Source organism: Panthera leo, chromosome F2 (assembly GCF_018350215.1).
Source record: "Panthera leo isolate Ple1 chromosome F2, P.leo_Ple1_pat1.1, whole genome shotgun sequence".
NCBI classification, from domain to species: domain Eukaryota; kingdom Metazoa; phylum Chordata; class Mammalia; order Carnivora; family Felidae; genus Panthera; species Panthera leo.
This window is the reverse complement of record NC_056695.1, coordinates 33299346-33443524: the sequence shown is the minus strand read 5'-3', so window position 1 is coordinate 33443524 and position 144179 is coordinate 33299346. Positions and strand designations below refer to the sequence as shown.

General features: G+C 38.5%; 2 protein-coding genes across 7 annotated transcripts; one reads left to right on the top strand and one right to left on the bottom strand.

Moving 5' to 3' along the window:
- Positions 1-36280: 36280 nt before the first annotated feature.
- Positions 36281-47247, top strand: CA1 (carbonic anhydrase 1). 3 transcript variants are annotated; one of them, XM_042923847.1, is made up of 7 exons: positions 36281-36317; positions 36818-37015; positions 38414-38532; positions 40976-41071; positions 43678-43740; positions 45098-45253; positions 47080-47247. In XM_042923847.1, exons 1-7 carry the CDS (start codon positions 36281-36283, stop codon positions 47194-47196), a joined length of 786 nt encoding a protein of 261 aa, XP_042779781.1. In that variant the 3' UTR covers positions 47197-47247. The 3 variants fall into 3 exon arrangements, with proteins under 3 accessions (XP_042779781.1, XP_042779783.1, XP_042779784.1); XM_042923849.1 differs by lacking the exon at positions 36818-37015; XM_042923850.1 differs by lacking the exons at positions 36818-37015; positions 38414-38532 and having other exon boundaries at positions 36303-36317.
- A 14412-nt stretch (positions 47248-61659) lies between these two features.
- Positions 61660-132932, bottom strand: CA13 (carbonic anhydrase 13). 4 transcript variants are annotated; one of them, XM_042923346.1, is made up of 9 exons: positions 132794-132932; positions 128118-128315; positions 119542-119660; positions 112338-112433; positions 110967-111029; positions 110311-110466; positions 99698-99796; positions 79773-79828; positions 61660-61758 (listed from the first exon to the last, which is right to left on the bottom strand). In XM_042923346.1, exons 1-8 carry the CDS (start codon positions 132828-132830, stop codon positions 79799-79801), a joined length of 798 nt encoding a protein of 265 aa, XP_042779280.1. In that variant the 5' UTR covers positions 132831-132932; the 3' UTR covers positions 61660-61758; positions 79773-79798. The 4 variants fall into 4 exon arrangements, with proteins under 4 accessions (XP_042779280.1, XP_042779279.1, XP_042779277.1 ...); XM_042923345.1 differs by lacking the exons at positions 61660-61758; positions 79773-79828 and adding an exon at positions 94126-94354; XM_042923343.1 differs by lacking the exons at positions 61660-61758; positions 79773-79828 and adding an exon at positions 96964-98579.
- Between the last annotated feature and the right edge of the window lie 11247 nt (positions 132933-144179).

Below are 144179 nucleotides of genomic sequence, written 5' to 3'. Positions count from 1 at the left end.
AAGAAAAATCAATGTCTTATTTCGTTTCATTTCTTTCTTTATTTGCTTCTTTATTTGCTTCTTTCTTTCTTTTTTTCTTTCTTTCTTTCTTTCTCTCTTTCTCTCTTTTCTTCTTTCTTTCTGTTAAATCTCTGATCCATTTGATATTTTTTCTTGTATGAAGTATAAGGTATTAATCTGACTGTATCTTTTTTCAAATGATTTTCCTCTTTCCCCAGAAATTTATTTAAAAGTACATCTTTTTCTCTGGGTGATTTGAGACATCACCTTAATTATACACTAAATTTGCATATATATTTGCGTCTATTTCTGTATTTTCTATTCAACTTCACTAAACTGTCCGCTTATTCATGTGCTAGTACCACACTGTGCTAATTATATCCAGTGAAGCAGTTTTTAAAAGAAAAAGGAAGAGAAAGAGAAGGAGGAAGTCAGTAGGACTTCTCCCAAATGTCCTAAAAACTTTGAAAACTTCTCTTAAGTCCTCAATGCTCGTATTATTGAATTGATAGTAACTATAAAATTCTTCAATACTGTACTATTTTCAAAAAATTTGAAAATTGCTCACATTAAACTATATGAACATGAGTTTAAGAAAATAAATTTAAGAAATCAGGATTAAGGAATAGTGGAATGGAATGGACATGTAGAAACCAGGGCCAGAAAGGAAATCATCACCTGCTGCATAGTTCCGATTTTCAGAAAGGGGAAAGCTTACCAGCTCAGTGGGGGGACACAAAGGTTTTTTTTGTGTCACTAATGTCTTAAAAGTTTAAAAGAAATCTTACAGAAAGAGCTGTAAAAGAATTTAACATGAGTATTGCACAATACACATACTTTAGGATTATAATTAAAATTCAATTCTTATAAATTAAAGTTAAACTCCAGTTTAAGACTGGAAATGAATATCTTGTTTACACATAATATATTAGATTTCAGAAGATTTGATGAAGGTAAAGAAAAAACTGAGTGAGAATCACTAAATTTACAAATGAACAAAGTCAAAATGTAGGAGGTCTTTAATCTTTAAATGGACTCCTGTCTCAAAGTTGTGATTATTTATGGGAAAAAAGTCATTATTAAACATTTTAGATAGAAAAACTAGTTTAGTTCAGGTGTCATGCATACAAATATACAAAATTTATATACCTTTTAAAGTATTATATTTTTAAAAATATGTTATAATACATATTTTTTAAAGTAATATAAAGTAAAGCTTACAGTTTGTTGAGAACTTCTAAATTCTAGGCACTGCATTGGTACTTTAAGACATTATCTTATTTAAGTTTTACAAGCATCCTATGCTGTTGGTATTTATAATCACCATTTTATAGAAATGAAATCTATATGTATAAGCTTCTGGGAATTTTTTCAATGGCCCACCGTCATGACTAGTCCATGGTGGAACCCACCTCTCTGGCGGTCTTCATACAGCAGGAATCCTAATAATTAATACTTGCCAACATGGTATCAATGCATCACATGAATAAAATAATAATGTAAAATTATATACGCAAAAGAGGGACAGTTTACCACAATATTTGTCTTAGATTGTTTTATTTAATCATTTATCTTCTAATAGATTTGGCTGGCCTTTTTTCCCTGTCTCTCTTTTGTCAGAAGCAAATTCAGTGTTATATAAATATATATAATTACTTTTCCCAAAAGGCAAAGTAGTCAGAGAAAGCCAATGATGATGATATGATACGGGTCATTAAACATAGCCTTGAGCCAGACTTAAATTTCAAGTGGAGTCACTTGTCTGCTGAGAGAAATGTCATGGTTGCCGATAAGGATTTTTAGATTCTAGCTTCAGAGTCCTGGATCTTGAGTGACAGTTCCAAATGGCCAATTAAACTCTGAGATCAGAAAGAGCTTCATCTGAATTCTAGAGTCATGGCATTGAATCTAAGAGCAAGACTGACTGATTATACATTTGCAGACTTGGCCGCTTTCACAATGATGACAGGATAATCAACTTTCACCTCTCTTTCCTCTGAGATTTATAGAGAATACTTTTATTTTGGGAGATTTTTCTTACTTATAGAGAAACGATGTTTAGCTTTAGTGTCACTCTAACTTCATGACTGAGCCCGAAGCTTTTCTGAACATCAAAGAGTTTAATTTTTTCCATAATAATACATATTTAAAATATTATAACAAAAAAATGTAGAATAAATCATCTGGTGATTTGGTGTTCATAACCAATTCTAAACTAAAGTAAAAACTGAACATAGAACTTACAAATCATCTAGATTCTGTGTCTCACCCATAACCTGTTGGTCAGTTATTAGAAGCCGCGTGAAGAATGAGGTAATGGAGAAATAATTGTGCATATGATTTTTAAAAAGAAAAAAAAAACTTGAACTTAACATGATTGCATTCCAGTTATTTATAAATTAAAGCTTTCATGTTTGTTACTTATGCCTGTTAACTTCTGATAATAAAGTTAAGGGGCGCCTGGGTGGCTCAGTCGGTTAAGCATCTGACTCTTGGTTTCAGCTCAGGTCATGATCTCACGGTTTCCTGGATTCAAGCCCTGTGTGGGGCTCTGGCTCTGTGCTGGCAAAGCGGAGCCTGCTTGGGATTCTCTGTCTCCCTCTCTCTCTGCCCCTTCTCCACTTGCGCTATCTCTGTCTCTCTCAAAATAAATAAATTAATTAAAAAAAAAATAGAGAGGTTTCTGCTTTGAGTCTATATCCTAAATTTGTGTTCTAAATTTAAATAATGTCATATAATTGTGGGTTTTAATAAGCACACACTTTCCCTTTAAAAAATAAAAATGTAAGTGACTAAAGAAAAAAATGGGGGTAAAATTAATGGAGAGGGTCCTCTTTTTTCATCTTTGGTGATAAGTTGATCAGTAAATAGTTTGCCACGCAAAATAATATTTCTATCTGTAGATCAATTAAAGTCAATTTGGAGCTATATATTCATCCCACTGCCGACTCCTAGTGTCTTGGCCTTGGACCTTTTTCTTTTCTTTGAGTGTCTGCCTCAGTTCCAGGTCAATGCATCACCATTACCCATAAGTAGTGCAAGTTGTCTATGACTTTCGAATTTTCCCCAGGCCACATTCTCTCAGCCCAGCTATGTGTCCTCTCAAGTGACCTTCAGCCAAGCTGGTCCTGGCATTTACATAAGCACAGGATATTAAAACATTCCCTGTGCATGTTTAAAGTTGACACTCACTGCTCAGTTATTTCAGAAACTTTTTAGAACAACTGCTCCATCTTTAAAGTGTTTGTAGATGGGTGTCATGGACAGATCATCCAAGAGGGTCAGAAGCCATCAAAGCATTATTTGCAAAGTCAAAGCACGTTAGTGATGTTATTCACAGAACGTGATCCCCAAGATTGTAGATCATCCATTCCAACTCTCTAACTCAAGAATTCTTTCTCTACCATTTGTGGAAGGAGGCAAGAGAGGGAAAGAATATGGTATTTGTGAAAGCAAAAGGCCTTGACCTGAATGCTGGCTCCAGCTCATTCAAGTCTCATGTTACCTTTTATCTTAGGCAAAACACAAACCATCTGAACCTCAACTGCACATGTAAGCACTCAGACGCATAGTAAGTGCTTAATAAAATAATCATGAATGAATAAACATGGCAATAACATCAGTCTTTCAGAGTACTTAGTTTTCCAAATCATTCCCCCAGCCCCTGGTAATCACTATTCCACTTTCCACCTCTACGAATTTAACTCTTCTAAGGTACCTCAGATTAATGGAATCATATTTGTACTATCTTTTTGAGTCTGGATTTTTTCACTTAGTAGCATAGCCTTCAAGGTTCATCCATGCTGTAGCAAGATCATTCCTTTTGAAGACCAAATAATAATTCATTGTATGTACCTGCCACATTTTGTTTATCCATTAATCCGTTGATGGGCATGTACATTGTTTCTGCCTTTTGGCTATTGTGAATAATGCTGCTAGGAACATGGGTGTACAAATAACTATTCAAGTCCCTGCTTTCAATTATTTTAGGTATATACCCAGAAGTGGAATTACTGGACCATATGGTAGTTCTGTGTTTAATATTTTAGGAATCATCATACCATTTTCCACGGTGGCTGCACCATTTTATATTCCCACAAGCAATGTACAAGGGGCTCTAATTTTCCCACATCATTACCAACACTTTTTATTTTCTGTTTTTTGTGGGGAGGGAGTGCTTTCTTTTGCTAAGCTTTGCTTTTAATAATATCCATCTATTAGATGCAAAGTGCTTTTTTTTTCAAAGAAGAACCCCCAAAAGCTGAGTCTTCCATGGACTCAGGTATGAACTTCAGCTCCACCATGATATATGGTCAATTTACTCAATTTCTCTCTGCTTTTTGTTTTCTGATTTGTAAAATAGGATGATAACAAGCTTGCCTCTAGAATTGTTTTGAAGATTTGGTGAAATAATATACATGAAGCCCTTAACGTGGAGCTTGCACCTCAAAAGCAGAAGTACCTTTATTATTACTTATTTACATATATATCTTCTGTATTATATTTTGAGCTCATCATTCATATTTTTATCAACAAAACCTAGCTTGGGGCCTGACACATAGTCAATGTTTAATAAATATTTGGTAGTTGAGCTTACACTAAACTGCAGACCACAGACAGTGGTCTTTCAGCCACTGTGAATATAGGAGTTCAAAGTTCCTTGAGAAACTTAACAGAAGACCATGGGGGAAGGGAAGAGGAAAAAAATAGTTACAAACAGAGAGGGAGGGAGGCAAACCATAAGAGACTCTTAAATACAGAGAACAAACTAGGGTTGATGGGGGAGTGGGGGAGGGGGAAATGAGTTATGGGCATTGAGGAGGGCACTTGTTGGGATGAGCACTGGGTAACGTATGTAAGTGATGAATCACGGAAATCTACCACCAAAACCAAAAACACACTGTACATACTGAATGTTAGCAAATTTAGCAATAAATTATATTTAAAAAAATAGATATGTGAAGCATACATACCAATTTCATTAAAATGGTTGTCTCTAGGGGCGCCTGGGTGGCTCAGTCGGTTGAGCATCCGACTTCAGCTCAGGTCACGATCTCACAGACCGTGAGTTCGAGCCCCGCATCCGGCTCTGGGCTGATGGCTCAGAGCCTGGAGCCTGCTTCCAGTTCTGTGTCTCCCTCTCTCTCTGCCCCTCCCCCGTTCATGCTCTGTCTCTCTCTGTCTCAAAAATAAATAAACGTTAAAAAAAAAAATTTTTTTTTAAATAAATAAATAAAATAAAACAAAATGGTTGTCTCTAGAGAGGGGAATAAGATAGACTGGGAGGAAAAGGGGACTTTAGATGTCTGAAGCAAATATGATAAGTATAAACATTTGTATAATCTGGGTAGAAGATACACAGGTTTCTCATATGTATTCTATATTTATCTGTATAAGAAAGTTCACAATCTAAAATTTAAAAATAAAAAACAAAATTTAGTAAAAAAAAAAAAAGAGTCCAAAATTCCTTAGTTTAGAAGAACTGAACACACATATCAGGACTTTGCTGCTTCATAATTCACTGTGTGCAATTAAGTTCTTATCACTATAGTAGAATCTTTATTGTTCTCCTTCTCTAATGCTCACTCATGCTCAGCAAATGATTTTATTTTTCTCATGAAGTTGTAAATCAAGTAATCTTTCTGACCATTGCTATAGACAAATATTTATGCTGGGTGGATTCTACCTGACTATTGCTGACAAGATTTGGGTGCTCAAAGGGCAAGATGGAATTAATGGTGTGTGTTCTAGGATAGTGCCTCAGCTGGGTATACTACATATAACATTAAAGCCTACAATAATCAGGGACCCCATTCCTAGGTGGAACTTAGGTACATAAAAACCCCTGAAATAGAATCTAAAATTGGGGTGTGCATGTGTAAATGTGTCTGTCTGTGAATACATGCATTTTCAGGGGACACAGATACAACTTCTATTACAATCTTAAAGAAGTGTATAACCAAAAAACAAGTAAAAATGACAGATCTAGAAGCCCTGGGGGCACTGGACCCACTATCAAGCCAGAACCTTAAGTTTAAAGAGAGAAATCAAGGTCTTTATACAAATTGTGATACAGGTTCAGATCTTAGGCAAGGTAAAACCCCAATTACTAGGACTAAGCCATAGAATCAGCTAACCAATTCTAGGTGTCATTTAAACGGGTAGGATCATCTAAATCTCCTTTGAACTCCCTCTAGCTACACACAAGTTTGATCCAGAGCCTGAAGATCAATCCTAAAGATGGTAGTAAAGTCATAATAGCTGGGGGCCATACAAAGAGGCATGCAGGAATCACACTGAATTGAGATCTTATGTGTTAGATGCAGACAGCCAAACATAATAGAAGAATTATGACATCAAATTAAAAGTTCCCTAAGTATCCAAAATAGTGTGAAAATATAAATTTAACACCTCTAATATCTGTTTAACATAACAGGGGCTTTTATTTGTACATACCATTTACACCTTAACCTATTTTTGTGTCTTGATCTGACACGATACAATTTGAAATTGTTAACCTTTAATACAGGACTGATAAAATAATTTGTGAAAAAAGACAATAAATAAATATCGCCTAAAAAAGGAAGAAAAACCAAGACACAGATAAAAAATCGTGTATCGGTACATGTTATGGAGACAGTACTTTACGTTTTTATAAAATTGAAGTTACTTTCTATTTAATCTGTACAAATAAAAAGCATCTCTACTTTTACAAGCAAGCCAATTCAAATAGACAGACTGAGAGGTTCTTTCTGAGTTTCATGCTTATAGATATAAGCTAGGATGTTTCACTCTCTACGATAAAATCATCCAAGGTGACCACAAGGACCCATCTCCCTTATTTTAAAACTTAAAATAAAATAGAAAAAGACTCAAGTGTTTAAAATGTTAAAGAACTTCTGAGATTTTTGTCCTAGAATGGGAATTTCTAAGTCTGGAGACCTTTGACTTAGGTCCTTTAATTTTCATTCTTCCTATGATAACACTATCACTGTGATTCTTTTCCCCAGAAATCTAAATGAAGTCTGAACAAAGTTTACTTCCAATTTATTCTCTTGCAGAATTGAGACAGGCAGAGAGTTTCAGAGAGAAGGGAAAGCAATATAAATAAACATGAAATACAATGGGTTTATAAGTGATAGATTTTACATACAAGCATCCCTCATTCTGTAGAATAGTCTTAACCCTGTCTACATACCCTTGCCCTAAGGAAGGTACAGCTGCACAAGCACTTGGTTCAACTCCATTCCCTTTCAGTTCCCAGCCTAATTCCAAAAGGGTCAGTGCATGTGATTTCTTACTACACAGGAAATGGATACCTTGACCACTATGCAGCCAAAGCCCACAGATCTTAACTTAGTTGGTCATATAAAGTTGGCTACTTATAGAACTGTAATCCTGACCTCTACATACAGGTCTAAGACTATAACTCTTTCTTAAGCATAAGCAAGCATAACTTCTAATCAGTAAGGAATATACTAACACGAGCTACAGAAGTTGGGGATGGATGGAGGACATCAAGATCAATCCATCACAGTGCAAGTGGCCATTCATTTCCCCTTTGGGTAGACATTAAGAGCATACTTTTTTTTTTAATGTTTATTTTTGAGACAGAGAGAGACAGAGCATGAACGGGGGAGGGTCAGAGAGAGAGGGAGACACAGAATCTGAAGCAGGCTCCAGGCTCTGAGCTGTCAGCACAGAGCCCGACGTGGGGCTCGAACTCACGGACCGTGAGATCATGACCTGAGCCGAAGTCGGACGCTCAACTGACTGAGCCACCCAGGCGCCCCCAGAGCATACTTTTTAAAAAGCATATTTTTTGTTTATTTCCTATTAAGTACAACTCTTACAGCATGTCAAGTTGGAGTGAGGGACCCTGGGAAGTTGCCCTGGCCAAAAATCTCTCTTCTGCTGTCCTGTACTATTTCATGACATTCCATTGTTTGAATTTATTTCTTCACTTAAGGCTCCTTGAATTTAAAATCACCATGTAAAACACAGATGTGACTGGAAGAGGTGAATTATGGTTATTAAGCCACTTTATGCCATTAACACACTGATGTGAATTTGTTTCAAGATGGCTAACTAGCCAAGGTTAGAAAAATTTGAACATGAGTTGGCACTGGAAGAGATGCATTACAGGCAATCTAGGGTGATCTCCAAAGTAGCGTAGCCAAGTGGTTGCATTAGGAAACTGCAAACTTAGGGGCGTATGATTGGTTCAGTTGGGCGTCTGACTTCAGCTCAGGTCATGATCTCATGGTTCGTGAGTTCGAGCCCCACATCAGGGGCTCTGTGCTGACAGCTGGAAGCCTGGAGCCTGCTTCAGATTCTATGTCTCCCTCTGCCCCTCCCCCACTAACTCTCTGTCTCTCTTTGTCTCTCAAAAATGAATAAATGTTAAAAAAAAATTTTTTTAAAACAAAACTGCAAACTTGGGAGAATACCATGAAAGATAAAATGGATATTTCACAGATCTGTCAACGAACTCAATCTAGACCTCTGGTTTCCCTAAAGGGAGTAAGAGCTTTCACAAAGTAAATAACTTAGTTTATTGTAATATCTAAGATGACCATGCATTTATTATGTACAACTTAATTGGAGCAGGGGAGAAATTCAGGGGGAAGAGTCCAGAGATCAGAGTACAAGACCAGCAGAAGTGCAGGGAAGTGGCTACTTGCTTGAAAATGTTCCTAGGTGTCCTGGTCTGCCACTGAGCTGCAGCCTTCAAACTCCAACTGCAAGGGAAGCATTTTCTGAGCCTCCTTGGAGAAAACCCATGACCCCAAAATCCTCCTGTTGAAGCTCTGTCCAGAGGCTTGGTATTAGTCCAAGGAGAAAGTCTGATTTAGTTTCTGGGAGGCAGGGCCTTGCTGGGAAAGTTATAAGATTGACATGATGGTGACAAGTCTGGAACCTCTTGGCTTGGATGCATAGCTCTTGGACCACCTTAGGAATGGGGTGCTGCTCCCCAAAATACTATAAAATTGTATTTCTCTGTAGTTACCTTTTTTAAAATGTTTTTTCCAAAACAATTTAATTTTAAGAAAGACAAAGGGTCAGTCTTGAAAAAATTGTAGGGAAACCCAAAAGAGCACACTGTGTATGTCTACTGTCTCAGTCACAGTGAAACACAATCATCAAAAAAATATTTGTGTTTGTTTTGTACAAAGAAAATGGGAAAATGTACTTCCATATGCTTAAGGCAATTAAGCACCACAATGAAAGACAGGATTCTTTTTATTACAAATACAATTCACAAATATTCTGCCTTTTCTTCCAATACTCTCTTTTATTTATTTTCTAATGTGACTGACTAGCTCTAAACTCTACAGTTAATATTCTCTTATAAGCAATGAAGAGAAAATAAATGGAACTTGACGACATGTAAGCAATTGTCTATTATGCTTACATCCTTTGGATTTGTTCAGTGCATTTGTTCTATATAACATACAAGATAGGCTCGCAGCACATGCCGTGTAACAGAGAGCTCAACGGTAGTCTTGCTTTTTCTTAAACTGTAGGTAATACACATTTTCCACTCCAGTATCAGATAGCACTTGTGTACCTCTTACCTTTGTTTCTGTTCTTGCTTCTGGAAATCTCAGCCATTTCTGACCAAGGGTCAGAATATTCTTAAAACAGTAGTTTTCTAAGTGTAATTCTCAGAACAGCAATCACATCACTTGGGGACTTGATAGAAATGTAAATTCTCAGCTTCCACCCCACACCTATTGTATCAAAAACTCTGAAGGTGAGGCCAGACAGTCTGTGTTCTAATAAACTCTCCGGGTGCTTTTGATCCAAACCAACCTTTGAGGGCCAGTGGCTTAAAAGAACCATGGAATAAAGATTTTATGTGCTTCAAAACTATGACCCCCTTTTTTTTTCCTTTTTCCAATCCAATAATTGTTTTCTCTTCTTAGGCTAATGGAGTTGAGTGGGATTTTTTCCGTTTCATGTTTTTTCAAACAAAGACATTTTTTTCCCATGTAAGAGTATAATTGTCATGTAGATCACACGAAATAAAATAACTTTTCCATGTGTTCTTCTGGTGAGGAGATTTCCCATTTTTTAAAGTGATAGAATAGTATTCAAGAGGAAGCACATCAGCTGAACTCCCATGATGTCTGTGGACTCACTGAAACTGCAGAAATGGTTCGTGTTCCTTTTGTGAATTTTTAAATATGAGATTTTTAATGTAAAAATTCTTAAATGATTTTACTACAAAAATGTGTTCATATACACAATACACATGTAAATCAAGTAAAAGTTCATTGTCCCTCTTATTTCTCATCCTTTCAATCATATTCCCTTCGAGGCAGCAGATGATATGAGATTGGGGTTTTTCCTTCCACTCACTCTTCACTGAGTGCATGTGTCTATGCAAAAAAAAAAAAATACGTATATATATGCAAAATGAAGATCATGTTATGCTGGTGCTCTGCCATTCACCTTAAAAACATTTTTTTAATGTTTATTTATTTTTGAGAGAGAGAGAGAGTGCGAGCAGGAGAGAGGCAGAGAGAGGGAGACACAGAATCTGAATCAGGATCCAGGCTCTGAGAGGTCAGCACAGAGCCAGATGCAGGGCTCGAACCCACGAACCATGAGATCACAACCTGAGCAGAAGTCAGACACTTATCCAACTGAGCCACCCAGGCACCCCTACCATTCACTTTTTAACACTTAAAATAACACAGGCATAAAATTGCCTGGAGTCTTTATTTCATCCATCTGCCTGAAATGCCTGCCTTCACAAACCCTGATTCAATTAGCATCCTTATACATATATTTCAAATTACTCCTGTTAATTTTTTCAGTAGCATGGAGCTCTAAAGATGAGATTTGGGACTCAATTCTATGCCCACTTGTAATTTAAATGCACACTATAAACTAATGAGCATAGCACTTTATGTTTAGTGTTCCAGGAATACTATCAATGTTTTGAATTTTGCTCCCTATCACAGTGATCTACCATTGTTTTGATTTTCATTTTCCTACACAATGATCACATAGGACATCTTTTCACATACTAGTGGCCCTTGGTGAGCAAAGAATTGAAAAAAGTCTCCTTTTGGAGGCAAAGGGGAAAAGGTGACCTCTGTATGTTCCAGTGAAGAAAGCCGGGGTGGGCTTCTTGCCTCCTCGGCCGGGTGGGTTAACACGTGCCTCTCCGAGTTGCAGTTCTTCCCTAGGCCTGCTGGAATTGACAGGCTGCATGCTGGAAGCTGGCAGAGGCAAATTTTCTCCAAAGACCAAGGGAGATCACCTGGGCTTAACTGGAGAGGGGCCATGCATATGCTATGCAATCAGGTTGTCATCTTTCCCCAGTTTCTGTGTTTTCTTCATCTGTGTGTTCAGAGATTATGGCCACAGTTGTTCTCCATGAACTCAAAACTAAATTAACAAGTCTAGGCTATATTAAAGATAAAAGGGAGAAAAAATTTTAAACATTAAAAGTGGATCAACCCTTTATAAATTTATTTAGAATAAAACACTAGCAAAGTCTATTAAGTGATGTGCCAATTCTTCCAAGTGCGATTCTTGAAGGAAAAGTTCTGTGTGCAGATGGGTGCAGAACGCTGCAGCATGAAGACCATATTTGGCTTCCCCAGCCTGCAATGTGCGAAATTCCTTTTACCATAATAATATTAGGGCTGCTGTGTCTAGCCAAGCAGGGTTCACTTTCTTAAGTCACAGAAGTTTATCAGGTCAGGCAAAGTTTCAGAATCACTTAATCTCACCTTTCATCGTCCATTATGGTAGAGCTGAAGGTATCTGATTCTAGATTTATGTGCCTGTGATGTTTTCATGTTGCTCTGAAGTGAGGCACCAGTAAATGTACTCCCCAGATAAGAGAAGTTATTCTTTCTCATAACTGTTGTCATTTAGTCTCTCAAGCAGATATGATAACTCAGTTCAGAGATCCCCACCATTTTATAGAATGATGATGACTAATCATCCTGCTTCACACAGCTCAGATGCATCTCCAAGACCAGTTTTCCTCCTAAGCTCCTGCCCCATCTGCCCTCCCACATGCCCCCCCCCCCCACCATCTCATCTTGGATCTCTTAGCTGTTGGAGCTCTTCTCATCCATCTCTTGGCCATAGAGAGAGGGCAGAGGGCTGCCTTCAAAGCCCAGCACCAGCTGTTGCTGCCAGTACCGTGAGAAGAAACTAAGCACCCACTCCGTTCCAGCCTTCTCTAGTAGCTCTCTGTCCACCAGCCCCTCGGCTGGCACTGCAGGGTGGCTAATACTTGGGCTAATTCGATACTCTCATGTCTGTCACAGTTTATGATCTATTAAAAATTGAAACTTATTTATTCTCCAGTTAGAAGGTTTCGAGTTTCTGGTACTAAGATTAGACCAAGTCTTAGGTAGAGATGATATCTCTTTCCCAAAAATGGTGTGCTAAGATTCTGGCACATTTTCCAGAAATGAGATGTTTCATAGCTTAGTGTGTATTATAGTGGTCCTACTTGATTGAAAATCCTGTTATGCCAGTTCCAGGCGGGGCTTATTCTGGTGGGCTCAAATTTCTTGTTCACAGTGTTACAACTGTCCCATGGAAATAAATTAATAAACTCAACTCAATTGTTTATCCATCCCAACACTTAACAAATATTTACCAAGTATCCACTAAAGATAGTGGAAGATCCCTAGAATCTTGTCATTTAGTGGACAGACACCAGTGGGCTTAGACTCTGCCTCCTTGATGATGGTGGCGATATTAACGGACATATTGGAGGCAAGAGGAGAACAATCATGAGCTCATTTAAAGGCAGAAAGAGCTCATAATACAGGCAAGTCACTCAGTTCTGATGCCTTAGCAGAAACACTGAATAAATGAGTTTTTAGTTAAAAGAGTAACATTTTCACAGATATGACTTGAAAGTATGTAAATCTGCATTTCTTTTTTTATTTATTTTTTAATCAAATTCAAACTAGTTAACATACAGTGTAGTATTTGTTTCAGGAGTAGAATTGAGTGATTCATCACTTACATATAACACCCAGTGCTCATCCCAACAAGTGCCCTCCTTAATGCCCATCATCCATCTAGCCCATCCCCCACCCACCTCCCCTCCAGCAGCCCTCAGTTTGTTCTCTGTATTTAGAAGTTTCTTTTATGGTTTGCCTCCCTCTCTGTTTTTATCTTATTTTATTTTTCCTTCCCTTCTGCTATGTACATCTGTTTTGTTTCTTAGATTCCACCTATGAGTGAAATCACATGATATTAATCTTTCTTTGACTAATTTCCCTCAGCGTAATACACTCTAGTTCCATCCACGTTGTTACAAATGGCAAGATTTCATTCTTTTTGATCACTGAGTAACATTCCATTGTGTGTGTGTATATATATATATATATATATATATATATGTATATATATATATATACATATATATATATATATATATATATATATATATATATATAACATTCTTCTTTATCCATTCATCAATTGATGGACAATTGGTCTCTTTTCATAATTTGGTTAATGTCAATGGCGCTGCTATAACACTGAGGTGCATGTGCCCCTTCAAATCTGCATTTTTGTATCCTTTAGATAAATACCTAATAGTGCAATTGCTGGGTTGTAGGGTAGTTCAATTTTTAATTTCTTGAGGAACCTTCATACTGTTTTCCAGAGTGGCTGCACCAGTTTGCATTCCTACCAACAGTGCAAAAAGGTTCCCCTTTCTCTGCATTCTCACCAACATCCATGGTTTCCAGAGTTGTTAATGTTACCATTCTGACAGGTGTGAGGTGGTGTCTCATAGTGGTTTTGATTTGTATTTCCCTGATGATGAGTGATGTTGAACATCTTTCCATGTGTCTGTTAGCCATCTGGATGTCTTCTTTGGAAAAGTGTCTATTCATGTCTTCTGCCCATTTCTTCACTGGATTATTTGGGGGTATTTTGGGGGGGGGGGTGTTGAGTTTGATAAATTCTTTATAGATTTTGGATACTAACCCTTTATCCAATATGTCATTTGCAAATATTTTCTCCTATTCTGTCAGTTGCCTTTTAGTTTTGTTGATTGTTTCCTTTGCTGTTCAGAAGTTTTTTATCTTGATGAAGTCCCAGTAGTTCATTTTTGCTTTTATTTCCTTGCCTCCAGAAACATTTTACCTCCTTCCCTAGCCCTCTCTAGTAAGAAGCTGCTGTGGCTGAGGTCATAGAGTTTGCTGCCTATTTCCTTCTGTAGGATTTTGATGGTTTCCTATTTCACTTTTTAGGTCTTTCATCCATTTTGAATTTATTTTTGTGTATGGCATAAGAAAGTGGTCCAGTTTCATTTTTTTGCATGTCACTGTTCAGTTTTGCCAACACCATTTGCTGAAGAGACTGTCTTTTTTTCCCATTGGATACTTTCCTGCTTTGTCGAAGATTAGCTGGCCACACATTTGTGGATCCATTTCTGGGTTCTCTATTCTGTTCCATTGATCTATGTGTCTGTTTTTGTGCCAATACCATATTGTCTTGATGATTACAGCTTTACAATATGGCTTAAAATCCAGAATTGTGATACCTCCAGGAAATCTCCATTTCTTAAATGACTAGCTGATGCAGCACTTTACAGAATTTATTATCTGCATGAACACAAATAGTTATTGTTCTGTGCTTCTGTACATAGCACTCTAGCAGAGGCTGGAAAAATATGGGCAAAGTTTAGTTTTTAAATGAAAAAACTGGAGTTTTGGTTTTTTTTTTAATTTTTTTTTTTAACGTTTATTTATTTTTCAGACAGAGAGAGACAGAGCATGAATGGGGGAGGGTCAGAGAGAGGGAGACACAGAATCTGAAACAGGCTCCAGGCTCTGAGCTGTCAGCACAGAGCCCGACGTGGGGCTCAAACTCATGGACCGCGAGATCATGACCTGAGCCGAAGTCGGCCGCTCAACCGACTGAGCCACCCAGGTGCCCCGAAACTGGAGTTTTTCAAGGCACCTAAGTGGTTAGGTCAGTTGAGCACCTGACTCTTGATTTCTGCTCAGGTCATGATCTCCCAGTCTTGGGATTGAGCCCTGCATTGATACCTGTGCTGATGGCATGGAGCCTGCTTGGGATTCTCTCTCTTCCTCTCTCTGCCCTTCCTCAGCTCACATGTACATATTCATTCTCCCTCTCTCTGTCTCTCTCTTTCTCTCCCTCTTTCTCTCTCTCCCAAAATAAAGTAAAACTTAAAACTCCAGAAACTGGAGTTTTTCTCATTAGTAGTAAGTGCAACAAGGGACTATTTGAAGCAAAAGTGTTGAGAAAGAAAAGTGTTCCCTTTACTTTTTTCCTAATTGTGAATGAATAGGCATGCTACAAAATACCAATCATTATGACTTAGCAAATCTATATAGACTTCATAGCTCTCATAAAATAAAATCCACATCAAAATCAGTCTGACTCACCTTCATGCTATTGTGTCACAGGGGAATTAAAGGTAAACAGTGCACATGAATTATTTCATTGATAATCATTTTGCCAAACCACACATTCTTAGTTCTTTTTACCACTTTGTCCAGTGTGTCTATTACTGACATCAGTAGTGATATTTTCTTCAAAATAATATATAACATGTTGTCTGCCTAGAAAATCCAATAGACTCAGTGGATGGCCAATCAGGACTTAGAAAATTCAGTTAGATCACCAGATAAAAATAACAATGTAGAAAAATCCACTCCTTTCTGCTGTATCAGCCATACTCAGTTAAACAATATTCAAAGAACAATACTCTTTTCAGTAGTAATAAAACTATTAGTTCATCATATTTTTTTCAACCACCTTTATTTACTTCCCTTGCTGCCCCTATCCCTCTCTCTCTCTCTCTCTCTCTGTCTCTCTCTCTCTCTCACACACACACATACACGTACCCACATTTAAAAAAACAAAATCCCTAGATCATTTTCAGCTCAAGATGAAGCTAATTTTCCTGAATCTCTTTTCCTAAATATGCCAATCCAATTATGCCAAGGGCTGAAATTTATCTCTTTTCTCCATTTTGCCAGCTTCCTCTTCAATACTCCATCTACCACCTCCACCAATCTCCACCACTACTTAATGAATCCTTGAAAAGTGGTCTCTGCTTCCTGCCTATGGTGGGTTGAATAATGGCTCCCAAAGATGCCTATGTTCTAATTCTCAGGACCTATGAATTTGTACTCTTACAGGGCAAAGAGACATCACAGAAATGATTAAATTAATCACTTATTTTGGATATCCAGGTGGGCCTATGTAATCACAAGAGTCCATAGAAAAGGGAAGATCAGAGAGAGAGAAAATGCTAAGCTGCTGGCTTTAAAGATGGATAAGGGGCCACAAGGCAAGAAATGCAGGCAGTTCTAGAAGCTAGACAAGGCAAGGAACTGGATGTCCAACAGAGCCTCCAGAAAGAGTGTAGCCCTGCCAACATCTCGATTTTAGCTCCAACACTCATTTCAGATTTCTGATCATCAGAGGTGTTAAGAGAATAAACATTGCTTTAATTTAAGCCACTAAGTTTGTAATAATGTGTTGCCACAGCAACAGGAAACTTCTGTATCACCCCTATGCATCATTTGCCATAAACCCTGGCAGTGGACTACCTGCTCAGACAGGTAACTTGCATGATCAATGCATGCCTCAGGGTGACAGTAGCTGGAGCACGTGTGCTAAGTGCACTGGTTCAGAGAAGAAAGGCTGAAGTGGAATCCAAATGCAGCTTCTAGTAGTGAGCTCCCACTGTATTTCAGATATCGTGCTAAATGCTTTACATATATTATCTCTTTGACTTTTTCTCTTTATTATCTTTTTAAATATCTTTGAGGTATACAATGCTTGTCTTCGTGAGTGTTCGTGGTCTTTAATTGTAAGCTCATTATTTGATCTTTATTTGTGGAAGCGCTAAATTCTAAATTGTGCAGTCTTTCCTTCAGAGAGGTCAGTAGCCTGGGGCCATCACCAAACAGTTCAGTTCCCTTGGGAGTCTTGGCTCAGCAGGAGAGTCATGGATTCATATTCCAGTGGCTCAAGCCTCAGAATTGTTACAGGATATCCCCACTCTCAGGATAATGCCACACCTGCCCCAAAGACCCAGCTCTCAGGTTTGGGGGTTTGGTTGAGTTTAGGAGGGATAGAGTGCATTTCCGGGAGGGATCAATTACCTCTTGTATGGCCAACATTTTCTCTAAAAGTGTGAACTTTGCAGGACCTGGTGGCTCTACAAAGGAGAAATGGCAGGAAAGAAGGTGGTGCTATGAAGCTAGGGCAACGTAGATGGATTTAAAATATATTTAGGGGGAAGTAACTATTAAACTTGCTAGTGATTTGATAATCAGATTTTATGAAAGGAAGAATCATGAGACTCTCAGACTTCCTCATGAAATAGGGAAGGTATAGAGCCACTTATAAAGAGGACACTGGAAGAAAGACTGTGGGGATGGGAGACAAAATTGACATTTTAGATGTATTAACTTCACTAGCTTCCATTGTATTCTTTAGAAAGTTTTAGTGTTGGCTGCACAAGCCAATTCTGATATTTAGTTTTTACCTCATAGATCGGCAAGGAAAAGACAGTAGTGTCTTTAGAACAAACATACGCCTATTTTCAGGGAGCACTGGTAGTTCATCTTACAAATAAAATCTGGGTGGCTTGATTTTCTGTGTAAGAGATGAAGAGTTAGTGCGCATTTCAAGCAAGTAGGGTTAAGGAAGGTAAAAGACTGCAAAATCCCCCTTTTTTTTTTCATCTTTCTGGAAGGATTTATGAAAGAAAGGCTATGTAATTTGTCCCCAGAGACTAACTGACAAAGATTTAATGGGACTTAAACTGTTCTTTCTGTACCTTTATCTCTTGTTTTGTTTTTTAGTTTCTTTTTTTTAACTAAATGCTACACCCAGGAAACATAATCTGTATGGAGCATCAGCACATGCTCCCTATGTTCCCCCAAGGAATTTGGTCTCCTCATTGATGTATCATGTATAATTCCAGTAATGGGTTTTGAGCTAGTTATGTTTATCTAAGAACTCTTTTTTCTGAGAATCTGGATGTTCCAGGGTATCTACAAGAGGTCCATGCTCAGAGATATTATATGTGTCCACATTATCATGGCCCTTGGTGGAGTGAGCTTGGTTATAACTCCCACTAAGTTGTCAACAAAACGTGAAGCAGCATGGCAAGCAGTTTCTACCAGATTCTTGCAAAGATGAAGAGAAACAGAAAATAACCCATTAGAAAATTGGTCTTCTTTTTCTCCAGCTTTCCTTTCTGCCTTATGAAGTATCTTTCTCATTTCAAATCCTCTCCACCAATTAAAATAAGAAAGGTCCTGATGTCATTATTTGCATTTATTTGGTTGAACTTCTTTTATTTATTTATTTATTTATTTATTTATTTATTTATTTATTTATAAATGTTTACTTATTTTGAGAGAGAAAGAGCAGGTGCACACACTCAAGTGGAGCAGAGGCAAGAGACAGGGAGAGAGAGAATCCCTAGCAGACTCCACGCCATCAGCGCAGAGCCCTACTAGGGGCTTAATCCCACGAACTGTAAGATTAAACCTGAGCCAAAATCAAGAGTTGGATGCTTAATTGACTGACCCACCCTGGTGCCCCCTCATTTTTATTTATGTGTTGGCTATTCCAGGTGTTTATATTTTTAAGTGTAACTTGAATTTCCCCAGGCCTCACCCACCAACCTATAAGGACAAATTAAGTCACTGATGCCTTGATCTGACCTGCTGGAATAGATTCTCCACACTTCTGCCCCAATCAAAACCTCACCCTGGTTCACTCTTGGAGTACTTCAAGATGTTTCATATGTTCCGAAGCCTTACTTACCTCAAAGCAATTTGGAAGAGGTACCACTCCATGCCTTAACTGCTGGCCACCTTTATGGGAATGCTACTGCCCTGCCTTGGTCCAATTGAGGGTTCTTGGCACAACTTCAAGGTATCAAGTGACACTTAACTTCTTTCAGTTCTCCCTGTGTTCAAGTTACTGTGTGGTGTTTTGTGACCTGATGGGCTCAATGTCCCCCAAATTGTTGCAATTTGTCACTTGGGCACTTAAGCAACTTTGCTTTGGCTTATGATCTCACAGCATCTGTCTTGAAGACAGGTCCCTTGATTTTACCTACCATATTTGCTTTATTTGTGTTTGTTGTTGTTGTTGTTGTTGTTGTTAAAGAAAATAAGAACTGTTTGATACAGCTAAAGCCTTTAGTCTATACCTCCCATTCCTTTTCTGTTTTCCTTCCCAAAGGTGACCATAATAACCTGAAATTGGTGTATATTTTCCTCAAGTATATTCTTTGTGATTACTACACAGTGCAGATTCATAAATTACGTGTTGCATTGTTATGCATACTTTAAAGTTTATATAATTGGTATTATACTATGTGCATTTTTCTCTAATGTAACTTTTTTTGCTTGTGTTTTTGAGATTTATGTGTTGCTACAAATAGTTCTGTCTATACTCTGCCATATGACAGTGTCACAATATGTTTGTCTTTTCTCCTGTTGGTTGATATTTAAGTTCTTTGCAGAAAACTTTCAGGGTATTAACTATTACAAACAATGCTTCAATCTTTTTTTTTTCCTTGTAAAGCGATTTGAAGCAATTGTGAGTGTGAGAAATTTAGAATGAGGAGCTATTATTCTTTTGAGATCATAGTTATAGTTATCACTCAAGGTCACAATACTTGGGTACAGTTTGGGAGAAGGGTGGTAAGAGGGAAGAGTTGCTTTCCTGGAGTATCCCTTGCTTTCTTCCTACCTTCTCTTTAACTCTGACAACTTTTTGTTTCCTCTCTTTCCGCCACCAAAACTCTCAGATATGGTCAAGCTAGAGCCCATCCAATCTCTTACAGTGAAAATATTCTGATTTTAGAATTAAGCAGACCTGAGTTAAAACATTGCCTCCACCTCTGTGAAAGCTTGTACAATGACACATAATCCATCTAAACTTCATTTTTATCATTTATCAAGCTTAGAATGCTGATATTTATGGTGTTATTGTGAGAAGTAAGAGATAATAGGGGTCCCTCATGGCAGATTGGACCCTTCTCATAGAGAAATGCACTGGGTCACCTCCTATTGGATCTGGGTGGGGCTCTGTGACTTAGGTCCTCTCCACATGATTTGTCCAGCAAGGCAATCAGCTTTTTAAATGCAAACGCAGGCCTCCCAGTGTTTTGAGAAAAAGGAAATAGAAGTTGTCAGTTTCAAGTCCTGAGGCTAGCAATTGGTACAGAGCCTTTTCCGTTTGTTGTGGAAGTAGCAATACATAACTGGAGTAGCCTTCTAACTCTTCTTTTTGGAAATAATTTCTTCCTTCAAACTGTTAACAATTGCCCTTTGTATTCAATATAAATTAACTTTATACACCTAAGACCCTGAGTGATTGTTTCCCTGTCTACTCTTCTAATCTCATCTCATACCACTTTTCCTCTGCTTACTATGTCTCAGCTCTGCTTCAGCTCTTTTGCATGTAACAAACTATCAGAAAAACTCTGTGAATTAAAACAACTATTTTTTACATCTCACAATTCTATGGAGTGGGAGTGATGGGTGAGTAGAACAGGAGGGTTGGTTCTACTGGTTTTGCCTGGACTTAATCATGCAGCTGTATTTAATTAGAACTAAGTTCAGTTGGGACCCTGGCATGACCTGGCTTTGCTCTCCAAGTGGTATTTCCATTTGAAAGAGGCAAGACCAGACAGGGCATTGTCTCATGGCTTATCTGTGTTGTTTGCTGATGTACCATTGGCCAAAAAAGTCACAAGGCTAAGCCCAAAGTCAATAATGGGAGGGGATACAGTAGGGCATGGATACCAGGAAGCAGCATTCGTCAGGGGCCATTCATGTCACAAGACCCAAAGGCCTAATTTCATTTCTTAGAATGCACCGAGATTTTTTTCTATGTTAGTTTGCATAGTTTCTTCCTTTATTATTCAACAAATATCTAGACACCCACAGATACTGGACAAAATGTTCAGGGCTTTTGAAGCTTTCATTCTAAAGGGAGAAAGCATGCAATAACCTAGTGCAAAAATAAACAAAATTTCTGTGGTGATTAGAGCTCTGAGGAAATACATCAGGATAGTGGGTAGCAAGTGACTAGCAAAAGTGGAACAGTTAAGTTTAGCAAGGTCAGGAAGACCTTCTGAGGGGATGGCACTGGATCTGAAAGCTGAATGACAAGAAGTGCCAGCCATGTGACTTTATAGGCAAAGAGTGTTCCAGACAGAAGAAATGGCTCACGCACCTCCACCGCTGCCCTCATTGCCTCCTCCTCCTGGTTTCCTCTATGCACAGCTGCTGCCTTCTCATCTCAGCTCGCAGAGTACTTCTTTCCATGGGCTTTCTCTGTCTGCCTGACGTAAAGTCACCCATTCCTGTCCCACCACTTCCCACCTAGTTTACTCCTTTAGAGTTTAGTGATCTGCCTGTTGCTTACTTATTTATCACAAGTCCCCAGTAAACCATAATACCCACAAAGATACGGCCATGTGTGTAAATTTCTTGAATATTCCTGTAGAACTATGATCATTCAACATCCAAAGATAATTAAGTCAATTAATTAATTAACTAATTAATTAAGATAGTAAGTCCCACAGGCCAGAAGGGTGATCACAAGATGCCTGGAGCCACATAGGTTCCTATGTCCAGTTCTTGGTGGACCCAGACTACTGTTGCCCTTCTGTCTCCAGGTTGGGTTTGGGACCAGTCCATTGTGCAGGTTCTTTCTGCGGGTTTCATTTTCAAAGGGTCTTTGGAACTTCCTTGACTCTGAGCTTAGGTCAGCACTGCCCTGTCCAGACCAACAGTTTTTAATAAGTGTAAACCCCAGAGAGAAAGCTTTGGGTATTAGTCCTTTTTCCTTAAAGAACTCTCCTAAGATTCTTACACAAAATTCCTGTCTCTCTCTCCTGTTACCTTCAAATTTTCATGGAATAAGAATGACTTAATTGTATTGTATTAGACACCACCTCCCATGAACAATGATAGCAGCTGCCAATCGTAGTGTGCGTCCCAGCTGCTAGACATGTGAACTCTCACTACAACCCTGCTGGGTAGGAATTCTTGTCCCCATTTTTCAGATGAGGAAACAGAAGCTTATAGACATATAGCAATTCCACAGTGTCACGCAAGGAGTAAATGGTAGAGCAGGTGTTCGGGCTCCCTAAGTTTAAATCATATTGCCATTGTGTTGACCCACTCAACATAGGGGAGGGAAATACAGGTCCACTATGCCTTGCTTCATTTTAGGAAATCTACAACTTACCAAAAACCAAAAATTTTTTCTGCAAAAAACCTGACCTGATTTGACCTGAACTCATTTGTGAACAAAATTTTACCTGAACTGGGGCACCTGGGTGGCTCAGTCGGTTAAGCATCCAACTTTGGATCAGGTCATGATCTCATGGCTCATGAGTTCAAGCTCCACGTTGGGCTCTATGCTGCAGCTCAGAACCTGCAGACTGCTTTGGATCCTGTGTCTCCTGTTCTCTCTGCCCCTCTCCCACTCAGGCTCTCTCTTTCTCTCTCTCTCTCTCTCAAAAATAAACATTAAGAGAAATTGACCTGGGGGCGCCTGGGTGGCTCAGTCAGTTAAGCGTCTGACTTTGGCTCAGGTCATGATCTCATGGTTTGTGAGTTTCAGCGCTGCATTGGGCTCTGTGCTGACAGCTAGGAGCCTGGAGCCTGTTTGGATTCTGTGCCTCCCTCTCTCTCTCTTTCCCTCCCCTGCTCATGCTCTCTCTCTCTCTCTCTCTCAAAAATAAACAAATATTTAAAAAAATTTTTTAATTGACCTGAACTGATGTGAAGGTATTTATAGCCCTTATTTATTCCACTTATTATGACTATTCATACATTTTGCTACAAAACTTGTAATACGTTAAATTACAGGGTGCTTCTCCAGGCCCCACAAAAGACTTTACTTATATTATATCTGAATGGTATTGCTAAGATCTGAGAAATTCTGAATTCTGAAGCACATGTGGCCCCACGGGTTTCAGATGAGCAACTGGAAATTTGTAATAAGTTATATTGGTGAATGACTTTGTACACTTATTAGGTATTTATATTACCAGAGTACAATGACTAGAAGTAACCTAAATGTCTATCAGTTGGTGAATGGGTAAATAAACAATGGCAGAATTGTTGTAAAGCCCAAATATTGTAAAGCCCAAAGAAAACATTCTTAATATAGTGATATGGCCAAATCCCAACACATTCAGAAGAAAAGGAGCCAAAAATATACATATAGTATAACACTATCCGTATTCCTTTTTTTTTTTTAATTTTTAAATGTTTACTTATTTTTGAGACAGAGACAGATAGACAGAGCACAAGGTGGGGAAGGGCAGAGAGAGAGGGAGACAATAGAATCCGAAGCAGGCTCCAGGCTCTGAGCTGTCAGCACAGAGCCTGATGCAGGGCTCGAATTCATGGACTGCAAGATCATGACCTGAGCCAAAGTTGGACGCTAACCAACTGAGCCACCCAGGCACCCCCGTTATTTGTATTCTTAAAAAAAATAGAAAATATATGCAATTATTTCCCCATATCTGCATCGAATATCTCTAGAAGAATGTGAAAGAAATTGATAATTTTGGTTCTCTCTGGGATAGAGAATGGGAAGAGGATTTTTTTGTTGTTGTACTCTTTTATATCTTTGAATTTAGAACCACATGAACATATTACCCTCAAAAATTAAAGTTATAAATAAAAATACTCATAAATAACTTTCACGATGTGGAGAAAGCCAAAATGCAAATGATCCCTGAGTCAGCAGAGTTACAAGGGCATAGCCTCGTGTTAGTCATTAGTGTGGCACATAATTAATGGCTCATGTTCTTCTTACCTACACTTTTTTCTCATCTAGGCAAGACATTTTTCTTCACACTTTTGATTACTGGGGAGTTCACACTGGCCTTTGTTTCTGGCTCATGCCAACTTGTGTTTTCTCCTGTTGCTTGGGTCTCCAGACAGCCTCTGGTCACCTGAACTTGAACCCAACTAATGGTTGATCTGGGTAAAATAAGAGGATCCTGGGCTAGAAGGGGGACTGAGATGGCAGGCAGGGATGTGCAGAGCAGAAGCAGGAGTCCCAAGGCAGCAGTGCTTGGAACACCAACACTCAAGTCAAAGGAAAGCTCAGAGTCCAGGTGGGAGGACTGGGGCTGAGGTCCAGGGAGCTAAGCTACTCTGGATGGCACCAGACAGAACTGAAACCAAGCATACAGGTGTAGGTCTGACTCAAGCTGGACACCAGAAACAGAGTTCAGTTTCCAGAAAAGATAAGTTCACACATGACCACTGCAGACTAGAATGATGACATTCCTCCTAGACTGCTTTTAAACATTTTTCCTGCTGGGGACAAATAAAAGAGAGAGGGAGGATTCTACAAGTGCTGCTTGGTAACATGTATGGGGGCAGAATGTGGTTTTCTTCTCTCCCACATTTATCCCGGTTTTATCCCCTAAGAAGCCATGGTCACTGAGTTCCCAGCAAACTTTCTCCATCTGTCCATGGAGTTGGGTTGAATGATCTGAGGGGCAGCCCTGATGTTTAATAAGACAGGTTGGTGACATCAGTGGCAGCAGGTGAATAACTGAGTTACAAAATGAACTCACAGCTAATTTCAACAACCAGAATTGTGGTGCCTGAGGCAACATCTGACTGCCATAGTACCATTTGTTTTGTTCCTTGTTCATATTATGATGAAGGGATTAAGTAGTGCTCAATTTAGTTTCATCTAGACACTGCAGTTCAAGTCATTCGTCATAGCTGCGTTTCAATCCTCCTGCAGTGCATAGCAGTATAAAAACCTCTAAGGTGCGTCCATTTGTCATCCATCTTCACATTGGTACAATAGCAGCCTTACAAGTAACAAATAATATATCAGGTCCTCACCTCTGGGTTCTCTGCAGAGCTAGCAAAAGGGCAGGATTTTCAAGCTCGCTTTGGAAGAGGCAAATAGGAAGAAGACTGAAAGCAAATCATACATCAGTTGCCTTAGGCAGGACACCTGCCCTGTCAGTCTCAGCTACATACAAATGGAAAAATGGGGGATCTAGGATTACCTTCGCGCAATGCCAGTGGCCAAGGCACTGAAAGGTCACATCTATTATCGTTGGCATTTCTCTCCTCTCTGGGCTGTTTTTTGAGTGTATGTCATACTCGTCTCATACAGAAGGTATGTTCATCATGCCAGAACATGGCTGCTAGTATCTGATCTAATAAAAGATACCCTATCTTTCTTGTCTTCAAATTTTATTATGTCTAGCAGCTGCTAAAAGATGACTCCTTTCTTCCCTACCACTCCAAGTTTATGTTTTAAGAACTGGAAACCTTAAGTAAACTTTTATCTGTCACCTTTTATTTTAAAGTTAAAATGATTCCTTTGAAACCATTATAGTAACCAAAATAAATGGCAGTCAGCTTCCTATCCAGAAGTGACTTTATGTTACAGTCACTACTCCTTTGGAGGGAGCCACTAGACTTTACTAACAATATCAGGTTTACCAGCCAACAGTCTGGCCTTATATATGTAGTATCAAAAGTTGGGGAGGACTAGAGACAAGATCTTAACCAAGAAGCAACGTTAGGATGGAAAAGTGTAGCAACAGCTGGTGCCAGCTGTGAGCAACCACACTGTAGAATCTTGTCCAACTCTGCAGGGGGACAAGCCGAGCCATGAGAACTCTCGGAACCTGGACAGGAGCAACAAAAGACCACATTGTAAGAACACTGAATGTAAACCTGGCTAGCTAGCGCCCCCAGGAATTAGCAACAGGAGGAATTGATAACATTGCCAGGAATTCATCTTCTCCAGATCAAATCACTGCATACAATCAGCCCTATTTGTTCTAGGAAGTCTAAATTCAAAAGCTTCATTCTAACTGGAGCTTGGTTCTTAGCCACTAGGGCTCTTAAGGACCCGCTGGATTCCGTGGGTCTCCATTTTTAAAAGCATTATTGACATGAACCTGGGGCGGTGTTTTTCCTGGAGTTCTTTCTCACCAGACTGGTTCCGGCTGCCTCCTGGGTGATGATGGAAAAGTAAGGCACTTGCCAACGTGTCATCCTCTCAGTTTGTAATCCTTGGGCACTTGCACAAAGGTTAAGTGGAACTCTACCAACTAGTGAAAGGCAGAGTCCGGGGCAGTCTTAAAAGATTTAGGACTATTACTGCAATGTCCAAGTATCGCATATTAAGGAATTGCAGCACAGCACCACATAAACTAGGCATAAGGGAATGCAATCAGAAGGCTTTCATTCAACAGCTTTTCACTCTTAACCCTGATGTTTGAGACCCAAGGCCTTTCATGCCACAGTTCAAGCAGCCTCTCCAAACTCTTCTGAGTCCAGAAGCTAAAGGAGCCCTCAGCATAGGAGAAGACCCTGTGGGGATCATTGCTGAAGGAAGAGCTAGACCTTAATGGTCCTTAAAAGTCTTCACTTACTTATAATCAAACCCATTTTAGATATTAGCTTAGTGTAAGTTGTACATTTAGGTAGCTCTCACTTACCTGAAGCAACCTGAAAAACAGAGGAAACTCTGAATAAGACACAAGACCTCTACCAAGTAAATTAACTGTCCAAGTAATTTTTTGTATAAAGGTAGACAGGACCAGGAAGGACTTTAATTAAAATCTTGCTATTTCATCTTTAGCTAAAAGGACAGGAATCTTTTCTGAAATCTTGTTGTTGGGAACTTAATATATATTTACTTTTTTCTTCTTCCAGCTCTAGAAATAGAAGAGAGGAGGATTTATTATGTTCTGCCCTGTGCTCTGATCCTTCACCCCTAGGACTAGAAGAAATAAAGCAGATTTTTGTGAAAATGTGGCAATATGCATTCATCAGTTATACTGAAAACTAGGGAATTCAAATCATGGTTTCTCCACAGAAATGTAGGGAAGGTGGGCATTGAAAGAGCCTGAGGGGTGGTGTATGGGAAAGTTCTACAGGCCTAAGGAGGCTGGCTGTGGAGATGCAAAAAACCACAGCATCCATTTTTTTAGGAGAGATGATGGCCCATATCACACTCTGGACCCCTGTAGACAAAACCAAACCCTATCTATGACAACATTATGGCATCTATTTTAGGGAAACTACACTGACTGTTTTGGGGTGGGAACTCACCATATCAGTGAACCCTGTAATAATAAAGTTAAAAAGTGATAGAAGGAAAGCTACTGTTCATTTGATTTTATAATTTGTCATTGTGGGATGAACACTTGACAGAGTTTGAAGACTTGACATTCTAGTTCTAACACTTATATCTGAGTTTGGATACATGGTTTCATTTCCTCACCCATGAGAGCCTCTTTCTTCATTTCACAGTGAGGATACTTAAATGTGTTCTCTACCCAGCTTACAGACTTCTTAAACGTTATAAATAAGATCATATGAGTAAAACCCCCCATTCTAGGGAGCAATTCTAAAGGAATTTCTTCCTTGAAAAGCACCCATAATCATTCCTTTTATTCCTTACTAATTTCTTAGATAATGCCCTAGGGAGGATTATGCCTCATGGTTTCAAGGCTGATTAGCCAGTATACTTCATCAATCAAAGTCTTAGGAGCTCTGACACAGCCCTGTGTGCTCAACTCTGCAGCATCTAACTATCCCATCCTATTTAACCACAGCCCATGCAGTTTTCCATTATTAGTAGTACACTCAGTTAAAAAAAAAAATACTGTCTCTGCTACTGTGCATCTGCTGTGTGGCTTTATCTCTAATCCTCATTATATTAAAAAAAAAACAAACCAACCTTCCAGTTGAGTATTATTAACCCAGTTTACAACAAAGAAATAGCATGACTCAAATAAATTGAGGTACCTGGATAAAGGATTTTATAGATAATGCTAACACCTGAAAATAGCTATGAAGCAAAACAAAGTCTTTAGAGACTGAAGGAGCATTGTAGATATTGCTTCACCCCATAAGGTGTCTTTGTTCACTCTGTTTAGATCAATAAAGAGGGTCTGTAATGTACTTCCATGCGCTCTGCCTTTGAATGAGTCATTCTGCAAACCACTGGTTCAATCAGTGTTCTTGCCACTTTTCTTTGATAGACTTACGAGGACAGGGACCAGTTAAGAGTGAATTAACATGACAAACCGCTGCCTGCAGCAATGAATATTTCCACTACTGAAAGGCGTTTTGTTATTGTACCTGTCTCTACTTAATCATGGATCTGATCTGAGCGTTTAATTCAAAAACCCTTGTATAAGAGGTCACCACTCTGTATGTAGCATGTTGCCCCAACAGATAAAGGGGCATCACAAAAAAAATTCAAAAAAGAATTCCTTTCCTGCAGTTAGGTACTAACAAAAGCATTAAAGGATTGAAGAATTCTTATGGGGGAAGAAAAGACGAATTCATGAAGTAGCTACTACTATTCAGTATTTTTCCTAAAGGAGAAGGCATGTCAGGCAAATGGCATTCAGGGTCTTAAAAAAGTGTTTGTAAAACTATCCGAGTATGTTTAAAAATACCACCTGGGAATTTTTGTTAAAAATACAGATTCCAGTGGGGTGCCTGGATGGCTCAGGTGGTTAAATGTCTGATTTCAGCTCAGGTCACGATCTCATGGTTCATGAGTTTGAACACCGCGTCAGGCTCTGATAGCTCAGAGCCTGGAGCTTGCTTCAGATTCTGTCTCCATGTATCTCTGCCCTTCCCCCACTCGCTCTCTGTCTCTCTATCTCAAAAATAAATAAACATTAAACAAATTTTTTTAAATACAGATTCCAAGTCTCATATGCAGAGATTTTTATTCATTCGGTGTTATATTTATGTATTCTTTCCATATAAATAATGTGTTTGTTCATATAATCTAATGCTTAATAGGAATGCTTAAAAATAGGAATAGCATTCTAATTAGGATCTAGCATCTTCAGAGGTGACTACTTAGCATATTTGTAACTGAACCAACACTGAAAGGCTTATTATTTACTATATAGTATGTTAGAAATAATTTTGTACTCATGAGATTAGTGGTATCAAGATTAGGAACTGGCTAAGGAAATTTTACTAGACCCATGACTCTTACATGAACAAGAGATATGAGTGGACAAGTCCAGTCCTTGAATACCATTGATGTACTTTGTAAGTAAGTCCCCACTCAGCCCCAGCTGCCTGTCCCAACAACAAAGTACACCAGTCCTGATGTTATTGAAGCCTGTTTAGAGTGAGTCTTTCATACCAAGTGCTGGTGGCTGAACCTCCTTTATAGCTGGCCTTCCTGAAACTACAGACAAGTCATGTGACTATTTTGTGCCTGTCTGCTAATAATGAATGTACGGTTGGAAAGTTTGGTCAGAGACTTGTTCTCGTTGAAATATATCTTTGGTAATTAGGTTGCTGGGCTAGATTCACACAGGCCCCTGATACATCTAAAAAGCCTACCAATACTTCCCAAGAGAGCTTGATACTCGTTAGTCATCCAAATCAGCTTAGGTCATTTCACAAAAGTCAGGGATTGGTTGAGACACAAACACATGTGCATTTTAATTCATGCACATATGAATCTGAGGCAAGTGACCTGCAGACTGTCCGTTAAGAAACACTGCATTTAAAAAGGCATGCATTAAATTGAATGTTCAACTACAAATGTATTTTAAAAACCTTATCTTTGATAAAAGAGTTTGAGAGGCAACAAAACTGTTAAGGGAGTCGGCAGAAACTTTTTTTAATCTTAGGGTAAATTTTAGGTAGATGGACCTAAAAGCCAAAAAAGGTTGCATGAAAGATATTTTAACAAGCTGACTGATAAGACTGACCTTCACTTCCTTTAATATTTACTTTTGAGAACTTATCTTCTTTCACCTGTAGCATTTACTTTAATCTGTGACAAACAGATTTCTTTTATGCAATTGTTTGAATTTCAGGCCACATGCAATCACTTGTACTACTTTATTTTAGTTAATCATGTATTGACCTGAGAGTTAAAATCAAACTTTCTTTTTGAGGCTGAAGTTCATCATTTATATTTGTATGATATTGTATGGTTTACAAAGCATCGTTCATGTTATTTTATTTTTAGGTGAAAAATATTGCTTAATATGTCATCTGTTGTAGAAGGGCTCATCAATTCCCCCAAATAGTTATAAGAGATAAGATACAAATAGTATTTTGTTGGTTACAAAAATAAATATAAGGGTGGTACCATTAACCTTCTCAGGTTACCATTCATGCAATAAAAGAGTTTCTTAACCATTAGCTTAAAAGTGCACAAGCCTGTGTTCTTAGCGTATACAGTATATCTTTCCAACCAGTAATTCCAATAAGCATGAGAGTCAACTAGATGTATTTAAAATTTAATGGTTTTAAAAACATGAAATTGTAGAGACGCCTGGGTGGCTCAGTCAGTTAAGCATCCAACTTCGGCTCATGATCTCGTGGCTTGTGAGTTCAAGTCCCGCAGCCTGCTTCAGATTCTGTGTCTCCCTCTCTCTCAGGCCCTCCCCAGCTCGTGCTCTGTCTCTGTCTCTGTTTCTCTCTCTGTCTCTCTCAAAAATAAACATTAAAAAAAGTTTTTTAAATTTTTTTATTAAAAAAATTTTTTTTGATGTTTATTTTTGACAGAAAGTGTAGACAGAGCATGGGTGGGGGAGAGGCAGAGAGAGAGGGAAACACAGAATCCGAAGCAGGCTCCAGGCTCCAAGCTGTCAGCACAGAGCCTGATGCAGGGCTTGAACCCAGGAACTTCGAGATCATGACCTGAGCTGAAGTCGGACACTTAACCAACTGAGCCACCCAGGCGCCCCCCCCCCCCAAAATTTTTAAAAACATGAAATTGTAGGAAATTATAAACGCCTCTGTGCTGTGAATTAAAATAGTTACCTATTGAGAGAGTTGACTTAGTTGTTAATAAAAGATACTCATTAGTGCATTAAAAAATTGCATTCAAAAATACGTTCTAAGACAGGAAATATGAGGTTGAAAGTTTTTTCTTTAGTTACAGTAATAAAAACCAAGAGAGTATGGATCTTTGAAATTTATGTGTCAAAAATTCAAACCACATTTGAAGAGTTAAGTTTTGACACTTATAGAGTGTCAAAAAATTTGACACTTATAAAGACCAACATTATCACTCTCCCGGCAATGACTGACAGACACAGACGGGACACTTAATTCCTCCCATTAACAGAAATGAAAGGGGAAAGGCTCTTTTTCCTTAGTTCCAGATATGAACATGAGTGGAGTGGCACATACCCCTAGTTCATATCTGTGCATTTCGGTAGGCACAGTCCCTGCTAAGCATTCTGCCCTTCTAAGTCTTTATAAAAATACAATCATTGAAGTTAAAATGACCATTTAATCATTCTCTTTTCACTTCAGTGAAATATTATTGAGTACCACTGTTTTCCAGGCACACTGTAAGTGAACTCAGTGAGTTTAAAAAGAAAAAGAAAAAGAAAAAAATAAAGTCCTATGCCATTATAGAGATGGTTATAGACATTAAGCAAGTAAATAAATAAACTTATTTATTTATTAATAAAATTAATTTCAGAATGCAAACAATGAATGTCAGGCTGCAACAAATATGCTATGAAAGAAATAAGACAGAATGATGCAACAGACTGGGAAGAGGGGAGATATATTGGATTTGGAGTTCAGGAAAATTGTGTCTGAAGAGGGGATATTGTGCAAAAGTCTAGATACAGAGCAATCCAGACAGAGGGGACAGCAAGTGCAATGGCTTTTAAGTAGGAACAAACTTAGTATGGATGAAGATAAAGACATCCACTGGGAAGAATAAAGGTGGTAAGACATCTCGTTCAAGAGAAGAGAAAGATTGGGGCACCTGGGTGGCTCAGTCTGTTAAGTGTCTGACTTCAGCTCAGGTCATATCTCATGGTTCATGGGTTCGAGTCTTGTGTTGGTCTCTGTGCTGATGGAGACTGTGCTTCGGTTTCTGTCTCTCTCTCTCTCTCTCTCTCTCTCAAAAATAAATAAACATTTTAAAAATAATAAATAAATCAATGTATCAGAATTTCCAGTTGTCTTACTGCAGAAATGTCTGAGCTAATATCCCCATTTTCCATCACCCTCTTCTCCACTAGACTGAAGGCTTATTTTGCCACCCTGTACGGTACCACTTCTGGCAGGGCAGGGAAGTTAGGGAGCAATGTGAGAGTCATGCAAGTTTTTTTTTAGTTAATTCATTTATTGAGGGAGAGAGAGGGTTCATGAAGAAGGAGCAGAAAGAGAGGAAGAGAGAATCCATGCTGACAGCACAGAGCCTGACAGGGGGCTCAATCTCATAACCCTGAGATCATGACCTGAACTGAAATCAAGAGTCAGAGGCTTAACTTTTAACTGACTGAACCATCCAGGTGCCCCCAAGTCATGCCAGATATAATGGTTAAAATGACACTTGATTTTAACTATGTTAAAAAATTTTAATTGTGTTTCCTTATTTGGGGGAAAGTAGGAGTCCCAGGGAAGCCACTTATCCTTATGGAGCTCTAAACATTGTAGAACAGCTATTTCCTTTCGGAATTTCTTTCCAGTGGCATTTAGCAGATCTCTACCATAACTAGGCACAGCCCTCCCTCCCATTTTCCCTTCCTTCTGGACCAGAGGATTATTTTTTAATTACAGACTTAAGTTTGAGACTCACCGTCATTCTTCACCTACAGAAGAGTTCATGTTTTTAATTTTAAAATGTTAAAGGAGCAACCAGAGGAAAATGTCCCTTTAGGAAACCAGAAGATAAAAGCTCAAATAGAAATTCTAAGACTTTTAAATATAATATAAACTCAGCTAATTATGGTTTCCAAATTTTGTAAAACACTGAGGAGAAGTTGCTGCTATTTTGAAAAACATTTCAGGACACTGAAAAATCTTCAGCAAAGTTAACTGATGTTACTCAATAAATATTAACTAACTTTAAAGCAAATGTTTTATAGACAGCCTGTTAAAAACGTGGTAGTATAGAGAAGAGGAAGCACACACGGGCTTTTGAGGTAACCAGAAAGGGACTCCAATCCTGGTGCCTCTCCTTGAATAGTCTTCCAGCCAGCCCACCGCCCCCTGGCACGAGGGCCCCGGGAAACATTTCTCCCAATAGCACTCAATCTGCTAGCACTCTCGCTATTTCTGTATGTTTGTGGCAGGAATTTACTTATTATGAAGGTCAAGAGATAAAATTGTGGTATATAGTTTAAGGGTGGGCCACCTTAGGATAATGGGCTTCCCCTTAGGATAATCGACATTTCATCTTTAAATTTTTTTCTGTAATATTCAGCCTCTGAAATTCCATTTCATAAGGTAATGAAGGAAACCTTTCTCTTCTTCCCCTCAGCCCATGAGTACGTTTTCATAAAATTTGCCAATTGAACCAATGTAATTATTAAAGTTAAACCTTCTGCTCATCATGCTTTCAACATTTAAAAATCTCCAAAGAGCTAAAATCTTTTTTATTTTTGGTTTTCCCAGTAATTTATTGAGATATAATTGAGACATAACTTGCTACTTCCTAATGTTACGAGTTAAGCAATTCTCTCCCAGAATTACTTACATATTTTTGCATTACTTCTAAAAAAAATAGATTTTTCAGAGCACCTGGGTGGCTCAGTCGGTTAAGCATCTGACTTCAGCTCAGGTCACGATCTCGCGGTTTGTGAGTTTGAGCCCCATGGTGGGCTGACAGCTCAGAGCCTGGAGCCTGCTTTGGATTCTGTGTCTCCCTTGCTCTCTGCCCCTCCCCCGCTCTCACTCTGTCTCTCTGTCTCTGTCTCAAAAATAAATAAACATTAAAAAAAAAATTTCCATCACCCTCGTTGCTCCTGATTCATTTTCAAGTACATTTAGACTTATTTGGAATATTTTATCAGGAAAAATAGTCCTCTTCAATATTTGATGGCCTTAGGAAATAAAGTGTTATTTTAGAAGAGCAGAGCTGTGTAGATTGAGCTCCTTGGTATGCAAAAGTAGTCCAAAGATCACAGCCCTGGAACAGGAAAGGCAGTGGCGGTGGGGAGACTATAGGTCAAAGAGAAGTGTGCAAAATGAGACATCTTGGACTGAGTAGAGATATTAAGCTGAAAGAGGCAAAGTTTGTAAGCAGAAAAAAGAGAATAAAAGTAAATAGGTGGGGTGTTGGGACTCAAACCATAGGTACTCATTAAATTTTACATCCTTTCTCTATATAGTTTTCTGCTTGTGGGAGTACACAAACACACCCAGGTATGTAATGGAATAAAAGGTCATAATAGTTAGGGCTTGAAGTAATTGTGTGCCAAAAACTTTAAATGAATTACCATCCCATATTGAATGTTAAAATACTCGTGTGATGAATCATCACATAACCATATAATGAAAAGAGGTCGTCTTCTTCAAATATGTTTTTCAAATATGTTAATTAAAATAGTTCTGTGTTTACTTATTTTTAGCAAAATAGCAAATATTGGGAAGCAAGTACAAGGCAAAGAGTACCTTCTATCACTGCATGAACTTTTGGCCAACCTGAGACACCAAGTCTGGAATGAAGTAAGTGCAACAATCAAGTCTGACTGTTGGTCATCTTGAGCCAGACCAGAACAGATCAACTAATCCAATCCTCCAGAAAACAGAATCAGGTGGAAGTCTGTGGGCATTTATTGACAACGGAAGTTTAAGAAGGAGTATAAGCTTTGGAGTTAGATCTAGATTTAAACTCTAGACTTACAGGATGTAAGTAGCCACTTAAAAGCTTCTGTAACCATAGGAGGTATCTTCACCTATGTGAAGCCTTCTTCTTATGCAGAATACAGATCTTAATGCCTAATTTGGTTGCTGTGAGGTTTAAATGAATTAACGCAGGTAAGGTTTCCAACACAGCAGTTGAGACATCCTGGGCCCTCAATAAATGGTACCTTAAAAAAAAATGTTCCCTTTACATAATAGTTCCTTCTGCCCACCAGAGCATAGAATGGAAGCTTGGACCTCTCCCTACTCTGTTCATGAGCCATAGTCCCCACTGTATCTGAGGCAGTTGGCCATTATTAGTCAAAAAGGGACAAACAATATGTCTCTCTAGTCAAACTAGCTAAGAATTGTGCCTGACCCTCCTCTCCCTTCAAGGAACCTAGGTACCTCAGACAATTCGAGAGTGTGAAAGGAGGTAATAACTACCATGACATGAAAAAGCATTACTGTGAAAGCTGATTTTTCTGGTTGTATTTCCTTTGAGTGTGTTCAGAGCCTTGGTTACATGGACCCAGCCAGAGTCTGATACCTCCTAATTGGTTTTCTTTGCCTGCTTGAAAGGTTCCATATATCTTCTTGTCACTCAACAGGTGGCAATTCTTATCTTGGTTCAGGCTTAAATTGGGTGTAAGAGAACTGTAGATGTAAGAGGAGAATTAAGGGATCACCCACCTCATAGGTCGCATAGGTTTCACATAGGGTATAGTGAAAAAAGCAACTGGACTTGTGGCTGAAGCCTGGCTTCTTGACTTCTTGCTAGTTTTGGTGAAGTCTCAATATCTCTCAGCTACAAAATGATAACTTACTCGGTAGGATTTTTGTGCATATGGTAGTGGTGAAATTGCTTTATAAATTGTATAGAAGCATATAAAAGAATAGTTTCTATTCCAGTAGAACTGAATTTGATGTGTAAAATAAATACGAGCTGTGTGGAATTTCAATATCAATAAAATTGTCTCCACTTATGAATTACAATATTGCTTTAAAACAAAGGACTTTTTTCTAATCCTGTGTGTCTGTGAAATGTATTTCATAGATAGCATATATTATAAATGATCAGTAATTTTGTTATCTGATTTTAAATTAACATCATGATACTAGTTGCAACCATCATATAAACATGTGAATTATTCTCCTTACCATTTGTAGTATTACTTAAGTATCCAGCAAGGGTATAATTGGAAATATCAAGTGCACAAATCCATTTTTAATTTAGGAAACCCAACAACTCCTATATGAAAGTATTTAGCTATATCTCTACTAACATGAGAGAAATGGGGCTGGTTTTATAAAACCTATGACTTAGATATTTCACTCTTACAATATAAGAAAATAAAACAATTGAAACTGACCTGACGTTTGTGGGCTTTTTTTTATAATATCTTTTTTTATTTTTATTTTTTACTTATCTATATTTCCTGATAGGCAGAGATGATGACATAGTGGCCTATTAAGGGCAGAGAAGTTTCTATAAAAACCCACACGAGGTGGTTTCCACTGTTTCCTGCATGCTTACTTGCAGTCAGTTATTCCAGGAATTACCTTTGTTTGCAGAAAAGAAAACCAAGTAGAAGATCATGGCGAGCTCTGACTGGGGATATGATGACCACAATGGTAAGAGTTCTTCTGTTCATGTAGAACAAAATACTAGCTCATTGCCTTTTCCAGTAAAAGAGATATTGTGCATTTTTTAAAAAGTAAATAAATATAAATATAAATAAAATAGCTGTCCAGTCCTAGGTTAACAGTTTGAATTGCCTGACTTGAATAATTATAATAACTTTGTATGTACCCTTAACAGTTGTCCTTTGGGACATGGTTGTCTATAAAATGTGTTCTCTGTCTCTTCCTCTTTCTCAATCTCTCTCTCTCTCATCTGTATTTTAGTAATCTAGTGCTAATTGTAAAATATTTATTGTGGTGTTGACAAATACACTATTTCATAGGATAGTATAGAAAAGGAGCATTCTTAAATGTTGAATTTTCATTAAGTTAGACATAATATCATTTAAGATACCAGAATTAATCCTAGTCTAATAAGCAGAGAACTAGTTATCCTCCTAAAACTTGGAATCAGACATGTGATGATTGTATGCATGTGTTTACCTTGCTAGGTCCTGAACAATGGGGCAAGCTGTACCCTATTGCAAACGGAAATAACCAATCTCCCATTGACATTAAAACCAGTGAAACCAAACGTGACACCTCTCTTAAACCTATCAGTGTCTCCTACAATCCAGCCACAGCCAAAGAAATTATCAACGTGGGACATTCTTTCCATGTAAGCTTTGAGGACAATGATAACCGATCAGGTGAGCCAAAAGATCCTTCTGGTTATGTTTTCTTTAACTCTTCTGGGACAAATTAAACAATAGGACTTTAAGAAACACAAACACCATTCTCGGTCTTTTGTGCATGTGTGTAGTACACATAACTTGGCTGCAATCTGGTGAAGCATCTTGGACTTCTGCAAAACTCCCAAGTGGTAAAGGTGAATGTTGGAACCCCCAGCTCTGTCTTCTTTCAGCCCTTCTCTTCCATGACACCAGCCTATCTCTTCTGGTCTCTAGAATCTTTGCACTCACTTCACACTCTCTAAATAAACAGTATTTTTTCCCAAGAAGGTTTAATGAACCATCATAATGAATATAGAATATAGAACATGAAACTGAAAAGGCAAATATTCTCTAATTGGAATGAGGACAGAGGAGCACAGTAGGAAAGAGAAACGGAGTGAAGAATGTATTTATTTTTTACCGCCAGAAAAATAGCTCTGTTGTTGTGAAGTTCTTGGGTACCAGTAAGAATGTAAGTCTTACATAAATCTTGCAAGATTTATTCAGTGCTTAAATGCACTTGTCTATCTTCCCCCCCCCCTGCCCCCGCCCTCCACTTCTATACTGTAGTCACTGAATTATCTTCATACCCCAGAATCTGGCACATTTCCTGCTACATGGTAAGATTCTCATAAATGTTTCTTGAATAACTATCGAATGGCAATTTCATAAGACAATTCTACTGACAAAAAGCAAGACTTGTTTTAGCACTTTTCTGCAAGATTCTGACCCTAAATTTTAAGCACCTTGGGGCTATGTCCATTGTTGTATTATATGAGATCTGGTGTTATGTGTGTTTAATTAGTCATATGATTGTGTAGACTCTCTAAAAATGACATAATCATTCAATGTTAAAATTTTTAAAGTGACCTCACTGACCCCCTAGCACTTTCTTTCCGTCCCTGGACAGGCATTCTCAAACAAAGCTGTCAAGATACACTGTTGTGTTTTGACTAGTAAAAAGTATGTGATGAGTAATTTGTTACTCAAAATAAATTACTAAAGATCTTAATGCATACTTCCTATATAGTCTTTGTTGAAAGAATGAATGAATAAACTTGCAAATTAAAGCAGGTTCGAGGAAATCCTTATAATTCAACCACCTTCCAATATACTTTCTTGGCAGCAGAAAAAGGTAAAATTACAGCTCATGGGCTGAGAATTGTATATAACTCAATGCAATGGTCAGGGATGCACCATACATATGAATGCCATCATCGTGGATGTGGGAAAAAATCCAACAAGAAAATGCCTTTGGCACCAGCGTTTGTTTTTAGTTCTACTCAATCCATTTTCGTGTGGGATTATATTAAATGCAAAGATAAGCAGGAGCTTATGATCATAAAACTAATAGTAGTTCCCTTTTTCTTCTAGTGCTGAGAGGTGGTCCTCTTTCTGAAAGCTATAGGCTCAGTCAGTTCCATTTTCACTGGGGCCGCACAAATGACTATGGTTCTGAACACACAGTGGATGGAGTCAAATATTCTGGAGAGGTAATGTAACTTAGTAACTGAGACATAATTACACTGAGAATTGCTCTCAGAAGCAGCTGCTTCACTATATAAGACACCATTATAATAGCTCCAAAGGAATGAGCATTCTGGTCTCTATAGGAGAATTCCCAAGCCCCTTTAAAATCAAACAGGCACGTACTGAGTTTGGCAATAGAAGGAAATTTTGCATGTGAAAAAGGTAGCTGAACTTGGAGTTGAGCTCCTGAGCCCAAGAAGCATCTTTCTCTTCAGAATGCCTTAAAAACTGTTACCTTGACAACAGCATCAAGAGGAGACACTGCTCTCCTTTAAAGCTCTGACTCTAAGCTGACCACACCATTTGCTTCTAATTCAAATGTTCAAGTTTGGACACACCAGTGGCATAGGTGTAGCCAGGCTGGAACACTTCAATAAGACTCTACTAAGAGTGCAAGTTTAACCATAGGAATGTATACAAAGAATAACATACGCCTAAGTGAGGGCCTGAGGGCTCCTGCTGTAGGCCACCACCCTCCACCCTCTTGACTTGCCCTCACACAGAAGTCTGTGATCCATTTCAAGACTCTTCGTCTGTATATACATAGAAAAATCAAGAATATTTGCATCAAACTGTCAACAGAGCATCTGGGAGATTGAAAAAGAAGAACTTCTGTTCTTTATATGTATTAATATAATACATAAATGTAATATATATATATATTCTCCCATATATACAGGTTGACTTTTTATTTTACTTTTACAAAATGAATTTGTAATACAAATAGTTTTGCAACTTTTTCTACTTACCAATTTATCATAATCATTTTTTTCCAAGTCAGTAGAGTTAATTCTACCTCATTCTTTTAATGTTTGTATAGTATTTCATTGTATAAATATGTCAGAATTTATGTAACTGCCCCACCCCCCCCCCACCCTGATGGACAATTGCAATGCTGTTTGCTTTTTGTTCCATTGGTTTTTTACTTTTACCAAAATATGCTGCAACAAATACATATACCTTATACCCCAGTGAAAACACATCAGTGGGGCAGATTTTTTTTTTATAGGAGGGATTACTAGGTTACAGGGTATGTGCTTTTATTATTTTGATAGAAGTTTTGGGAATTATATACACATATAACTGGCTTTACGTTACATTGTAAAGCTTGGCTAATAACTTTTAATACTACAGAAACCTATTAAATGTTTCTTCCCATTTCTCCCTCAAAAAAAAGTAGACTAAAATTAAATGGACTCGGAGCCTAAATTAATACTATCTTTTTAGATGGGTATCTGGCTGTATCTAAGAAATCTAAATCAGTGATTCTCTCATCTAATTTAAGAAAAATAAAAATAATCCAGGCTAGAGATGAGAGGCACTTAGCCACAAAATTCCACATGTGATTGAGGAAAGGAGGGAGGGAGGGAGGGAAAGCAGGAGTTGGAGGGGAGAGATGGAGGAGGGGAGAGAGGAGGAGGGGAGAGAGAAGCAAGAACCAGAGAGCAAGAGAAGACAGAAATTAAATAGGTGGTATGGAGAGAACTAGTTAATTGAAAGTGATGATTGACCAGATGATCACTTTATGTTAGGAGGTCATAAAAGAATTCTTTCAGTAGTGGCATTTGTGTTCAGCCCTAATTCAAGACAAAAGGTTTCCATTGACAGATTATGGACATTCCAGACAAAATCAGCAGCTAATGCAAAGCTGTGAACCAAGTGAAGAGGTATTATCTATGAGATGTGCTTGCTGAAAGAGGGCTATTGATGGGGGCGGGGAGCAAGAAATTAATGGTAACTGTGGTACTTTTTGATTGAGCAATTAGGTAGATGATGGTACCTTTTCCAAAGCTGGGAAAATGAAACAGTTTTGGCAAGGAAAAAATCAAGAGTTATACTCTGGCCATGTTAAGTTTGAGATATTATTAGACACCAATGTGGAAATACCAAGAAGATATCAAGGTGACATACATACATATTGGATATTCAGATCTAGAGTTCCACAGAGAGGTTAGGCTAGAGATAATGATTTGAGAGGAGCCTACATATGCTCAAGAGAATGTGTTCTTGGCCAAGACTCCTAGATTGTCCAGGAACCCCTACCCATAAAGTTACTAAAAAGTATCTCACATGACAGAAATTATTTCAACTGTGTTTAAAACTAGTCAGTTCAAATTCCTGATCTTTTTATACCAAAGCAATTTTTTTAAAAGAAATAATATTGAATAATTATAATATTAGGGGAAAAGAAATTTTACTATTTCCCTGGAAATTGCAAATTGCCCACTCTATTCAATGTACATAACCCTTCTTAAGAGTGAGAATATAGCCCTTTTATTCACTGGATAAAGGTTCACATAAATGTTATTTAAGTCAACAGTACATCTTCATATATTAACAAGTTAATTTATAACTTTTTGTCTTCACAGAAGTATAAATAACTAATTGACCACATTATCATTTTAGCTTCACATAGTTCACTGGAATTCTGCAAAATACTCCAGCTTTGCTGAAGCTGCCTCACAGGCTGATGGTTTGGCAATTATTGGTGTTTTGATGAAGGTGAGTTACAGAGCTCAGTTAACACAATTTCTTACATCAAAAAAATATAAAATAAGGCAAAAAGATATCTGAGTCTTTCTTTTTAAAATTTTCCATTCTACTAATGGCTACAGGTGAGCAAACAGTTCTCGAATACTTTGTTGCTTTGTTTTCTCTTGGTTTTTTCCCTTTTTTGAGAGAATTAAGTTTCAGGTAGGGCTAACATGGGAAGATGTTGGGGGAGGGTGGAATTTCTATTTTCCAGCTTTTCTAAATTTCTTTTCCTCTAAACTTCTACTTCATAGGTTCAGGAATTTATCAATTTAATGTATCATCAGAAAAAAAAATACTAAGAGGATTATTGTCCCGTAAAGAAAGTTCAGTTAATATTTAAAATGTCAGATGTTGGGACACTTGGGTGGCTCAGTTAAGCATCTGACTATTGATTTCAGCTCAGGTCATGATCCCAGAGTTTGTGAGATCAGCACCTCCCCACCCCCCCACCCCCCCGCCCCCATTGGGCTCTGCTCTAACAGCACAGAGCCTGCTTGGGATTCTCTCTCCCCCCTGCCCCTCCTCCACTTGCTCACTCTCTCTCAAAATAAATAGTTAATAAAATAAAATAAAATAAAATAAAATAAAATAAAATAAAATAAAATAAAATAAAATGGCATATGTTGCTGAAACCCTCTATAGGAGAGTCCCTGAAAAGTCCTATAGGGAAGTTATTATTAAATTGGATATACTAGGATCTTTTGGGTTCTGCTCACCAAATTCCAATGTGACAGGTTCCCCCCACACCTCTAACAAGCAATTCTTGGGCACCAGCAGGGTGTCCAGGAATTCAATTCTAACACTATCTACCCAGAGATAGCATCAGGTTCCACAGGTTAAGGGTTCAGACTTGCAAGATTACAAGTCCCCCTGCCCCACTTCAAATGTCAGTCCTCAAGCCCAGATGGTTGTTACCTGTGCTTCTGACTGACTGGTTATAAATCAGAGATTCCCATGACCTCTTCCTTGGGTTCAAAGAGGCTTGCTTAATTTGCTAGCACAGCTCACAGAACTCAGAGCAATATTTTACTTAGTAGATTACTGGTTAATTATACAAGGGTATAACCCAGGACTAGCCAGATAGAAAAGATGCATAGGGCTAGGTATGGGGAAAGGCAAAGAGCTTCCGTGCACTGCCCAGGCACACTGATTTACCTGTATCTCCTTTAATTCACCAATCTGGAAACTCTCTGAACCCAGTCGTTTTGGGTTTTTATAGGAGCTTCATTATTTAGGCACAATTGATTAAATCATTGGCCATTGGCAATTGATTCAAGCTCTAGCCCTGTCCCCTCTACTGTCCTTAGAAGTCTGAGGGTAGAATTGAAAGGTCCAACCCTCTAATCCCCTGTTTGTTTCTCCTGGCAACCAGCCCTCACCTTCAGATTCAGTCTAGAAGTCCCCTAATTAACATAACAAAAGACACCTTTATCACTGTCATCACTTAGCAAATTCCAAGGATTTTAGGAGCTCTGTGTCCTAAACATATGTCTTATTATAAACATCACAGGTAGCTAACTTTTGGGATTATAGCAATTCTAGTTAACCTTTCTTGAGCACTTAAAACATGCCATGCATTGTACTCATTATAACTAATAAAACAAGCCAAAAGTAAGAGGTTGTGTTTTGTATCACAGTTTTGCTAAATTCCTGGATTTTGTCTTGTATATCCCTGAACATCTTGTCCATATTAAATTAAAACCAAGGTTTTGTTTTCCACTTTATCTGTGGTGTGAAAAAATGACATACACAGAGCCATTTACAACGGAGATATAGTGGCCGTTTCAGAGCTGCCTTGCACATCCTGCTTTTTGAACCTTAGAACTGGGCCAACCACCAATATTCCAAGAAATCAACAAGAACAAGAATATCCTATTTGAGAGAACTAACAAAAGTGAACTTTTACGTAGTGACCACTTCACCTGACAAATCTGTGAAGTACAAATCTCACCCTGCTTGTCAGCACCAATGAACTCTTCTCAAAAACTACTTACATGGGGGTGCCTGGGTGGCTCAGTTGGTTAAGCGTCTGACTCTTGGTTTGGGCTCAGGTCATGATCTCAAAGTTTGTGAGTTTGAAGCCTCAGCCGGGCTCTGTGCTGACAGCATGGACTCTCTCTTTGCCCCTTCCACCCTCTCTCTCTCTCTCAAAATAAAAAAATAAAAACAAAAATGTAAAAAAACAAAAAAACAAAAAACAAACAAACAAACAAACAAACTACTGACATGATCATCCTTCTCTTCCATAAATGAGTCTATGTCCTGTAATTAGAACGCTATTTGGGTTTCTACCTCAATCTGTGTGCCCTGAATTGTAATTCTTTGATCTCAAGTAAACACTTTACCTCTTGAGCTGGTTTCTTGTTTTTAGGTTGACAGTGGTTACACGTTATGAACAACTTACAGAGCACAAGGGCCCGCAAGGACATACAACCAACAAAATTCCCTCTCCTAAAGCAGAGAGAAAATATCTTACCTTTCTTCAGTTACGGTTTCCAATTGAAAAAAACAATAGCCAAACATAGGTTCACTTAATAATAATTTCTAACACACATTTTTTTTTAAATCTCCAGGTTGATAAGGCCAACCCACGACTGCAGAAAGTACTTGATGCCCTAAACGCAGTTAAAACCAAGGTAAATAGACTAAACACATTAGTTTAAATCAGAGAACAAGAGGGGCCCCTGGATGCCTCAATCAGTTAAGCGACTGACTCTTCATTTCAGCTCAGGTTATCATCTCACAATTCCTGGGGGATCAAGCCCCGCATCGGGCTCCATGCTGAGAGCGCAGAGCCTCCGTGGGATTCTCTCTCTGCTCTTCCCCTGCTTAAGCACACCTGCGCCTGTACACACTTTCTCTTTCTCTTTCTCTTTCTCTTTCTCTTTCTCTCTCTCTCAAAAAAAAAAAAAAAAAAACTTTAAAAGATAAATAAATAAATGAAAACATTTAAATCTGAGAACAAGAATCCACAGAACTACTGAAATCATTTACATATTTGAAGTGGGGAATAGGAAGCCTAAAGCAAAAGTTACCAGTCTGAAAATCAAGGTACTACTTGGATATTGCTTGCTTCTGAGGTCTCTGACTCAGGTATTTGTTTTGTTTTTTTCTTTTTCACTATTATTATCTATTTCAGCAGGATGAAGCCTATAGAAGAAGAAGTTTCATAGCCATTCAAATTTTCTTTAAAAACTATATCCAACTAAAATGTGATTTTTTTCCCATTTCATGAAGAAAAATGTCTCTATTTCTTTAGCAGTACAAAAATGCAGGAGTTAGGGGTATTTTTTTGAGATACCATTAACAAGCCATTAATAAACAACCAAAACAGAAATAGGAATAAATAGAATAAGGCTAAAACATAACTAGTTTGCACATCAATAAATAGTTTTGTCACTGGAACAGTTTCTGGCATCATTCCTAAAAAAACAGTAAATGTTTGGGGCACCTGGGTGGCTCAGTCAGTTAAGCATCTGACCTTGGCTCAGGTCATGATCTCACAGTTTGTGGGTTCGAGCCCCATGTCAGGCTCTGTGCTGACAGCTCAGAGCCTAGAGCCTGCTTCTGCTTCTCGCCCCTCCCCAACCCCTGCTTATACTCGGTCTCTCTCTCTCTCTCTCTACCTCTCTCTCAAAAATAAATAAACAAAACAAATTTTTTTAAAGAAACAATAAATGTTTTATTCCGGAAGTGAAATATCTTCTAGAGAGTATAGATTGTTTTAAAACTTCTTAACATTTGTTTATGTTCAGCCAAATGAGGAAAGAAGATTGCTTGGCCAAAATGCCAGTGTAGCAATTTTTCAGTCTATTACTTTTATTGTTTATATCTACAAACACACCAGTGTATACTATATAGTAGGAAAATTAAATTTGCAGCTAAAATATCAAGACAATATATATACCAAAATTATATAACATAGATACCATATATGTATATGCTGTAAGTATTTTAAATCATGGTATAATGATACATTTCTTTTCCTTCCAGGGCAAACGAGCCCCATTCACGAATTTTGACCCCTCTACTCTCCTTCCTTCATCCCTGGATTACTGGACCTACTTTGGCTCTCTGACTCATCCTCCTCTTTATGAGAGTGTAATCTGGATCATCTGCAAGGAGAGCATTGGTATCAGCCCAGAACAGGTAGAGTATAAAAGGTGAAAGAGTGGGACTTAGGAGTGCAAAGCAGGAATATCACTTCAATTCATAGTAAGGTGGACATGATGATTTCAAATAGATTTTTAATTTTTTTTTTTAATTTTTTTTTTCAACGTTTATATTTATTTTTGGGACAGAGAGAGACAGAGCATGAACGGGGGAGGGACAGAGAGAGAGGGAGACACAGAATCGGAAACAGGCTCCAGGCTCTGAGCCATCAGCCCAAAGCCTGACGCGGGGCTCGAACTCACGGACCGTGAGATCGTGACCTGGCTGAAGTCGGACGCTTAACCGACTGCGCCACCCAGGCGCCCCTCAAATAGATTTTTGAGGAGTTTGTTTTCCACTCCCAGTGAAAAAGATTCATTTCTGACTTAGATCTATTGAATAATTAAACAGAAATGTGTGTTATAATACTGTTTTCTACTTTATACAGAAAAAAAATATGAGATTCTGAACTCCTACTATCTTTTTGACCTTATTAAAAAAAAATCCAACCTTGACAAGTGTCTTCCTAAGAGTTTGAGAAACAAAGAAAAGATTGTCACTGGAAATTCTACTAAGACTTTGAGGAAGTATGGCTCACAATAGACATACCTTGAGAGTTGACAAGGTTTTTTGTTCTTTTTTGAAGGTTTTAATTATTAACTATCCAAAAAAATGTCTCTTTAATTATTGTTTATAATTATGATAATAGTAACTACCACTGATTGAGCAAGTACTTTCATTAGGTGCCTTATACATGTTTTGTCAGCCAATTCTCAGAACAAACCTATAGGACAGGCAATGTATGCAGCCTACTGATAACATATGCTACATGCCAAGCAACATTCTAAGAACTTTATGTGTATTAACCCATTTAATCTTCACAAAAACCCATTGTAAATAGCTGATAGTGTTCAATATTTTTCCTATCAGCTATTTAAGGGGCCTGCTCCATACTACATTATCTGTATAAAGTTTTGCCTCTGTTAAATCTGGAGCGATAAAATGTTGAGGACACACCAATTTCTTTTTCAGTTGCAATCATTATTTCCTTTTTTTGCAATTTTCTTTTAATTGTGAAGTCAGTGACTTTTTTTTCATGCCTCAATAGTTTTATAGGCCAGTTGATGTTTTTGTGGAACTCTTAAAAGTCTGTCTACATTAAATGACAGGGTTTTTGGTGGGGTTTTTTTTTGTTGTTGTTGTTGTTTGTTTTGTTTTTGTAAGGTGATGTTTTAAGAAAAAGGTAAGAATATATTTTGGGGTGGGAAAGTGATTATTCTGAGAAGTCATAAATTATCACACATTGTGCCTTAACAAAGAAGCCTTCAGCCATAGCTGAAGTCACTTACTCTAAATAGGCTAGATTTTTAGCAGAATCGGACACACAAGCTGAAAACAAACGGATGGCTGTCAGAGGGGAAAGGGTGGGAGATGGGCATAACAGGTGAAGGGGAGGGGAAGGTACAGATTTGGAGTGAATAAGTCACAGGGGTAAAAGGCATAGCACAGTGAATATAGTCAATGTGATTGTAATTTTACTACAGAAACTGAGGCCAAAAGCAGAAAGTCACTGACCCAATTAGCCCAGTTGACACTCTGAGAAAGTTGGCATTCTAATCCAGTCAATCCTTGATCATTTAAACCAAATACCTAGTTCAAAGAAATGTGAAGGAATTTTTGACTTCCACCCTTCCAATTGGTGAAGTCATTGCAATCAATAACTTAGTTTTTTATATATCAGTGCATTGATTATACTGGAAATAAAGTGCTTTGTGTAACTTTAATAGCCTTTGATTCCTTAAATATTTTATTTTTCCTCCCAGCTGGCACAGTTCCGAAGTCTTCTATCAAATGTTGAAGGTGACAAAGCTGTCCCCATTCAGCACAACAACCGACCACCTCAGCCTCTGAAGGGCAGAATAGTGAAAGCTTCATTCTGACGCGATCAGGAAGGAACTTATCCTCCTTCCAGAAACACTGCCCTGCTTCTGACACAAACCAGTAAAACAAATTTTGAAGAAATAAAATTATTTCAATACTAGCAAGACAGCATAGCTGCAAATTTAATCTGTAGAACTGAAAAGTTTTAATTTTTGTTCTTAATGCTTAACTCAAATAATCATCTATAAGTTTGTTAAACTTGTGTGTAAATGCAAGTTTATTTTGTGGAATTATTTATAATTACAATTAAGGTATATTGGATAATTTCTTAGTGACTTGTATCTCTTTCCACTTTATTCAGTTTAGTTGAACCAATAAAATAATTTTATCCCTTTCTTATCTGTTATGTACTCTATTTTTTTAATATTAATTTTCTACCCCATTTACATCCAAAAATCTTAAGTGCCTTATTTGCAATATTATTTTACCTCAAATGTAATAACCTAAGAGCAGCTTGAGATGAAATATTGAGAAATGTATTTTCTTACTCTTAAAGGCAAATATATAGCTAAGATGACAACTGTACTTAATATCGTTATACCAGCCAACATTTGTGTTCTCTGTGATTAAAATGGTGTCTTTTATACAGGAAGATGTTGCTTCTGGATATTGCTTCCGCTTTTGCTCCTCCCATTAGTAAAGCCAGTGGTTTCTCCCCTTCCCCCCATTATTATAACTGATTAGCTTGAATAGAGAATCTATAATTCAAAATTTGAAGAAAATTCACCAGTGAATGGTTTATAAAAATGATGGAGTCATTTGGACCTAAAATCATATAAAAACATCACATAAGTTTTAAGTCAGATATGTCCCTAAACTAAAGCCAGTTCTTTCTGAAGCCATATCTACATCCAGAATTCAAATCTTGTGTCTAGTGTATAGTCTTGTAATTGACTTTCGTTTCCTTCTCTGTGATTTAATACAAGGAACTGTATTAGATACCAAAGCCCATACCCATTCCAATGTCCTAGAGCTGTCTAATGTTACAGAATCAATAAAAACTTCTAAATAAATATAAACATAGTTTACAAAGACAGATCAAGCAGATTCTTCATTGCTCTGAGAGAGTCTTTGTATAAAGATTGTGTTTACTTTGTACCTAAAAACCGCACTAAGAGACTTCTTTTGAAATTTTTGATCTGGGGCCCAGAATTTAAAGAATCCTTCTTATTAAAATGTAATAGGTTCAAGTAACACTTTAGCTCTGCTCACATAAGCATTATATAAACAGAAATACTTTCTTTGCAAAAGTAATGTGTGTGTATTACTGTATATTTGCCAGATACCAAGAAGCCTGAAGCAGTTACACTTGTCCTATGATCCTCTTATTTTACATGAGTCACATTGATAGGATTTCAATTCTAAAGTTATCAAAGGTCATCATGAAAGCCAAAGAAAGAGGGGTATGAGTTTAATTTGAGAAATATATTTGCATGAGGTATAAAAGGCATAAAAATTTTTGCAGAAAGATATCTGCAAAATATATCTACTCAGGACCCACAGTGTTTGAAAATATTTCCCAAAAAGAAATTGAGCAATTTAAAAAAAAACAAATTTCACAAAAAGGGTCTGAAAAATATTTAACTTGATGACCCATATATTTTTTAAGAAGGTTCAAATGTATTCTTGAATTTAAATATAAATCTGTAAGTCTTGTTATGAAGAGGGCAAAGAGATGACACAAGATATATGATGGTCATCAAACTTCATCCCTAAGCTGAATGCCAACTGGGGAGCATGTTTCCCCTTACTGCTTCTGCCAGAATTTCACTTATTTGGCAGAACTCACGAGGTGCATTATGGGGGCTTTCCACATTTCTCTGAAGTAGCCGATAAAAGCAGCTGTTGAGAGAAGATATGTGGACAAGGCATTGGATGATCTAAGAAGGCAACTCATATGTTTCTTTGACTCACCCTCCCACTGTGTGCCCTCTTCCCTTGCCAATGTAGGTAAATGATTTGAACATCCTGCAAGTATTTTCTGATTTTTCCATGAGGTTTGGCAGCTGACCTTCTTCCAGTAATCCAGAATGACAGTGCCACCTGATGGGCCCAGCTCAAGTGTAGAAAGGTGCTTCTATACCCTACTGTTTCCTATCTTGTCCAGCCCCACAGTCCCACCCTTGCTTTCAGAAACACCATGCTGAATATTTACGGTGTCCTTTTGCTAATTCGTGAGTCCAAGATATTTTCTAAATTGTTCATTTTTGTAAGTTTTAGATAACTCAAAGAACGTTAAATTCATCAAAGACAGAATTAGGGAAAAGAAAAGAAAGGGAGATAAATATCTTCTTTAAATTTATTTTTTACATGACTCAAAAGAGGACATTTCTATTTCTTGTAACTCTGGTTACTATCAGTGGTTCTGCGTGGATTCCTGTGAGTATGTAAGTTAAGCAATGAAACTTCTTTCTACTTCCCCTGAAAATGTAAATAGATATAATCAAAATTTTGCATGGAATTTTAGAGTACTTAGAAACTCAACCTTTTGTTCCCTTCCCCATCACAAAGTCAATCCTGGACTGCAAATAGGATTCTGGCTCTAAACTATAAAAAAAGTTGAACTACAATGGGACTGACTCCAGGTTTCTCGATCTTGCTTCCTAATTTAACATTTATTTTTGCTTTTCTACATCTTTCTTTAGAGCAGGTTTCTAGATGGAATCATGTATATTTCTCATATAGTTCATAAATTATCTTCTTGTTATTTTCTCCTTTACAAATATGGTATAGGGCTCCATTGCAGAAGAGATACAAAACGATAAAAAAGAAAGAGAATTCAAACTTTAGGGAATTGTTTCATTTATTAGTGGGTAAGCTAAAAAAAAAAGTTGCAAATGAGAGTGAAAAGAGCATAGAAAAAAATTCAATTGAGGAGGATCTCATTAGATCAATAATAACTCAAAATCACTCTGAAAGTCATCAACATACTTTGTATCTAAGACCACGAACGCATAGGGAAATACTTATTTTACGAGCATAATCTTGATGATTATCCATAAATAGCAAATGCTTAATTACTCACTGTTCTCTGTGAGACACTGTTCTAGGATTTCCTTATTACTCTCACTAGATTTGGCTATTTTCAATCTCATCAGGGAAACAGAGACAGACAGACAAACAGACATAGATATAAATGAATAAATGATTGTATTTATTGCAGGACTGGTCTACTTTGACAAATTAGAAACATAGATATGAATATTTAACCTATTAGAAGAACACAGTTTATTATATGTTCCTAGAATGATATGGACACATTTATAAAGCTAAGGGGAAAATATGTAAAATAAGAAAGATTTTAAAAGAAACATAACATGCTTAAAACAAGTTAGGAGAAAAGGCCTTAGGCATTCTGGCTTACAAATCTAGATTTCAATAGAGAAGTAGCTCATGGGAGTAACTTTGAGTCTTAAAATACGTGTATACTCTCACACAGATGAAACTGGTGGTTGCCAGCAAGGAGAGGGGTGGGGGGATGGGCAAAATAGATGAAGGGGATTAAGAGGTAAAAACTTCCAGTTATAAAATAAATAAGTCACGAGGATGTAATATACAGCATAGAGACCATCGTCAATAATACTGTAATAATGTTGTCTATGGCAGATAATAACTAGACCTATCAAGGTGATTATTTTGTAATGTACAAACATATCAAATCACTACATTGTACACCTGAAACTGATACAACATTGTATATCAACTATAATTCAATTAAAAAGTAAAGCAAAGCACAAAAAAGAATAAAGCCCTAAAATAAGAAAAAAAAAAAAGATACGTGCATACTCTCATCTTGTATCTTTACAAGCATCTTTAGTATCTTTATACGAAAAGTGCCCTGGTGAACAAAGAGGTCATGTTTGAAGGTGTTAGAATGCTCAGAGCATAAGTGCACTTACTAGAGGTTTCTCACAATGGCATCTGGGATGCTAATCCCTTTGCTATGAGAAGGTAGAAATAGCAATTATGTCAGAGAGGCATAGTGTTTAAGTGGCCTTATTTTTTCCCCTCAAATACTAGAGAATATACTTTTCCCAAATCATCAATAAATATTTTAATACCCTTTATAGGCACATGTTAAGCTATTTGAATATGTTATTTTCCATCACGTTAACTGATGACTAAATTGTCCGCAAACACAAACACGCACAACAGAACCACACCATGAAGAAATAATGTTTAGCTACTTAGGAAAAAAAAAAAAAAGACCCTCTCTCATCCATACACCAAAATAAATCCAAGGTGGTAAATTTTTCAAGGAAATCAATATACAAGAAAAATAGGTAAATATTTAAATATCTGGTTGAAGAACTTTCAAAACACCAAAGGTACAAACCAGGAAATAACAGAATAATTGATTGAGCTAGGAAAAACTTAAATATCTAGGTCAATCAACAATAATAAAAAAAAATTAATGAAAATAAAAAATTGCAACTGGAGACATTTTTTTGATGTAAATGACATCAACAGGAACAATGGCCTTGCTATAGAGAAAGCTTTCATAAGTTATTAAAATAAAAATTGACTTCCCAAGAGAAAATAGTAAGAAGATACAAATAAGCAATCAGTAAAGAAATAAATATATGAAAACTGCTCAATCTTAATCTTTTTTAAGATTATTTATTTATTTTGAGAGGTGGGGAGGGCAGAGAGAGAAAGGGAGAGATAGAATCCCAAGCAGTCCCCATGCTGTCAGCACAGAGCCTGACATGGGGCTCAACTCAGGGACCATGAGATCATAACCTGAGATGAAATCAAGAGATGGGACACTTACCTGGTTGAACCACCCAGGCACCCCAAATTAGTAAATTTTTTAAAATTTATTTATTTAAATTCAAGTTAATTAACATACAGTGTAGTATTGGTTTCAGAAGTAGAACCCAGTGATTCATTAGTTACCTATAACACCCAATGCTCATCCCAACAAGTGCCCTTCTTAATGCCCAACACTCATTTAGCCCATCCCCTGACCCACCTCCCCTCCAGCGACCCTCAGTTTGTGCTCTGTATTTAAGAGAACCAACATTTATGGTTTGTCTCCCTCTCAGTTTTACCTTATTTTTCTTTCCCTTCCCCTATGTTCATCTGTTCTGTTTCTTAGATTCCACATATGAGTGAAGTCATGTATTTGTCTTTCTCTGACTAATTTCACTTAGCATAATACACTCTAGTTCCATCCATGTTGTTGCAAATGGCAACATTTCATTCTTTTTGATTGCCAAGTAATATTCCATTGTATGTATATACCACATCTTCTTTATCCATTCATTAGTCAATGGACATTTGGACTCCTTCCATGATTCAGCTATTGTTGATAGCATCTACTGATGCAAGGAAATAAGAACTGTCATACATTGCTGGGAAGAACATAAAGTAGTATAGTCTGTTCATGAGTAATGCAAAAGTTGTGCTCCAGAACAAATCTTATTATCAGAAATCATGTAATGAAATGCTAGGTTCGATGTCTGAAAGGAGAGTTAAATGGTAGAATTCCCACAGCTAGTTACAAGCCTTGCCTAGCAAAGAGTTCTCCCACAAAACATTATGGGAGCATCTCCCCTGGGTCTTCTTTTCTGTCTTATTTCATAATTCTTGTACACTTCAATAATCTCTTCCTTTAGACTATAAACATTGCAAAAAGAACAGGTGAGAGAAAAGAAGCAGAAAGACTGTGATTCATCTTATCACTCACCTTTGTATCTCTTGAAAAACTCAAAAAGATAGAACATATGATGAGTGTTTAATGTATTTGACTGTAACACAGATGTAATTATTCTGGCTATAAAAAAGAATAATGGGGCACCTGCGTGGCTTCAGTTAAGCATCCGTCTTGGTTTCAGTTCAGGCCGTGATCTCACAGCTCATGAGTTTGAGCCCCACCTCCGGCTCTGCGCTAACAGTGAGGAGCCTTTTTACAATTCTCTCTCTCCTCTCTCTCTGCCCCCTCCCTGCTCTCACCGGCACAAGCTCTATCTCTTTCTCTCTCTCTTTCTCAAAGTAAATAAACTTTTTAAAAATTTTTAAATAAAAAAATTTAAATAAAAACTTAAAATAAATAAATAATAATACATTGTCTATGAAAATTAGGCACAACCAGTCTAATAGCAGTTTCTGATTTCTATGCAGGAAAAAAAAATCACAAACAATAAATTATTAACCTAGAAATTTGAAAAATGAAACTCTAATTCTTTTCTTACTTATTATTTCAAACATTTACTAAGCATTTTACCATGAGGATAGCATTACACTAATGTAATAAAAATAAAGAAAATAAGACACTTGATCCTATTAATAAGCATCTTATGAACTCTGATTTTATATTTCTTTATTTCTAGAACACTATGCTAATGCTGTCAGGAATACAAAAATAGATAAAAATAGACCAAATCACAGAGGAGCTTACAATCTACTGGCGGAGACATCCATGTTAATAACTGCAAATCATTACAGAATTAAATATATACTGATATTCCCGCAGTCAAACGCTATAGGAAGGCAGAAGAAGAATGATTTAACCTTAACTTCCTCTTGCTATTTATCAGCAAGGTTTTTCTACCTGTATATGAGCTACAAATTTACCCATCTTTCAGGACACAACCAACCTGCTTCATCAAGTTGGAACACAATCAAAGAGTTTGAAATCTACTATCAGCCTTGTCTCCTGGTATGAAGCACATGCTAGGAGAATAGACCTAACTCAGGGAAAGGCCATCTTGGCCTGTGAAGTAAAATGCATAAGAGGCAAGGCAGCAGAGAGTAGTAGACCTGTACTGAGCAATCAGACACAAGATAATGTTGTGTCGTAAAGAAATCCAGGACCAGTTAGAAAATCCAGAAGGTGGTCACAGAGTCAAAGGTGAAGTCGAGGAGCCAGGCTTCACTTCCTGGGTAAAATAAAATAAAAAAAAATGGCTAAATGCAACTTGCTGTCTATGTCTTAGGAAACTCGGGTTATCGATGCCTAGACTTAGACATAGAGCGTAGGCAGAAGCAGCAGTTACTGGAACTGAAGCACACAGTCAGGAGCAGTAGCAGCATTGACTGGTGTGGAGTCCCAGGTTAGGGCTGGACTTCATATCCCTCTATTTAAGGTCAGGATAAATTTCAGAGACAAGCAGGATTGAATTTGCATCAGATAGGCCGGTCGACCCAACTATTGATGGAAAGGCAGATAGAAGAAGCATGAACAAAAAGGGACTTTTAAAGACAGATATAAAAACAGCATGACCCCCATTGTCTGCGACTGTCACATTTCCAAATTTTCAAGCTGCATTTGTTACAAATCTGTCCCCAATCAGTTTTGAAAGGTTACATGAAGTCAAATAAAGCACAACAAAATAACAACAAAAAAGTCATTTTAGGTTAAATTTGATTTAGAAAAAAATGAGTCACCACTTTAAAGAACAAAGGGAACATTCTGTGAAGTTACAGTCTGTGCAGAAAACTCAAGGATTCCAAATGTTTCCCACTGGGCAAAGTAGACTCAGAATCTTAGCAAAGGTAACTGAAGGGCAGTGTGGTTATGTACAGAAAACTTGTGAATGAGCAGTATACATTATAACCCACCCATGTATGACCTGATGGACCTTTGAGATGAACTTCTTTGACTCAAGGAGATGTTCCTATTGGAAATGAACACAGTTGTGTGACAGTATCAGACCAACTTCACTGAGAACTTCTTGGTATGTCTCCCTTTGGTATCAATCTTTATTTTGTAACAATGTACCCACTTTACAATTCAAAGGATTAGAACACTATATTCAGATTAATTCACAGTTAAACAAAGGCATGTGTGATAATGTAGTTGAAATGCCAGAGGCACTGGAAACAGGAGCACAATTCACTTCAAACAAACATTTATTAAACCACTAAAATGTTCTAGGCCCTCCTGTATCTCCTGTCTCTCGTCATATTCTCAATTCCTCTCAACTTCTCTCATCATTTCCATTTCCACTACCCCAACTTTGTTAGCGTCAGCATTGTTTCTCCCTGGAATAATTGCTACCCTAATTGCTGAGTGCTTGCCCTTCTCCAAGTATGATCCACATCAAAGCCCATTCTAAACAAATTCCTCCCTTGTAAAAAATCCTTTAATGTTCCTCCTTGTTTCAGGATAAACATCAAATGGCTCTTAAGACCTGTGTGATGTGTCCCTACTTATCTCTCCTGCTTCACCCTCCACCTCTCCCCTCAAGCTTCCTGTGCTCTAGCCATGCAGACATGTCTGCAGTTCACTGAGCAGGCTACACTACTAAGTACCTCAGTGCCTTTGCATATGCTCTCAGCAACATGCCCCATAGTAGTGCTCTGTCTCCAAGATTCAACCAAATATCTGCTTCATATAAAAAATTCCTTGGTCCTGTAGCTAGTAGTTACACAGTACCACCCTAAGACCCAAGCAAGAAGGACCCTGCACTTCTGAGGGCCTCATACATTATAAACAAACAAAAATAAATTTATGAAGGAACATATGAACACCTCTCTCAGGATCTGGTATTCAGCACTGGCACAGCAAGACTCATAACCCTAATCATCAATTCCTCCACTAACATGATTCAGGCTCCAAAGAAATACATCTCCGTATCTCTAGCCGCGTCCTTGAAACAAAAGGCAACTGGAGCTAGACGATATAAAGGTTTGTGGGGTCATGCCCGTGCTGATGTTGGAGACAGACACTGCTGCAGAGTGTGGGGGGAATTTGAGTAGAAATAGCATTTAGGCAAGAGAAGGGCCATAATAATCAAGCTTTCCAATAGCGTATGTGCAATAGATCCTTGCAAAACAAAATGCTATTCCCAGTAGAGCCAAGTACCCATTTTCTTGTTTATCTATGTGCTCAGATTTACGGTTCCAGAGCTACTCACAAATTAGCAAGGACTCACAACAGTTGCACATGGCAACTGAGGAACATTTTGCAACCTTTAACAATTCACATTACTCTTAAATTTGTATATAAATAGATGTAACATGTGTGACTCATCGATCCAAATAGCAACTACATGGACATTAGAATCCATTTGTTTGTATAAAAATATTTAATACACTTTAGGATGGACTGAAAGGGTATTATGCTAAGTGAAATAAGTCAGACAGAGACAGGAAAGTACCATATGATTTCACTTATATGTGGAATCTAAAAAAACAGAACAAATGAATAAATGAACAAAAAGCTCAATCAGACCTATAAATACAGAGAACAAACTGATGGTTGCTAGAGGAAAGGGAGATGGGGGGATGGGCAAAATGGATGAAGCACAGTGGGAAATACAGGCTTCTAGTAGCAGAATGAATAAGTCATGGAGATAAAAAGTACAGCACAGGGAATATAGTCAATTGCATTATAATAGCAATTATAGATGGTAGCTACACTGCCCATGAGCATAGCAAAACATACAAAGTTGTTGAATCACTATATTGTACACCTGAAACTAATGTAACATTGTGTGTCAGGTACACTCAAATACATAAATGTATTTGATACGGTTTAATTAAATATTCAAAAAATTGAATTATTAATTCAGTTTATTCAAAAAATTGAATTATTAATTCAGTTAATTTTTTACATAAAGGTTAATTATACATAATTATACATAAAGTTAATTATACATAAAGTTAATTATACATAAAGGTATAATGTAACATTGTGTGTCAGGTACACTCAAATACATAAATATATTTGATACGGTTTAATTAAATATTCAAAAAATTGAATTATTAATTCAGTTTCAGTTATTTTTTTTTAAATGTTAGTGTTTTGGGGCATCTGGGTGGCTCAGTTGGTTAAGCATCAGACTCTTTTTTATTTTATTTTATTTTTTTAATGTTTACTTATTTTTGCAAGAGAGAGCTGAACATGAGTGGGGGAGGGGCAGAGAGAGAGGGAAACAGAATCCAAGCAGGCTCCAGGCTCCGAGCTGTCAACACAGTGCCCAGTGTGGGGCTGGAACTCACAAACTATGAGATCATGACCTGTGCCAAAGTTGGACCCTCAACCAACTGAGCCACCCAGGCGCCCCAGTTAAGTGTCAGACTCTTGATCTCAGCTCAGGTCTTGATCTCAGGGTCGTGAGTTTGGGGCCTGTGTGGGGCTTCGCACTGAGTGAGGAGCCTACTTAAAAAAATAAATTAATTAAATAAATAAAATTGTTAATGTTTTATTTTACATTTTATTTTAAGAGATAACTGGGTATTTTATATAAAGAGAATTAAAAAAAATTTAACATTTATTTATTTTTTGAGAGATAGAGAGAGCATGAGGAGGGAGGGGCAGAGAGAGAGCAAGACACAGAATCTGAAGCAGGCTCCAGGCACCGAGCCATCAGCACAGAGCCTGACGTGGGGCTTGAACTCATGAACCGTGAGAGTATGACCTGAGCCAAAGTCAGATGCTTCACCTACTGAGCCACCCAGGCACCTCATATATAAAGAGAATTTTTTGAAAAAATATGAAAATAATTTAACTTTGGTAAATTTAATTAATGATTTGATGAAAATGTTAAAATTTTATACACTTTGAATAGGTATATATTTAGACACTTAGGTTATTACTATTAATAGTATACAAATTATGTGAAAATCTTGATTATAAGATCATCATTAGTTATTTTGGTAAGAGTAAGTTCAGAAAAATATATTTGTGGGTAAATGAATTTTATTTATGAATTATGTTTATTGCTATTTAATCACTCACCCAAACATTGCCAGCCCTTCAACAGAATACACAGACATGCCCACTAATATTTAAATTCAGTTGTCTTTGCTCTTGTGCTATGGTAACTTTTAGTAATAAAAAATTCCCAGACTTACTCAGACTTTCAATTTTGTCATTATAAAAAACAGCTTTGTGAAATTTTGTCTATAGTGTTTAAATATGTGAACATATGGAATGCGGGTTTTCATTTATGCCTCTTCCTAAGCCCTTCAAATGTTAATAATAGGCCAGTGACTCCCACAGCCACTGAGCTTATGTCTTCTATGGATGTACAACATTGTATCATAATTATCTGTTTCCAATTTTTTTTTTTTTTTACCACTAAACTATGATCTTCTCAAGGGCACAGATTTCTTCATCTTTGTAACTCATGTGCCTAGGACAATTCCTAACATATATAGTAGGAGTTAAGTAAATTGGTTACATTTGTACATAAATAAAATAGGGCTACATTATTTAAGAGCATTAAGTTTTTAGCCTAACCACCCAGGTTGCTATCCTGGCTCTGATACTCTCCTTACCTGGAATAGTTACCTTAACTTTTCAGCCCCTTGGTTTCCTCATCTACAAAATAGAAGCAAAAAGAGTGCCCACCTTGGGGTACCTGGGTGGCTCAGTCAGTTGAGGGTCCTACTCTTGATTTTGGCTCAGGTCATGATCTCACAGTTCTTGAGATAGAGCCCCATGTTGAACTCTGTGTTGATGATGTCGAGCCTGCTTGGGATTCTCTCCCTTTTCCTGCCCATCCCCTGCTCACGCGTGCTCTGTCTCAAAGTAAATAAACATTAAGAAAAAAAAAAAAAAGAGTGCCCACCTCATTCAGTTGCTATTAGGATTGAAGTATTAAATGAGAAAATAAATGAGGTCATATTTGCAAAGTCTTAGAACTGTGGCTGCATATTAAGTAGTATTTACTAAATAAATCCCTCAATGAAATCAGATTAGATTTCTTTAGGTTTCACTAGACACCTTTATCTTTCATCACAACAGCCCTGTGAGTTACGTGCAGTTATCCTCATTTTACATATGAGAATGTTGAGGTTTCCAGGACTTTAGAAGCTTGTCCAAAACCACACAGATGGAGACTAGCAAAGTCAGGATTAGAATTCTAAAGTTTGGAGGCAAAGCCTGAACCCTGAACTTTCTTTTCAGATACAATCATTTTATAAAAATATGTATGTGAATGGGCGCCTGGGTGGCTCAGTCGGGTGAGCGTGCAACTTTGGCTCAGGTCATGATCTCACAGTTCCTGAGTTCAAGCCCCACACCAGACTCTGTGCTGACACCTGGAGCCTGTTTCGGATTCTGTCTCCCTCTCTCTCTGCTCCTCCCCAGCTTATGCTCTGTATCTCTCCCTCTCTCTCTCTCTCTCTCTCTCTCAAAAGTAAATAAAAATTAAAAAACATTTTTTAAAAATATGTGTGTGAAGAAAAAAGTGTGTGTATATAATTACAGAATTATTTCTTAATGCTCTATTTTATTTAGCTTTTAATAATTTTTAAATTAATTTTTATTTATTTTATTAACTTTATTTTTATTAATTTTATTCAGTGTTATTTAATTTTTCTTAAATTGTCATACTGTTCTGAAAAGATTTCAAAGGAAAAAGTGTTATGAATCTCAACAAAAGACAGCAGATGTTTAGCAGACAATAAATCAAAAAGAGTAAAATATTTCATTGCTAAATATAAATAAAAACAATGAGCTCAAACATAAGTCACTAGCCCTTAAAAATACAACATGTTCCTAAATGACCTCAGATATTGACGTATTTTATGACCACTCTGGTATCTATTCTATGGTACAGGAAGTACATGAGAGTCTTTCCTGGTGAAAAAAGAAATTACTTCCGTCAGGTTGTTTGTGGAGCTGAAATAATGGCTTTAATGCTCCTTCCAAGAACAAAATTAGAATTATTGTAGCACCATAGACATGTATTAGTAAGTGACGTCATTGGATTGGAGGGGCTACCACTGTGTTTTATACTATTGAGTTTATAAACTTTTCATGAGACATCTCTCTCCTCAAGGATTATATATCTCATAGGAAAAAAAATAGACAGGCACTGGTTTTATAAAATGTTCCCGCTAACACGGCCAGAAATGGAAGAGATTTAAGTTTATTAACCTGGGGATTTTGCACAATGCTGTTTTCAGCCTTGCAGGTTGAACTAGATAGTACAGTCAGAAAAACATACTAAGAAACAGAAAAATGGCAGTGGAGGAATCATATGTCAAAGATGACGAGCCACTTGTCATATTGAAACAAGAACAGTGCACATAAGTAGATTTGGTCAAGATGGGGATATCATAGAAGAAATGCCATTGATTTGCCCTAAAATCCATACAGTGTTAATTTGCCAACAGAACAATTGAGGAGGTATGCTAGAATTGAAAGAAGGATAGATAAAAGGGTCAGAGAGGCCCTGAGATCACAGTTCTGAAATGTAATGTATTCTTCCTGCCTCGGGCGGTTGCTCTTATTTTCTCTGAGCACACTTTGTACTGTTCATATACTCACTGTTATACACTTTAAGAATGCATTTGCTGCATATATTCAGTGTAGGCCCTAGACCACAGAGGCACAAGTGACAACACGAATTTCTAAGGGGAGTTATTAAAAGAACAGAAAGAGAGAAAGCAATAGAGTTCCCATATTGCCCTTCTTCCTAGCGCTCGTCACACTTATAATTACTGATTAATGTTTGATTCCCATGAGGTCAAGGACCTTGTTTATCATTTCACTGCTGTATTCCAACGGCTTGACATGTAGTAGGTACTTGATGAATATTTGTTCATTGATAACAGACAATTCATTTGTCAATATGGCAAGAGTGCCTTATTGTTTCTATTTTGAGTGAAATTTTGCTGTTCTTGAGGGAAGAAAAAAAGCAGATTTATGGAAACATGCAGAAAATGTCTGCCAAAATTCTAATATCATGGTAGCAAGGCTTACATGAATCGTACACTGGTTTTCTTTATTAACTTCCAAATTTTTCATATTCCCAAACTTTATATATGGAACAAGTCCACTTAAAGTAACACGACCAGCAAGAAGAGGATGGATTGGGGCACCTGGGTGGCTCATTCGGTTAAGTGGCTGACTCTTGGTTTAGGCTCAGGTCATTATCTCACAGTTCATGAGTTCAAGGTTTTTGAACTCAGGTTCTGCCCTGCCGGTGTGAAGCCTGCTTGTGATTCTCTCTCTTCCTCCTTCTCTGCCCTCCCCCACTTTCTCTCTCTCTCTTTCTCTCTCTCTCTCTCAATAAATAAACTTAAAAAAAAAAAAAAGAAGAAGATGGATTGGAGTCAGACAATATGTGGAAGAGGAAAAACCAGCTAGCTGACAGGTTAAAGCAGCCCTCTGACCTCATTTTCTCGTGTGCTAATTAGTAATTATTTTTTTGAGACTAATCTGAGACAACAGTGATATAAAAGAATATTCTAAGGCATCAGATAGTAAAAGACCATATGGCAGAGGGGCGCATAGGTGGCTCAGTTGGTTAAGCTTCTGACTCTTGATTTCAGCTGAGGTCATGACCTCTCAGTTCATGGGTTCAAGCCCAGTGTGGTGCTCTGTGCCGACAGTGTGGAGCCTCCTTGGGTTTCTCTCTCTCCCTCTCTCTCTTTCCCTCTCCCCCTGTCTCAAAATAAATAAATATTTCTTACAACAAGAAAAGAGAAGAGAAGAGAAGAGAAGAGAAGAGAAGAACAGAACGAGGTGCAGAGTCCATATTCAATAACAACTTCACAATTCTGTTCACGAAGGGGCATGATTCTCCTGAATATTCTCAGCATCGTACTTCCCCGTCTCCACACATTCAGAAGAGTAGCATGGCATTCTGGGTCTCCTTAAAAAGAAAAAAGAGAGTTCTAAATTCTTCTTAGAGAAGACCAGCAAGATACGATTCTACAAGGTACAAATGCTGTTGGGAAGAGTAGAAGTGGAGATGGTTCAGCAATGACAAATATTGTGAGATTTATAGGAAAAAAAAGTTGCCTCCAGTTTAGATAATAAACAAGAGCAGAAAAAACGTAAAGGGCCCATTTAAAAGCAGTCCCCAAAGCACTTTACCTGAAAAAAGCTCTTCAATCATTTTCCAGTTTAGTGGGATGAAGATTTTCTTTTCTTGCACACTTTCAACTTGAATAAAGAACCTAACTTCTGTCTGTGTGTAGTTTTAATTTTTTTTAATGCTTATTTATTTTTGAGAGACAGAGAGAGACAGAGCTTGGGTGGGGGAGGGGCAGAGAGCAAGGGAGACACAGAATCTGAAGCAGGCTCCAGGCTCTGAGCTGTCAGCACAGAGCCTGACTCGGGGCTGGAACTCAGAAACCTCAAGATCATGACCTGAGCTGACGTCAGATGCTTCACTGACTGAGCCATCCAGGCGCCCCTGTAGTTTCAATTTTTAAACACCTTTCCCAATCTGTGACCTGATGTTTTTAGATCTGTTATAATTCCCTTCAGGACCTTGTTAGTGGAAGCCTCTGGAAAAACAGACTTAGAGACCAAACACCTGCTCAACCCAATATTTTTCAAGAGACATTTCAGAAGTAACTTCAAAAATCAATTTCAAAAACTTACATTTCACTCTATGGTGTAACATTTTGAAAATTCAGTTTTAACATTTTATTTAGATCTTAAAAATGAACATATAGATGAACTAAGAGATATTGGGCTCAGGCCTTGCGGCTCTTCATTATTGACAGCATAAATGGTATAATTAGATCATCTGGTCCTGCCAGTCTCCGTGACGCCTATAGACTGTGCAAGCCAAGTATGTGAAGTGTCAGTGTGGAAAGAGGCGATTTGGACATTTTATGAACAAAGCAACTGAAAGATTATACTCTGCTGAAATTAACTCTGAGTGAATGCCTTTGTGGTGCATTAATGTCACCACAGCATTGTTTGCTCACTTCCTGAACAAATAAGCCATCCATATGAAAAGATTTTGTCGGCAAGAGCTAAATTCTTATCTAGCAAAGTTTTTAAAAGCTGATAGTAATCACACTGAGCTCTGAATTTGGGTGGGCAAGCCTTATTGAATGCTCTGGCGTGGAAACCCTGCCCTGATAATCCCTGAGCTAAAAAAAAGATGCAGAACACAAAAGGCATCCCGACAGCGGGAACTGGCAACACTCTCCTTTTCTGTGACCAAACCAGGAAGATTCGTCATTGCTGAACCATCTCCACTTTTACTCTCCCCATCAGCATTTGCTGCCTTGTAGAATCGCATCTTGCTGGTCTTCTCTAAGAATTTAGAACTCTTTTTTTTTTTTTTTTTTGAAGGAGACCCAGAATGCCATGCTACTCTTCTGAATATGTGGAGACGGGGAGGTATGATGCTGTGGATGGTGCAGGAGAATCATGCCCCTTCGTGAACAGAATTGTGAATTTGCCACCCTCTGGCATTTTCCAGAATGTGTGGGTGGGGGGTGGGGGGTTGTAACACAGGTTTATTGAATAAAACCTGTAAAATACAAACAATCCTAATGAATGAACAAAACTTATCTGTAATCTTACTACCCAAAGACCACTATTGTGGCATGAATCTTCCAGATAGATAAACCTAGGAGGGGGGGATCGATAGATGATACTACAAATTGAGACTTTATTATTTTGTGATTTGCTTGTTTTGACTGTCAATAATTTATGAACATTCTTTCATGTCAATTAATACATTTCTACAATATTTAATAGCAAAATAGTAAGTGGGTGAGCCAAATTTATTTAATAAAGCCCTTACACTTAAATATTTGTTGTCAATACATTTTTGACAGGCAAAACTTGTGGTGATCATTTGGCACAAAATGTACAATGGGTATTTGTACACTGCTTTGATTTTTTTTCTTGGTATAAATTTACAGATTATGGAAGGGTATGCATATCTTCAAGCTTCTGGTATAGAACTTCCTCTAAAGGCAGACCTGGTGTCACAGGCACGATGAAGAGTGCCCTTGCTCATCCATATGGGATCACCTTTACCATTGTTCGGGGATAATCAACCAAATGGCGGGTCTAATATTTTGATAAATATGGGACCTAATAGTTTAATAAAAAGAGTTTCCAGGGGCACCTGGATGGCTTAGTCAGTTAAGTGTCTGACTTCAGCTCAGGTCATGTCTCACAGTTCGTGGATTTAAGCCCTGCATCAGGCTCTGTGCTGACAGCTCAGAGCCTGGAGCCTGCTTAGGATTCTGTATCTCCCTCTCTCTCTCTCTGCCCTCCCCCATTCATGCACTCTCTCTCTCTCTCTCTCTCATAAATAAATAAACATTAAAAATTTTTTTTAAAAAAAGAGAGTCTCCTTAGAAAAAAATAACACAAGCCTTTTGCTTTCTTTTGAGGGAAATTTTGGCTTTCCCAAATCCCACGGACTAACCCTACCAAACACAGCAGCCACTGGGCCACTGGGCCAATGTACTTGTGTCTGATCACCTTTTGGCAGTTGAAGGAGGCTTGAGGAAATGGGTTCCCTGTCTTTAACAGGTTTCAAGAGCTACCTCCCTGTCCTAGGGGGAACCGGGGTAGCGTGATCATCCTTCCTCAAGTGGGATGTAAGGAACCCAGTCCATCCTCTCTCTTTCTACAGTGAAGCATCAAGTCCACAGACATGACAACTTTGAAACCTGGACCTTCCAGTTATGGCTTCTATTCAGAGTGTACCTAGTTTGCTTGCCATTTCCTTTAGCACCTTTCCCTGAATTCACCCTTGTTATCTCTCTCCCACATAATTTTTATAATCCTTTATAAACTCTATGTTTCCTCTGTGTACTCCTTTCTTGCGCTCTTTTACATTCCACACTTATTTCCCTATTGCACTAAATTCCTCCATCTATTGTTTATTCTCTGTCCAAGCCTCCTCTGAGATGACCTGGCTCCTTTTTCTTTCTTTTCTTTTTTCTTTATGTTCATTTTTATTAATTTAATTGACAGAGAGAGAGAGAGCATAAGCAAGGGAGGGGCAGAGAGAGAGTGAGGGAGAGAGAATCTCAAGCAGGCTTCGCGCTGTCAACACCAAGCCCAAAATGGGGCTCGAACTCACAAACTGTGAGATCATGACCTGTGCTGAAGTCAAGAGTCGGTCACTTAACCAACTAAGCCACCCAGGCACCCTTGACCTGGTTCTTTCTAAGAAAGGACAAGAGCTAGAACACTCGTGTTCTAGCTTGGAGTAACTTGAAGAGCGGTAGTAAACACCTAAAAATGATTTAATACACACAAAACGGAGGGAAATTAAAACTAAGGGCTAGAAAGGATTCAACTTTTAATCCTTTTAAGTTTATTTATCTTTTTGTTTGTTTTGTGTTTTTGTTGCTGTTGTTTTTTTAAGTAGGCTCCACACTCAGGACCCTGAGATCAAGACCCAAGCTGAGATCAAGAGTCAGGCACTCAACCGACCAAGCTACTCAGGTGCCCCAAGTCTAAAAGTTTATTTATACAAACCACAAAGAGATTACACATCCCATCTTCCAGGATGATATTGGTGAGGAATGGAGAAATTGGAACTACTGAACCTTGCCAGTGGGAATGTTACATACTGCAGCCACTATGGAAACCAGTTTGTCATCCCTCAAAAAGTTAAACCTAAAACTACCATAGATTCCAACAACTCCACCACTAGGTAATATACCCAGAAAACTGAAAGAAGAGACTCAGCAGATAACTGCATGCCAATGTTTATTGCAACATTAGTCACAACAACCAAAAGGTGGGGATAACCCAAGTATCCATCAACAAATGGGTAGGTAAGCAAAATGTGGTATATGCATGTAGTGAAATACTGTTCAGCCATACCAGGGAATGAAGTTCTGATGCAGGCTGCAAGGTGGATAAACCTTGAGAACATTATGCCAAGTACACAAATCAGACACAAAAGGAAACATATTGTATGACTTCACTATAGGAAATATCTAAATTAGACAAATTCTTAAAAACAGAAAGTAGATTAGAGGTTACCAGCCACTGAGAGGAGGGAGGAATGGGGAGTTATTGCTTAATGGTTGCAGAGTTTCTATTTGGGGTGATGAAAATGTTTTGGAAATAGACAGTGGTGATGGTTGCATAACATTGTAAATGCAATTAATGCCACTGAATTGTACACTTAAAGATGGTTTGAAATTTTATCACAATTTTTTAAAAAGCAATAATGTAATATGCCCAAAGCCATTGCATTGTACACTTTAAATGGGTGAATTGTATGGTATGAGAATTATGTCTCAATAAAACTGTTCTTTTAACTTCTTTTATAAAAATTCTCCCTCTCTGCATCTGAATTACTTTAGTTTAAGAAGTCACAAGTAGGCGCCTGGGTGGCTCAGTTGGTTGAGTGATAGACTTCAGCTCAGGTCATGATCTCAAGGTTTGTGAGTTCGAGCCCTGCATCGGGCTCTGTGCTGAGCCTGGAGCCTGCTTCAGATTCTGTGTCTCCCTCTCTCTCTGCCCCTCCCCCACTCATTCTCTGTCTCAGAAATAAATAAGCATTTAAAAAAATTTAAAAAAAATCCTTTGAAGAAGAAGTCACAAGTAAATTTGAAACATATTAGATATTTTTTGGAATTACGTTTCAGGGGTTTCTTTTCCTTTGTCCGAGGTGCAGTTCCTGGTAGTATAGAAAAATGCCTTACCTGCACTGTGCTATATATATATGTTGACTATATTTATTTACAAGAGTCCACATTCCTGTATGTAGCTGCTAAACTTACATGATTTGAATAAAACAATAGCTGATTCTAATGGTCTCCATCAGAGCTGGGCTTTCTGCTGTGAAAAGGGTAAAAGCCACTATCAATGAAGCCAAGTAGAAATCAGCTATGTAGCAGCCAAGATAACAGCGGATCTTTCCTTTTTAAAATATATTCAGAAACAGTTTAGAGAAAATAATATATATCCAGTGTTGCTCTATTAGCAGAAAACAAAACCCTACTTTTGGAGAAAATCTTTATTGTGTTTCAATACTCAAGCATATGGCATAAGACCAGGAAAGAGCATGACTCTGTCTTACAGTACAAAACCTCTGTTTTGAGGATGAGTGAGAAGCTACAAGCTACAAGGAGGTCCTTCTTCCTTCATCTATTGGATGGATCATTTAACGTCTGACTTCTAGTTTCTCTTAACTTCCTACCCACGGTTTTTCTTAGGTAAAATAGGAATAAAGAAACCAGGATAGTTGTGAAGATCAAATGAAATGTTTTCTAAAGTGTTCCATAAATCTTAGTTCTCAGCAACGAACTAGGAACATCACATGAGATTCAGCTCATGAGAATTTGTATGATCTTTTCCAGATTTCCTAGGCAGGAGCTTAAGATTTTATTTTCTCTTTATTCCAACAAAACCATTAATTCCCTCCAACTGAGCCACCCCACTGAATGGGAACTACGTGCCAGAAGGTGGCTGCCATAGAGAGCTGCAACGAGCTGTTCACTGCATCCTTCTATGAGTCAGACTCGACTCTTCTTGTCAGACATTCATAATTATTGTCACAATGCATTCCTGTATTAGTTTCCTATTGCTTCCGTAACAAACTACCACACACTTAGTGGCTTAACACAACTCAAATGTATTGTCTTACAGTTCTCCAGGTCAGAAACTCTACATGGTTCTCATGGGCTAAAATCAAATTAGCAGCAGGGTGAGTTCCTTTTTTGGCAGTTCTAGGAGTGAATCTGTTTCTTTAACTTTTCCAGCTTCCAGAGGCCACCTGCATTCCTTGGCTCATGGCCCCTTTTCTCCATCTTTACAGCTCACAGACATAAAAGTGGCCAACAGATATATGAAAAGGTGTTAATCTTTAGGGAAACGCAAGTCAAAACTGCAATGAGATAACACCTCGCATGTGTTAGGATGACTATTATAAAAAAGACAAGAAGTAAGCAACTGTTGATGAGGGTACAGAGAAAAGGGCATTTTCATGCACTGTTGATGGGAATGTATATTGGTGCAGCTAATAGAACTTTCCTCCCAAAAATTAAAAATAGAACTACCATATGATTCAGCAATCCCACTCCTAGGTATATATATCCAAAGGAAATTAAATCAGTGTCTCAGACATCATATTTTTTAAGAAGTTGTGTTAAACTTTGGGAAAGCTGGTAAGGGAGAGAAAAAAAAGACAATGCATTAAAAAGTTGAAAATAATGCCATAGAAGGATTGTTAATTGACAAATATTATTACACCGCAAAGGGCTTATCATTGCTTTGCCAAATAAAATCTTCTTTTTTAGAATTATTTTTTCAGAGATAGGGAGAGAGAGCACAAGCAAGGGAGAAGAGCAGAGGGACAGAGAATCTTAAGCAGGCTCTATGCTCAGTGCAGATCCCGACATGGGGCTCCAACTCAGAACTGTGAGATCATGACCTGAGCCAAAATTAAGAGTCAGACACTCAACTGACTGAGCCACCCAGGTGCCCCAATAAAATCCTCTTAATAAATTCTGTCATTGTTTTGCTAAAAATCTTAACAAACTCTTTTTTTTTTAATTTTTTTTAATGTTTATTTATTTTTGAGACAGAGACAGACAGAACATGAGCAGGGGAGGGGCAGAGAGAGAGGGAGACACAGAATCTGAAGCAGGCTCCAGGCTCTGAGCTGTCAGCACAGAGCCCAATGCGGGGCTCGAACTCACGAACTGCGAGATCATGACCTGAGCTGAAGTCGGACACTTAACCGACTGAGCCTCCCAGGCGCCCCAACAAACTCCTCTTAATAAACATCCTATATCTAGAAGTTGTACATTTCCACAACTGGAGCTCATACTCACTCCCATGCCCCATGGGAAGCACACCTCCTCCTCCAGTAAAACTGACACTAATCTCCATGGTAACTTCAGGAGCACACACCTTACAGGCTATATCATGATATGATAAATTCACTACTGTATTATCTTCTACTGTATTATACTGTATGTATAATCTTCAAAAAGACTCATTTCTAAGAGATAAGTAAATAAAACTAATAAAACAGGTAAGAAAATTATAAAATGTCTTTAGGAGCCCTTACTATTCTAGAACATCAGCTCAGATGCCATGCAGGTATTAACTGAGCCATTTGCTGGAAAGATAGGCTTCCAAAATAGGATCTGGTTGATAGGGCCCATTCTAGTTTCACTTTTTTAAAAAGTTTATTTATTTATTTTGAAAAAGAGTGAGAGAGAGTGTGAACAGGGGAGAGGCAGAGAGAGAGGGAGAGAGAATCCCAAGCAGCCTCCCACTGTCAGTGTGGAGCCCCACCCAGAGCTCTATCCCATGATCCATGAGATCACGACCTGAGCTGAAATCAAGAGCCAGACGCTTAACTGATCAAGCCACCCAGGAGCCCCTATTTTCGTTTGTTTTTTTGAATGATTAGATGTCCTCCTGTTTGGAGGCAAGGGCTGAATGACTTTACCTCTTGGTGTCCCTGTCAGTCCTGTGATCCTACGCGTCTGGATTTTCCTCCTTGTCTAGTGGAAGAACAATCGTTGTCTCTGCACAAGTCCTTTTATAGTAACCCCTGACCTTTACAAAATGCCAGTTCACTATCTCAGGTTGTCCCCTTTATATGTCATGGTTCATTAACAACTGGGACTCCTTGTCTCACTTGGCCAGACGAGAGGAAGACTACATAGCAAATCCTCACTCCAAGTTTGTGTCACAGGCTTATACTGAAATTAAAGATGATGCAAGACTCTCTTCTCGTTATGTTATTAAACTCTTTATCTTCTCACTTTCTAGAAGGCTGAGGGTATTTGTGGAGATACCATTGCTCTGCTGCTAGTGCTATGGATTCCGGGAAGGGCAGAGTCCCAGCAGGGTTCTGGTGGTGAAGGAAGTAGCCTCTCTCTCTGTATTTCTAATGCCACAGCTCGTCTCCCCAGAAGTATGGTCCACCGTGAAGGGGGAGGGGAAGCTGCCTGTGGCAGAAAAGGAAGAATCTAAACTCCCGGTACAGCCAGCAGAAACACCCAGGATTGCACCTTTGCTGGCAAAGATCAGAATTACTCTTAAATATATCTTTTCCGAATAGTACAGACCAGAAATTAGATATAATTATATAGTTTTGCTACTCATACTCTTAAAATGCCACTATCCACTGTAATATCATAGAGGAAAACACATCCATATTAAGAATGTTTTTTATTTTACAAAATAAATAAACGAATATAATTCTTGCTTATTTGCCTATCTCCCTTAGAAGACTGTGGGCCCCTTCAGATCAGAAACAATGTCTTCTTCAGTGGGTACCATTGCATACCACAATGGCTGGCACATAGTAGGGACTCAGTAAAAGATGGTTGAATAAACAAATAATATATATTGGTAAACAATCATTACTTACTTTTTTATTGATTTACCAGTGACTATAACCTATTTATAAATAGATGAATTTTTTCAGAAATATTAAAAAAGCATCTATTATGTTTCTGACACTCTGTTAGTTCTGGGGATAAAAACATGAAACAGAGGGATGTCTGGGTGACTCAGTTGGTTAAGCATCCAGCTCTTGACTTCAGCTCAGGACATGATCTCACAGTCTGTGAGTTTGAGCCCCACATCAGGCTCTGCACTGGCAATGCAGAGCCTGCTTGGGATTCTCTCTCTCTCCCTCTCTCTCTGCCCCTCCCCGGCTCATGTGCTCTCTCTCTCTCTCAAATAAATAAAATAAACTTTAAAAAAGACATGAAATAGATACATTAAAAAAAGTAAGTCCTAGAGATCCAATGCACAGTATAGTGAGTATAACAAACAATATTGCTTCATAATTATAAAACTTACAAAGAGAGTAGATCTTAATTACCCCCACCATAAAAAAGAAATGACAATTATGTAAAATGATAGATGTGCAAATTATCACTACACTGGCAATCATATCACAATATTTAAAGGTATCAAACTAACATGTTTTACATCCTAAATTTACACAATGTTGTATATCAAATATATTTTAATAAAATTACTTGGAAATTTTTAAAAAACCATGAAATACAGCTGCAGTCTGCTAGTTGTGAAAGAGACAAATACAAAGAACTGTATTATAAGGTGAACAGTACTATGAACAAAGTACATCAGAGCAGAGCTCTACATCGGAACCCAGCAAAGAGAGATTGGTCAAAGAAGGATTCAGAGAGTAGGCTACATTTGTGCTGGCTATTAAAGGACAAAGAAATAGAGCAAGGAATTTAATGGGAAAGAAGAAAGGGTGAACAAGAACAGAGCTTGCTTAGAGGATGGCAAGGATGTCTGGAGAGACGAGAACACAGTGGGGCCAGCCAGTAAATGGCAAGAAGTGGGGCCGGAAAGGGGGTGGAGGCCAAGAGCACAAGTTCTTGAATGCAGGAACTCTTGATTGCCTGGGCTCTACTCTGTGGGCAGTGTAAACCCCATCAAGGTATATGGCCAGAAAAGAACATCACCAGCTCTATCTTGGAGAGATGATTTGTACAGTGGTAAGACAGTGGGACTGAAGGCAGGAAAGCTGGGGGGTATGGCCTGAACTAGGACAGTGGGTATGAGGAAGTGCTCCAGCTTCCAAACACCGTCATACTGCACACACAATTTCTAGGTTCGTGGATTTGAGTGTGAATGTGTGAGGTCCGGTAGTCTGTGGCCTCATTAATCCAATCTCTCCTGTCAAACTTAAAATGAACTTTTCTAAGTTGCAAAAAAGCAAACACATGACTTTTAATAGTTAAAGTCCTGGCATCTCTTTGGACACATACTTAATAAAGAAAGTTTTCGTCCTTGTTTGCTCCAACCTTAATGTTGGCATCTGCGTGACACCGTAAACTGAATCTCTCTGCTTTATGAGAAGAGAGATTAGCATCATAGGGCAGAGTGTGACATTCTTCAACCATTTGCCACCACTCTGAAATGAGTAATGTCATGTGGAGGTGAGAACATGGCACCCTTGCTCTTAGTCATCTCTGCTGAGCTTGGAGCAGAAATGCCACTTGGAGTGTTTATGTATTTGACCCAGGAAAATAAATGCGTGCTTAGGATGGAAAGCAAACTTTACCCTTCATATTACAAAATACATTGTAAATTACTGCAAATCTGTGATTTACAAGCATGGAATTACACCCAGTTTATCTGATTCCTTCAATTTTCTGCCACATTATTCAATTTATAAAAAGTAAAACAGATTAGGGGCGCCTGGGTGGCTCAGTCGGCTAAGCGCCTGACTTCGGCTCGGGTCATGATCTCGTGGTTCATGAGTTCGAGCCCCACGTCCGGCTCTGTGCGGACAGCTCAGAGCCTTGAGCCTGCTTCGGATTCTGTGTCTCCCACTCTCTGCCCCTCCCTTTCTCTCTCTCTCAAAAATAAATAAGCATTAAAAAAATTTTTTTAAGGTAAAACAAATTATCAAAACTTTATAAGACCCAGATGCACTAAAGATTCTTTTTTTTTAATCCCTAAAAGGCAAAATAGTCAACAGTTGTTATTGGTGTGGAAATGAGAACATGAGTGATTTCTTTTCTTTATTTTCCTTGTATTTAATAAATGGTATTTCAAAGATACTCTTTGCATGTGTTAAACACATTACATTTTCCCAATAGAGCCTTGTGAATGAGCAGCACCAATTACATTCTGCCCTATCTGACTTTCAGAGGTAAGACTTCTTCCGGGGAAGTCACTTCACCAAGTCAGGGTCCCTCAAGATTCCAGGAGAACCAAGATCTCCCACCTTTCCTGCGGTCCCTACATAACCCTTTGTAAATGGCACATTCTTCTACTTCAGTAGAAAGGAACTCAGAGAAACACAGTTTCCTCAGGGAGCTGACTTCGGTGCTGCCAATACAGCTCGGCCATATTTAACTTAACTTGCAGTTTGTTTCGGGTTTGGTTTTTGTTGTTGTTGTTTTGTTTTTCCAAAGCTGTTACTTTCGGTTTGTGGGCAAAGGGCAAGGGTGCTCACGTACCCTTGGCACCGCAAAGTGCCTTCCACAGGGCATCTTGGTAATGCTGCGTAAAATGCTTATAAACGTCCATGTGCTTTCAGCCTTCACCAACTCCAGGAAATACAAGAAAACAAAAGAGGGGAAACTACAAAGATGTCTGTTCGTATCAATAGGAAAATAACAAGTCATAGAGCTAACCTAAGTGTTCAACAGTAGAGGAATTAAAAACTCTGATGTAGTTTATGATATATAAACTTTGTTTAGACAAGACAGTGAGACCCTGTCATCGTTGAAACATTACTCATAAGCTATAAATGTGTCAGTGGATTTAAAATATTTTCAAGAGCAACCACTTCAGGTGAGGCGGGAAAAAGGGGTAGGACTGAGTCGTGCTCGTTTGTGCCCTGACCCCCTATATGCTGCAAAGTGGCCCCAAACCACCTCTGAGAAATTCACAGGGCACCGTGAGACAATGTGAAAGCTACTGTGGCATCATTTCTGTTGTCACTAAGAGTGCAGACATACAAACAAAATGAGACCGTGTGTGTAAGGTGAGGTTAAATGGGAAGAGTGGAACACAGGCATACCACACACACATACATGCACACAACTGTATCAGTGTGTAATTAAGAAGATTGGAAAGATGGTGGAGACATGAACATAATTGGCCTTATCTCTCCAGGCTGTTTTAGAAACTTACATCTCTACTTAGTGGAAACGTGTTTTATCAAAGTCATGATTAGCACTAATGCTTTAGGCAATTAACCTGGCCTTTCTCAGCATTCCCATCTGTAAAATGGGAATAATTACAGTATTTGTGCTGTGGGGTTACTGTGAGCCTCAGATGAGTTGTGTACAGGGCTCAGAACAGTGCCTTAACAAATTTTAGCTGTCATTAGGAATATTATCATTCCACACACCCAGTTGTAAACGTTTTTGACGTAAAGAGAGAAAAATTCAGATTTAGCCACCTGCCCATCTCCTTGATCTTTTTCTCAGTCCAGTAAACACCCACTACACTGGCTATAGAGGCTGTCCTGAGCTAAGACTCTCTGCAGCTGTAGAAAAATCCTAGAAAACAGTGGCTAGGAGTGCATGTAGGCCCCCATACCCCTACTTCCTAAATACTTGATAAAAACAGCACTTTGCTTTTCAAACCTGTAATGTGATTAACAAAATCATCACACCAGAAGTGCCATTCTTCTCACATATATACAGAATTCAGAAATTTTTACTTTAGGCTGTATATTTGCATTTAATCTGATGTTCTATATGTGCACAAATCAGAGAAGGTACTTTTAAAAAAGCCCTGAAATTTAAGTTCATTGACCAAATCTTGAATGGGAAGGAAAGATCCATATCTGCCCGGATGTTACCTGTCATCTAAATACAGGGCCCATAGGAAGCTGTTTGCTAACATCCCCTCCCCACCTCCTCAACCAAGCCTCCCATTTCTGAGGGAGGTGTTTCAGACTTCCATCACAGTAGCAACTTCTTAAATACAGAAATAGCATTTAGTTTTGTATTAACTTCAATCGGTTAATCAGCAAACCCTACTGGGTTCCTTGCTATCTAAACACGTTGATTAAAGCTTTACAAGTTTTCTAAAGCTGACTCACTTTTAACTCGATATTTAAAGAAATGCTTTCAGGCTGATGTTTTCAAGAAGCAATCTCCCAATCCCCCAAGCTTTTTTTTTTTTTCCTTTAGAACTTTTTAAAATTTCCATTTGGAAAGTACCATTCGTCAGCGACATCTAGTGTCTGGAGTCTAAAAGGAATTTGGAACTACTAGATTGTTCTTACTTGTATCTCCTTCATTGACAGACCGTATTCATTTAAATAATACATTTATTGAGTATGCCAAGACCTGTTGTAATTCCTTCAAGTGCCTCATCTCACCTAAGATGCACAAAACATTTTATGTCGATACTAATCTCTGTGTGTGTGTGTGTGTGTGTGTGTGTGTGTGTGTGTGTGAATTAGAAAAGTAAGACATGGAGAAGTGAAGACACTTCCCCTTACTCACAAGCCATTGCACTTCATCCTCCTTTTTCCTGATCAGAATCAGGACTTCCGGAGGTGCCTGGGTGGCTCAGTTGGTTAAGCATCCGACTTCGGCTCAGGTCATGATCTCACAGTTTGTGGGTTCAGGCCCAGCATCAGGCTCTGTGCTGACAGCTCAGAGCCTGGAGTCTGCTTCAGAGTCCTCTCTCTGGACTGGAGTCCTCTGGAGTCCTCTCTCTCTGCCCCTCTTCCACTCACATTCTGTCTCTCCCTTTCTCTCAAAAATAAATAAATGTTAAAAACATTAAAAAAAAAACCAGAATCAGTACTTCCTTCAGGGACACTGCCCTTAACCTCTAAAAATATGCCAGAAAAGAGGGCTCAGATTTGGCCTTGATGATTCAGTTGTGAGAGGGTAGGACCAGAAATCCCAAAGGCTTCTCAAAAAGAGAAAGATGTACCTTTGAGAAAAGATAAAGAAAAAAATTACTTTTTTCTTATATGAGAAAGCAGTAACCTGATTTCTCTAGAATCCTAAAGCTAGAAAAATCCCATTCATGCTCTCATAACTTCTTTTTGAATAAAATATGTTTTTGAATTCCCCTCATTGTAGGAATGGCCTCTGAGGAGGGGAGGTGTGGGGGTGGCAGATGGTCATATAGGGGATCTAAGGGAAGAAAGCCAGACTGAGCAAGTCAGTAGATTGCCCGAAGCCAGAAGCTCAGTCTTCACTCAACAGAAAATGAAGATTGAAGAAAGAATACCAGTGGGTATCCTAACCCCACCACGAGTCTCAACAAGAATGAGACATGCTGAAGAGGACAGGATGGTGAAAATGACACAGAGATGTTTGTAAGTAAGTCTCTGATAACAAAGCTTTTAATAAATAAGTCCTCGATATCTGCTGATAGATCTTAAGCATTGCTTGAAGACCTCAATCAAGTTCATCCCTTTTGCAAAGAAAGACAACAGTCACAGATGAGACTCAATGGCATTTGAAAACATAGGAAAGGATGGCATATTTATAGAAGTGAAGAGCAACCCAGTATCAAAGCAGCCTTGACTTCAGGAAATTTACATGCAAACTTGCTTCCACCTTGGGCCACTTCCCCTGATTTTGTGCTTAATAGAGGTAGACGGGGCGCCTGGGAGACTTAGTTAAGAGTCCAACTCTTGGTTTTGGCTGAAGTCACGATCTCGTGGTTTGTGAGTTCAAGCCCCACATTGGGCTCCGTGCTGACAGTGCAGAGCCTGCTTGACATTCTCTCTTCCTCTCTCTCTGAACCTCCCCTGCTCACTGTCTCTGTCTCTTTCTGAAAAATAAATAAATAAACTTAAAAAAAAAAAAGGTAGGAAACACAGAGTAGGCACAAAAATGTTTACTATTAATGAATACTTCCTGAGCCTTCTCTCCCCTGGCAGGGGCACAAACAGAGCCCAGTGGAATCTGTATGGTGCCCAGAGGATTAAGCAATACCCTGAGCTGGTGTCAAAGATGCTCCCAGAGGGCATGGTGGCTAGGAGATGCACCTGGGGGAGGAGAGAAAAGAGAGGACAGAACACAATAGAAGAAAGGACACTATAAGCTAACCTGACTTATCCATGAACACCAATGAGACACTCCCTGGAAGAACTAGAAGTAAAGGATAAGTGGGAGCCTTTGGAAGGGATTGGAATCTGGCACCAGCAGAGGAAGTAAAGAATGATAATGTGCTAGAGGCCCATGGTGTCTGGTCTGGCACTGGCCAGTCGACTCCCCGGAAGGCAAATCAGCTTTTCTTTTCCAACAACACCACCTGGTGGTTAGCAGAAGGAATAACCCTCTGCTTTTTAACCCCTTCCTTTTTCGCCCTTTAGGGAGATTATGCTCACATAAATTTTTCTTCCTAAAGTTTCTTTAATGCCTATTAAAATAGTCTTTCTTCCTCTGCATTTTCTCCCTTTCAAACACCGTTCACTGGGAGAACATCGTTCTCCTCATTATCCTCTCCCGTGCTGCTTTTCTCTTAGTGTGTGTCTCACTCAGCAGTGTTTTGGAAGATAACAGTGTCCAGGGCAAAGTGACGCCTGAGTTGGGAAATATGGCATCTATTAAATTGTGAGTAAGGGTCTTTGAGTTAATCAACTACTAGACAGTAAATTTAAACCTTTGAACACTGCATGAAAACTTTTAGAAGACTTTCAAAGTACTAAAGCACTATCGAAAGAAGTTTTCTTAAGAAACAGTGCACACTGGGGTGCCTGGGTGGCTCAGTCGGTTAAGCGTCCGACTTCAGCTCAGGTCACCATCTCGTGGTCCGTGAGTTCGAGCCCCGCATCGGGCTCTGGGCTGATGGCTCAGAGCCTGGAACCTGCTTCAGATTCTGTGTCTCCCTCTCTCTCTGCCCCTCCCCTGTTCATGCTCTGTCTCTCTCTGTCTCAAAAATAAATAAACGTTAAAAAAAAAAATTAAAAAAAAAAAGAAACAGTGCACACTGTATCTAGTACCAAAGCTGACATAGAATTCTAGACCCAATCTTCTATGAAAGCACAAAACTAATCCAGAAAATTAAAGATTATAGTGTGAATCTTTATGTTATCTTATTTCTTTTTCTTAATGAGGTATAATTGACATAACATTGTGTAAGTTCAAGGTGTGCAAGCGTTGATTTGATACATTTATATATTGCAATATGATTCCCACCTCAGGTTTGCTAGCACCTTCCTCACATTACATAATTATCATTCCTTTTTACTGTGGTAAGAACAGTTAAGGTCTAATTTTTTTAGCAACTTTGAAGTATATAATACAGTATTGTTGACTATAATCACTAAACTGTATTCGATTTCCAGAATTTATTCATCTTCTAGTTGCAAGTTTGTATCAGCTCTGTTATTTTAAATCTGCATGAAAATATATTCATTTGTTCATTTAATAAATATTTATTGATGTCTAGCATGTGCCAATCACTATTTGGATGCCAGAAACACTAGCTAACAAAATAAAAACCCTGCTCTTAGGAAAATTACATTCTAGGAGGAAAGACAGACAGATGACATTAGAAATAAATAGTATTATGTTAGGTTAAGTGCTACGAAAAAAAAACAGTCAAGCAAAGTAAGGAGAAAGAGAGTGTGGTCAGGGAAACTCTCTTTCAGGAGGTGACATTTGAATGAATGAGGGAGGATCTGTGGGAAGATCCAGGGAAGGGCATTCCAGGTGAAGAGAAGGTCAGATGTAAAGGCTTGAAAAGGCCTGTTGGAAAAGTGAGTGTGTCTGCACCAGAGGGCAGTGGGTGGGATAGTAGGAGAGAATGGGACAAAGGCAGCCAGCACAGATTACACAAAGTCCTGTAAGCCACGTGGCTTTTATCCTGAGTGAGAGGAAGTTCCTGAAGCATGGAGCTCAAGCGAATGAAGCCCTTTGACCTACTTTTTCAAAGATGCACTCTGGCTGCTGTGTGAAGACTGTAGGAAGCAAGACTGGAGCCAGGAGACCAGTTGGGAGCCATAGTTTAAGCACAGAGCCCATAGGACTTGCTGACAGATTCACGTGGTTTAAGATAAAGAGGGGTGAGAGATGAATGTGTTTTAAGTAGCTGGTGGTGCCATTTACTGAGATGAGAGAACTGGGAGGAGGAGGTGTCGCAGGGAAGAAACTGGGATGGCGAGTGGAATCAAGGGACCTGTTTGGACATGTTAGTTGTGAGAGGTCTATCAGGAATCCCATGGAGCTGTCTTCTAGGCAGTTGGATATATGAGTTAGAATTTCAGGGGGAAGGTTGTGGCTGGAGATGCAAATACAGGTATCATCAGTATACCTAAATGTTGGTTAAAATCATGGAACTAGAAAAAAAATCACCCAGAAAAGAGTGAAATAAAGAGAGAACAAACTAGAAAAAAAAAACAAAAAAACAAAAAACACCTGGAGAGGACAAAAGAAACCAGGAGATTTGTCTCAGAAGTGAAGAGGGGGCACCTGGGTGGCTCAGTCGGTTAAGTGGCCAACTTGAGCTCATGTCATGATCTCACGGTTTGTGGGTTCAAGTCCCACGTGAGACCCTATGCTGACAGCTCAGAACCTAGAGCCTGCTTCAGATTCTGTTTCCCTCTCTCTGTGTCCCTCCCCTGCTCACGATCTGTCTCTCTCTGTCTCTCAAAAAATGAATAAAAAGGTTAAAAAAAAAAAAAAAGTGAAGAGTTAAAAAAAAAGAAAGAAAAAAAGAAAAGTGAAGAGATAGAAATGTACATACACATACATGTATGTATAGTTGTGGGTGTGTATTATAGGTGTGAGTGTGTGTATATATCTATATGTGTATGTACCTATGTGTAGGTGGGTGTATCCAGTGTATTTATGTCTAGTAAATAACTAAACTCATAATTGAGTACTTAGTATTTCTCTCTGATTCCATGCCAAGATTAAAGAAGAGTAAAGGAAGGTGACAGAGAAGAACTTATGACTTAGTTGAATATTCACATGTAAGCTAACCTAAATGAAGTTATTACAGAGCAATAGCATGTGATTAAATTTTGCCAAGCCATTTAAAAGATAGTACCTGACCTGGTTATAAGTTGACACATTTACAATAAACATTAATCAATTATAGAGACTAATTAGAGAATCAATCTGTTGTTGAACATCCACCATTAATAGATGTATTTGAGATAGTTCCTTTATTAAAAATATTTGAATGGAATATGCCCTCATAACATTCTCAATCTTACTGCTTTCTAACAAAGATGCATTTTCATTATATATGACAAGGAGTTTTTGCTTGGATAGGAATGAAGTGTATCCTCATAATAAAGAAAAAAAATAGAGCTCTCTGTTTCCTTTCTTCCTTAATATTGGTCAGAAAGCCAGATCTGGCTTTGTGTTTTCTTAATAGACTCCTTTAAGTAAAGGAATAATTGGAGCTCAGATTTCAAACTCCTGTGATGAGTGAGCAAACTCAGCTTCAAGTATGCCTCTGTGTAGCTGCAAAGCACAACAGTACCTTCCATTGTTCAAGGAAGGAGCACTTCAAGCTTGTGTTTGTCTAGGCTCCGATTTCTAAAGGGAAAAACACAGAAAGTATATCAACTACACAGCAAATAATAGGAGCAAACAGATGTGGGTTTAGGAATTGTTGTTTCATTACTTGATCTCAGGATGTCTGAGTGACACGTGAAGAAACCCAACACAGAATAGTCCCTATGCCCAAAGAAAAGGACACTGTTAGGTTAATGATATTCGAGAGACCCCTTGGGATCAGGGCTCCAGGAGTTTCATGGGTCTCCAAGATTTTCATTATATAACAACCCTGAAAATTGTCTTCAAAAGTTTTTATAACCGCAAGACCTCTACTTGGTCATGGATTTGTGATCAGTCTGACTCATATTTATCACAGCCAATGCCTGCCATCTGTATCCCTGACTTTATTCTTTTGCTTTTCATCCCAGCTGGCTGAAAAAACACTGTATCTCCTTTATCAAAAGATAAGTTTCCCTAAAAGAAAATTCCCATGAAAATAAACAAGATGAAACAAAGAAACAGACTATGCTATTATTATTTTTTAAGATTACACAAGGTGACCCCTTCTTATTTTTAACTCTATCCTTTAACAACTCTACGGGTAAAAGGAACACAGCAAACATCACATGTATTACTGACATCCTTCTGTATTCCCCTCTCCTCATACGCATACATTGTACCTACTGCCTTCAGTGTGCACACATTATTTACTCTTTACAGTATCTCATGAATCCACAGCATCCCATTTTCCATGAGCCTGTGGCCTCCCTCTAGGTCGTATAACATAAAGCTGGCTGAGCCATTCACCTCTGCACCGGCATTTGGCTGGAAGTGAAGTCAACACTGTTGACTGTACCCATCCTTCCTTTCCTCTTCAAGGTTTCCTCTACAAAGGTGGGATCTCCAAGCCAACTGGTGTGAAGAGTTTATACACTCAGCAGAAAAGGCATTATTTTAGGTATGCTGTCTCATTTTCTTTGTATTCTTTTTTATCCATTCTGCAAGTAATTTAAATAATTCCATTTTCAGTCCTTGGGGAGATTTAGAGACTTTCCCAATAAAAACTTGCGAATAAGAAAAGTAAGTTTAAAATTCTATACATCAGCTAAATAGCTCTAAGAATTGGGCTTTATAATCTGTACATTATTGGATAAGAACAGACATTTAAAGACTATCCTTAAACGGTAAATGGCCCTCAGATCTGAAACTCTTACTTAGTGAATGTTGACATGTTAAAAGAAAGGATGTGCTAACTAGGGAAGAGGTTGATTTGTCACAAAACAATAGAAAATGAAAACCATAGAGGTACATAATAAGAGTTTATCCAAATATGATCCAATGTTGAGAAAACATTAACCAACAGAGCAAGTATTTTAGTTCTTCTGGCAAAATTATCCATATTTTGGAAATAATGCTGGGAGATACAGCCAACAAAATTCTATTATTATGGTCTCACTTTGAAAATCACCCCTTTTAGTGAGCTGGATATTTTAAATTATTCCAGGTCTACTGATGTAAAACATTTACTTCTTCTATTTGTCTTCTTTGTCCTGAATTCCATACTCACTGAGAAAACTTCTGATTTGGTTTCCTATGCACGGTTACCTTCCTAGTGGAACTCAGTAAATATTCTTTGAATGCATGGTCATGCTGATCTGAGCATTCCAGATGATATCAGATGCATGCTACTGTTTATAAATTAATAACTTGACGTTTGTGTTTTCTGTATCAAACTTGTGGCCTCACTTACGAGTCTGCATTTAAAAAAGGAATTCATTGCAGTGACAAAGTAAGCTTCTAACCTTGCAGAGATGAGGGCTTGGCTCTATACCTGGAGAACTTATTAAGGTATATCAACTTAGGACACTCCTTAGGAAGGAGCCATCTGGCCACACCCTTCTGCACTGACCTAGCAAGAAAGCCGAATTGTAACTAATCTGCCAAGATAGATTATTGCTCTTTTCCCAGAGAAGAAGCAAGAACTGGAAGGCCGGTAACTCTCTCAGGTAGGAGAGGAGGGATCAAGGGAAAGGGAAGGTCGATAAAAGTAAAAGATGAGACTGGGAAAGGATATGGCAAAGAAACCTGGAGTTCATGGTCAGAACCATTCTGTAATACACAATAAGAAGACAAAAGACTGGGAAGAAATTTTTTAAAACTGAGTGCTTAGAGCAGGAGAAGTGGCAATCTGCTAAGAGCAAAAGGGGGTGAGAAATTTCTGTTGGCACAAACCAGGGAACTACAGGCCAGGACTTCAAAGCATCTACAACAAGTAGTTTGGACTTGAATTCAAGGAGTTACCCCAAACTTAGAGGAAATTATATTGTTCCTTCGGCACCTAAATAGGAATTAGTGCAAATTGTTTGACCTTAGATTTGATGTTGCAAAGTGAATAGTAAATCTAGAAGGACCTGAACTAGAGTGGTTAATCCTATGCAAATAATGTGAGACTATGTGACCAGAATTTACCTTCTTACATCTGGGTAATATGGATGCATGTCCGTATCTAGTTCTATTACAGTATTAATAGAACTTAATTACTGTTCACTAGACCTGATCACAACTTATTTACTTATTTCTTTATTTATTTAAAAAAAATTTTGTTTCTATCACAACTCTTTGATAACAGATCTCTGCTGAGAAGAATGAAGGGTGGGACACTGAATCATGACAGGGTCCGCGGGAAACACTCTTAGTCCTTTTGGTCTCAGGACCTTTTACTCTTGAAAGTTACTGAAGGATTTGGAAACAAAAGCTAGGAAGGGAAGCATCACAGGCAGCACCTGCTCTCCTTCCGAGTCACAGACCTCTGCTGAGACGGGCAGCGTAGAGCCAGTGAGCTGCCCTGGGGAAGCAGGCAGAGAAAGGGGAAACAGAGGAAAGAAATGATTAGTTCAAGGAGGGAGGAGCCAAGATGGCAGAACAGCATGGAAGTTTTCTGTGTCTCGAGTCCATGAAATACAGCCAGACCAACACTATACCATCCTACACACCTAGAAAACTGATTGGAGGATTAACACAACAATCTGCACAACCTGAACCACAGAATTCAGCAGGTATGCGGCGCAGAGAGGTGAATTTGGGCAGCCAGAAGCCGCAAAAGGTAGGGAAACATTTTTGCGGGTAGAGAGAGGACGGAGACTGGGGAGGGGGGGAGAATACGGGAAAAGCACCCCTCCCCAAAAGCAGCTGGGGAGAAAGTGAAAAATTGGAAACAGCCGCAGGGACTAAACTAAAAAGGGAGAAAGGAGAAAGGAAAGGATTTAAATTCCATTAAGACTAAACAAGGGGAGCACAAAGGCTGCAACTCCACAGCTCGATACCTGTCGGTGCTCTGGTGGGAACGACGAATCCCCAGGAGCAGAGTGGGGTCTGGGAGGTTCTTGGGCCACACGGGGAAAAGCAGTTCCACTGCTGGAAGGACATTTGGTAGAGACTGTTGAAGCCACCTGGTCCCAGCCCAAAAGGCGGCCACATTCGCTGGTGCTGGAACAAGGTCCTTTAAGGGTAAAGCCTGGTGCCGGATGTGTGTTGTTATTTCAATAATCCCTGAAACGCTGCTATGACACTGTCTCTGGGGCGGGCTAGCACCTGGCCGCAGTCTTGGGGCACCGGCAGCAGTGGGGTGCAGCAAGTGTTCGTGGGTGCAGCCGACATTCAGCCATTGCTCATTTGGTCATTGCTCTGTGAGACCCACTCGCAGAGGCAAGGAACTGGTCAAAGCCGCAGTCCTTCAGAAGTAAGGGGCCAGGGAAAACAGCCGCATCTCAGACAAAACTCAGGAGAGGGCTACTGCCTGGGGCCTGGTCACGGAGATGAAAAAGCAGGGAGTGGACAAAAGCTGAAGATGGACAGGTGCGCAATTGCTGATCTGGGAGAACAGACTGGATAGCTGGCTGGCGCCATTCACACCAATCCTGCACATGCGCATACGCACCTACAAGCCCTGCAACAATCCGCCCCAGTAGGCTAGCAGCGCCATCTAGTGGAGAGCGGAGCTGTTACACTGAGCCCCGCCCAACTGGGCCAACTTCGCTCTTCAAGAACACAAGTCTCACCGCCAGCTTAATTTATGGACTATAAAGAGCTACTTAGACTGACTTCTAGGGGAAAACGAAGCAATTTCAGTCCTACTTCAATCTGTTAGCAGGTTCATTAATTCAATTTTCTTTCTTTTTTGTTCTTTTTTCTTTTTTATAATTCTTTTCTTTTTCTTGAATACAGAAAGAGAAAAAATTCATTTTTATTTTCCATTTTTATTAAAAATATTTTTCTTTAATTTTTATTAATATATTTTTTAATTTGTGTAAATTTTTTCAAATCCTATTTCACTTCCATCATTTTATTTTAGTCTAAGTAAGTGTATTCACCTTTTCAAATTTTCAAACAATCGCCTTTTCTTCTTTTTCATTTCTTTTCTTTTTCTTGAATGCAGAAAGAGAAAAACTTCATTTTTACCTTCAATTTCCCTTAAAAGTATTTTTATTTAACTTTTTCACTATATGTTTTGCTTTTATGTAAATTTTTTTCAAATTCTATTTTACTTCCATCATTTTATTTTAGTCTACTACAGTGTGTTCACTTTTTCAAATTTTCAAACGATTTCCTTTATTCCTTTTCTTTTTTCTTTTTTCTCTTTTTTCTTTTTCATTTCTTTTCTTTTTCTTGAACACAGAAAAAGAAAAAAATTCATTTTTATTTTTAATTTTTAATAAAAATATTTTTCTTTAATTTTTTCTACTATATTCTTTACTTCTGTGAATATTTTTTCAAATTCTATTTTACCTCCATCATCTCATTTTAGTCTACTTCAGTGTATTCATTTTTTCAAATTCTCAAGTGATTTCCTTTTTTTTTCCTTCCCCCCCCCCTTTTTTTCTCTAATCTGTCAAACCACTTTCAACACCCAGACCAAAACACACCTAGGATCTAGCATCATCTATTCGATTTGTGTTTATGTGTGTGTGTGTGTGTGTGTGTGTGTGTTTAACTTTTAATTTTAATATTTTTTTAATTGTAATTTTTTTTCATTTCAATTTTTCTACCACATTAATTCCTGTTCTCCCTTCAAAATGACAAAATGAAGGAATTCACCCCAAAAGAAGGAGCACGAAGAAACGACAGCCAGGGATTTAACCAACACAGATACAAGCAAGATGTCTGAACCAGAATTTAGAATCACGATAATAAGAATACTAGCTGGAGTCAAAAATAGACTAGAATCCCTTTCTACAGAGATAAAAGAAGTAAAAAATAGTCAGAATGAAATTAAAAATGCTATAATTGAGCTGCAATCATGGATGGATGGAGCGGCGGCAAGGATGGACGAGGCAGAACAGAGAATCAGCAATATAGAGGACAAACTTATAGAGAATAATGAAGCAGAAAAAAAGAGGGAGATTAAGGCAAAAAAGCACAATTTAAGAATTAGAGAAATCAGTGACTCATTAAAAAGGAACAACATCAGAATCATAGGGGTCCCAAAAGAGGAAAAGAGAGAAATAGAGGTAGAAGGGTTATGTGAGCAAATCATAGTGGAAAATTTTCCTAACCTGGGGAAAGACACAGAAATCAAAATCCAGGAAGCACAGAGGACCCCATTAAATTCAACAAAAACCGACCATCAACAAGGCATATCATAGTCAAATTCACAAAATATTCAGGCAAGGAGACAATCATGAAAGCAGCAAGGGAAAAAAAGTCCCTAACATACAAGGGAAGACAGATCAGATTTGCAACAGACCTATCCACAGAAACTTGGCAGGCCAGAAGGGAGTGGCAGGATATATTCAGTGTGCTGAATCAGAAAAATATGCAGCCAAGAATTATTTGTCCAGCAAGGCTGTCATTCAAAATAGAAGGAGAGATAAAAAGTTTCCCAAACTAAAATTAAAGGAGTTTGTGACCACTAAACCAGCCCTGCAAGAAATTTTAAGGGGGACTCTCTGAGGGGAGAAAAGATGAAAAAAATATATATATATATTTATATATATTTAATATAAATATATATAAAATAAAATATATATATATCTCAAAAGCAACAAAGATTAGAAAGGACCAGAGAACACCACCAGAAACTCTAACTCTAAAAGCATCATAATGGCAATAAATTCATACCTTTCAGTACTCACTCTAAACGTCAATGTACTCAATGCTCCAATCAAAAGACATAGGGTAATGGAATGGATAAAAAAACAAGATCCATCTATATGCTGTTTACAAGAGACCCACTTTAGACCTAAAGACACCTTCAGATTGAAAATAAGGGGATGGAGAACCATCTATCATGCTAATGTCAACAAAAGAAAGCGGAGTAGCCACTTCTATCAGACAATCTACACTTTAAAATAAAGACTGTGTCAAGAGATGCAGAAGGGCATTATATCATAATCAAGGGGTCTATCCACCAAGAAGACCTAACAATTATAAACATCTATGCACCAAACGTGAGAGCACCCAAATATATACATCAATTAATCACAAACATAAAGAAACTCATCGGTAGTAATACCATAATAGTAGAAGACTTTAACACCCCACTCACAGCAATGGGCAGATCATCTAATCAAAAAATCATCAAGGAAACAATGGCTTTGAATGACACACTGGACCAGGTGGACTTAACAGATATATTCAGAACATTTCATCCTAAAGCAGCACAATATACATTCTTCTCCAGTGCACATGGAACATTCTCCAGAATAGACCATATACTGGGACACAAATCAGCCCTAAGTAAGTACAAAAAGATCGAGATCATACCGTGCATATTTTCAGACCATAACTCTATGAAACTCGAAATCAACCACAAGAAAAAATTTGGAAAGGAAACAAATACTTGGAGACTGAAGAACATTCTACTAAAGAATGAATGGGCCAACCAAGCAGTTAAAGAAGAGATTAAAAAGTATATGGAAGTCAATGAAAATGATAACACCACAACCCAAAACCTCTGGGATGCAGAAAAGGTGGTCATAAGAGGAAAGGATATAACAATCCAGGCCTTCCTAAAGAAGGAAGAAAGATCTCAGATACACAACCTAACCTTATGCTTCAAGGAGCTGGAAAAAGAACAGCAAATAAAACCCAAAACCTAGAAGACAGGAAATAATAAAGATTAGAGCAGAAATCAATGCTATCAAAACCAAAAAAAAACAAAAAACAAAAAAAACAAAAAAAAAAAAACAGTAGAACAGATCGATGAAACCAGAAGCTGGTTCTTTGAAAGAATTAACAAAATTTATAAACCACTAGCCAGTTTGATCAAAAAGAAAAAGGAAAGGACCCAAATAAATAAAATCAAGAATGAAAGAGGAGAGATCACAACCAACACAACAGAAATAAAAACAATAATAAGAGAATATTATGAGCAATTATATGCCAATAAAATGGGTACTCTGGAAGAAATGGACATATTCCTAGAAACATATACACTACCAAAACTGAAACAGGAAGAAATAGAAAATTTGAACAGACCCATAACCAGTAAGGAAATCGAATTAGTAATCAAAAATCTGCCAAAAAACGAGAGTCCAGAGCCAGATGGCTTTCCAGGGGAATTCTACCAAACATTTAAGGAAGAGTTAACACCTATTCTTTTGAAACCTATTCTCTTGTTTCTCTTGAAACACCTATTCTCTGTTCCAAAAAAATAGAAATGGAAGGAAAACTTCCAAATTCTTTCTATGAAGCCAGCATTACCTTGATTCCAAAAGCAGACAGAGACCCCACTAAAAAGAATTATAGACCAAATTCCCTGATGAACATGGATGCAAAAATCCTTAACAAGATATTAGCCAACCAGATCCAACAATACATTAAAAAAATTATTCACCACAACCAAGCAGGATTTATACCTGGGATGCAAGGCTGGTTCAATATCCGCAAAACAATTAACGTGATTCATCACATCAATAAAAGAAAGGACAAGAACCATATGATCCTCTCAATAGATGCAGAGAAAGCATTTGACAAAATACAGCATCCTTTCTTGATAAAAACCCTGAAGAAAGTAGGGATAGAAGGAGCATAACTCGAGATCATAAAAGTCATATATGAATGACCCAATGCTAATATCATCCTCAATGGGGAAACACTGAGAGCTTTCCCCCTAAGGTCAGGAACAAGACAGGGATGTCTACTCTCACCACTGTTATTCAACATAGTATTGGAAGTCTTAGCCCCTACAATCAGAAAACACAAAGAAATAAAAGGCATCCAAATCGGCCAGGAGGAGGTCAAACTTTCACTCTTCAGAGATGACATGATACTCTATATGGAAAACCCAAAAGATTCCACCAAAACACTACTAGAGTTGATTCATGAATTCAGCAAAGTTGCAGGATATAAAATCAATGCACAGAAATCGGTTGCATTCCTATACAACAACAATGAAGCAACAGAAAGAGAAATCAAGGAATTGATCCCAGTTACAGTTGCACCAAAAACCGTAAAATACCTAGGAATAAATCTAACCAAAGAGGTGAAAATTCTATACGCTGAAAACTATAGAAAGCTTATGAAAGAAATTGAAGAAGACACAAATAAATGGAAAAAGATTCCATGCTCCTGGATAGGAAAAAGAAATACTGTTAAAATGTCAATACTACCCAAAGCAATCTACATATTCAATGCAATCCCTATCAAAGTAACACCATCATTCTTCACAGAGCTAGAACAAACAATCCTAAAATTTGTATGGAACCAGAAAAGACCCCAAATAGTCAAAGCAATCTTGAAAAAGAAAACCAAAGCAGAAGGCATCACAAGTCCAGACTTCAAGCTATACTACAAAGCTGTAATCATCAAGACAGTATGGTTCTGTCACAAGAACAGACACTCAGATCAATGGAACAGAGTAGAGAACCCAGAAATGGACCCACGAACATATAGCCAACTAATCTTTGACAAAGCAGGAAAGAATATCCAATGGAATAAAGACAGTCTCTTCAGCAAGTGGTGCTGGGAAAAAATGGACAGTGACATGCAGAAGAATGAACCTGGACCACTTTCTTATACCATACACAAAAATAAACTCAAAATGGATGAAAGACCTCAATGTAAGTCAGGAAGCCATCAAAATCCTCGAGGAGAAAGCAGGCAAAAACCTCTTTGATCTTGGCCACAGCAACTTCTTACTCAACACATCTCTGGAGGCAAGGGAAACAAAAGCAAGAATGAACTACTGGGACCTCATCAAAATAAAAAGCTTCTGCACAGTGAAGGAAACAATCAGCAAAACTAAAAGTTAACCGACCGAATCGGAGAAGATATTTGCAAATGACATATCAGATAAAGGGTTAGTATCCAAAATCTATAATGAATTTATCAAACTCAACACCCAAAAAATAAATAATCCAGTGAAGAAATGGGCAAAAGACATGAATAGACACTTCTCTAAAGAAGACATCCAGATGGCCAACCGACACGTGAAAAAATGCTCAACATCACTCATCATCAGGAAAATACAAATCAAAACCACAATGAGATACCACCTTACACCTGTCAGAATGGCTAACATAAACAACTCAGGCAACAACAGATGTTGGTGAGGATGCAGAGAAAGAGGATCTCTTTGCGTTGTTGGTGGCAATGCAAGCTGGTGCAGCCACTCTGGAAAACAGTATGGAGTTTCCTCAAAAAACTAAAAATAGAACTACCCTACAACCCAGCAATTCTACTAGGCATTTATCCACGGGATACAGGTGTGCTGTTTCAAAGGGACACATGCACCCCCATGTTTATAGCAGCACTTTCAACAATAGCCAAAGTATGGAAAGAGCCCAAATATCCATCGATGGATGAATGGATAAAGAAAATGAGGTACATGTAAACAATGGAGTATTACTTGGCAATCAAAAAGAATGAAATCTTGCCATTTGCAACGACGTGGATGGAACTGAAGGGTATTAAGCTAAGTGAAATTAGTCAGTCAGAGAAAGACAAAAATCCTATGACTTCACTCATATGAGGACTTTAAGAGACAAAACAGATGCACATAAGGGAAGGGAAAGAAAAATAATATAAAAACAGGGAGGGGGACAAAACAGAAGAGACTCATAAATATGGAGAACAAACTGAGGGTTACAGGAGGGTTTGTGGGGGGGGGGATGGGCTAAATGGGTAAGGGGCACTAAGGAATCTACTCCTGAAATCATTGTTGCACTATATGCTAATTTGGATGTAAATTAAAAAAAAAAAAAATAGAAACAAACAAGAAAAGTTACTGAAGACCGCAAAGAGCTTTTGTTAATGTGGGTTATATCTGCTGTTATTCACTGTACTAGAAATTACAACTGAGAAAATATTAAGCATTTATGTATCAGTTCATCTAAAGATAATGGACTTATATAGTAAATAAGTGAACATGACAAATTTTATGAAAATAATATTTTATAAAACAAAAAATGTAGTAAGTGGCACTTACATTTTTGTAAATCTCTAATATCTGGCTAACTAGAAGACAAGTTGATTCTCTTGTCTGTTTCTACATTTAATCTGTCATGTTAGGCTCTTTTGTTTGAACTGCTTGTAGGAAATCCAGCTTCACACAGACACATAGCTAGAAAATAGAGGAGTACATTAGTAGCCTTTTTGGATAATTGTGGATATTCTTCTTTAGTAATACACCAAAACTTAACAATTGGCGTTTTCTTAAAAGTTACATATAAATAAACTCTATGAATAAACTTTTCATACTTTGTCGCGCTAAAATTTATTGGTCTATCTTGCATTGTGAATAGATATTTTATCTGTGCATGCATTTGTAACATCACGCACCTTTTGTTTAGAAAGTATTGCTTCACCGAGTTATGCATATGTTCAAAATGTTGGCACAATTCATTAGATGATATCACAAAAATCACATTTAAAAAAATTACCACTGGTCTAATCAAAAATGTCTTTAAGCATTGAGAAGTTGGCATGCTCGCCTAGGCAGATGTAAGTTTTCCAAAATCCTAATTTTCTCTTTAGAGTTCTAATTTTATCTTTGCCAACAAACGCTTTTAGTTGTTTTTCTTGAAATGAAAAGCTGACTTTGCTCATTTCCAGGAAAATATTTGCCGATTACCCAAGTGTGACTATCCAGTTTGTCAGTTGCTCTTTTATGTAAAAATGATGCTCAATGAAAAAAGTGCAGGACACTTGGCTGGCTCGCTTGGTAGCATGTGTGATTCTTGATCTCAGGGTTGTGAGTTCAAGCCCCACATGGAGTGTAGGGTTTACTTAAAAAAAAAGAAAAAGAAAAAGTGTCTAGTTCAGTTTGCAACTCAAATCATTGCACAATGCTTTCCCTAAAGAAAACTACCATACTTCTATATGCAGGTGAAGTTCTGGCAAATTTCCCATTATGTCACACCAAGTTAAACGAATGTGTACTTGGGAGTTGAGATTAATAGTTAAGCTCAAACTAATTTTCAATAATATGAATCCAATTAACCTTAACAACAAGGACATTCTTAAGAGAAATTGGCATTTTAAAACGATGCATGCAAGAAAAAAATGACTATTAACACCATTTATTGCCACAGCCTTGATTTATGCTAAGAAATCAGCAATTTTATCCATCATCACTTTACACCATCAGTGCAAATACCAAAGCAGTTGAAAAAGGCAAATAATACCTTTGACTTCACTGACCCCCTACAAGTATCTCTGGGGCCCCAGATATCTGCAAACCACTTTGAGCAAAGCTAGTCCATGGCATAGGTTGTGGAAGAAAATTTCATAGTTGTCCAGATAATGGCAGCAGAAGGTTTTAGTCAGAGGTTTTAGGAGGACCTTGGCCCTAACAAGGAAGGGCTTCCGGTGGTTGGAGACCATCCTAGGGAAAGGGTGTGTGCATTTAATCACAAAGAAACAACTACAATCTAAACCTCCACCCTCATTTATCTTGAATTAATTTCACAATTGATTAACATTTCCCTAAGGGGAGAAATTGCTTGAGATTTTAGGTCAGTAACCTGTGGACACTTGTTATTTCATTGAAGAAGAGTGGATTTCAAAACGTGCTAATTTTACACGTAATCAGAGCATTTATTACTCATTCATGTGTTCATTTGTTAATGCTTTCCAAAAATACTTCCTAAAGCCACCTGTAAAGACAAAGGCACTGAGAATAGTAGGTATGATCAATCACTAGACCAGTCCATAGAAGACTAAGAGAGATGCGGATGAAAGCTAACAGAGACCTCTCTGCCTCCTTGGAACAAGAGAGAAGCCAGCGAGAGACAGACCACAGTGATCAGAAACCAACATCAACATATGAGCCCTGCATGGAACACCAACTGAATTGCATCAACAAATAGCCCTTTTCTGCTGACATTACCAGGTTTGCCGATTCCAGTTTACGTACCCATCCTTCCTCATCCCTGTGAAAAAGTACTGACTTAACATTGTATCAAAGCACTGGCAGAAAAACAAAAAACAAAAAACAAAAAACAAAAAACAAAAAAACTTTTAAAAATCTTGTGCCCCGGGGGCTCCTGGGTGGTTCAGTCGGTTGAACATACAACTTTGTCTCGAGTCATTATCTCATGGTTTGTGGGTTTGAGCTCCACATCTGGCTCTGTGCTGACAGCTCAGAGCCTGGAACCTGATTCAGATTCTGTGTCTCCCTCGCTCTCTGTCCCTCCCTGCTCATGCTGTTCTCTATCTCAAAAAAATAAACATTAAAAAAAAAAAAATCTTGTGCCCTTACTGAAATGCTGACCTTGCTTTTGGCTTGAGAAACTTCATTCTCTTTTAGGTGGCTGATGGTGAGTTCTGGAAGGTATCAATTAGCTCATGAGTTTTATTCTCTTCAGATCACTCTTCAGCCACTCTTTCAGTTACAGAGTAGACATTTATTGCTTTTGTCACCCAGGAGCCTTTCTCCCTTCCTCAGGTACTAGCCCCAAGTTCCACCTGCTTCTCCAAACGGATGTTCTATCTGCTGGCCATGATGATAAGGATGGACATGTGACTCAACTGAGGCAAATGAGTGAAAGACAGACATTTTTTGAAGTTTTTGAAGAAAGAAGCTCTCCTTTATCATTGGTGTGGCTTACAGGAGGTGGTTTAGGTATAGAGGTGCAGGCTTCTACCCTCCCATTATGAAGGGAGAGTCTGACTGGTAACAAAGCCCACAGAGGTGGAGACAGCCAAGAAGTAGGAACACTGAGGGCTGATTGTAGCCTGTGGCTTCACATTATTGCTTTATCCGTGTTGTGTTGGAGTTCCTATTGTTCTCAAGCAAAAGAGTCCTCACTGATCCATTTCCCTACCCCCTAGCACCAAATACAAATCTACATGAGAGAGCCAGAAAATCCAATTTTCAAAATATCACACTTGCAAATCTTTGTGCCTCTATTAATTTATGTGGAATTAATTTTTGCATCTTTTCCATGTTTCCTTAACACTCTATAGATAGCTGAAATTAAAATACTTAATAACATTTCATATGTTGCAATTTGTTTTTATACTTGTCTTAGATTTTGAGCTAAGAAAAGCAACCATATCTTAATCATCTTTATATCTCTAGTACCTAACATAACATTTAGCACATATCAGACGTCTGACAAATTGTGCTCAAATTAAATTTCCAGAATTGGAGTGTTTAGCAAAGTTCTTCCATCTTTGGAGACTTCCAGCCCAATATCACAGTCATTTGATGAGCTTAATAGAGATCCCAGTCCTCGGTCCCTGGCTGGTTTTAAGTCTGTTTCTCCTCGGATCCATTCCTGGATCTTTCCACTGATCTGCTCTGTATGACAGAAGGGATGATTTCTCATATTTCCACATTATCTGGCATCTGACTAGGTTAGGACAGAATAAAAGGAGAACCCAGAGTATGTCTCCCCCTCTCTCTATCTCAAACCAGGTCTCAATAGTGGCTGACTCCAAAAACTAACCAGATCCTGGTCATCAAGTCTACTCTAGTTTCAACTTCACCTGGGTGGCCATGGTGCCTGGGCTCCAGGAATATTGCCTCCTTTAAGGAAGGTGATCTCTAGGTTGCCTCACTGTTCTGTTTAGTTTTTCAACATCTTTTCTCACTTGTATAATCAAATCCAAGCATTGGTTCCTCTGATCTCATTGAGACACAAACCCAGAGTTTTTGCAACTCTAACGAGTATAGCTAAGATCAACTGACCAGTCCCTCCACTTAGAGGAGCTGAAAACAGATTCATTAGGAAAGTTTAAAATTTTTTAATGTTTACTTATTTATTTTGAGAGAGAGAGAGAGCATGAGCAGGGAAGGGGCAGAGAGAGGGAGAGAATCCCAAGAAGGCTCCACACCCAGCACAGAGCCCGACGTGGGGCTCTATCCTATGAACCCTGAGATCATTGACCTGAGCCAAAATCAAGGGTCAGATGCTCAACCTACTGAGTCTCCAAGGCACCCCTAATTAAGGAAGTGAAAATACCCACTTTCTTTCACCAGATGATTTACACTGGTAGGAATGTTGAAGACCTTCAGGCAAGAAGACTTTCCTTAGCCCATAACAGGAGGTAGGGGATCTCTGCTTGTTATTAATTCCTCTTTAGGAAGGTACAGGTGAGTTTGAGCCACAACAGAAAAATCTGCAAGTAATTCAATTCGATAAACATTTTTAAGTCAAAGTTTAACTCACATAAAATTTACTCAGTCAAGTTAATGAAATACCCAAATTTCTGAGTTAGTGTATGGCAGCATAAATTTAATTTTTGTTACAAAAATTCAACATTTGATGTTTCCACTATTAACAAGCTATGCTGTAAAAAGAGCAAACACATCAAATCTTAATTCAACAGGTCACGTTGCATAAACTTCTTGTAAACTTCTGAGGCATCTTCTAACAAAGCCTCATCACTAGTTCCTCCACAGTTAATTGGAAATTGTTTCTGTTCATCTATTTTGTAGATATGCCCATCTACGTGAACTAATGCAATAAAGCACGAACTAATGCATTCTGTTCATTGCTATACATCAGTCCTTGGTGTGAGGTGTCAGGGTACAGATAAGAATGAGACATGTAGGCAACACTGTGACGTGGTTCAAATTCACCTTGATTATGTGAACACTCAGATCACTTGCTCTCTGGTACCATGTTCACATTCCTTCCATCAAAGACGTTATTCCCACCAAAACCCACCATGCAAAGATCAGTTACCTTGAAGTAGAAATGACTGGTGGCAACTTAAACAATTATCCACTGAGAGGAGTTTGCATTTCAATGGGTATTGAAATCTTAATATAAAAAAATTAATCTTCTTCAGAATTTGAAACAGGAGCAAGTTGGGGTGGTTATTCATGAGCCGGGATGGCTTCCCACCCTCCATAATGAGACCACTATTCCTTGGCCTACATTTTCTGCAGTCCCACTCCAAAGGTATTAAAAGGCTTTTACAAAATATTCTACTCCATTGTCACTTATGATGAAATGTGTATAGGTAAAGCTACATTTTCAATAACCTTGTGTTAGAAATAAAGGACTTCCCTATGAACAGCCCAGTGAGTATTTCAAAATGTGGTCTTCTCTTCTCCCTTCCCTTCCTTTCCCTTCCCTTTAGGGGTCCAGGCAGCCCAGCACAGGACATCACAGCCCAAGCTGAGTGAGAAGGGCATCCATGCAATGTGGGGGTGAGAGGCTGCAGGTGGTGATGGAATACGGTTACATACAGAAGAATTGGTCAAATAAATAAATGTGTTGAGGATAATGGAAGCCTGGTTTCTTACTTTTGGAAAAGAGAATTACAAATACGGAAATGGAGAACTAGAATGAAACTTGCAGTTGGACAGAAATTGGACATATGAGTGTGAAATCATGTTTCCTAACACAGATAAATATAGAAATACCAGTGTTGAAGCTGTATATACACATGATGTATGTGTGCATGTATGAACATGTGTGTGTACACATTCCCAACTTCTGTCCATGGAGAGGACCTAGAAGTAGTGACATTCCAATAGCAGTGAGATCATCTAGTAACCAGACTGGTTTTCTCAATACTAGCAGGGTCCCTTTGGAGAAATGGTAGATCCTAGGACTAGGAAAGGGAAAGAATGAGATGAGCCAGGCATGTCAAACTGCTGTCAGAAAGTAAGCAAACAGGGACATGTCAAAAGGACACAGAAGTCATCTTGAAGGTGCTCCCACTGGGTAAATCAAGAAAAATTTGGGGGCAGCTGGGTGGCTCAGTCAGTCGGGCATCTGACTTCAGCTCAGGTCACGATCTCACAGTCTGTGAATTGGAGCCCCATGTCAGGCTCTGTGCTGACAGCTCGGAGCCCGGAGCCTGCTTCAGATTCTGTGTCTCCCTCTCTCTCTGCCCCTCCCCTGCTCATGTTCTGTCTCCCTCTCTCTCTCAAAAATAAATATGAAATTGGGAATGCAAGCTGGTGCAGCCACTCTGGAAAACAGTATGGAAGCTCCTCAAAAAACTAAAAATAGAACTACCCTATGGCCCAGCAGTTGCACTACTAGGCATTTATCCATGGGATACAGGTGTGCTGTTTGGAAGGGACACATACACCCCCATGTTTATAGCAGCACTATCAACAATAGCCAAAGTATGGAAAGAGCCCAAATGTCCATCGATGGATAAATGGATAAAGAAAATGAGGTACACATATACAATGGAGTATTACTCGGCAATCAAAAAGAATGAAATCTTGCCATTTGCAACGACGTAGATGGAACTGGAGAGTATTATGCTAAGTGAAATTAGTCAGAGAAAGACAAAAAACCTATGACTTCACTCATATGAGGACTTTAAGAGACAAAACAGATGAACATAAGGGAAGGGAAAGAAAAATAATATAAAAACAGGGAAGGGGACAAAACAGAAGAGACTCATAAATATGGAGAACAAACTGAGGGTTACAGGAGGGGTTGTGGGAGGGGGGATGGGCTAGATGGGTAAGGGGCACTAAGGAATCTACTCCTAAAATCATTGTTGCACTATATGCTAACTAATTTGGATGTAAATTTTAAAAAATAAAAAATAAAACAAGTTAATAAAAATAAAAAATACACATTAAAAAATTTTTTAAAAGAAAAACTTGTGAATGAGAATAAATAGATAAGGTATTAGTGATAATATAATAGTAATAATGATAATAAGTAACTGAATAAATTAGGAATTGCTAAGTCCTTAATAAAGTAAATTAATTAATATTTATGTGGTCTCAAAACACATCCTCACACAAATATGTTAATTACAAAGGGTAAACAACGTTGCAGTGGAGAAACCTAACAGACACTGTCTTAAGTGATGAAAGTGAATATTCTCCATAAGAGAAAAAAATCACAATTGGTTGCCTGATAGGATGAAACGAGAAGAGCACAGCATCCAACACTGCTTTTCTGATATTCCTGCCAACAATGCATAACCTGTATCTAATCGTAGGAAACCTTGAACAAACCCAAATTGGGGGACATTCTATAAAATAACTGGCTTATAATCATCAAAAGTGTCAAGGTCATAAAACCAAGAAAAGACTGGAGGATCATTTCCAACTGAAGAAAACTGGACAACTAAATGAACAAGTTTTTCTCAAATAGATTAGGGGGTAATAATAAAGCAATATTAATTTCATGGTTGTTTTAGCCATGTTGCAACCATGTAGGACAATGTCCTCACTTGTAGAAAATATAAATTAAAATCTGTAGCAAGATAGAGAAGCAGGTTGGCAGCTTACTCTCAAATAATTCAGAAAACAATGTACTGTGTTTGCATTTTTTCTGTGAGTTTGAGATTATCTTCTAAATAAGAAATGTAAAAATCGAATCTCATTCTGTGTCTTGCATATACAAGTCCCTAATACAGTTCAAAGTTTGTCTCATTTTCTTTATTGTGGTTGGATTCAACTTAAATTAAAATGCAAAGTGCTTAATAAACATAAATCCAATACACGTATGGGAAACAAAGAGATCTATATTAGTATTTACAACTCTTTAATCTTGTTAAGAGATCAACAACTTCAACACACACTTAGACCTTTTCCCCCTAAGAGATAAATAAGTTCACAATCTTCAAGATAATCAGTGCTGTGTAGACTTTTTTAGTCTACTAAAGTCCAATTTGTAACATAGAACCGATGCAATACTGTAGCAGAAACCATAAATTACAAATAACTCTCATGCAAAAGCAGTTACACTCCCCATGATACACCCCTTCAAACAGAACATTATTTTTCTGAGGAAACAGACTTCTTTCTCTGACTAGGATACTTTACAACATGTCCTTCCAAACTAAAGAAACACTTTACCATTCAACACTGGTATTTTTAAAGCCATTAAAACATCTGGTGACACAGGTAGATTTAATAATCATGCCTTTAAAAGGAAACCATTTTTAAGAGATAGCTTACATTTTACTTGTTACATTAACTTATAATGTATTTAATCCCAAGCAGCAAGATAATTACCAAAGATATCAAATAAAACATTTTAAAACATTCAGTTCGTTAAATATTTACTAGATGGCAAGCTCCTGTGAAGGGTAAGCTAGATGGGGGAAAACAAAAATGACCAATATCCACATTAGTCTTCAGGAGATTATCTTCTGCAACCAAGTACAGCATTATTACACAACTTACTGATTCTCAGTGATCCTATCAAGAAGACTACTGCAGAATAATTTGAATTATGAAAATCTACATCTGGAGGAGAAGCGGTGTGTGACACAAATTAATAAAATCAAGGAAACTCAGCTAAACTTCTCTCGAGGACAGAAGCGTACCATGTGTTCAAGTCTTAATGTGATTAATGCTTAGTGTCGCTCCATTTGTACCAGAGAGAGTAAAAGGACTTCCACCATCCTCCTTCACCAAAAACAAACAAAAATATATGAGAGACGATAGATTAAAATGAATATCAGAAGCCAATTTACAAAATTACTTATGAGATTGAGGGACATGTATCAAAGGGGAGATGGGCTTTGCCAAGGAAATGGGTTGCAGGGTTTGTAGACTCATGGCACATTCATACGAGGCCCGGGTAAATGTTTTTCACCAGTTGACACAACACTAACCTTCACGGGACTGTTTGCTGCTCTGTTGCCAAAACATAGGAGGAAAGCGGGGGACCCATCCATCATACCCTTGGGGCACTCCACCTGTGTGGTACCCTGCAATCTGTTAGTCTCAAACCATGTCAATACATTGGGCAAGCACTGTATCTAATCAATTATTAACCAGTTTATCATTAACATTACTGCATGACTGTGATATAGGGCAAAACTCATTAAAGTTTAAACAGTCATTTATATCCAGAGGAATTCCTTGCCAAAATGGTATCGGTTCATTTTGAGCTGTGAAATAGAGTGAGGAGTTATATCCCCACCCCCACCACCACCCCCACCCCCAGGGCACTCATATTGTTCATTCTATTAAAGGTACCATGCGATGAGCATCGACAACATAATCAAAACAAAAATTCACTTTAAAAGGAAGTATTATCGACTTTTTATGAATTGGAATGATAACAAGACAGCAAGCTGACTCATTTGTGTAGAAAAAGATATCACAATCTTATCATTCTGGAAAAGAATTTAAATTTTTCACCAAACATCACTGAGAGATATGACTGATTCAATCTCTAGGGCAAGGGGAAGATCTTAATACATTCTGAGATTTGTGATGCCTGCCATGTTTTCACACAGGTTGAAGTAGATGCACTTCATGGGTTTTAACACACATCAAACAATGTTTACTGTTTGGATACCCATGAGGGAAAATCTGAGACAGATGAGTTAAGTTATTAGTTTGATTAAAGAGATCTGATCTTTGTGGTACTGAAGCTGACAGCAGCCATATGGTACCTGTAAACCAGAATCCTGGGAAAGAACTGTTACTAGGGATTTTTGTGTTTTGTTTTTTTCTGCACCGACTTGTTTGGGGTGGTCGACTGGTGACAACTTTTAATGGAAAGAGGCTCTCACTTTTCGGCCCTTCAGAGGCTGTGGCGGACGGTGATTGCTCAACAGAAAAGCTGCTGCTTCGCCCTCCGCGGTACAGAGGAGAGTGCGGAATGTGGCCAGCTGTTGAAAACAAGAGAAGAGTTCGTTTCAGCATAGAAAGTCACACCTGCGGGGACACCTAGGTGGCTTGGTCAGTTAAGTGTCTGACTCTGGATTTCGGCTCAGGTCATGATCTCACAGTTGTAAGATAGAGCCCCATGTCAGGCCAGCTTGGAATTCTCTCTCCCCTCTCTCTCTGCCTCCCGTCTGCTGATGTTCTCTCTCTCTCTCTCTCTCTCTCTCTCTCTCTCTCTCTCTCAAAATTAATAATAAATAAACATTAAAAAAAAGTCATATATAACCTTTCCCTTACCAGGAACCAAAATACTGCAGTAAAAGTGTTCTAAATTATGAGTCATATATATAATAAAACAATACTTCTACTAAGTTCTCACCACTATACAAATACCTATGGGTTCAAAAACTTAAGTACATAAGCATTCTTTATCTGGAGATGAAAGTAATATGAGGAAACAACATCTAGAATGTGGTTCAAAGAGTCCATATCTAGGAATCAGAGAATGTCACCTACCAAGTCAGAGGAGGACAGTGGAAAGGTCACTGCACTGGCTTTCAAGGCTAGGTCCCAGTTCTGGGCCTGGTACAGACCAGTTGTGTGACCTTGAGCTCTAGCCTTCAGTTACTTCATCTATAAAGTAATGCATTGGATTATATTCCTTCAATAGCTGTCTTCCAACTCTTGGAATTACAATGAACGCTTATCAGTATTCCAGCACAACATGGCCTCAGTTTGCACAGGAACCTTGTGGTCCTCATCCTAAGGAATTTTGATCTTTTAAGTACTGTTTTCCTGAAACAATTATTTTGCCCTCACCATACTTGAGCCTTGGAAACAACAACCATGGTAAACATCTAGTACCCTTCAACCTCTGATAATGTTTAAATACAATTTAACTGGGATAGGCATATTTCTCATCAAAAGAACTTAATTTTTCTTATTACAAAAAAAATGTTTACTTATCTTACAAACTTCATACAATATACAAGCATCAAGAGGAAGACAGAAGTTACTAGTAATCACAAGACATAATCACAGTTAACATTATGGAGTATATCCTTCCAGATGTTCTTCTTTATATAAACACATGAGCACACATGCACATACACACAATGTGTTTTATTACAAAAATAGGCTCAACTGCCATGCTCTTTTGAAACTTTATTTTTTTAATTAATATATATCTTAGATATCTTGCTTGTCAATAAACATAAATCTATGTCACTATTTTTTTAAGTTTATTTATTTATTTTGAGAGACACAGAGACAGTGTGAGTAGGGGTGGGGCAGAGAGAGAGGGAGAGAGAGAAAATCCCAAGCAGGCTCTGCACTGTCAGCACAGAGCCTGATGTGGGGCTTGAACTCATGAGACAATGAGATCATGGCCTGAGCAGAAACCAAGAGTCAGACACTTAACCAACTGAGCCACCCAGGCACCCCTATGTCACTACTTTTAATTGCTGAAAAGTTTTCTATTATAAGCATGATTTATAAATTATTCACCAATTCCTTGGTGATTTAATATTTTTTATCAAGATTTAGCACTGGTCTACAGTAGTAAAATGAAGACTGCTAACTGAATAATTCTACTGTCACAAAAATATTCACCTAAAATACATTGTCAATTAACACAAGTAAGTTTTGGGTGTTTGTTTTGCTGCTCTGCTTCAGCAAAGACTAATTATTACATATTGAGAATGAAAGCCTCCATTGTCTAAGCCGAGTTAGTCACCTAATCGCAGAGGCAAGTAGATTCAGACTAGGATACATCTATTAAGTTTCTGTCATCATTGTTTAACTGAAGCCTAAAAGGATGTGGGCCTACATGGCAGAGAAGTAGGGGGATCCGTACTTCCCACATCTCTAACTGAAGCCTAAAATATTTCTTGCACAGCCCTGGCCGGGATGGGAGGCAGAGGTGACCGAGGTGCTCCACAATAAGCAGGCAACAGTTTGTAACCACAGTCCACGGAGATAAGTTCATGCATCATATACAAGCAGCCAGGTCTCTCCACAAATGATACGTTGAGGTGTCTTTTATTATTTGTTTTTTTTAAGATTTTATTTTTTAAGTAATCTCTACAACCAACGTGGGGCTCAAACCCACCACCCTGAGATCAAGAGTCATATATATGCTCCACTGACCAAGCCAGCCAGGCGCCCCGAGGTGTATTTTAAGAGGTATAGATATCGGCAAGACAAATATTTACAACTTAACTATTACTCATATTTCATTAGACCAAATTATAGCTAAAGCCCGATGAGACTCGAATAATTGTCTGGTGAAGTCAAGCAGCAGAGGAAAATAAAATCTAAACTCTGGAGCCATAGGGAAGACACCCAGGCTTTTCCCCAGACCATGCGGATCAGGTTTGTCTGGAGTGACCTCTCCAGGTGGCTGTGCAGGAATCCGGAATCTGGAATCAGGGCACCCACTTGCTGGCCTTGGCCAACATGACTTGCCTCCCAGTGAAACTGCTGATTCCTCTGAAAACCTGGGCTTTATTTATCTCGCCCATCCTCCTTATAACTCCTCTGCAAGTTGATCATGGCTCCCCACCTCTGCAACACCTTGACCTCATGGTGTAAAACTGGAATTTACTCTAGATCTTTCTCTGAACCTATCCTGACGTCTCACCAAACCCCTGACCTTTTTGGCTCTGGATTTCCCTCCCAGTCGCTTTGCCCAGCTAGGTAGACCTACATCTGCCAGTGTCTGCTCAGATTTGCTTTTCTTGGCTCTGCACAAGAAAATGCACATCCTTGGCTGGCCCCTACCAGTCTCCTCACTTTCCGGACCCCAGGCTTCTTGCAGACAGAGAATTGGCCACTCTGTCACTAAGGCTCATAGCATCTATGGGGGTCCTAGCAGCAGTCTCCACAGATCAGCCTGATGTCTGAGGTAGGTATGACCTGTTTTGCTATTTTTCTTGGCTCTAATACTCAAATTTTAATTTCCTTATATAGCAAGCCCAGCAAGCAGAAATACTCTCTTCTAATGTTTTGTAAATAACTTTGCTTATGTCACTCCAGTGCTCAAATGTCTAATGGCACTCCACTGCCTGCCAAAGCTGGATAATAATGAAAATAAAATCTCTTACAGAACATGGTAGGCCAGGTAATGTGCTAAGTGCTTTACATACATATCTCATTTAATCAATGATATACTATTATCCCCACTTTATTTTTTTTTTTAATTTTTTTTTTTAACGTTTATTTGTTTTTGAGACAGAGAGAGACAGAGCATGAATAGGGGAGGGTCAGAGAGAGGGAGGCACAGAATCTGAAACAGGCTCCAGGCTCTGAGCTGTCAGCACAGAGCCCGACGTGGGGCTCGAACTCACGGACCGCGAGATCGTGACCTGAGCCGAAGTCGGATGCTTAACCCACTGAGCCACCCAGGCGCCCCCATTATCCCCACTTTAAAGATGAGGAACTTGAGGAACAGCTAGGAAGTTTCAATAAATAAGCTGTCTGGCATATAAGTCATATACTAACTAACCACTACTGCATCTCTTTTTTCCCCCTATTTTCCCCTAATGTCTTTTCGTTAAGTTTTTATTATGGAAACTTTCCGACATACACAAAAGTAGAAAGGGCAGCATAATAAACCACCACAAACCCATCACCCAGCTTCAACAACCATTAACACAGCCAATTTCATTTCACCCATATTCTCATTCATTCTCTTTCCACCTCCCATCCTGCCCAAACTGGATAAGATTGAAGCAGATTCTGAACATCATATCGTTTCAGGTGTAAATATTTCAAAATATAATTCTAAAATATGTAATATTTCTACCTCTAATAAGACCCCCAAAACAAACTTATTAGCCTGGCTTCTGAATCACCGGGTTCTAACTGACTAGATTATCTCCGATTATGACCACACACAGGTTCTGCTCTAAGCCAGTTTTATGAAGGGTGGCTCCAGAGCACCTGAATGAAAAGACTTTGGGGTGATTCATAAAACTTCAGGTTGCTGAACTCTACCCCAGACCTTCTGAATCAGAAATTCTGACAAGGCCCAAGGGTCAACGTTTTGGTAAGCTTCCCCAGGTAACTGTTGTATACCCTAAAGCTTGAGAACTTCAGGTACAAAGTTGCCCACATATCTTTTGTACTTCCTTTACTTGCCTTATTTATGGTGTTCCATCTTGAAATTGCTCCCTTTCCTTTACTACTTCAAACCAGCCACCACATTTTCCCTAGACCAGATGTCAGCTCTTTCATGAAGTCTTTTCCTGATTTTTCCAATAAAATAGTCTCTCCTTTTTTAAACGTCTTTACACTTTATATCTCTTACATACCAAGCACAGCCATTGTGATATCCTTTCTTAGGCATTTATTTTATCTTGTCTATCAGATTACAAACTACTTGAGGATAAGGGACATTTTTAACACTTCTTTGTAATTTTGTGTATTATGCCCTACAAGAATTAGCAATTAATAAACGATTCTAGAATTGACTTGTACTGTCTCCTATAATTTAGAACTTTAATTTCAAAGCTAACTATACACACTTTTATATCAAGTCAAAATCAATGTTCAACCGAATGGGTTCTTTCCCCATTTCACATTTAGCCTAAAGATGCAGAAGCTAAGAAAACTATTCCTAGATCATTATCATTAATTACAAAATATAATATTTTACTATTTAAAAAGGATGTTAGAACTTTGCTTCCAGATATGCTGGACTGCAGACAACCTCCCTGTGGAAAACAACGCTAAAACCCAGATGTAATACAAAAAGCAACTAGTCACAGGTACTGGAGAGTGAACAGAAGCAGAGGGACTCAGGTGGGGAGTTTATCCTCACTTGAAGGAGAGATGGGAGCTCTATAAGTGAGTTCCAATTTCCAGTTTTTCACCTGGAGCTGAGAAGAGTCTGCAAGGTGCACACAGTGCAATGGAGCACACTGGTGTTACAAGGATAGAGGCAGAGAGGGTCATCAACTCTACACCCAAGAACCACACATGGCTGTACTGAGACCAGAGCTGCTGCATGAGAACGAAAACCTGAAGTTCAAGCCCTATCAAAAAAATTACCTGCTAGCACAGAGGAAAAAGTGCTCATCAGAGAAAAGTAACTGAATCCAGAATGTCCACAACTTAATGTTCGTCACATCTAGAATACAATAAAAAATTACTTAACATGCCAAGAGGCAAGAAAATGGAACACCTTCTCCAAAAAAGCAACTCCATTGCTTATGGAGTGACATAAGCAAAGTTATTTACAACATCAACAGAGTCACACCCAAGATGAACCAAATTAGGAATTTACAAGAATTTTTTTTAACTTTTAAGTTTTTTGTTAATGTTTATTTATTTTTGAGAGAGAGAGAGAGAGTGTGTGAGCAGGCGAGGGGCAGAGAGAGAGGGAGACACAGAATCTGAAGCAGGCTTTGAGCTGTCAGCACAGAGCCCAATGTGGGGATCGAACTCACAAACCACGAGATCATGAGCTGAGCTAAAGTTGGACGCTTAACCAACTTGAGCCACCCAGGGGCCCCTGAATTTACAAGGATTTTTAAATGAGTATTTTAACTACCTGAGGGTCATATGTTAAACAAAGCATCATTTTAATGCTTGAGAAATCTTAGGAGAGTAGTGGTAAATCTCAGAAGAAAAATAGATATAATAAAAGAGAACCAAATAAAATTTTAGAACTAAAATATAGAATTGCTAAAACAAAAAAATTAACTAGATAGACTTAATAGTCAAATTGACATGACAGAGGAAAGAGCAAATGAACTTGAATATAGATAAGTAGAAATTATCCCTGGTGAAGAACAGAGATTAAAAAATTACTTAAAAAAAATAGAACCTTGGGGATGTGTTAGATGATATTAAAAGGTTAAAGTATGCATAATTGAAATATCAGAAGGAAAGGAATGAGAAAATGGGGTGCAGGATACATAAAAGTTCAACTCATAAGTCATCAAAAACTTAAACGTAAGAGCTACAACTATTAAAGTATGAAAAAAATATTTGGAGGCATATAGTTAGATTTAAGAAATCTTAAACAGGTCATCAAAAGCACAAATTATAAGGAATAAGTTGATAAAAATGAATTACATCAAGATTAAGAACTTTTGCTCTTCAAAAGACATAGTTTTAAAAATGGGGGGGGGGGCAAGCAACAAACTGGGAGAAAACTTTGCAGAACATGTATTTTAAAAAGGGCTTTATCCTGATTGTATAAAGAACTTTTGCAATTCAATAATGAAAAGACAAAACCCAATTCAAAAAGGAAAAGATGATTTGAACAGGTATTTCACCAAAAAAAGATATACGTAGTCAATAAACGTATGAAAAATGCTCAACATTACTAGTCATCAGATGAATGCAAATTAGAAATCACATATAACCTCTAGAATGGCTCAAGTTAAAAAGACTGACAACACTAACTGCTGACAAGGATGTGGAAGAGCTAGAAATCTCATATATTGCTGGTGAGAATGGAAGATGGAACAGCCACATTAAAAAACAAGATGGCAGGTGTGCCTGGGTGGCTCAGCTAATTAGGTGTCTGATTCGGCTCAGGTCATGATCTCACAGTCTGTGAGTTCAAGCCCCACATAGGGCTCTGTGCTGACAGCTTAGAGCCTAGAGCCTGCTTCAAATTCTGTGTCTCCCTCTCTCTCTCTCTCTCAAAAATAAAATAAAAACATTTAAAAAAAATTTTTTAAACAATATGGCAGTACCTTAGAGAATTAAACATGAATTTACCACATGATCTAGTAAATCTAGTGTTAGGAACTGCCACAAAACGTGAAAACATGTGTCCACAAAAAAATATATGACAATTATTCCTAACACCCAAATATGGATAGCTATTATTCATAATAGCCCCAAACTGGAAGCAACCCAAATGTCCATCAACTGGTAAATAGATTTTAAAATAATGTGGTATACTCTTATGTGGATCCTGAGAAACTTAACAGAAACCCATGGGGGAGGGGAAGGAAAAAAAAAAAAAAGAAAAAAAAGAGGTTAGAGTGGGAGAGAGAGCCAAAGCATAAGAGACTCTTAAAAACTGAGAACAAACTGAGGGTTGATGGGGGGTGGGAGGGAGAGGAGGGTAGGTGATAGGCATTGAAGAGGGCATCTGTTGGGATGAGCACTGTTGTATGGAAACTAATTTGACAATAAATATCATATAATAAAAAAAATAAACTGATAAAAAAATAAAATAATGTGGTATATCCATATCATAGAATATTACTCAGTAAGAGTCAGTGAATCTTAAAAACATTATGCTAAGTAGAAACACAAAAATCTATGTAACTGTATGATTCCATTTAAATAAAATTCTAGAAAAGGCAGAATCCTAGTAACAGCATCTCAAAGACTGCCCAGAGCCATGGTTGAGTAAGGAGGTAGAGCGCAAGGGAATTTTCGGGCCAAGTGATCTGTTTCATATCTTGATCTAGTGGTTGCTGCACAGTAATATACAATAACAAAATCAACTGCACACTAAAATTCATGAATTTTATTGTATGAAAAGATCATAACAAATAAGAGAGATTTTTTAAAAAAAAAAAAGAGCAAAGAATTAAAACCAAGTATTCTGTACACTGAATTCAGTAGATGAGTAAGACAATTTAGATAATTTAGGATAACCCTAAGAAACTTGGCAGAAAAGTTAGCTTAGCCTTCCAAAGAGAATGATGGATCTGTTATCAAAACTATCTGAAAACAGCATATCTGTTTACTGGCCTGGCAGTTAAATCAAGCATTTCAATAAGTGACTCTGGGGACAAAAATGGGCTTGAATCAAATAAAAGAAAATGAAAACTGTCTGATTTGCCTTTTTGGTCAAACAGTGACTTGGCAAGAAATAGCAGGAGAAAAACCTAGAAAAAAAAATTGGCACTAACTCACTAAAAAAAGAATTTAATCTTCATGGCTAGTGACATTATATGGTAGAATTGGAAAATAAATAAAACAATGTGCCTCAGGGACTTCAAAAATAAACAGCTGCCGAAGCTGAGATTAAAAATTATCATTTGGAAAGTAACTCTCAAGTGGTATACACAAAAGACATATTCATTTTACTTTATAGGAAACAGATAACTGAATAATCATCTCAACTCTCTCAGGCTTTGGATTTTTTTTAAATAACATTTAGAACAGTTCTGAATTTACAGAATTATTAAAAAGATTGTACGAGTAGTTCTCATATACCTCATACTCAATTTCCCCCATTATTAATATTTTACATTACATGGTACATTTTTTACAATTGGTGAACCGATATTAATATGTTACCATTAACTGCGGTCCATCCTTTATTAAGATTTCCTTTGTTTTTACCTAATACCTTTTTATGTTCCAGGATCTCACCAGGAAACAGCATTACACTTGGTAGTCATATTTCCTTCAGCATTCTTGATGACAATTTCTCAGATTTACCTTGCTTTTGATAACTTTGACAGTTTTGAGGAGCACTAACCTGCTGTTTTGTAGAATGTCCCTCATTTGGGCTTTCTCTGATGTTTTTCTCATGGTTAGACTGGGATTGGACTTTTAAAATATCTTTTGCTTCATTCTTTAACTCTTAAAATCACCATAATGTCATATTATAAAAATTTAGATTATTACCCAGATAATCACGTCCATCTGTTTAGAAAATGTCTGAAAGTACTCCTACTATAGATTTAAGTGAATGTAAGTAGATCACAGTGAATTATCATTCATACTAAAGCTCTAAAATATAGCTATTATTTTATATATTCTACCATATAAATACCCCATTAATACATAATATTAATTAATTGAGACTTAAATAAGATACAGCAGTGTATCCACACCTAGTCACAATTCCTAACTTTACAGTGAGTCATTTTTTTTAATGTTTATTTATTTATTTTGAGAGAGAGAGAGAGCACAAGCATGAGAGCAGGGGAGGAACAGACAGAGAGATAGAGAATCTCAACAAGGCTCCACATTCAGTGTGGAACCCAGGGCAGGACTTGATCTCATGTGAGATCATGACCTGAGCAGAAATCAAGAGTCAGACACTCAACCAACTGAGGCACCCAAGTGCCCCTACAGCGAGTCATTTTGTTTAGGTTAGTCTTATGCATTTTAAGGAACTAAATTATATTTTTTAACATATTCTCTTCCAAATGGCAGGTGGATTTTAAAAAGTTATTTTCCAAGTGGCTTTAAGAAATAAAAATATCCTTAAAACATGAGGAAGAACATGAGCTCCTATTATTACTACCTTTCTATTATAATTTATCAATTCCTACTGTTAACTTGTTCAAATTTAACAAAGGAATGTAAAAGTAAACAGTTTAACACATGAAGGAAAGAAAAATGTATTCCATTACTAAGGCCACTGAATCAGTGACAGGTCATTTTTCTTTTGACACAATGCACCTTATTCATGACTGGAAAAAGTCGCAGGAATTTCCATGTCAGTCAAACTCTGGACTTCAATCCCAACTTTTACAAAACGTTTTAATTAGTATGTTCCAGAGTATTATTTGGCTTTAATCCTAAAGACAAGGCCAACAGAAGTTGGATGTGTTCAACATGCCAAGGAGAAATGTTATCTGACATGACCTTGGAAAAGGTGAACCAGCTCTAGTCTTTGATTGGGGGAAAAAAATAAACAGCTAGGAAGGTGGGCTAGCCCAAAATAGAAGTGCTTTATCAGCTGCAAAAATTATTAGACTATGTTCTTATTCAGATTTTGCAGCAAGTAATTCAAGTAGGAAAACAAAAAGAAAATAAAACCCACTAAGCACAGCATCCCAGAAGATATAGCATCCACTTGTCAGATTGGTTAGTCACACAGATTGTAGATCTGAGCAGAGTTTCTAGGCCCAAAGACATCTTGAGCCTGCAGACTGCTTGGCTTATCGTGGGGGCTCAATATGTTTTTCAGAAAAACAAGTGAGGAAATGTCTTCACTAAAACAGCACGGGTGCAAATGCTCAAATAGCGCCTTAGCAAATGCTCAAAGTCCCTCAAGCAGCCCCACAAAAGTTCTGTCAACAAAAGCCTAAAGATCCATTGTTGTTCTCACTGCTTACTTTCTGAATGTCAAATTTGTAGGAGGAGCAGGTCTAGGGACTGAGGTCAAAAAGGAGAAAGTCCCCTTGATGAGCACTGGGTGTTGTATGGAAACCAATTTGACAATAAGTTTCATATTAAAAAAAAAAAGAGTAGCCTCTCTTCTGATTTGCTCATTTATATCCTAGCCTGTTTATATCTGAGACCAAAAAAGAAAACACTTATAGCCTTTAAAGCCACCGCACTTTCCTCAGTGTCTGTATGCACATGGCATTTCTAACAACTGGGAGAGAAATCATCTAATCATAGAAGGTCAAATAAGAAAGGGACACAAGTTTTACCTGGTCCAACCACCTATCTGATTAATGAAGGGAAAACACAGGCTTCATAATGCAGCTGAAATTAAGGGCAGGGTTTTTATTTTTTAAAAAAGTTTCAGTCCCGTTTCCTCTAGTAAATCAGAATCAACCTTGAAGCAGTGACATACCTGTTGAGAGCTGATATTTATAGGTTGTTTTAAAACGATCCATGTGACGCTCTCAAGAAGAGGTGGGACTGTAAGGGAACCAGGGTATGTCCAGTAGTCCCAGGACGGAGGAAGCAGAGATAATGGGTCAAAATTCGTGAATCGAGTTTGTTTACCCTAGTGGAGAAAAAAGAATTCCTACAAATTACAATGGGATAGCTTTACACAGACCTCAAAAAAACACACATCCCATGAAATACGATTTTACTGGAATTCTTTAACTCATGGAATTATTTAGTATCTGCCTTTGTATCTTTAAAAAAAGTATCTGCCTTAATCTAAAAATTTTACATGAAGCAGCACATTACCTAAATTTATTTAAGAAGCACAAGATTTGTTTGAAATGTGCTGCAACTAAATGCTTATTGTGCAAAACTCCAATATGAGAAACTAAGTATGCACAGATTTATTAGTAATGGTTTTAGATAATTTAAGACCCCTTCATAATTTTCAAAACACACTTGGCAATAGGTTAATTCTGCTGCTCTATTGGTCAAGTGTGTTCCAAACCTGCTTCAAAGCAGATAACATATCCAATGTCCAAAGTCTAAGTTATTAAAAGAAGGTAAGAGAATTCAGGAGAGAACAAGTCATTAGCAAACAGTATTTTATTGTACCTTTTCTTTAATGGAATCCAAAATGTCAGTAATCTTTTGCAGTTGAGAATTGTGTTCACCAATCTGAAAGCATGAAATTTCAAAAGAAATGGTTACTGTTAACAGAACAGGTCTGATTCACTCCATGCCAGTCACTTTTTTTTTTTAACCCTTTTTTTGAAAAACCTTTGCCAACCCAGAACAAACAGTAATTGTTCTATAATGAATCTGTCTTTTACCTGCTGGCTTTAGCATGCCAGAGAATGTGAATAACAAGATAATGTTACAGGGCTCCTTGGCTGAATTATAAGTTTGATTCTGAAATGAGTAGTAACAGCTACATATTCTTTAGCTTTATGAAGGCTTAATGTACAGGTTAACTTAAGAGAAAACTTGCTTAGGAAACTCTAACATAATACTTGCACAATTCAACCAGATGTGACCTACAGACCCTACATCTAAACAGACTCTTGTGACATCAAAGTATTAAAAGAAAACATCTCCCATTCTCAACCTAAAATGATTTGAGGTCCTGAACCAAAACAATATATTGTCATGAGTAGAAATCATCAGAAAAATAGATGTAACTCTTTTCATTGTTAGGGATGTCCTGAATCGACCTGAAGGCTTTAAATCCTTCAGGATGAAAGTATAATCTCTTGCTTCACTTGGACTCCACTGCCACCAGCAGACTTGGTGGCCAAAGGGAGGGAGCCGCTGTCATTCATGCCTCCCTCCCTTCTGCCCTGGGCTTCCCCGAGTCCCAGCCCCAATGAGTTACATCACACACAGAGTCGTTGGCAAAGCAGAAGTGCACGCCCTGCAAGAATGTGGTGCAGTGGGAGCCCAACCCACCCACGGGTATTATAACAATGATACTTGCCTAATCCCATGTGAATATTAGACAAAGGAAACTACAACAAAATTTTTAAAAAATTGGTCAGTGTGTTTGAGACAACAAACCATTGTGGTAAAACTAGTGCTTCAAGAATCAGGAACTTGAACTTGACTGTCTGTTATCTCTAAAGACTGTGCAATCAGGAAGAGCCTACAATAAAGCCTACAATAAGAGCCTACAATAAAGATCTTCTTCTCAGAATGTTAGTGTTATTCCTGCTACTATTATTGTTGTTGCTGCTGCTGGTGTTTCTACCCACCTAAAAATGATCAATGGACAATAAGAGGAAACAGAAGACAAATCTCCTAAGGTAGTTGTGGGCTATTAGATGAATCATAAACTAATACATAAATTTTTAATATTACTTGCAAAAGGAAAACATTAAAGTTAGAATGAGTTTACTATTAAAAGTGGTAGACTATCTTCTCCATGACTGAAACTCTTTATCCAACATGACTGATTAATTATTTAAGATGAAATCAGTGTATTCTCACCTGTAAAAATACTCCCAAAACAGCTAGTCCATCTGGCTCATGAGCTGCCTCAACAAAGCTGGGATATTTGTCTGAATTCCAATGAACAACATGGAGCTGAAAGGGAGGTATGCAACATAATTCAAATGTTTTATTGTAAAACATCCTTAAAAACATAAATGAAAATAGAATATTTATATAGATGTTCTGGTGCTGTGCACTCATGTATATAACGTATTCTTCACAAGAATCTTGGACAGAATCTTATTTGTTTTCATCAAAAAACCAGAGACAAAAACCATGGCCACTTAGTCTGTGGTGCACTATCAGAAGTTCTACATCACTATTTAGAATGCTCTGGACTATCCTGCCAAGGAACAATCTCCAGCCATTGCTCCTGAGTGACTTAAGGCTCCCCCACAGCCTTCCAAGGGTGGGATTGCAACAGAGCCACCTTAGGTCAGGTCCCAGCTGGTGGCAGAGTCCACTAAATGAGCTTAGGCTCACAGGATGGCGGAGAAGTCCACTGAGGTCTGCAGTGACTGAGTCCTGCTGCTAAGGACAGTGCCAATTGTTCCTGAAACTGCCCAGTCAGCTGTTCATCACTGTACTCTAAGACTTTTTATGGCTTGAAAGTGCAAACTTGGGGCGCCTGGGTGGCTCAGTCGGTTAAGCGTCCGACTTCAGCTCAGGTCACGATCTCGCGGTCCGCGAGTTGAAGCCCCGCGTTGGGCTCTGGGCTGATGGCTCAGAGCCTGGAGCCTGCTTCAGATTCTGTGTCTCCCTCTCTCTCTGCCCCTCCCCCATTCATGCTGTGTCTCTCTCTGTCTCAAAAATAAATAAACGTTAAAAAAAAATTTTAAAAAAAGTGCAAACTTTCCTTAACACAACTATTTTAAGCAATATTCACACATTTATTACCATCTATAAATATGTTCAGATCCTTTGCTGACAGCAACTTTTAATGGGGACAAAGAGGCTTTGTCTAGGAACAGGAACTAGGAACCAGAGGTGTCTGAGGATGAAAATGAGAGGCAGGTGGTGCTACTGAGGTGGGAGAAAGGAAAGATGGGGAGAGGGAAGGAGTCAGAAGACTTGGAACTCTAGAAAATAGGTTACACCTACTTCACAACTCGGACCTCATGCAAAATCCAAAGGTGTTCTAAATGTTCTACCATTGTAAACAGTGCAGTATCCCTATCACACAAACAACTGTGGAAGACTGTAAAATAACAATACGGCAGAAAACCACTCTGGGAAGATCTTCATTCCTGATTAAGGGGAAGAACAATCTAAACTAAGATAGATGCTAAAGGGCAATGTGCCACACTCACATGATTCAGCCAAGATCACGAGTAGACCATGTGGTCTAACAACCCCTATATGAGGGACTGACTTCAGATAAAATCTCCTTTAAATAAATCCTTTTGGCAACTCAGGAAGGAAACACATATAAAGGGTTTCATGCGCAGATAACCTTTCTAGCTAACTCTTACAGAGAGGATTTAGTATGTTCAAAGACATGTTTTTAATCCCATGCTTTAACTATAACTTCACATCTTACAGGCAACTAATATGGGGGATTTCTGAATAAATAAGAATTATCATAAAGAGCCACAAAACTATAAAATAGTACACCATCCACAAATAATCAAGGACAACTTTGGGATATCCAGATAGAAAATACAAAAGTGGGTCCCACCCTGTGACCCAGCAATTGCACAAAGGATAAAAAAAATACAGATTCAAAGGGGGTATGTGCACCCCAATGTTTAGAGCAGCATTATCAACAATAGCCAAACTATGGAGAGACCCCAAATATCCATAGACTGATGAATAGATAAAGAAGATGTGGTACACATATACAATGGAATATTACTCAGCCATCAAAAAAGAATGAGATCTTGCCATTTGCAAGGACATGGATGGAGCCAAAATGTATTACACTAAACAGGATAAGTCAAACAGAAAAAGACAAATACCATATGATTTCATTCATATGTGGAGTCTAAGAAACAAAACAGATGAACATATGGAAAGGTGGGGGTCAGGGAATAGAAGAGAGAGAAACAAACCACAAGAGACTCTTAAAGACAGAACAAACTGAGGGTTCATAGAGGGAGGTGGGTGGGGGACGGGCTAGATGGGTGATGGGCATTAAGGAGGACACTTGTGATGAGCACTGGGTATCGTATGTAAGTGATGAATCACTGAATATTACTCCTGAAACCAGTATTGCACTGTATGTTAACTAAATAAAATTTAAATGAAAAAAAAAGTGGAGGGGAACCTGGATGGCTCAGTCAGTTAAGCATCTGACTTCAGCTCAGGTCCTGATCTCACGGTTCATGAGTTTGAGCCTCACATTGGGCTCCCTGCTGTCAGCGCAGAGCCCGCTTTGAATCCTCTGTCTGCCCCGCCCTTGCTCTCTCTCTCTCTCTCAAAATAAATGAACATTAAAAAAAAAAAAAAAAAGTGGATTCGGGTGGTGCCATGTTCCAAGTTGGTGTGAGATAGTTGGAGGAGGAACAAAACCTGAAAACACTAAATGATGAAACAAAATTCATTTGGCTCACATGAGATAGATGACATTCCACTGGAAGGGAGGGGCTGAAAAGAACATTAAGGTTGTTTAAAATGGCTCTGTGCCAATCCATCAGCTCACTTAGTAAGAGATGACACCAAAGAGATAGAAAGATGTGAAAGGACTTCTTTAGGTTCACAACCACAATTGACTAGAAAATGAACATGTAACTAAAGAGAAATGAATCTATATATCCTTCTGCTGGTTAAAAAACAGCAAATGTTTAGGATATTCTGGGAAACTAGAGCAACAAAACTCTTTTTAAACAAGTCTTTCTCCCACACACCTTGCCTAACTGGCAGCAATACCTTCAGAGAAACTGTTATCACTTGTATTAGCATTTGTATTTGAATCAAAACTCAAACAAATAGCAAACTCACATTTCCTGACTAACAACAACAGCCACGGTGATTGAAGTCATAGTCATGACAACAATGGAAATGAGAAGATTCTTCCCTGTTGGAAAATAATTCCTAAATAATAGTATTATTCAACTTTGGCATTTTTAACTGCATACTACTGATATGTCAATTACGCTTAGCATGCCCAAGATTGCCATTAATGTTAAAATCATAGTTTTACTATCAACTACATATTTAATATGCTTACTATATAGTCTGCACAAACTGGAATCAGATGAAGTTCTAAATATGGAGTGGATCAGGGGCGCTTGGGTGGCTCAGTCGGTTGAGCATCCGACTTCGGCTCAGGTCATGATCTCACAGTCCGTGGGTTCGAGCCCCGCGTCAGGCTCTGTGTTGACAGCTCAGAGTCCAGAGCCTGCTTCAGATTCTGTGTCTCCCTCTCTCTCTGCCCATCCCCCCACTCATGCTCTGTCTCTCTGTGTATCAAAAATAAATAAACATTTAAAAAATTTTAAATATGGAGTGGATTATTAGTCTACTTTGTATAGATGCCTAACCCTTGGGATATGGTTTTTCATGATATAGATCACTTTAATCTCTCTATAACAGTTAGAAAATCATCAGAGTAGACCTCAAGTTAAGTTTTTATATGGTACATTTTAAATGGTTTTCCTTTCCTTTCTTTTCTTCTTTTTATTTTGTAAGAGGGTACAACTCAATGACAGTCACGAAATTAGGCACAAATGTAGCTGGAAAAACTAATTAACACTTTAGACTCCTATCTACAGCTCAGCACAAAGGGACTCTTTTGAACCTGAAACTAAAAGTAAGTGACTCCCAAATGCCTCCAGCGCCAGCTTGGACCTCTTCCCTAAAGTCCACACTTGCACCCAACAGCCCTCTTGAATGTGAGCCAAGGATATCTATCTAATAGACACCTCAAACTTAACATGTGCAAAACAGAAAGTTAACTTCTCTCTGCAATCTGCTTCTCCCTGGACTTGCTCATCTTAGTAAATGGCAGAACCATCCTGTTTGTTCAAGCCAAAATCTTAGGAGCGTTTCTAGACCCCTCTTTTTTTCTCCCTTCAATCTTGTCATCCTTTTCATTGCCAAGTCCCACTGACTTCACTTCGCAAACACATCATGGACTCATCTAGCTCTCTTCATCTCCACCACACCCACACCCCAAACCATCATTGCTCATTTGCACTACATCCATAAGCTTCAAATTTGTCTCCCTGTTTCAACCTTAGTCCAACCTCTTCTCCACATAGCAGCTGGTTCTCTTTTATAAAATATAAAGTAGAACATGACATTCCCCTGCTCAAGACCTTCCATCATCTTTGTCTCGATACATTAAGGATAAATCCCAAATTTCTTACCATGCCCCACAAAGCCTGACAAGGCATGGTCCTTGCCTGCTTCTCCAGGACATGGCCTATAACTTCTCCCTCGTTAATTCCAATCCCAGAAGCCAAAGGCTTTTGCTTCTTAAACATGCCAACCTTACTCCTGCCTGGGGTCATCTGTCTTTGCTGTGCCCACTTGCTGAGAAGCTCTTTAGATTTTCTCATAGTGACTCTTAGACATTCAGTTTCAATTCACATAAATCACAAAGAAACATTTCCTAACTATTCAGTAACACTACCAGCTCCCATGGTATGTTCCTATCAAAGAACTTATCACGTACCATTTATTAATGTTTATCATCTACCTCTAACATCCCCCCAACTCTGAGGTCTGACCCAGACTTCCTCATTTTCCATCAGCATTCCTGTCTCAAACCAGAAAACATGACCCCCTCCTCCTTTCCCCTTCAAACCAAATTAATCAACAAATCCCACTGAAGGGGGATACTTCCAGTCTATACTTCTAGCCAGCACTCCAGTTAACTATACTCTCATCGATTTACCTGGAACTCCCCCCAAAAATCTCACTGATTCCTCTTATCCATCCCTGCTTCAACCCAATTTATTTTCAAATGGTACCTAGAATGTTTTTTTAAATGCAAATATGATCACTTTCCAGTTCAAAGCTAGTCAGTGGCTTCCCACTGCACAGAGAATGAAGTGCACAATCCTTACCATGACTTACCTTACTAAGTGCAGGCCCTCCAGCCCTTCCAACCCTACCTGGGGCAGCTCTCCTCCCTGTTCATGCACCAATCCAACTAGCCACTTTGTTCTTCAAATACGGGATGCACTTCCCACCCCAAGTCCTCATACATGATCCCGTGCAGGACCACTGCTGTCTCTCTCCTTTGCCTGGCTCACTGCTGCTCATCCTTTGGTTGGGGCTGAAGGGCTCTTTGCAGGGAAGTGTTCCCTGTTCTATCCCTACTTCCTTCCAGCATTCCCTTCAGGATGAGCACAAGTCAGCTAGGCAAACATGGGGGACATAGTAGGGTCACAATGAATTCTTAAAGAGTGAATGAATTCATGAACAAATGAACAAAATAAGAAATAGTCTTAAACATATATTAAAGAAAATATGAAATTCCAGTCAAAGCTTTATCTCCTTCAAGAAGGAAAGTCTACAAAGATGTTTCTTGCTCTGCAAGTCAGGACTCCGAGCTTCTGGAAAATTTCAGGATATGGGTGCCCTTTTCAAGAAACAACTTGCCAGCTCAGATAAGATCTCTCTGAGAGTACGCATTCAAGTTTATGAAACTAGAAAGTAAAACCATAAAGCAATGTGACTAATTTTTCTTAGTTGTTTAGGAATATTACAAAGCAGTAGTAACCCAAGGCCAGCTCAATCGCCACAAAGCCTTTAAGATTTAGAACAATGTGTTAAATTTAGAACACAAAATGTGAGAAAGCAACATGAAAACTGTTCAGCAGATGATATAAACTGAGGCACCACACAGATTCAGAAGTCCCACTTCCTACATTCTTGGCTTCTTTTCTCCACTGATATGGAACACTTTGGATATACATTTTATTTCCCCATCCTGAAAACAGAGCAGGTCCCGCACCTTAAGCACTTGGCCTCAGACAAAAGTGTTTTAAGTTGACAAAATGGACACTTTGGTTGATAGACTCAAAGAATAGATGTACCTGTGAATGGAAGAGTAAAACTGGAAAAAAGTTCTGTTGGTTGGATTTCTCTGAACAGCAGAATTATAAAGGAGTATCCATACTCCATAGCTCAGTAACCATGAGAAAATGAAGAACTTTACTGGCCTGGTAACACTGCTCTGTCTCACCTAGATGGCTCACAAGCCAAATTATTTTCACATAAACAGCTTTGGTTGAGTCATACAATAATTCACTTTCACCTCATGAAAAAGTTGGGTGTTAGCAATATTTAACAGTATAAAAACTTGAAGTATATTATGCTTTGTCATTGAACAGAGGATTAGAAAAAGTAGAGTGTTATTAACAAATATAATTATAAAGAAGTGACTTCCCAATTTAAAAAAAAATCAATGATGGATGCCTGGGCAGCTCAGTCAGTTAAGTGGCCAACTTCGGCTCAGGTCATGATCTCGCGGTTCGTGAGTTCGAGCCCCGCGTCAGGCTCTGTGCTAACAGCTCAGAGCCTGGAGCCTGCTTCAGATTCTGTGTCTCCCTCTCTTTCTGCCTGTCCCCCACTCACATTCTGTCTCTGTCTCTCAAAAAGTGAATAAACATTAAAAATTTTTTTAAAGAGTCAATGAATGCTTTATTGTGTTATGCTTTACCAATGACCTTAATAATTAACAGATTCCATTCTATACCTGTAATTATAGATGTAATGTAGAGTTTAGGAGAATTTGTGTCTTTGTTTTTTCTTCCCTACAAGAAACTCCGCCATTCACTATTACCTCTACAAAATATGATATTAGTATGTATCTCTGTCTGGACCAAATACGTACACAGTTGGGCCCCAATCAAATGTCTCTTTCTCTGCCTTCTCAGTCGACTTTCGGGAAGCACAATAGATAGTATAGAAAGATTTGTAATTTGGTATCAGACAAACTTGAATTTAAATCCATCTTACCCACCCCCTAATTGGATAAGTTACTTAATCTCTCCAAATCTGCAGTTTACTCATTTCTAGAATGAGCACAATAACCCTAAGCTCTCAGAGTTGGTATAAGACTCAGAAGAGCCACACTGATCGCTCTCATATTGATAAACTCTCATGTTGATTGAATAAAGCAATTTCAGACACCGAGAAACCTAACTGACTCAGGATCAATTTGGAGTCAAGAGAGTTGCCCTCTGCGTTCCTTAAATTCCATCACCTAGGAAAACACTGAATCATGAATCTATGTCTGTTGGCTTACCTCTGCAGCGTATCTCACTCCATCCACCACATGTTCAGAGCCGTGATCATCAGCAGACCCCCAATGCAGGTGAAACTGCCGCAGCCTGTAGTTTCCAGTGAGAGGACCCCCACGCAGAACTAAAATGGCGATGCATTTTCAATTGTGAGCAAGAAAACCATCTTTACACATGCTGCTACAACCCACATCATCTCCCTGAACACACGCAGGTCCTCCAAGGAAGTGTTTACAAATGTGTCATTCAGTTTGTGGACAGGAACACAACTTTTAGGTATATGAGGAGTGCGTACAAACATTTTAAAAGGTTGGAGAGTCTACAAAACAGATTTTTATGGAATATCTGGGAAATCACAGCAGACAGTGGTTGGAAAGTAGAAGAAATTAGGAGTTCTTAAAGGTAAGGAATTGGTCTGTTTATTGGAGAATGTCAGCCTCTCTGAATAAGGATGTGATTATGTAAAAAGGGCCACCTTGAACTTGGTAGAGCAGTCCAGCATTATGATTAAAGAATAGTGTCCTGCACTGAGAAGACGTGGGCTCATGCTCTTACTGGTGATCTTGCATGAACTCTAACTTCAAAGCACCAGCTTTCATGTCTGTAACCTCAAGAGAGTAATGCTCCCTCCTCCTAATGCTGTTTTGAAACTAGAAGAAAAGTTGAATACAAAGGACTTAACACTGCCTGGCACACAGTGAGCATGCTGGACATGTTAGCTATTATTACTATTTTATTGTGTTAGGATTACTACAAAAACTGGCCAAGTAAGCATATCTTCTGTACTTAAATTCTATCTTCCCAGGGAAACCTGGAATACAGTGCAAAATTAACTCTTTTCTGACAACAGAATCATATCTTAAGTATATAGAAAATCTTCTTAATATAAAACATAGCTCTAACCTGTCTCCTCCTAATTAATCTTTATTGGGGATGTTTATGGGGGGATAAGACAGCATTGGATATTGAATATACCATACACATTACTAATCTCCCATCAACATCCAGTAGAATTAAGTGTTAGATTATGAGGTGCAGTCTTAATAACAGTTTGATTTAAATGACCTTCCTCTTCAGAGATTTCAGATAGGTAGACAGATAGAGATAAAGAGAGAGAGAGAAATCTCAAAATTTGTCAGGAATGATCCATCTTATATATGAATCAAAAGATGTTAATGGGGTTCCTGGCTAGCTCAGTCAGCAGAGCATGTGACTCTTGATCTCAGGGTCATGAGTTTAAGTTCCACATTGGGCATGGAGTCTACTTAAAAAAGAAGCAAGGGGCGCCTGGATGGCTCATTTGGTTGAGCATCTGACTTCGGTTCAGGTCTAATCTCATATTCTGTGAGTTCAAGCCCTGCATTGGGCTCTGTGCTGACAGGTCAGAGCCTGGAGCCTGCTTCAGATCCTGTGTCTCCCTCTCTCTCTGCCCCACCCCTGCTTGCTCTCTGTCGCTCAAAAATGAATAAACGTTAAAAAATTAAAAAAAAAAAGAAGCAAAAGATGTTAAGAGGTATCACATGCAGTAAGGATGCCTAAGGCACACGCCTCTTTGAGCTCTTTTGTGGGAGAAAAATGATCCAGATGGCTGCCTCTATTAACCAGTACAATTGAACTCATTTCTTCCTTACTCAGTTTGACTCAGTGAAGTTGAACATCAATGATTAAGAGTTACCGTGGTTGGAATCAGCAAACCTGGGAATGGTCCCAGCTCAGCAACTGAATTATGTGATCTTTCAAGATTCACTTAAGTCTCTGTGGGCTTTAGCTTTCTCATGCATACTTGTGTTCATCTGTCCGTCTGTCTGTCTATTTTTAATTAGGAGATAGGACTGGAAGCTTTTTGGCTTATACAATTATCAAAATTACCAAGGGAAAAGATTGAGCATATGCAATTCATTTTGTGGGTTTTTTTTTTTTTTTTGGAAGATTGAATGGTAGGAACTTCCCTACCATTAGATTTATTTGGTAAATAAATCTAATTTACCAAATTAAATTTACCAAAAAAATTTATTTGGTAGATTTATTTGGATCCAGATTTTTTTTTTAAATAACCAAAGATGGCTATTTCCAAAACCCTCTGAAAAGTTAAAGAAAAGAACCATTTACATCAGACTCTAAGGCTTGCTCTTCTGTTACACCGTTATAAGCAGAGTAATGTTAGGGTTTTGAGTCTCCCACTGGACAGTGTTCATGAGGGCAGAGGCTCTGTCCAACTGGATCACTGCTGTACCCATCATCTAGCATGGAACCTATCACAGAGGAGATGTATGATAAATATTCGATGAATGAATGAATAAAACATTTGATTTGTCTTTAAACAAACATTTTCAAAGATCATTCACAGATAAATTAATTTAAAAGGCAAATTTCCCTAAGTGACTCCATACAGCATGGATACAGTGGCATTCCAAATGAAAAGAAATCAACAATTCTATTGTCCTTTCTTTTCTTGCAGCAGTAGCATAAAACCTGAGCTGAAACATAAAGTCATTCCTTCACAGATAAAAGGCAGATTACAGAGCTTGAGTAATCAATGTGGAATTAACTTTGGGAGAAGATGCAAATAAGCTGGCTCAGGAGAAAGAAAATGATACCAAAAAACACACATTGTTAGGGAAACATCCAAGAATAATGGCTGATCTCTGGAAAGCCTGCTCAGAATCCAGGGTTTAAAGCCAGATTAGCATAGCTCTGCTAGTTAAGCAACAAAGATTGCCTTACACTCTACATATGTGGACTCCACACGTGAGTGTTTCAATTAAAATATCCAAACTGGGGGCTCCTGGGTGGCTCAGTTGGTTACGTGTCCAACTCTTAATTTCAGCTCAGGTCATGATCTCATGGTTCGTGAGTTTGAGCTCCATGTCCAACTCTGAGCCGACATCATGGAGCCTGCTTGGGATTCTCTCTCTCCATCTCTCAATAAATAATGAATAAATGTTAAAAATAAAATAAAATAAAATAAAATAATAAAATAAAATATCCAAACTGGGACCATGATCAGCAACTGTCTGTGTGTGAAGAAAACATTCTCTTAGAACAGAGCTCTTCTGAAGAAAGCTTCCCACAGGATGGGGAAAAGTAAGTCAAAATATCCAGGTTAATTTATCACTGACTTTGAGATACTCTATAATAAAATAACATAACTATAGTATAAAATGAACAATGGCAACAAAAATTATTTTTAGGGGGAATGAGTTAGTGTTTTCAAGCATCAAATCATTCACCTTCCTCTGTAACCCAGATGAGTAACTAAATATTATTGTCTCCATCTTATATCCGAAAACAGTAATTGTTTCTCCCAAATCATACGTGGTATACATATATAGTCCACTTATCATTTCATTCAGAATTTTTTAAAAATCTATTCCAAATAAAACACTCATATAAGAGGTCCACAGAGAGTAAGCAATCAGAGTTAAGTGCCATTAAAATTTGGGAACTTTTTAATATCTTAATAAAAGAATCCTTGTCATTTGTTATATGCTGCAAAGACCAACAATGTTGTGAAACTAGAATGTATATGTTACTCCATTGAGTTTGGCTTTTTTAAATTGTTGGTAACTTCTTCTTTTCTGAAACCACACTATAGCCAATGGCCTTAAATGGTAACCAAGGCTTGCAACAAAATCAGAAAGAAAGTAATTTAAAAATTAACACACTTGTCTATGCATGCATTTACTGTCTATCCCACCAGGATACAAACTCTTCTAAGGCAGAATCTGTCTTGTTCTCTTGTATCTCTAGTGCTTAAGACAGTGTCTGCACCAATAAATATTAAAAACATAAAACAAGAGACCTCACCTGTAGAAGCACATCTCTGTAAACTTCAGTTTATAAGATGGCTACTGAGTAAGTGACCTGGGAACCACTAGAGAACATGTTCTTATGAATCTAATGAAAGTCATAGACTAATCACTGTGTGGTAAACAGTTCTCTGAAGCAAAGCTAAATGAATAGCACATGTATTTTACTTGGACCCTAGGAAAAGAGGAACCAAAGGGCACAAATCTGTCAGGATTATACTGTGAGAGAGAGAGAGAGACCAAAGCCATAAATGCTTCCAGTCAGTGGGGCCTGAATTCTTTATGGAGCCAGGAAAGTCTTCATTAAGTCTGGCCTCTTTTGCTCTGAGCATATGCACACCAGGTCACTCTCTGCTTATTCATTCAACAATTCTGAATACCTTGCTATCGGCTAGCAACTATGTTCAATACTAAGTATGGGATGATGAGTAAGGTCATCCTTATCCTCAAGGGACTTAGGCCTAATGAAGGAAACATCATTATGATAGTTTTGTAATGTATACATTGTCACAAATTACCAATTCAGTTTCCTGGAGATCTTGGTTCTTGGAGGAATCACACAACTAAGGCATCCTGCTCCCATTATCTTTTTATGTTTTTTCTCTTTTCTAATGTATAATTTCAGATCTTGTGAATTTGGTTGATTTCAGGCAGTTACCTAGAACCAGATAACTAGAACTAAATAACTAGAGCGTAACTAAGAAACTGACAATTTCTAGAGGTGAAAATTAAAGAATAAGCATTGAGTCCATCATGTCACTGGTTTTCCTACAAGGCCTTTCTCAGTAAGAAACTAGCTTCCTTCCTTTTGACATCTTTAAAAGATTTCAGCACAACATATCTTATACATGGAAAGGATACAGGCCTGTTATTTACTATGTCTTATTATTATCATTTTGTTATTAATAGTTATTAAGTACTTACTACATTCCAAGAATTTTCATTTATTAAAATGTAACAATCACTACAACAGCCTTTAATGATTAAACATTCAGGGGCGCCTGAGTGGCATGGCTCAGTCAGTTAAGTCTCTGACTTCAGCTCAGGTCATGATCTCACGGTTCATGAGTTCGAGCCTGGTCAGGATCTGAGCTAACAGCTTGGAGGCTGGAATCTGCTTCAGATTCTGTGTTTCCCTCTCTCTCTGCCCCTCTCCTGCTCACGTTCTGTCTGTCTCTCTCTCTCTCTCTCAAAAATAAAAAAACTTTAATAATAAGAAGAAGAATTAAACATTCAAGCAATGAATAATCCACTAATGTTTAAACTAGTTAGATGTCAGGGGCACCGGGGTGGCTCAGTTGGTTAAGGGTCAGGCTTTTGGTTTTGGTTCAGGTCATGATCTCACGGTTTTGTGGGTTTGAGCCCCGCATCAGGCTCTGTGCCAGCAGCGTGGTGCCTGCTTGGGATTCTCTCTCTGTCTCCCTCTCTCTCTGTCCCTCTTTGACTCGCGCTGTCTCTGTCTCTCTCAAAATAAATAAATAAACTTAAAAATAATTATAATTTAAATTACTTAGGTGTCAAATGGTAAATATTAATTAATTTCTGGCAGTTTGTAATTTTACTGGGACTTTACATAGGCTAATGAGTGCTATACCATAATGCTGTATCAATTTTCTTTTTTATTTTATTTTATTTTATTTACTTATTTTTTATTGAGAGAGTACAAGCACTGGGAAGGGGCAGAGAGAGAGAATCTCAAGCAGGCTCCATGTTCAGTGCAGAGCCTGACGCGAGGTTCGATACCAGGACTGTGAGATCATGACCTGAGCTGAATCTCTTGATTTCACTTACCTACGGGGCCACCTACTCACCCCGCCATATCAATTTTCTTTTTTTTTTTTTTTCAACGTTTTTTATTTATTTTTGGGACAGAGAGAGACAGAGCATGAACGGGGGAGGGGCAGAGAGAGAGGGAGACACAGAATCGGAAACAGGCTCCAGGCTCCGAGCCATCAGCCCAGAGCCTGACGCGGGGCTCAAACTCACAGACCGTGAGATCGTGACCTGGCTGAAGTCGGACGCTTAACTGACTGCACCACCCAGGCGCCCCCATATCAATTTTCTATCCTCCAAGAAACATCACACCAAAAAAATGTTTTTAACTCAAACACACATTTATTGAGTACCTACTGTGTGCAAGGCACTATGCTAGACACAGGAGTCAGACAGAGCTGTTGCCCACAGGGAGCATTCAGCTGAATGGGAAGAGAACCAGCTAGCAGTTACAATGCAGTGTGGGGAGCTCTGGATGGGACAAGCGGGGATGTTACAGGAGGAGTTGTGGGGCCAGTCAGGTGAGATTCCCAGAGAGGTGAGATCCTGTCTGAGTACACAGACCAGTAGCTAGGGTGAGAATGCCCTTGTCTTTCTCTACCAGATTACTATTTACCCTCTGCTATGGCCAAGAGGAATTCTTCCCCCAAAATATCATCACTTCCTACCCCCTCTTTAAAGGACTATTAAATTCTAAAGGGTGGCTCGCCAGAAGTTAACCACGGGGAATGCAACTGCCCAGCCAAAGAAGTCCTACAAGGACCGTGAGGACAATTTCATGCCTGTGGTTTCTCTCTCTCCTTTTTTTTTTTTTTTTAAGTTCATTTATTTATTTTGAACAGGGGAGGGCAGAGAGAGAGGAAGAGAGAGAATCCTAAGCAAGCTCCACACTGTCAGTGCTGGGCTGTACGCAGGGCTCAAACCCATGAACTGTGAGATCATGACCTGAGCTGAAATCAAGAGTCAGAGGCTTAACCAACGGAGGCACCCAGGTGCCTCTGCCCTCTTACTGGTGGGATTCAGAGTTAATTTTGGTCAAGAATGGCTTCTTTACAAAATAGAAACTGTTTTATTCAAATTAAAGTGGTTTGCTATAGAAAGTTTGTGTTTCTTATAGTTTACCAAAGAAAAAGAAAAATCAACAACAATTTAACTATAGTGGTTTCTACTTTTTAACTGATTAATACCCAGAGTCACCACAAAACATTCTCTTTTTATTTATCTTGAGAAAAAAGAATGAGAATCATGACCCATATTTATGTAGTTTCTGTCTCAGAGGGGTACAAAGTACTTTACAGACATTTCCAATTAACTCTGGTAATTTCATTGTGATCTAGATAGGAACTAGACCTTCACATATGGGAGAAGGCACACACTACCAATCACAGACAAAGTGTCAAATCTGGAAACATAAGCTGATTCCCCCAGATTAACTCAAAGTAGAAGGAAAACGAGAGGAAGAGAGAAAGAGACAGGCAGAGAGAGGAAGACAGAAGGAAGAGGGAGAAAAAAGGGAGAGGGAGAGAGAGGAAACCTAGATCATCATCAAGCAGATTAGAGTAGGAATTTTCTATGACTAAGGCTGCCTACATTTATAAACTAAAAACTTAAAGTTTTAGGTGATGTAAATTTAATCATTTCTTATTGTAACAGCAGGAGTGGTTAGCCTCAAATTTTTATGTTTAAGACATAAACAGTATCAAACTACAATTATGGGTGGTAAAGCCCTTATACTCAGAAGCCATGGACTATTTATAATGTACCCATTGCATCAACCATATCTATTAATACAGAAGCATTAAACTGAGGGCTTAAAGGAAAGACAATTGAATGTAGTATATAAAAAGTGAGGTCTGGGGGCTCCTGGGTGGCTCAGTCGGTTAAGCGTCCAACTCTTGATTTCAGCTCAGTCATGATCTCATAGTTCGTGGGTTTGAGCCCATGTTTGAGCCCACTGTTAGAACTCTGCACTAACAGTGCAGAGTCTGTATGGGATTCTCTCTCCCTCTCTCTCCCCTCCCCCACTCTCTCTCTTTCTTTCTCTCTTAAAATAAATAATTTTTTTTTAAAGTGAGGTCCTTCCTCCCCATGAAAGTTAAAAATAGCATGTTAATCCTTTTCTGTATATTTTTTACAGTGCTCTGATGAAAATGTATCTTTTATGAATTTGACAAATATGAGAAAGAAATTTTATGAGCTTGTAATTTTTGCTAACAATACAGTACCACATAAATACAGGATATTATTATGAACCTATTCTGAGATTAATGAATAAGTGAAAATCTTTTTCCAATTTAGGATTTGCATAATTTAACTATATTTTTGGGGCGCCTGGGTGGCTCAGTCGGTTGGGTGTCTGACTTCGGCTCAGGTCATGATCTCACGGGTCATGGGTTTGAGCCCTACATCGGGCTTTATGATAACAGCTCGGAGCCTGGAGCCTGCTTCTGATTCTGTGTCTCCCTCCCTCCCTGCCCCTCCCCTGCTCATGCTGTCTCTGTCTCTCAAAAATAAATAAATGTAAAAAAATATATATAATTTAACTATATTTTTATTAACAGAGCAAATACAACATCATCCTAATATTAGACTAAAAGTGAAAGTAATTTGTCAGAAGCCTTAAGAATTATTCCAAAATTCAATTCTCTCTAATCTTCTCTCTCATCTTAACTTTAAATTGGATATCATCCATTCTTTGGGCAGTTGATATGCTTGAAGAAGGATTCAATGTCCATTTTAAGGAAATTTTCTTTTTCTACCTCATTTGGTTATCAAATTAACACATAAACTAAAGTTTTATTTGGTTGGTCCATGACTTATTCACAGCGTGAAAGACATTATCCCATGAAACAGTCAAACAAAACTTTTATTACAAGTTCTAGCAAAGTATTAATAAGGAACACACAATACATAGGTATTTTAAATATGAAAGATAAGAAATCACAGTGCAATCACCTCACACACACCCCCAACCAAAAAAAAAAAAAAAAAGAACCAACCTGATTTGTCTTCTGTGTCATCGAAGTCAACGCTGAAGGAATGGCCACTATTACTGATGATTTTGGCTGAGTTTGCATCATACTTGATACTCAGAGGTCGCAGGGAAGAGTCATATTTCACTTCTTTGGTTTTAATCTCAATTGGAGATTGCTGATCCCCATCAGCAATCGGGAAAAATTTATTCCAATGAATAGGACCTTAAATATATAGGACCAAAAGAAAAGGATTAAGTAAGTTACTTCATTCCCCAAACATTTGTTGAGTACAATGCACTGTGCTTGAGCTGAAGGAATAAAAAGGATGAATAAAATAAGATCTTCATCCTCACGACCTTTGCATCTAATTTTTTTTTTTTTTACAAGGCTGGGTGCTTTTATTATAGGATGAAAACCTCCTGGTTTGCTTAACTCATTTGCAGCATTAAACTAACCCTTGCAACAAAAACCGTTTAAGGGTTAAAAAGTACTTTCCAAAGGTGCCTTTCCACCAAACTAAAAACAATAGCATAATTGATCATTGAAAACAATGAGATTTAGTCTCAGCTCCAAGAAAGATCTGTGGTAGCTCCAGAGGTCTCCAAGTTCTTAAGATGAAAGAACGAATGAAACTGAGAAAGCTGTGTAGCGAAAAAAGGGTGCAGTTCTTAAAAATGCTATCCCTGAGGTGCCTGGGTGGCTCAGTTGATTAAGCATCTGACTCTTGATTTTAGCTCAGGTCATGATTCCACGGTTCATAGGTTCGAGCCCTGCATCGGGCTCCATGTTGGCAGTGTGAAGCCTGCTTGGGATTCTCTCTCTCTGTCTCTCTCTCTGCCCCTCCCCTGCTCTCTCAAAATAAATAAATAAACTTTAAAAAAAAATGCTATCCCTACTTCTTTCTTCTATCACTCACTGGTATCTTCAGGTGTCACCCAGGCCTCAACTCAGCTACCTCCAATGTCCAACAGGCATACTAAGGAAATATGTAAATTTTTCACATAGTATAATCCAAATAAAATGGCGGCACCATGTCAGGAAATGTAATATTGCTGATTATCTTCAGCGGAGTCAGGTAACAATTTCTTTCTTTCTTTGAACATTTCTGAAGTTCTTTCTGTGGTTATTTTGCCAATGTTAAATTTGAATTCCAACACAAGGGAAAATGGTCATCCTGATCCTCTATTCAAAAAAGTCAAAATTGGAACAAGTCCCCAAGTCAGACACACGTTTGGTAAATTGATATGAACCAATAAGCAGGCAATTCCCTTGTCTAGACTGTTCATTTCTCTGGGAGACTTGATTCAAGTTCTGCCTCCCCAAATCAACAGCAAGACTGCAGCTTCAGGTAAATCTCTAAGTCATTTACAGGTGTGTGTAGTCACTTTACAGGTTAGAGGTTCTTATTGTCTACTATGCCTGCAATTTATACAGCTACCACCAGGTCAGCAGAGCACAGGGCTACTGACTAAGCTTTTCCCTACTTCACTAACTTGATTTCTCTAATATTCAAGTACTTATTAAAATGACACAGCCTGGGGGTGCCTGGGTGGCTCAACTGGTTGAGCATCCAACTCTCGATTTCTGCTCGGGCCATGATCTCACAGTTTGTGAGATGGAGCTTCATGCTCTGACAAGGTGGAGTCTGCTTGGGATTCTCTCTCTGTCTCTCTCTCTCTGTGGCCCACCCCTTGCATGCACGCTGTCACTCTCTCAAAATAAATAAATAAACATTAAAACAAATGTTACTGAGACAGCATGACAATTAAACATTTGTTACTGACAACAAATATTTTTAAAGATTTAGAACGAAACTTCAAGAAATACAAACATATCGCAATTATGAACAGCTTCAATCTCTAAATCTAACACTCCTCATTACTCTTAAATTTTGCAAAGGAGAAAGCTTAAGGTCTTTCCTTCACATGTGCATCAGTTACAAAAACTCAAAGCATGAATATACAACCATTCACATAACTTAAAAGCTCTTCTCTAGGGAATCTGACATTTTGGACTTCAAAACAACTTGAACATCAAAAGTCTTTGCCTACTTATTACAGAGAAGGCATTACATTTCCTGGTTTATTGAGTACTCTCATTTACCTTTCTAGTACTCTTTCTGTGTACAATCTAGTCCTTTCTTTAAGTGAAAAAAAGTTTTCTATTTCACTGCCACCAAGTATGAGTCAACCTAACCAGAATTAGATTTCAAATGTGTAATGCATGTATCATGAAATGTTGTTGTTGACTTTTTTCCAACTAGGAAAGAGTTTCTGTCTCCTCCTAATTCCTTTACTCTCCTATTTCCAGTCCTTTATAACAAGAATAATTTTGAAAAGCAGAGGCAAACCAAAATAAAACAAAAATAATAACACTTTGGGGTGCCTGGGTGGCTCAGTTGGTTAAGCGTCTGACTTCAGCATCAGGTTATGATCTCACCGTTTGTGAGTTCGAGCCCCGCATCATGCTCTGTGCTGACAGCTCAGAGCCTGAAGCCTGCTTCGGATTCTGTGTCTCCCTCTCTCTGTTCCTCCTCCACTCACGCTCTGTCTCTCTCTCTCTCAAAAATAAAGATTTTAAAAGTAATAATAATAATGCTTTGCATAAATTACTCAATATTATTTATTAACCGCTATAGTCGGTTCATTTTCCTGCCTCTTAAACAAGCTCCTTTTTAATGAATGTTTCCAAAACATTCAACTTTAAACCCATTTAAACACAGTTCTTAAGTAGAAATAAATGGTGATTCTTCCATTGACTTTAGAACTTTTAAATATCTACAGATATGCAGTTTTCAGTAACTGTTACATTCCCTAAACTAAACCAATAAAACTACCACAGGTTAGTGGAAGAACTTTTAAGTATTTGGTGAAGGTGGAACCCCCTTCCAATGGCTCAACTCTTGGTGTTCCATTTTATTGTTGCTACTACACCTTGTTTAAATTTCCTTTTATCTGCTCATTCACTGCTTTTGCCAGCCTAAACAGAAAACAAGCAACTAAACTTGCCCGGTCAGGATACAACACATCTCCAGTAGCATTTTGCCACAGTTGATTTACTTACAGGCATAGTCCTCAGAAAGCTATTGCATCAAAAACCAGGAAATGGCCCTACAATTCTTAGCAGAAATACAAAATCACTCCTTAGTAATGGCTTTTCAAAGATAGATTTTTTACATTTCTGAAGATGAGTTTCACTGGGGCCAACATTTTCTAACAAATAAATGTATTAAAGAGTAATCAGTACTCATTGATTGAAAAGACGCTTCTTCTTCCTAACTATTGTGAGGGCACGGTTGACACCCAGTAACTATGAAATGACAAAAATTAAAATTATTCCAGCAGAGAGGGAAATTAAAAGAAATTTTTTGTGGGTTTTTTTCCCAAACATAAATTGGAAATTAGCAAAGTGTGAGATTATAATTACAGTCTCAGTCAAAAAGAAATTCGCCTAAATTATATGTTTTATTATTAAAGGTCTAAATTTCACCTGCTGCCTTTTTAAACTGGCAAGTTAATCATAACCTCAAGAAGGCTGCAATTAGAAATGAAGCTGAAAAGCTTTCTTTGTGAAAGTTTCTTTGTGAAAGTAAACTTTCTCTAAAATTTGACTATATGGTACTATTCAATAATATGCACATTAATCCAAGGAAAGTATAATTATAATTATTATTATTATTCACAGATCTAATTTTTTTTATTATTTTTTTAAACTGTTTCATTTTTTTTTAAAGTTTATTTATTTTTGAGACAGAGAGAGACAGAGCATGAACAGGGGAGGGTCAGAGAGAGAGGGAGACACAGAATCCGAAGCAGGCTCCAGGCTCTGAGTAACAGATCTAATTTTGACACTGATTCACTGTAAGGCTTCTTGGTTCACTGTGCAGTTATTTCAAATAATGGTTATTTTGGTGATTTAGTATATAGAAGAAGACAAGTATACATATTATTACTGCTGCTCCCATCAATAAATCCATGTTTGCCAATATGATAAAATTTGAATAATCCTTTGCTAATCCTCTATCTATGCAAGGATGATTGTGGGAGAGGGAGAAAGAGTGAAGTGGCCCAAAGCATAACTTTATTTTTTTAGAAAGAACCTGAAACCTCCTAAAGCTAACAGTACCAGTCAACCAACTGCAAATTACCGTGGCAATATTTTATAGTAACAGCTATTAAGATATTTGCAGTATTTCATTTGCCAGGAAGGCAACTTCAATCTTCAGGATTGTGATTCAATTATTAAAATTTCTTAAGTATACCTTCAAATGTTTTCCATGATTTGTTTCCTGCGAATAATGAACTCAAAAAACTGAAAGCGAACTTGCCCTCGATTCATTAAAGTATGTCATCAGACTTCTAATCTCCGTGCCTTTAATTGATAAGTAGTTGTTACTAGGGAAAGTCCTCGGCTTTTCAAGTGAAAGTGAATGGACATATACGAAGATTTCGTGGTCTGGGGGAATCTTCACAGGGCTAACACATAACACACACCAACTTTCACCCTCACTATCAACACCCTCCAAAAGACGCTTTTCCTGTCTTCACAAGACTGAGCCCTCTCTTTACTTCCTGCATTCGGCTCAGGGGAAAGCTGCTCAATTTAAAGAGGAACCAAAAAGTTTCTCGCAAGTGCGAGATCAGCAGTGTGTGGTCTGTCCCCCACGGCCGCCCCCTGGAGCAAAGCCCTCCCTCGCTCACCGTTGTGTTCGCCGTATCCCCAGCTGAGCCGCGACATGGTCCCTCGAATGGGAGGCAGAGGAAGATGTGGCAGGACAGCGAGAGGAGGGACGGAGCCGGGCGGGCGCGCGAGTTGGCAAAGGCGGCGGCCAGCCTGGACGGGGTCCGCCCCGCGCCGCCTGGCAGCAGGGGTGCGCTACAACCCCGGGGCCAGGTCGCTCTCGGCTTCGTCCGCCAGGGGGCAGTGGCTTGCAGGAAGGCGCCCGCACATGTCTGGGCGACCTCGGGCGGCGGAGCTGAGCTAGGTCCTGGGGCGAGAGTCCCTTGCACTAACAGCTTGAACTCCAGAAAAGGAGAGTGGGTTTGATAGAGAGGCGGGGAGGACGGGAGGAAAGAGGGAAGAACGAGAGAAGAGTTTCCAGAGGAGATTTTCTGCCTCCTGAGAAGTAGTCACCCCCGAAAGTATTGCTTGGAGGTCTATCCTGGGAATAAATGAGTCACCTGGGCCTGAAGCTGCCGGGCTGGGAGGGGCTGCTGGTGGAGACATGAAGTCAAGTCGTTGGTGGTGGTGGTATTAAAGTACAAAATAATAGTGACAATGGTAATAGCTACAAAAATAATTTAGCTGCTATTTACTAAAGGCTTACCATGGGCCAGTGTCTGAACTAAGACTTTTACCCACATTTTGCCACTAGATCCTATAATTGCCCTAGAGTCTTAAGACAAGCTGAGTAACCCTCCCAGGTCACACAGCCAAAAGGGGCCTAGAGTTCTTACTAAAAAAGGACCCCTGACCCCTCCCTTACCCAGCCTGGTTGCACCAGCCCATTCATCCCATCTCCTTCCTGACTCTCACCCTTGCTCACTGTGGCTGGAGGAATTAGGGAACCAATCTAATATTGATTCTTGGTCCCGAAATAATGCTGCCCTTTTGTCCCAGCAGAGACAGGAAGGTGTTCATTCCATCGTTGGTTTGGATGCACAGTAGGCTTGCTGCCCTATGACTGAAAGCTGAACTGTCTGCAGAGCCTTGAATTTCTGTCCTGGAGTAGTAGGTGTTCTGGGCTCAGAGTGAAAAATAAAGAGAACTCTGTGACCTGCCAGGATTATAAGTACTGTTCCGGCTGCAGAAGGGTTTGAATTGGGTCAATTTGAAATTTCAAATTGAGGGGCGCCTGGGTGGCGCAGTCGGTTAAGCGTCCGACTTCAGCCAGGTCACGATCTCGCGGTCCGTGAGTTCGAGCCCCGCGTCGGGCTCTGGGCTGATGGCTCGGAGCCTGGAGCCTGTTTCCGATTCTGTGTCTCCCTCTCTCTCTGCCCCTCCCCCGTTCATGCTCTGTCTCTCTCTGTCCCAAAAATAAATTAAAAAAAAATAAAAAAATAAAAAAAAAAAAAAGAAATTTCAAATTGAACTGTGCGGTGTTATTTATGGTCAAGCCAATGCAAATAGTTTCTTAATGGTCATGAACCTTCCATAAAAGATGTAAGGATGGCTGTTTAACTATCATCTTTCACTTTCTCTTGCAATCCACACAGCAGCTGCCTAATGTGGTAATTGAAAGTCCCAGGAGGTACCTCTTTTGGTAACCACCGTATTGTTTAGGGACCACTAAATAGGGATCAGTTTGAACTATTCTTTAGACCTGACCTAAATACTTCATAGTGCAGCCTGCACCTCCTTCTGCTTCTGTAATTCTTAATGAGGTTAGAATGCAACAGAAAAAAAGTTTTTATACAGCCATAAGTACAATAAATTTTATGCTCCTCTTACATCTAAGGGAAAGCCCAAGTTTTCTCTTCCATATTCTCTGGTACCGTTGGGTTCATTTATGCCAGTATAGTAGTAGTCAAACTTTATTTTATTTTATTTTTTAACATTTATTTATTTTTGAGAGACAGAGCACAAAGCAGGGGAGGGGCAGAAAGAGAGGGAGACACAGAATCTGAAGTAGGCTCCAGGCTCTGAGCAGTCAGCACAGAGCCTGACGCGGGGCTTGAACCCATGGACACGAGATGTGATCTGAGCCTAAGTCGGACACTTAACGACTGAGCCACACAGGCACCCCGTGGCCAAACTTACAATAATAAAAGTTTTATTTATGTTCACTTTCACTACAGAACACAAAATAGATATATGTATATATTTATATACAAATATATAATAAAGTACTGTTATCCAAAATATACAAAAAATTCTTAAAACTCAACAAGAAAACAACCTGATTAAAAAATGGCCCAAAGACCTTAACAGATGTCTTCCCAAAGAAGATATACAGATTGCAAACAAGCACGTGAAAGACATTCCACATCATATGTCACCAGGAAAATGCAAATGAAAACAAAATGAGATACTATTACACACCTACTAGAATAGCAAAAATCCAGAACACCGGCAACACCAAATGTTGGCTGTGGAGCAACAGGAACTCTCATTCATTCATGATGGGAATGCAAAAAGGTACTGCCGCTTTAGAAAACAGTTGGCGGTTTCTTACAGAACTAAACACACTCTTACCATATGATCCAGCTATCACGCTACTCAGTATTTATCCTAATAAGTTGAAAACTTACGTCCACATAAAAATCTGCATATGGACGCTTATAGCAGCTTTATTCATAATGGCCAGAACTTGAAAGCAACCAAGATGTCCTTCAGTAAGTGAATGGTACTTCCAGACAACTGAATATTATTTAGTACTAATAGGAAATAAGCTATCAAGCCATGAAAAAACATGAAGGAAACTTAAATGCCATATTGGTAAGTGAAAGAAGCCAATTTGAAAAGACCACATACTGTATGATCCCAACTGTAGGACATACTGAAAATGGCAAAACCATAGAGAGAGTACAAAGATCAGTGCTTGCCAAGAAGGGTGAGGGGAGGCAGGTGCTGAGTAGGCAGAACACAGAGGATTTTTAGGGCAATAAAATACTCTGTATGCTATTACAATGATGAATACATGTCATTATACATTTGTCCAAACCTATTGACTATAAAACACCAACAGTGAACCCTAAGATAAACTATGAACTTTGGGTGAGTAGGATGTATCAATGTATGTTCATCATTTGTAATTAAAAAAAAGACTCTGGAAGAACAAGTTGATAATGGAGGAGGTTAGCCTCCATGTTGGAGCAGGGGGTAGAGGGTATATGGGAACTCTCTATACATTCCTGTCAATTTTGTTGTGAACCCAAAATTACTCTAATAAATAGTCTTTTTTTAAAAAATAGGCAAAATAAACCCACAAAATACTAATGGACTCATGTAAAATACACACACACACACACACACACACACACACACACACGAGAGAGAGAGAGAGAGAGAGAGAGAGAGAGAGAAACAGGAGGTAGCATGTAAGAGGTCCTGCTGCCAAATTGGGGACAATTTGGCCATCAAAAAGAATAATGATAGTAATAGATTATAACTTCCACTCCACAAAATATCCATGAGTCCATAGTGATACTGAAAGAAAAAGAGAAAAAATGTTCCTTTATGAGAGAATGCAAGCCACTAAATACAGATAAAGTGATAGAATTATAAAGCAATAACTTTTGCAAGGCCAATGTAATATTTGGTTCAGGCAAGGATCAATAATGGGTGTTAAAACTTCCAGGTGAAAGGCTCCTGGGGAATAGGATATTCCCACAGCCTGGAATTAAGAGACAAAAATATATGTTACAGCCAAACATAATGTGTGACCCTCAATTAGATCCTAGGTTGGAAAAAAAGGTGCAGTACATGCCTTGGGGACAAGGAAATGTAAACATGGACAGCATATAGGTGATACTATTGAACTGATATTCATTTGCATAGGCGTGGTGACGGTACTGGCCATACTTTAGGAGATAAATGCCAAAGCAATAGGGCTGAAGTCCTTTATGTTTGCTACTGACTCTCAGATGTCTCAGTCAATAACTGGAGACTCTAGCTAAAGGATATTTGGGTGCTCATGTTACTACTCTCACAACTTTTTGTAGGTTTTTAATTTTTCCAAAATCATCTAGGGCAACAGAAACCTGCTTTCTCAAATCAATGAGCCATTAGTTTGCTAAATAACCTTTATAGCTAGGTGTGGGTGTTCTCCTTAACAAAGAGCCCCTGTCTCCAGGTTCAATACCATCAAGTGTAAACAAGTAGAGGAAGATTAACACTGACCAGAGAACCCAGGAATCCTGACCGGACATATGTGCATCAGCTCTACTTCACTCTCGATACAATTACATCCAGTTCAAGCTTCCTCTGCCGCAAAGCACGGTTAAGTCAGCTCTCCTCTTCAGTGAATCAGACACTGTATGTTATGAGCAGCACTTGTAAGTCAGAACTCTAGCCATAAAAATATTTAATTAAGGATGGTAACATATTCAGAAACTATCAAAGTATGAATCAATCTTATTCTATTAGGACATATATATGGACTCTCTTTGAGATGCATTTTTTTTTTCAGGGATTCTTTTTAAGAAACTCTGAATGTGAACCCAAGTGGCCATTGTCATCTGATTTTTCCTGAGTAGTAAACTGAGATGAGCAAGGTTCCTCAGTTACCTAGAGAGGCAGGCCACATAGTTGGGGACATAGCCCCAGTCTGCAGAGTCCCAAGTCCAAGGTGCTCCCCAGTCTGTGACCATTTCCTTCATTCAAGCCCTGTGATTTGCACAGCTGGGATTTATTAACCACAGGACTGTCTTATCATTTGATATCTTGTGGAGCGTGTAGGTTTTATGGAGCCTGATATATGGGGGTTTCGATTTCTTTAGTTTCCATTCCTAAAGTTATCCTAAGGTTAGGACTGCATAATGCATCTCCCAAAGGGGCTTCAGGACTTGCCCAAATGACTTAGGTTTCATGCCAAGATGGGAATTCTCAGACCAGAATTGGAAAGACAGCTTTAATGTATCACCTCTCAAGTCTCTTTTCAGATAATAACTTTCAGAAACTGGAGCCAAACATTTTGTCCTGTGTTGTCAGACAAGAACCTCCATTGCCAAAACCCTACCTTCTACATTTTTGTTCTTTTGTTTAATCTCATGCAGTCTTCTGACAGAAATTTATCACACCCTATTTTATAGCATATTATAAAAGTAGATAAAGCATGAAAGAGAAAAGCAGAGATTATTTAAAAGGAAATAAAGTTGTATAGACGTCAGATCAGTGTTGAAAAGCCTAGATAATTCAGGGCAAAATAACTCAACTATCGAAGAATTTAATTAACTGTTATTAGCTTGGAATAAGCTGATTTGGAAATAAGTCAAGTTTACTCTACTGCTGTCAACTCTTTGAAATATAACAACAGAGAAAATTAGGGGTGTTAACAGGCATTCTGTCATCAGTACTTATAATGTTAATCTACCCTCTTCTGTCCTCTAGGAAAGGGCAGTCTGTTCTCTCAATAGCAGTACCCAAATCCCCATCTCACCATCAAGAAAGGCTTGATAGACCCCCGCTCCAAGAAGTTCCCTGCCTGGACACCACCATTTTACCACCAAAGATTTGATGCACCAGCACTACCTAGCAAAACTTCTTACTCCCACCAAACACATACCATTATATCCTTTATAACACAAGTTACCAACTCCACTTCCTGTTGATCATTGCCATCAGCATACCAATATGTTCTAGAATTTCCTCTTTTTAGAGGGAAAAATCCCCCCCTGAACATACGTTCTGCTCCCATTTGCTGCCCATCATCCTGTCTGCTGCTCCTTGGGTTCTTCTATACCCAACTGTATTAGTAAGGTTTCTCCAGAGAGAAAGAACCACACTCTGTGTGTGTGTGTGTGTGTGTGTGTGTGTGCACGTGTGTATGTGTGTGTGTGTGAGTGTGTGTGAGTGTGTGTGCGTGTGTGTGCGTGTTTGTGTGTGTTTAAGAAGAGATTTAGGGGTGGGGAAAAATAAAAAATAAAAAAGAGATTTAGTATAAGGAATTGGCTCACACAGTTATGGAAACTGACAAGTCCTGAGATTCACAGGATGAGTTGGCAAGCTGGAAATGAGAAAGTCAATGGTCTAATGCCAGGCTGAAGACTGGCAGGCTCGAGATCTTGGAAGAGCCAATGTTTCAGTTCAGGTCTGAAGGCAGGAAAAAACCGATGTACAAGTTCAAAAGCAGTCAGGCAGGAGGAATTCTGCTTTACTCAGGAGAGGGTCAGCCTTTTTATTCTATTCAGATCTTCAGTTGATTGAATAACACCCACCCACATTAGGGAGAGCACCCTGCTTTACTCAGTCTACTGGTTTAAATGCTAATTTCATTTGACAAACACCCTCACAGAAACACCCAAGATAATGGCTGACCAAATATCTGAGCATCCTGTGACCCAGTCAAGTTGGGACACAACATTAACCATCAAACCAACCTTTAAATTTTAAGGGTTTGGGACTTTCTACCAGGATCTCTTCTCTCTCTACACTCTTCTCTTAGGAATTTCCACCAACGTCTATGGACATAATCTACCTAGTTTAGAAATATATTCCAGCACTATCCAAGAGAAACGTAGTGTGAGTCACATATGTTATCCATATTTTTGACTTTCAATTTTCAACTAGTTACATTAAAAATAAGTTTTAAAAAAGTGAAAATTTGTTTTAATGATAGATCTTATTTAACCCCATATACCCAAGATATTCCTGTTTTAACATGAATCAATATAAAAAATATTAATGAGTGTGCCAGTGATCAATGCATTCTTCCTCAGTTCTGAGTTCACCACACATTATCTGCTCTGTGATAATGGAGCTTTAAGAATTTCTTCTTTGCAGCAAGCACAATGCCAACCTTTTTTCAGTAGAGGGACATTTCACGACAGGGACCGGTTTCCTGGTTCTGGTGTGCTGCATTTTTGTTTTCTTCTTGCTCCTGCTGGGCTCCTGGCAGAGACGTGTGTGGATGGACATGCAGGGCCGCTCTGGCCCAGCCTTACACCAAGAGTGTGCAGTCCCTCAGCAAGTTCATAGCCCCAGCCCAAACCCAGTAACCCTCTCATCGTAACTTCCGAAGTAAACGCCAAACACCCCGGCTCTCATGCTCCTCTTCTGGCAAGTAGATGCCTCCATTCCCTCTCCACACCTGCCCACCGGCCTCAGGCAGACTGCAGCATGGATGGTGTTTCCCATGGTGCTTCTGAAACAGACACTGCCCTCTAGCTTGTGTACCACCCTGCTGGAGAGGTGGTTCCCAATGTCTGAGTCCCTTTGCACACCTGCATGCCAGATTTAGCTCACTGTACCCCAGAGGGGTGTTTCCTGCTTGCCTGCCAACTATGGACCAGCTCTGGCCTGGGCCACCCCATGAACTTCTCTGCCATCCAATGGGCTGCAGCTACACCTTCTCCAGTGATCTGAATCCCAGTCTTGGAGAGGAGGCCAACTTCCAAGTTTGTCCTTCCTTAGAGACTCTCCATTAGCCTAAGGATATTCTTTACAGTTCTCTTACATCTTATTCCTTGTTATAGTTAACAATTCTTTACATCAACTTTTATTATTCAAAATATTATATGATTTCTGTCTCTTGAATGAATCTTAACTGACACAATTATACCTTTTACTTTTTTTTTTTTTTGGTCTTACTAGGTCTTTAAGTCTGATGCATAGTTTACTATTACAGAATATCTCAGTTCAGGCTAGTGCATGCAAGTGATTGATAGCCACATGTGGTGAGTGGCTACTATATTGGGCAGGATAGCTCTAGATCCACTGAATTGCATCCAAGTGCTGCAACTTAAGGTGTCTGAAATGGAATTATTTATTTCCTCCCTGTCCCAGTTTCCCTCCCACAGTTTTCTCTATCTTATTAAATAGCACCACGATCCACCCAATTGCACAAGTCATAATAATCAGGGGCACCTGGGTGGCTCAGTGGGTAAAGTGTCTGACTTTGGTTCAGGTCATGATCTCACAGTTTGCGACTTCAAGTCCTGCGTCGGGCTTTGTACTGACAGCTCAGAGCCTGGAGCCTGCTTCAGGTCCTGTGTCTCCCTCTCTCTCTGTCCCTCCCCTGCTTGCACTCTGTCTCTCTGAAAAATAAACATTTAAAAACATTTAATACTCATACCGATTCCTGCTTTTCTCTTTCTCCCTTTACCTCTAAATTTTGTCTATTTTAACTCCTAAATAACCAGTTAATATGACAAAAGAAAAAAAGAAAACTAAGCTATAAACATGAAACAAAATTCAAAAGATGAGAAATTGTTAAGAGGTCTTCATGCTATGTCTTCCTAATCAAAATCTCAGCTTCTTAAAAAGTATAAAGACTCCATATCAATAAGGACATGGTGAACTGGGCACGTTCACACACTGTTGGTAGAATTGTAAAATATACGGTCTTTCTGAAAACAATTGGTAATTTAAATCAAGTACTTTAAGTGTTCATAACCTGAGATCTTCTTCTTAAACTATGCTCCCTAAAATATTAGATCTTCTCAAAGATTTATGTACAAAGATGTTCATCATAATGTATTTATATTAGAAAAACATCCAGAAACAACAGAAATGTCAATGTTAAGAAGAGAGTTGAAATAATTTATTATAGATCAAAAAGATGTAATTTTAGAAAGACATAAATATATTTTCAATATACTTATTAATAAGTAGATATTTGTATCTATAGGTTATAAATTTTTATCCTGAGAGAAACTCCAATTTTTAATAAATAACATAGCATAATTGCTCTAAAAAAAGCTGCAAAGAAATATATTTTTGAAAATCTGAGTGGTGGAACTTGTTCATTGTTCCAAATATTTATCAGATTACCTTTAGATGCTAGGCAGTTTTAGGCACAGGGAATATAGCAGCTGTACTAGTCAGCCTCCAAGATAATCTCCAATGATCCTCACCTCCTGGGATTTAATTCTTTGTGTAGTCTCTTTCCTTACTGAGTAGGATGGGCATACGTAATTAATAAAATAGAATGGAAGTGGTAGGGTGTGATTTCTGAGTCGAGGTTGTAAAAGACATTGTAGTTTCTCCCTTGCTCTCTGGGATCACTTAGTCTGGAGGTAGCCAGCTTCCACATCATGAGAATATCAAACAGTCCTGTGGAGAGGTCCTCCTGGAGATGATTTCAAGCATCCTGGCACTAGCCAGCACCAACCTGCAGCTGCATGAGTGAGTTGCTTTGCAAGTAGATCCCTCAGCCCCAGTCAAGCCTTCAGATGACTACAGTCCCAGCAAACATCTAAGTGAACCCTCAGCAAAGACCCTGAGCCAGAACTGTCAAGCAGAACCCCTCCCGAATTCCATACCCACTAAAATTATGAAATAATAAATGAGGGTTGTTGTTGCGAGTGACTAAATTTTGGGGTGATTTGTTACACGTTAGGAAGCTAATATAGTAGCAAACAAAACCAGATGGAAAGATCTGCCTTTTTTTTTTTTAATTTTTAATGTTTATTTTCGAGAGAGAGAGCCAGAATGTGAGCGGGGGAGGGGCAGAGAGAAAGAGGGAGACACAGAATCTGAAGCAGGCTCTAGGCTCTGAGCTGTCTAGCACAGAGCCTGATGGGGGGCTCAAACCCACGAACTGTAAGATCATGACCTGAGCGGAAGTCGGACACTTAACCGACTGAGCCACGCAGGTGCCCCGAAAGCTCTGCCTTTATGGAGCTTACATTCTAGCAGGCAGAGAGATAAAAAAACAAAATGAATACATATATGGTAGGCTATGTGACAATAATGGGATAGCAGAGAAGGGATGTAGGAGGACTTGGAACTTTACAGTCATGGAAGCCCTCACTGAAAAGAAGACATCTGAGAGAAGATCTGAAAGACATGAGAGAGGAGCCTTGCAGATATTTAGGGGCAGAAGGGTTGAGAAGGAGGAACACACCTGGCCAGGATTATAGAGCAGTGGGAGCAAAGTGGGGCGGGGGGGGGGGGGGTCACACATGGCTTCACAGGCTTTTAAAGAACTTGGCTTTTATTCTGAATCATGTGGGGAACATTGAGGATTTTGAGCCGAGGAATGACACGAACTGATTAACATTTTAGCAGGATTCCTCTGGCCGCTGGGCTTGCATAGAGATTAAAGCAGGGAAACCAGATAGGAAGCTATTACAATAATCCAAATGAGAGAATATAGATGGAGAAGAAAATCAGAATGTAATAATTGCTGGTTATTTGTTTTCTTCTTTATACTTTTCTGAATTTTCCATTTCTACATTGACTCTTCATGATTTTCTAATCCAAAAGAAAAACAAAAGTCTTTAAGGAGCCAAATGTTTGTGAGAACTTTTAGTCCTCATCATTTTTTGGTTTTATTAAAATATAGATGCCCGTGGAATTCTTAGTAAGATTTCAGCACAACAGGGTTGCTATAAAACAACACAAAGATGAGAGTCAAAAACTGTTGACTTTAGTCTGTGCAGACTTTGAACATAACAATATCAGCTGAAAAACAAATGTGAAAGGACTTCATGTACCCTTTGAATATTTTCATTGCCTTTGTGCTATGTATTTGACCATTCTTTTTCAATTTTAGTTTTAATTTTTTTTTTGAGAGAGAGAGAGCAGGCATGTACATTTGCACGTGTGAGCAGGGGAGGGGCACAGGGAGACAGAAAGACAGAGAATCCCAAGCAGGCTCTGTGCTGCCAGCATGGAGCCTGACAGGACTTTATCTCACAATGGTGAGATCATGAGCTGAGCTAAAAGCAAGAGTCCTTAACTGACTGAGCTACCCAGGCACCCCTGACCGTTAACCTTCAAATATTTCACATACAAGCATTCCTTTGTGACTGGATTTCAGGATTCCTAGGTACTTGGCTAGGAGATAACTCTGGATAAAAATCTGTTTAATTAAATTAAAAACATATTAATTGAGCACCTATCATTTCCAAGGAATAGTGCTACACGAAGATAAAAAGAAGTGTTCCTCTAGGTATTTTTCTGTCATGGTAAAGATAATAGAGCTTTAAAGTCATTTTTAGTATATTGGCTACAATACCTTGCTCACCTGTTTATAATTCAGGGAATTTTATTTCATTTAGCAAATGTTTATGCCACACCTCCTATGAACTGGAAATAGAGAATCCTATACGGGGATGCAAAGGTGACTGAGTAATAGACGAGCCCTTGAAGAGTACATGGACTAGGTATAAAAATTTCATCTCACTCTCAAGTACACGGGAAGTGAATGGCTTATCCCAAACCCAGAAAACAGAAACTTTTTTGGTCTTCAGTCCATCACAGTGGCTGCTACAATTGTCAATATCAATGCCTAGATTTCCTTTGCAGACAGAAAGCTCCATCCTTTCTGTAACCCTTGTTGGTAGAGAGATCTTATGCTACTTCTCCTCAAGCCATGTGCCAGAGGGACAAAAGTCTCAGGCACTTACAGAAAACTGTTAACCACCCTCTCCCCTGAACATTTCTTCAATTTCCAGAAGCTCATCTTCTCTCCTAAGATTA

Excerpts from the sequence above, each read along its gene's own strand:
- CA1 (XM_042923847.1), top strand. The coding sequence starts at position 36,281 with ATGGCGAGCTCTGACTGGGGATATGATGACCACAATG. Across the intron at positions 38,533-40,975 it reads GAGTCAAATATTCTGGAGAG|CTTCACATAGTTCACTGGAA; the intron begins GTAATGTAACTT and ends TTATCATTTTAG. Across the intron at positions 45,254-47,079 it reads TTGGTATCAGCCCAGAACAG|CTGGCACAGTTCCGAAGTCT; the intron begins GTAGAGTATAAA and ends TTTTCCTCCCAG.
- CA13 (XM_042923343.1), bottom strand. The coding sequence starts at position 132,830 with ATGTCGCGGCTCAGCTGGGGATACGGCGAACACAACG. Across the intron at positions 128,316-132,793 it reads GGGATACGGCGAACACAACG|GTCCTATTCATTGGAATAAA; the intron begins GTGAGCGAGGGA and ends TATATATTTAAG. Across the intron at positions 119,661-128,117 it reads TGACACAGAAGACAAATCAG|TTCTGCGTGGGGGTCCTCTC; the intron begins GTTGGTTCTTTT and ends TCGCCATTTTAG.